The following is a 144,179-nucleotide window of genomic DNA, read 5'->3' as shown; positions in this document are numbered from 1 at the left end:
TCTGTAGCTTCCTGCTTTCTGTCTGCCTCCTTTTTTAAATAGGGGCATTATATTTGCTGTGACCTTCCCAGAATCCAGGGAATTTTGGTAGATTACAACCAATGCATCCACAATCTCTGCAGCCACATCTTTTAAGACCTGAGGATGCAAGCCATCAGGTCCAGGGGACGTGTCTGGCTTTAGTCCCATTATTTTGCCAAGTTCTACTCCTTTAGTGATACTGATTGTTTTAAGTTCCTTCCTCCCCATAGCCCCTTGATTATCCATTATTGTGATGTTTTTAGTGTCTTCTACCGTGAAGACCGATACAAAATATTTGTTCAAAGTCTCTGCCATTTCCATGTACCCCATTATTAATTCCCCAGTCTCATCCTCGAAGGAACTCACATTTACTTTAGCCACTCTTTTCCTTTTTATATACCTGTAGAAACTCTCATTATCTGTTTTTATATTTCATGCTAGTTTACTTTCATAATCTATCTTCACTTTCCTTATTTTTTTTAGTCATTCTTTGTTGGCTTTTAACATGTTCCCAATCTTCTGGCCTCCCACTAGTTTTGGCCACTTTATATGCCATTGTTTTCAAATTGATACTCTCCTTTATTTCTTTAGTTAACCACGGATGGTCTTCTTACAATATTTCCTTCTCATTGGGATATATTTTTGTTGAGAGTTATGAAATATCTCCTTAAACGTCCGCCACTGCTCATCAACTGTCCCACACTTTAATTTAAATCTATTTTCCCAGTCCACTTTAGCCAACAGTGCACTCATACCTTTGTCGTCTCCTTTATTTAAGCTTAGGACACTGGTTTGAGATCCAACTTTCTCACCCTCCAACTGAATTTGAAATTCAACCATGTTGTGGTCACTCATTCCAAGAGGATCCTTGTGATATATTCACAGAGCACAGCACACACAGCTTCCTAACATGGCAGGTAGCTCTCTCGGAAGTCTCCAGAAATCTGCCGAGTTCTGTTTATTATTAACCCTGCACTTGCAGTACACAATACGTCCACATCCACAGTGTGGAGCTACAAACATTACAAGCTTACAGACATTACACTTCTCCCTCCTTAATGAAGAAGTTATTATAACAAACATCATACATAACTTTCATGTTTATACATAACACAGGATATAAACTTATTTTTTTCCATATTTACAAATTTAAATTTACCACTTGTTTTCTGTTTCAAAGAGGATACCTTTACTCTAGAACAGAACCTTCCAAACATGGTCTCAAATCTAAACTCATTCGAGACTCATCCTAAGGAACGTTTTCCTCCACGGAATTTCCTTGATTTTCATTTGAACTTACTCTAACTTCAGGCTCTTTGTTTTCCTGACTCGGACTCAGACTTTCATTCTGATTCTCTCCTGGATTTGTTTCCAGTACATTGGATTTAGGATTTGCTACTGGTGTATCAAAACTATCTGGTGAGTCAGAAATAATTGAATCATTCCCACCTTCAACTCCTTCCATGTCTGTAGTTAAAATATGATCAATATGAACAAACCTAACCTGTCCATTATCAAACATCTTTACCCCATATCTTCACCACTCTTCCTGGTAACCACTTCCATCATTTATGGTGATGGTTCTTCACTCTCACCTTCTGGTTTAATTTCACACTTCTCTCTTTTACTCTACCTTTATCATAATTCTCTTTCTGTCTTAATTGTGTCTCTTCTATGGACTGTGCCAAATTTGGCTTTAACAACGAGAATCTGGTTCGTGGCTGTCATTTGAGAAACAACTCTGCTGGTGTTCTACCAGGAGTTGTATGAGGAGCATCTCGATATGTAATCAAAAAATTAGCCAATTTGTGATCCAATGACAACTGTCATTTCCTTGGATTTGGATCTAACATTTGTTTTATGAGGGCACATTTTACAATTTGTTCAGAGCGCTCTGCTGCACCATTCAAAGCAGGATGGTATGGTGGAACCTTGGTATGTTTCACATCATTTTTGCTCGTGAATTGTGCAAATTCTTCTGAATGAAATTGTGGTCCATTATCCGAAACAATTTCTTCAAGGAAGCCAAATGAAGAAAATAATTTTCGTAAAATGTCCAATGTTTTACTTGTTGTTATTTTCCACATTGGAAACACCTCAACCCACTTCGAATGGTTATCAATTACAATGAACAATTGTTGTCCTTCTAACTCAGCAAAATCAATATGTAGCCTTTGCTTCTCGGGAATATTGTTCAGCCATTCCCATCGACCTCACTGTCTGACAAGCAATCTCAAAAGTCAAGTCATCCGTCGTCAATAACTTCCTTCTGATCGCATCATTTTTCACCCCACAAACAAAACGATCCCGTAATGCTCGGTTTTGAAAGTTTCCAAAATTACAGTGCATCGATAGCTTTTTTAATGCTACGATATAATCACTGATATTTTATTCAGCCTTTTGATTCTGAATCCTGAAACGATAGCTTTCAGCAATTTCTAACGGTTGGGGTTATAGTACTGCTCCAGCTTCATTAAAATCTCTTTAAGCATTGTGTCCTTTGGCTCATCAGGCACAAGCAGATTTACAAGATTATCATATAATGCCGGACCTGCCTCCGATAAGAAGATCACTTTCTTATGTTCCAACACAGCCCGGTTCTGGACTGCATTGTCTGGAACTTCGATTATGTCATTTGCAGTTAAATACATTTCTACCCAATCCACATATGCTTTAAAACGTTCCCGGTCATGTCTATATTCACCCAAATATCCCAATACACCTACCATTTTAATCTCTAGCTGTTCACACCGTGTGCTGTATTTTACCTCGGATTTTTGTAGCTTTCAAAGTCTTCTGTCAGCTGGCTGAATCCTTCATCAACAAAATTTCAGCTTTAAATCATCCAAAAAAAATCCCATCTTCCGTCGCCAAATGTGATATATTCACAGAGCACAGCACACACAGCTTCCTAACATGGCAGGCAGCTCTCTCGGAAGTCTCCGGAAATCTGCCGAGTTCTGTTTATTATTAACCCTGCACTTGCAGTACACAATACGTCCACATCCACAGTGTGGAGCTACAAACATTACAAGCTTACAGACATTACAATCCTTTACTAGGAGATCGTTTATTAATCTTGTCTCATTACACAGAACCAGATCTGAGATAGCCTGCTCCCTGGTTGTTTCCGCAACATACTGTTCAAGGAAACTATCCTGGATACACTCTATGAACTCTTCCTCAAGACTACCCTGGCCAATTTGATTAGTACAATCAATATGAAGATTAAAATCGCCCATGATTATTGCATCTGCATTCTCTGTAACATTAATCTTTCACCAACGAAAGTGTTTAAATGTGTAGTCATCATGGCAGCTTTTAGTGGGTCTTGCATACTCGACATAAAATAACTATTTGATAAATAATTGGTTATGGAATTTTGAATAAATTATTTATAATTCTGTAAAATTTTAAGGGGCTAGATTTTCCTCGTTTTTTGCATTCTTAATGCCCACTTAACGTCCATTTTACCGCTGAGATGACGTATAACGCCCATATATCACCCAGTTAGCCACAAAATGTAAACTGACGGGCATTTTTCGGAAACTTATCGCCGAGCGTTATTTTCCCCATGTGCGTAACGCCAGGAAAGAATATTACCGCCCGCCCACTTTTTGGGGGCGGAATCATCAGAATGGGTGAAATCAACTCCCATAATATCGCCCAGCGTTACTTTCACCACCTCGCACACATATCCCCCACAATATCACTCGCCCAAAAAAACGCCCGGAAAAAGTGGAACTGTTCTGAACTAAAGCCAGCGGTGTGGCTGCCATTTTTTAAATCGAAGGTCGCTTCATTCAAAAGGATGCTTCAACTTCTGGAGAGTTTGGATTGACTCTGGAGTTCTTCTCGGGTGAAGTGACCATCTCAACAGACATATTTTCAGACTTTGGACTATTGGGGGTTTACTCTAGGTGTATTTTAGTGAGGAAATTATTGCTTCTGATCAATCGCTGTTATACTTTCATTGCAATGGGGCCAGCAATTTTCAGCCTACATCAGTTAATACACAGATGCTGCAGAGTGCAGATGGCTCAATGTGTGATGCGCATCATTATGTCCCCAATTTAAGACATGCAAGAATGAGGAGGCGGGCCAGACCATACACAACCCGCATGTACAGGGAAAAGAGGTCTTACCTCGACGTGTCCGACCACACCTGCCTTTGGAGACTGCGCTTCCACAAGGTGGTGATCAATGAAATATGTGAGCTCATCAGGTCACATATGCAGCACATATGTTGGTCGAGGTCAAGGTCACCGCAGCACTGACTTTCTATGCGTCCGGTTCCTTTCAGGCCTCTGCGGTTGAGATTTCCCCTCTGTCTCACCATGCTGCATTTGACAGGTCGTGGAGGCCCTGTATGTGCGAAGGATGGACTTCATCAGCTTCCTCATGACCACGGAGGCTCAGACTGACAAGGATGGAGCATTCTACCACATTGCTAAGTTCCCCAGGGTGCAGGGAGCAATACAGTGCACTCACATCACCATGCTGCCACCTTCTCAGGACCCGGAACTTTATTGTAACAGAAACGGATTTCACTCCCTGAAGGTCCAACTAGTTGACCACAACCAGATCATAATGGCAGTGAATGCCAAATGTCCGGCCAGCTTCGATGAGGCTCACATCCTGCGTGAGAGCGCTGTCTCTGACATCTTTAAGAGTCAGCCACAAGGACAATGCTGGAAGCTTGGTAATAACTGATATGGCCTAGCCACCTGGCTGATGACCCCCCTGTATTAGACCCACACCGAGGCCGAGAAGCGATACAACCAGAGCTACAGAGCCACACACAATGTGGTCCAGAAAACAATAACTGTGCTTAAGCAGCGCTTCAGATGTTTGGACCACTCAGGAGAGGAGCTACAATGCAACCCTGAGCAAGTAGGTAAATTCGTGGTCATGTGCTCCATGTTGCACAACCTGGCTATCAGGAGGGTCCAAGAATTGCCAGAAGGGACTGATGCTGCACCTCAGGAGAGAGAAGAAGAGCACAAAGAGGGGCAGGACACTGATCTAGGACCAAACAATCAGGCTGGCTATGCAACCATGCCCACGACCCCCTCCTGTCCGCAGGAAAGGGCCCATGGTGGCTACATTGCTGCAAGACTCTTATGTGAGGAGCTAATATCTGAATGATTTGCCTGAAAAAACATCCAGGGCCTCCGCCATCCACGGAACGTACTCAGTCATGCTGTGTGTGTGCAACTCAGACATCAATGGTGCCCATCACCTTGGTGCCAGTTAAAGTTTACGTTGATTGAAGTTCAATTTTATTTCACCCGTGCATAGAAACATAGAAACATAGAAATTAGGTGCAGGAGCAGGCCATTCGGCCCTTCGAGCCTGCACCGCCATTCAATAAGGTCATGGCTGATCATTCAACCTCAGTACCCCGTTCCTGCTTTCTCTCCATACCCCTTGATCCCTTTGGCCATAAGGGCCATATCTAATTCCCTTTTGAATATATCTAACGAACTGGCCTCAACAACTTTCTACGGTAGAGAATTCCACAGGTTAACCACTCTCTGAGTGAAGAAGTTTCTCCTCATCTTGGTCCTAAATGGCTTACCCCTTATTCTTAGACTGTGACCTCTGGTTCTGGAACTCCCCAGCAATGGGAACATTCTTCCTTCCTCTAACCTATCCAATCCCGTTAGAATTTTATATGTTTCTATGAAATCCGCTCTCATTCTTCTAAATTCCAGTGAATATAAGCCTAGTCGATCCAGTCTTTCTTCATATGTCAGTCCTGCCATCCCGGGAATCAGTCTGGTGAACCTTCGCTGTACTCCCTCAATAGCAAGAATGTCCTTCCACAGATTAGGGGACCAAAACTGAACACAATATTCCAGGTGTAGCCTGACCAAGGCTCTGTACAACTGCAGTAAGACCTCCCTGCTCCTGTACTCAAATCCTCTAGCTATGAAGGCCAACATGCCATTTGCCTTCTTCACTGCCTGCTGTACCTGCATGCCAAACTTCAATGACTGATGTACCATGACAACCAGGTCTCGTTGCACCTTCCCTTTTCTTAATCTGTCACCATTCGGATAATATTCTGCCTTCCTGTTTTTGCCACCAAAGTGGATAACCTCACATTTATCCACATTATACTGCATCTGCCATGCATTTTCCCACTCACCTAACCTGTCCAAGTCACCCTGCAGCCTCTTAGCATCCTCCTCACAGCTCACACCACCACCCAGCTTAGTGTCATCTGCAAACTTGGAGAAATTACACTCAATTCCTTCATCTAAATCATGTTAAGGAATCACCAGTGCCTAACGGTCCAGCTATCTGAGACAAAGCGCAACGAGGTTATGTTCAATAAAAAAACTTTTATACCAACATTGGTCTGAAATCATAAGTATCATGGGCAAAGATACCCAAGCCCCGCCCACACCCCACTTTTTCCATCATTGACATCAATCAAATGTTCAACATGTCCAGCAACACAGAATACAAATGTAAAACAGGAGGGTGGTCCCCTCCCCCCATACATTACAACAAATTGCATACACCCAGATGGAGATATAACACAGCCATCACCTGCGGACATGCACCTCACTTTCCTTCCCTCCGCCCCTTCTTCTCCCCACTTCTACCCCTTCCCCTCCTCGCTCCACAGTGCCTGGCGGAGGAGCTCCTCAGGCAGTGCCTCATTGGGGGGGGGGAATGAAGGCAGAGGCGGTGGTTGCATGGGAACAGGAGCAGGGATTGCCGAGGGGGCAACATTCTCTGATGCAGAAGTAGGATCTTGGTCCTTCCTCTCATCTGTCATTCGCAGAGGTGGTGCGGAACCTAGGGGTGGAGTGCCGCGCTCTGGGACCACTGGGAGGTCTGTGTCAGCAGTGTTCCTGGCTATCACATCCAGGGCCTCCGCCATCTGCGGAATGTACTCAGTCATGGTGGCTGGCTGTCGGGATATGCCCCCCAATGCTTCGATGAGCTGGTCACCAATATCTGCAGTCCTCCTGGACAAATATACCATCTCTCCGCTCTCATGTCGTGCTCGTGGACCAGACCTGCTGCATCTATGAAACCTCCGCAGGGTCGGCGCTGTCTTGCGTGCCCTGTGGCGAGGTGCTTGGGGCCGGTACCTCCAGAGTGGAGGTAGGAATGACCAGAGGACCACTAGATGGCCTTGGGGTGGAATGGCTTCTGCAGCATGGTGATGCAGGTTCCTCGAAGTCCGCGCTCTCATCCGTAGAGAACAGACCCAGCGGATTGTCGGGCTTGAATCGGAGCTCTCAGCACCAGATGTAGGATCGTCCGGAGAGTCGGGCCCCACGCCCCCACCTCCTGGCCTTTGTGGTCTTGCCTGGGGCCGTGGTGCTGGCTGAGCTGCAAAACACAAATGAGGTTATTAGAGGAGAAGTGGGTGCTAGGGTCAAAAGAGGTGTCCAGCGCTGCACACAGCATATGCACGACAAAAGCACCACCGCTCTCAAAATCATCACAGACATCACATTTCATGACCATCAACACATTTGCATCGCAATGGTTTTCATTAGGCCAGCATTATTTCTAGGACATTTTTGGAAATCATCTATCGTATATGATTGTTCAGATATGAGTGGGTGTGGCATCTATTGACTTTACATCATGCAATGGTGTAAATTTTACTCATGTGGCATCACTTCAAGGTCTGCAGATGCGTCCATGGCTGTCCGGGGGTGCTTCCCCACGAATGCGAGCGCTCGCTCCTCCATCTTAGTGATGTGGCTGGGGACTGGTGGCCCCCCACCCGTTCGCCTCTGCATGGACCTCAGCGTTGATAGCTTCTTCTATGAAAGGTGACAGGATGACATGGCATGAGATCACTGTGTGATATCATTGCTAGGTACTGTCACAGAGACTGATACAACACATAACCGACAGATGTAATCATGATTTGTATGATAATTATCATTCTTTACTTAAAGACGTGCACCGTGACCGCAGGCTTTGAGTAAAATATTCCTGGTAAAAGTGAAAGACGTCACATCTGCTGATAGCCACTCATGACTGTTACAAATCAAATTATATAAATCCATAAGTACATGTAAATCAATGTCATACTTACTCTTGTGGATCCCACAAGGTCGTTCCATCGTTTGCGGTATTGGTTGCCCTCACGCACCTCGTTGGTCGCCGACGAGACCACCTCTGCTATCTCGGTCCATATCTTCTGGTAGGCCTTTGGGGTGGGCTTCCCGCGCCCTCCCTGTGTCAAATCACCCCAGTGTAACTCGACCACCTGCAGGCGGGAGGCATTTGCCTCGTCCGAGAACCTTTGCGCTATCCAATGTGCTCCTATCCCACCTCACTGCTCTCGCCAACGTCAGTCTCCACAGCATGCTCTGATGCCTCCTCCTCTCCCTCCATTATAGGCCAAATTCGGGAAAATATGTGGCTGATAACAGCTAATTTTTGTTTCCCTATTTGCTCTAAATCTCTAAACTCTCCCTCCTTCCTCCCAAAGAGGCCATATTTCACCCACACACGCCTTCAGTCCCTCTCAGCTCCCTCTCTGTCTCCTCTTCTGCGCATGTCATAATGACCCTTGACCTCCTGAATCACGGGAATCGAGCATTGCCATGCCGTTGCTAAGGACAGCACACTTTACGGCAGAAGGTCAGCGAGATTTAACACTACCGCCCATTTCATATCGCTCGCGGTAACGCCCAATTTAAAAAATGGAGACTAGGTGCTTTGAGAATGGGCAAGAAGCCGGTGATCTGAAACCCCATTTTTACCGCCCACACCGGAAATAACGCCCATTTTTGGGCGATATGCACAAAAGTGTAAAATCTAGCCCAAGGAGTTGAGTTCAGATTTTCAGAAGGGTGACATTCTGGTGAGGCTATCATAATCATAAAAGAGATCTTCAGAGATCATCTTCAACGTTGCAGTAGAGTTTACCCATTGATTTACTGATTCACAAACACTTTGGGCCTCCCGGAAAGCTGCCAGAAAATGCAACTCCCCCACCCCCACCACTGATGGGCAAAAATTGAAATTTAAAAAGACAAACCTTGACAATGGAGGCGTTTGTAGTTCCGGCATCCATCTGAGGTGTTTTCTACTTGTCAGCCTCCATCATCATCAGTCCTGCCAGATTCCTCATGGCCGTATACGCTGCTGAAACCCCTTTTAGCGGCAGCATTCACTGGCATGATGTAGCACAGATGGCAATGGGAGCGGCGAACTCCAAAATGGATGAGCTGGCGTCAACTCGTCATCACGTTCCGACTCAGTTCTGGTCACCACATTACAGGAAAGATGTGATTGCACTGGAAAAGGTGCAGAGGAGATTCACATAAAATGTTGCCTAGACTGGAGAATTTTGACTGTGAGGAAAAATTGGAAATTCTGGGCCTGTTTTCTTTGGAACAGAGGAGGCTGGGGGTAATCCTGATTGAGGTGTATACAATTCTGAGGGGCCTGGATAGAATGGATAGGAAGGACCTGTTTCCCTTGGTAGAGGGGTCAACAACCAGGGGGCAGAGATTTAAAGTAATTGGGGGAGGTTTGGAGGAGATATGAGGGGAAATTTCTTCACCCAGAGGGTGGTGGGGGTCTGGAACTCACTGCCTGAAAGGGTGGTAGAAGCAGAAACCCTCACCACATTTAAAAAATACTTGGATGTACACTTGAAGTGCCATGGACCAAGAGCTGGAAAATGGGATTAGGCTGGATAGCTCTTGGTTGGCCGGCGCAGACTCGATGGGCCGAAATGGCCTTCTTCCATGCTATAAATTTCTAAGATTAAAATACTCATGCTGATGGCAATGGCGGCGATGCCAGCCTGTCTTGTAGGGACATCCGATTGATGGTGGTCTTGTAGTCGCCACAGATCCTGAAAGAACCATCCGCTTTGAGGACGGGAACGATGGGGCTCGCCCAGTCGCTGAATTCAACGGGCAAGATGATGCCATCTCTCAGCAAACGGTCCAATTCACTCTCAATTTTCTCCCGCATCACATACGGCACGGCTCTGGCTTTGTGGTGCACTGGTCTGGTGTCCGGGGTGATGCGTATCACTACTTTGGTACCTTTGAACGTCCCGACGCCAGGTTAGAATAGTGACTCAAATTGTTGTAGGACTTGTGAGCACGAACTTCGCTCCACAGGTGACATTGCGTGCACACCCCCCCATTTCCAGTTCATCTCAGCTAACCAGCTGCTCCCCAACAGTGCGGGACCATTGCCCGGGACAACCCAGAGCGGCAGCCGATTCACTGATCCATTGTGTGTGACCGCCAACATTGCATTGCCTAGTACTGGAATGATTTCTTTGGTATACGTCCGTAGTTGTGTCTCAATGCGTTCCAGTTTGGGTCTACTGGCTTTGAGTGGCCATAGCTTTTCGAATTGTTGAACATTCATGAGTGACTGGCTGACCCCGTGTCCAGCTCCATGTGTACAGGGATGCCGTTTAATAAAACCTTCATCATCATTGGTGGCGTTTTGGTATAGGAGCTGTGAATGTTTGCCACACGAACCCGCTGAACTTCAGCGTCCATTGATTTGCCCCAAGAGTCATCCTGCATCACAGACCCCTCTTCTGGTCCATCCGCCTCATAAATTAGCCTGGTTACAGCCTTCCTGCACATTCGAGCTAAATGGCCACTGAGGTTGCAAGTTCTGCAGATAAATTGTTGAAAACTGCAAGTCCTGGCAGAGTGTTTGCCCCCACACCTCCAGCATGAGTTGAGATTCCCATTGTTGTGAACAAAGGAGCTATGACCTGGCATTCCTCGCTGATTGTCCCTTTGACTGCCCTTGAGTACCCTGTTAGTGGGTGTCAATGGCCCATTCCGGACCGCATTGTCCACTGTGATGGCGTAAATGTCCATTCAGCCTGCCATTGTCTCTGTTGAATACCTGCTCTGGGGTCTAATGCTGCCCTGGGGTGTGTTGAACTGCCCTTGCCTGCCTGCGGGGCTCTGAATCATGTTTATGATATTGACTCCCTGATCCCCCGCCGCGTTGGAGGCAGAATTGCGCGCGTATATTATTTTGGTTTCCTCCTCCCCCGCCATGAAAGTCTGAGCCATCAACGCCACAGCTTCCAAAGTAAAGTCCTTGGTCTCAATTAACTTTCGGAAAATCCCCGCATGTCCGATGCCCTCAATAAAGAAATCCCTTAACATCTCCCCCCTGCAGGCGTCTGTGAGCTTACAGAGGCTGGCCAAACACCGGAGGTCCGCAATGAAGTCCAGTATGCTCTATCCTTCACGACGTCGGTGGGTATAGAATCTGTGTCGGGCCATGTGTATGCTGCTCGCTGGTTTGAGGTGCTCACCGATTAGTTTGCTGAGCTCTTCAAAAGTTTTGTCCACCGGCTTTTCAGGTGCTAGTAGGTCCTTCATGAGTGCATAAGTCTGAGGTCCGCAGCTGGTCAGCAGATGGGCCCTTCGCTTGTTGGCCACTGCATCTCCCAGCCATTCTTTCGTGACAAAGCTTTGCTGGAGCCTTTCAATGAAATCGTCCCAGTCCTCACCAACACAGTAATATTCCTCTGTGCTACCAGTGGCCATTCTCGTGGGTCGTTAATTCCCGTTTCTCGTCGCCAATATAAAGTCCTCACTCAATGGCACAAAACCCACATGAGGCACATTCTATGGACAAGGTCACTCCATGACCTAAACCTTTATTCACAGGACCAAGAAGTGATGACCCTGCGTGAGACCTCCCTTTATATACATGGATGACCAGGTATGGAGTGTCTCCCACAAGTTCACCCCCTGTGGTCAAGGTGTGCATTGCTTAAGTATATACAGTATTGCAGTGGTGTTACATAGAGGTTACATACATGACAGAAAATGGCCGCCGTTTTTTTGACATTTCATGGAGGTAACAGGTGGCACAAACCATCTGAATTTTGAGGCCATAATCTCGAAACGAAGAGCCATGGGAGCATGTCAGTTCAACAAATATGTTTCTTAGAATATCAAAAATAAGTATATTTCGGCACCAGTAGGTTGGAGCAGCTTATGTACTTTAACTACGGTCCAATACTTTACAGCCTGAGTTCCTACCTGTCACGGAACCAGAGCCCAATGAAAAAGGACATTGCACCAATGGTGTGAGGACACATATAGAAACATAGAAAATAGGTGCAGGATTAGGCCATTCGGCCCTTCGAGCCTGCACCGCCATTCAATAAGATCATGGCAGATCATTCCTTCAAAACCCCTTTCCTGCTTTCGCTCCATACCCCTTGATCCCCTTAACCGTAAGAGCCATATCTAACTCCCTCTTGAATATATCCAATGAACTGGCATCAACAACTCTCTGCGGCAGGGAATTCCACAGGTTAATAACTCTCTGAGTGAAGAAGTATCTCCTCATCTCAGTCCTAAATGGCCTACTCCTTATCCTTAGACTATGTCCCCTGGTTCTGGACTTCCCCAACAATGGGAACATTCTTCAGGCATCTAACCTGTCCAGTCCCGTCAGAATCTTATATGTTTCTATGAGATCCCCTCTCATCCTTTTAAACTCCAGTGAATAAAGACCCAGTTGATCCAGTCTCTCCTCACACGACAGCCCAGCCATCCCTGGAATCAGTCTGGTGAACCTTCGCTGCACTCCCTCAATAGCAAGAACGTCCTTCCTCAGACTAGGAGACCAAAACTGAACACAATATTCCAGGTGAGGCCTCACTAAGGCCCTGTACAACTGCTTTAACACCTCCCTGCTTCTATAATCAAATCCCTTAGCAATGAAGGCCAACATACCATTTGCCTTCTTTACCGTCTGCTGTGCCTGCGTGCTCACTTTCAGTGACTGATGAACCATGACACCCAGGTCTCGTTGCACCTCCCCTTTTCCTAGTCTGCCGCCATTCAGATAATATTCTGCCTTCGTGTTTTTGCTCCCAAAATGGATAATCTCACATTTATCCACATTATACTGCATCTGCCATGCATTTGCCCACTCACCTAACCTGTCCAAGTCATCCTGCAGCCTCTTCGCATCCTCCTCACAGCTCACACCGCCACCCAGTTTAGTGACATCTGCAAACTTGGAGATATTACATTCTATTCCTTCATCTAAATCGTTAATGTATATTGTAAAGAGCTGAGGTCCCAGCACTGAGCCCTGCGGCACTCCACTAGTCACTGCCTGCCATTCTGAAAAGGACCCATTTATCCCAACTCTCTGCTTCCTGTCTGCCAACCAGTTCCCTATCCACGTCAGTATATTACCCCCAATACCATGTGCTTTGATTTTGCACAACAATCTCTTGTGCGGGACCTTGTCAAAAGCCTTTTGAAAGTCCAAATACACCACATCCACTGGTTCTCCCTTGTCCACTCTGCTAATTACATCCTCAAAAAATTCCAGAAGATTCGTCAAGCATGATTTCCTTTTCATAAATCCATGCTGACTTGGTCTGATCCTGTCACTGCTTTCCAAATGCGCTGCTATTTCATCCTTCATGATTGATTCCAACATTTTCCCCAGTACTGATGTCAAGCTAACCGGTCTATAATTACTCGTTTTCTCTCTCCCTCCTTTCTTAAAAAGTGGTGTTACATTAGCTACCCTCCAGTCCATGGGAACAGATTCAGAGTCGATAGACTGTTGGAAACTGATCACCAATGCATCCATTATTTCTAGGGCCACTTCCTTGAGCACTCTGGGATGCAGACTATCAGGCCCCGGGGATTTATCGGCCTTCAATCCCATCAATTTCCTTAACACAATTTCCCACCTAATAAGGATATCCTTCAGTTCCTCCTTCTCACTAGACCCAATGTCCCCTATTACCTTTGGAAGGTTAATCGTATCTTTCTTCGTGAAAACAGAACCGAAGTATTGGTTCAATTGGTCTGCCATTTCTTTGTTCCCCATTATAATTTCACCTGAATCTGACTACAAAGGACCTACGTTTGTCTTTACTAATCTTTTTCTCTTCACATATTTATAGAAGCTTTTGCAGTCAGTTTTTATATTCCCTGAAAGCTTCCTCTCGTACTCTATTTTCCCCCTCTTAATTAAATCCTTAGTCCTCCTCTGTTGAATTCTAAATTTCTCCCAGTCCTCAGATTTGTTGCTTTTTCTAGCCAATTTATATGCCTCTTCCTTGGCTTTAACACTATCCTTAATTTCCTTTGTTAGCCATGGTTGAGCCACTTTCCCAGTTTTATTTTTACTCCAGACAGGGATGTACATTTGCTGAAGTTCATCCATGTGATCTTTAAATGTTTGCCATTGCTAATCCACCGTCAACCCTTTGAGTATTGTTTGCCAGTCTATTCTAGCCAATTCACGCCTCATACCGTCGAAGTTACCTTTCCTTAAGTTCAGGGCCCTAGTTTCCGCATTAACTTTGTCACTCTCCATCTTAATAAGGAATTCTACCATATTATGGTCACTTTTCTCCAAGGGGGCTCGCACAACAAGATTGCTAATTAGTCCCTACTCATTACACATCACCCAGTCTAGGATGGCCAGCTCCCTGGTTGGCTCCTTGACATTTTGGTCGAGAAAACCATCCCTAATACACTCCAAGAAATCCTCCTCCACCGCATTGCTACCAGTTAGGTTAGCCCAATCAATATGTAAAATAAAGTCACCCATGATTACTGCTGTATCTTTATTGCACACATCCCTTATTTCTTGTTTGATGCTGTCCCCAACCTCACTACTACTATTTGGTGGTCTATACACAACTCCCACTAGCGTTTTCTGCCCTTTGGAATTCTGCAGCTCCACCCATACCGATTCCACATCATCCAGGCTAATGTCCTTCCTTACAATTGCATTGATTTCATCTTTAACCAGCAACGCCACCCCACCTCCTTTTCCTTTCTGTCTATCCTTCCTAAATGCTGAATACCCTTGGATGTTGAGTTCCCAGCCTTGGTCCCCCTGGAGCCATGTCTCCGTGATGCCAATCACATCGTATCCGTTAACTGCTATCTGCGCAGTTAATTCATCTGCCTTATTCGGAATACTCCTCACATTGAGGCACAGAGCCTTCAGACTTGTTTTTTTAACACACTTTACCCCTTTAGAATTTTGCTGTAATGTGGCCCTTTTTGTTTTTGCCTTGGGTTTCTCTGCCCTCCACTTTTACTATTCTCCTTTCTATATTTTGCTTCTGACTCCATTTTATTTCCCTCTGTCCCCCGGCATAGGTTCCCATCCCCCTGCCATATTAGTTTGACTCCTCCCCAACAGCACTAGCAAACACTCCCCCTAGGACATTGGTTCCAGTCCCGCCCAGGTGCAGACCGTCCGGTTTGTACTGGTCCCACCTCCCCCAGAACCGGTTCCAATGTCCCAGGAATTTGAATCCATCCCTTCTGCACCACTCCTCAATTCATTGCAACTGACCAACTCTGTTCAACTCTGATTTTATTAATCGACTGAATAATGGTGTGATCATTTAGAAAAAGACTGTGCATATACAAATCCGATTGGGAATTGACAATAATATGGTGCTGTTGCTGTGTAATGTTTGATGGTTGCAAGTGCTTTGTGATGTTTGCTAGTTTGCTACTTTGTGATACTATTTAAATGCAAGTTGCTGAAATAACATGATGCATAATATTAACTAAAATAAGCATAGAGGCGAGTATAGAAAGAAACTTTACAAAAATTAATATATCTACGCAAAAGGATGAGGCAAAATTTGGAATGATTTTTAAGAGCATGTGTGAAGATTACAATAAGTAGAAAGGAGGTTTGGTAATGGATATTTGAAAGAAAAAAAGACTTGCATTTATATAGTACCTTGCACGACCACCAGAAGTCGCAAAGCACTTTACAACAATAACATACTTTTTGGAGTGTAGTCGCTGTTGCAAATGCAGTAGCCAATTTTCACACAGCAAGCTTGCACAAACAGCAATGTGATAATGACCAGATAATCTGTTTTTAGTGATGTTGATTGAGGGATATATGTTGACCAGGACACCGGGGATAACTCCTCTGCTCTTCTTCAAAATAGTGCCGTGGGATCTTTTACATGCACCTGAAAGGGCAGAATGGTTTAACGTCTCATCCGAAAGACGGCACCTCCGACAGTGCAGCAGTTCCTCAGGACTGCACTGGGAGTTGAACCTAGATTTTTTTTGTAGTTAAGTCGTTGGAGTGGGACTTGAACCCACAACCTTCTGACTCAGAGGCAAGAGTGATCGCCACTGAGCCACAGCTGACACTTTGAAGGCTCATTCTTGTTTTGTACATCAGATTTTAATATTGGAAAGGGGGAATGTTTGCCAGATCTGGAAAATCTGATAGGATACAGTCAGTATTGATAAATGGACAGAGCTGGGTTAGTTGTGAAGATAATTCCACTTATACAGCAGGTGCACATCATAGTGCAGGTGATTTGTGGCATTGTGTACCTCCTGCACCTACCTAGGATCAATATTCTGCTGTAGTGAGATAGAGCTAGATGTAAGTGAATTGACAGCTTTTAAATCAGTTCTACTGCGCTGATTATATCTGTTTTTCCTTTGTAATCAGAAATGAGTGTTGTCACTCACTACAAAAGAAGATGTCATGTTGAAAATGAAGCTTTCGGAAAGATATAGATGTTGCAAACGTTGACTCCTATTGATGAGTGTCATCTAGTTTATATGTAGCCCGTCTATTCATTTATTCATGCAGTGTGTCATTTCATGTGGTGAGTCACTCCCTCCGTTTAATGAACCTTACTATTGCAACTCCAGGCTAAACTCCTTGACTACAACCAATCAGTTTCTTGCAGGTGGGTGGCCTGAACAGCTGAACCCATTCCCCCTCCACCCTGCCGCCCCCACCCACTTTTAATTAGAATGGAGAGTAATGTGTTAGAGTGAGAGGAAAAGGTACAAAACTGTGCTTGGCACCATTCACAACGTGGAAATGCACACAGCTATCTGGGCTTTGCTTGCTATCTTGCTACAGTGTAAAACTGACTGATCATCGGGTCATCCACCTTTACACTTCCATGTTGCTGAGGTACTTCAACAAACTGAGCGTACTAAATGGCTTTGAATGTAATGGGAACCATTACACAGATAAAAAAATTGAATCCACTATGGCATTTCAGAGTTCTACGATAATATAGAATGATACAGCACAGAAGGAGGCCATTCGGCCCATCGTGCCTGTGCCGACTCGTTGAATGAGCGATCCACTTAGTCCCACTCCCCTGCTCTTCCCCATAGTCCTGTAGATTTTTTCCCTTCAAGTATTTATCCAATTCTCTTTTGAAATTTATTATTGACCCTTTTAGGCATAGCGTAAAATTTGTTTCCCTCATGTTGTCTCTGGTTCTTTTGCCAAATAACTTCAATCTGTGTCCACTGGTTACCGACCCGTCAGCCACTGGAAACGGTTTCTCCTTATTGACTCTATCCAAACCCTTCATGATTTTGAAAAACTCTATCAAATCTGCCCCTAACATTTTCTGCCCTAACGAATCCTCATTTCTCTAGTCTCTCTCCATGTAACTGAAGTCCCTCGTCCCTGGTACCATTCTAGTAAATCTCTTCTGCACCCTCTCTAAGGTGTTGACATTATTCCTGAAGTGCGTTGCCCAGAATTGGACACAAATCACCAGTCTGTTGTGAAGGTTCAGCATCATTTCCTTGTTTTTCTTCTCTATGCCTCTATTGATAAAGCCAATAGTCCTGTATACCTTTTTAACAGTTGCAAGCTTGTGACTACTGTGCAAAAGCTGCAGTCAAAACAGAGAGATTCTGTACAAAGATTAAATTTGCCAAAGCTAACATTAACTAATTAACTAAGTAACATTATTAACTAAGATGTAAAATTCTTAAAGGTAACCGTAACTGTAATGTATTCTCATTCTTGTTTACAAATCATTCCATGGCCACGCCCTTCCTTATCTCTGTAATCTTTTTCAGCCTCACAACCCACAAGGTGTTTGCGCTCCTCAAATTCTGCCCTCTTCAACATCCCTCATTATAACTGCTCAACCATCAGTGGCCGTGCCTTCAGCTGCCTTGGCCCTAAGCTCTGGAACTCCCTGCCTAAACTCTCCGCCTCTCTATCTCTCTTTCCTCCTTAAAGACGCTCCTTAAAACCTATCACTTTAAACAAGCTTTTGGTCATCTGCCTTAATTTCTTCTTTTGTGGCTCAGTTTCAAATTTATCTGTTTTGTCTTGTAACACTGTTGTGAAGTGCTTTGGGAAGTTTTACTATGTTAAAGGCACTATATAAATAAAACTTATTATTATTTTCTTCATGGGTTCTTTGCTTAAGAATTCATAGCAACACATTGCTATTGAGAACTAGTTAGTTTAGTAGCAAAAGGTTTAACAGTCACACTACGCATTACCAGTCTCAACGCAAAGAGCATGAAGAGGCCAAGCGCAGGCAGCGGAAGGAGCGCGCGGCAAACCAGCCCCACCGACCCCTTCCCTCGACGGATGTCTGTCCCACCTGTAACAGGGTCTGTGGCTCTCGTATCGGACTGTTCAGCCATCAAAGAACTCACTTTGGGAGCGGAAGCAAATCCTCCTCGATTCCGAGGGACTGCCTATGATGATGATGACATTACCAGTTCATCCACCAGGCTCACAGTCACCTGCTACATCGTGGATTCCCCAAACCCAACTGGCTGGGGTTTTATTGAGTCTTATGAACATCACGTGACTGGCTAAGCCACTTCCAACTCAACAGCTCTGTGAGCAGCATCCTCACATGTGCATTCATTACAGTAACAGTATTAGTATGATTACAGTAAGCAATTATACAATCTGACTACCCAGGTTTGCGAGTTGATCAGATCTCAACTTCCAACGGTAAGGTGGGTTACACTCTGAAAGCTCTGAAAACCCCTAATTATGTCCTAGATGCCAGTGTTTAATTTTGTAAAATCTGGCCTTGTGCCTGACAGTATTGCGTTGTTTCCCATCTGTTTTCTGTCAGATGTCTGGTTGTTGCTCAGCTTGTTCCCAAACAAAACCTGCCGTGCGCTGCTAGTATGTTACAAGGACATTTTAACATTCCATAAATAGGCCTGATGGGAAATTGGTCAACTATCTTACAACAGCCTTCTCAACATGTCCTGCCAACTCCAAAGACCTGTGTGCGTAGACCCCCCCAGGTCTCTCTGTTCTTGCACCCCCTTTAAAATTGTACCATTTAGTGTACATTACCTCTCCTCATTCTTCCTACCAAAAGGAATCACTTCACACTTCTCTGCATTAAATTTCATCTGTCATTTGTCTGCCCATTTCACCAGTCTGTCAATGTCCTCCTGAAGTCTGCTTCTATCCTCCTCATTGTTTACTACATTTTCAGAATTTCATGTCATCTTCAAACTTTGAAATTATGCCCTGTTTCAAGTCCAGGTCATTAATATATATCAGAAGTAGCATTGGTCCCAAAGCACACTCTGGAGGATATCACTGTGCCCTTCCCCCCAGTCTGAAAAACAACCGTTCACTGCTACTCCAACACAAAAGCAAAATACTGCGGAGGCTGGAATCTGAAATAAAAACAGAAAATGCTGGAAATCTCAGCAGGTCAGGCAGCATCTGTGGAGCAGAAACAGAGTTAACATTTCAGGTCGATGACCCTTCGTCAGAACTGGGAATGTTCAAAATGTAACAGATTCTTAAGGAAGTGTAAGGGGCAGTGAGAGGGGGAGGGGAGGAAAGGACAAAAGGGAAGGTATGTGATAGGGTGGAAGGCAGGAGTGATTAAATGACATCATCATCAAGAGACAAAAGGGATGATGGGACAAAATGAGATGGTAATGGCACAAGGAAACAAAAGATGAGTCTAGATAGGGTGTGAATGGCGGAATCATCACCAGCTGCCCTGGAAAACAGAGAGAAAAAGAAAAATAAATAGGAGGGAGGTGGGGTTTGCAAAAAAAAGGAGGAACGAGAACAAAATATGGGCAGGGGTTACGGTCCGAAAATGTTGAACTCGATGTTGAGTCCAGAAGGCTGTAAAGTGCCTAATCGAAAGATGAGGTGCTGTTCCTTGAGCTTGCGTTGAGCTTCATTGAAACAGTGTAGGAGATCGAGGATGGAGATATCAGAGTGGGAGTGGAGTGGAGAATTAAAGTGATGGGTGACCGGAAGCTCGGGGTCACACTTACAGAATGTTGGGGAAGTCCAGAACCAGGGGTCACAGTCTAAGGATAAGGGGTAAGCCATTTAGGACCGAGATGAGGAGAAACTTCTTCATCCAGAGAGTGGTGAACCTGTGGAATTCTCTACCACAGAAAGTTGTTGAAGCCAATTCACTAAATATATTCAAAAAGGAGTTAGATGCAGTCCTTACTACTAGGGGGATCAAGGGGTATGGCGAGAAAGCAGGAATGGGGTACTGAAGTTGCATGTTCAGCCATGAACTCATTGAATGGCGGTACAGGCTCGAAGGGCCGAATGGCCTACTCCTGCACCTATTTTCCATGTTTCTATGTTTCTAAGTGTTCCGCAAAGCGGTCACCCAATCTGCGCTTGGTCTCCCCAATGTAGAGGAGACCACATCGTGAACAGCAAATACAGTATACTAAATTGAAAGAAGTACAAGTAAATCGCTGTTTCACCTGGAAGGAGTGTTCAGGGCCCTGGACAGTAGGAGGAGGTAAAAGGGCAGGTGTTGCATCTTCTGCGCTTGCATGGAAAGGTGCCGTGGGGAGGGGAGGGGTTGTTGGGGGTGACTGCAGAATGGACCAGATGTCACGGAGGGAGCGGTTCAATCGGAATGCTGAGAGGGGAGGGGAGGGGAAGATGTGATTGGTGGTGGGATCACGCTGGAGGTGGCGGGAATGGCGGAGGATGATCCGTTGAATGTGAAGGCTGGTGGGGTGAAAAGTGAGGCCAAGGGGACCCCTGTCCTGATTCTGAGAGGGAGGGGATGGGGTGAGAGCCACGTTAACCACGGCAGAGGGGAATCCTCAGTTAAGGAAAAAGGAAGACATGTCAGAGGCACTAGTGTGAAAGGTGGCATCATCAGAACAGATGCGACGGAGACGGAGAAACTGGGAGAATGAAATAGAGTGCCAGTGTCCCACTATGTAACTCTGTGTGACTGTCCCAGTGTCCCAATCTGTAACTCTGTGTGACTGTCCCAGTGTAAGTCCGACTCTGGGTGTCATGGTACATCAGTCATTGAAAGTTGGCATGCAGATACAGCAGGCAGTGAATAAGGCAAATGGCATGTTGGACTTCATAGCGAGAGGATTTGAGTATAGGAGCAGGGAGGTCTTACTGCAGTTGTACAGGGCCTTGGTGAGGCCTCACCTTGAATATTGTGTACAGTTTTGGTCTCCTAATCTGAGGAAGGACATTCTTGCTATTCAAGGCGTGCAGCGAAGGTTCACCAGACTGATTCCCGGGATGGCAGGACTGACATATAAAGAAAGACTGGATTGACTAGGCTTTTATTCATTGTAATTTAGAAGAATGAGAGGGGATCTTATAGAAACATATAAAATTCTGATGGGATTGGACAGGTTAGATGCAGGCAAAATGTTCCTGATATTGGGGAAGTCCAAAACCAGGGGTCACAGCCTAAAGATAAGGAGTAAGTCATTTAGGACCGAGATGAGGAGAAACTTCTTCACTCAGAGAATTGTGAACCTGTGGAATTCTCCAACACAGAAAGTTGTTGAGGCCTGTTCGTTAGATATATTCAAAAGGGAGTTCGATGTGGCCCTTACGGCTAATGGGATCAAGGGGTATGGAGAAAAAGCAGGAAATGGGTACTGAAGGTGCATGATCAGCCATGATCATATTAAATGGTGGTGCAGGTTCGAAGGGCCGAATGGCCTACTCCTGCACCGATTTTCTATGTTTCTATGTTACAGCATGCGGGGTGGGAGGAAGTGTAGTCCCAGGGTCTGGGAGTCAGTGGGCTCATGGTGAATATTTGTCAATAGTCTATCCGCAGAAATGGAGACAGAGCAGTCGAGGAAGGGAAGGGAGGAGTGCTGCTCTCTGCTTTCTGTCCATTAGCCAATTCTGTATCCATGCTATATGTTGTTGTACAGGTTTGATAACAATGGTGGAGGTCATTTTGAGTTGGGCTGATGGTGTATAACGGGTGATATTGAATTGGCCGCTATACACCTCGCCCAATTTTTCTTTCCATTGACATCAAGGAAATGGAAAATGAGGCCGAGTGCACAACAGGCGGTTAATTCGACATCGGCCGTTTTACACCATTCTCCATTGGTTTGTGGAAACAGTAAAGCTCCTCCTAGCATCTTATATTTCTCAGGACAGGAAGGAGGTCTAGACTTCTACTTTTCAAGTACTTTTGCCCTTTTTCGGGTCTTCAATGCCGCACACTGTTACTGGGCGGGCGGGCAGGCAAGCTTCTTGTGGGAAAGCACAACGCCTCCCAGTGCATGCTGGTTGAGATCAGGCACTGCACGGGGTGCAAAGATGCGAGTTCTGTGAGCCCATGGTATAGAACTGGGGCTCCAAGATGCAGCGGCCTGGCATTATGATATCTGATGGGATAATCTCGCAGCCACGAGTGCAAGTGGTCACATAGGTGGTTACTATACCAGTAGAGCCCCGTTCATGCACAATAGCACAGCTTTCAGAGTCAGCAACAACAACAGTAACTTGCATTTATACAAATCAGCAAATCATTTCAGCAATTATTACTTGGAATTGTTATTATAATGTGGAAATTATGTTGAAACTGGATAAAACACTGGTTCTGCCCCAGCTGGAGTATTGTGTCGAATTCTGGGCACCGCACTCCAAGAAGGATGTGAAGACCTTAGAGAAGGTGCATCAAAGATTTACGAGAATTATTCCAGGAATGAGGAACTTCAGTTACGTTGATAGACTGGAGAAGCTGGGATTGTTCTCCTTGGAGCAGAGAAGGTTGCGAGGAGATTTGATCGAGGTGTTCAAAATCATGAGGGGTCAGGACATAGCAGATAGAGAGAGACTGTTCCCATTGGCGGAAGGGTCGAGAACCAGAGGACACAGATTTAAGGTGATTGGCAAAAGAACCAAAGGCGACGTAAGAAGTGGTTATTATCTGGAATGCACTGACTAAAAAGAGTGGTGGAACCAGACTCAATCTTTCCAAAGGGAGTTGGATAAGCATCTGAAGGAAAAAAGATTACAGGGCTACAGGGAAAGGGTGGGGGAGTGGGACTAGCTGACAATCTTCCGTGCTGTAACCATTCATTCTATTCTAATGCCTTAAGGGAAAAATGAACCGCTGCTGGAATCCCCCAGTGTGGAGTAAACAGATGCATTGTGTGACAATTTATAGGTTTGCATCTAGTTCCTAATTTATTTTATGCAGCATTATATAATTTTATTGTTTTTATATTAATGTTTGTGGAAAGTGACTAAATTTCCCATTATTAAATTTACAGAGATACCTGGCCATGGAAGGAATTCTCCATCATTAGAATCCAGTGTCTCCACAGATATCCAGACTTTCTTATTATTTACGATTGGATGAAGGGCCATAAATTGTTCGGACAATCCTGACCGTTCAGGAGCACTGTTTTAGGTTGGGACGCAGGTCACTATTGAGGCACATTTCAGAAAAGAAACACACATTATCATTGGCTGCACATTCAGTTTCCTAGCAACCTGAAAACACTCTTGCCAGGTTCAGGGCCGAGCTTTATTTTTAACACAGGTTGGCGTTGTCAAGGGCGTTTGAAATTGTTTGCCCACTATATTCCAGTGCAAAGTTCACAATGTTAACATTTTGCAGTTTGATAGCTTACGAAAGAATATACACTGAAATAACTGTTATACAACCACAGTTATGCAGAATTACATTGCGAGCTGTCACAGCACCTGTGTAACACGGAACCGTGAGGAACCCTTGTTCTTGTAGCCCACGTATATGAAATTTGAACTATGCAGGGTAAAGGCATACTGAACTCCATTCAAGCTAACATTCTAATCAACACAGAGCATAAGAATATAAGAATTGGGAGCAAGAGTCGGCCATAGGGCCCCTCGAACCTGCTCCACCATTCAATAAGATCATGGCTGAGCTTCAACCTTGACTCTACCTTCCCTCACGATCCACATATCCCTTGATTCCCCGAGTGTACAAAAATGTATCCTTCAGCTTTGAATATACTCATCAATTCAGCACCCACAGCCCTTTGGGGTAGAGAACTGAAAAGATTAACAACCTTCTCAGTGATGAAATTCCTCCTCATCTCAGTCTGAAATGGCCGACCCCTTATCCTGAGACTATGCCCCCTAGTTCTAGCCCGGGCAAACAAACTCTCAGCATCGGTGTTGTTTTAAATATATAGGGCTCGAAATTCGGTCCTGCCGTTTCTAAGGTGGTGACACCGGCTGAGTGCCGCCAGGAAATAGGTGCCACCTCAAACTGCAAGATTCAGTTTTGCCACCCAAAGATGAGAGAGCAGCGCTAAAAGTGGCATTGCACATTCATCCTCAGGCGCTAATGGAGCGGCATCTCAGAAGACCGACCGAATTTCCCCTCGGTAGAAACATAGAAACATAGAATGTAGATGCAGGAGTAGGCCATTCGGCCCTTCGAGCCTGCACCACCATTCAATATGATCATGGCTGATCATGCACCTTCAGTACCCATTTCCTGCTTTCTCTCCATATCCCTTGATCCCTTTAGCCGTAAGGGCTACATCTAACTCCCTTTTGAATATATCTAACGAATTGGCCTCAACAACTTTCTGTGTTGGAGAATTCCACAGGTTCACAATTCTCCGAGTGAAGAAGTTTCTCCTCATCTCGGTCCTAAATGGCTTACCCCTTATCCTTAGGCTGTGACCCCTGGTTCTGGACTTCCCCAACATCAGGAACATTTTGCCTGCATCTAACCTGTCCAATCCCGTCAGAATTTTATATGTTTCTACGAGATCCCCTCTCATTCTTCTAAATTCCAGGGAATATAAGCCTAGTCGATCCAGTCTTTCTTCATATGTCAGTCCTGCCATCCCGGGAATCAGTCTGGTGAACCTTCACTGCATTCCCTCAATAGCAAGAATGTCCTTTCTCAGATTAGGAGACCAAAACTGCACACAATACTCAACATGTGGTCTCACCAAGGCCCTGTACAACTACAGTAAGACCTCCCTGCTCATAGGCTGCCAGTATGTGAGTTTTGAAAAAAAAAAGTTTCTAATACTTTCCCTCACCTCCCCACTGATCCCATTAATATCTAATGCTAAAAAATATAAACTTCACCACTTAACTTGACAGCCTGGACGTTACCACCCCGGGACGCCTGATGTCCGGCCACCTTTCCCAGGCTGTATGGGTGCCTGCTGGTTAGGACACCTTACTCACCTAATCTGCAAGGGGACATTGCATGCTCGATGATGTCACCACGTGGTACATAGTGCCACCGCCCCCACCGCCCAACTAAATTTCCAGTCAGTCCAGAAACCCGGTCGCCGCCAACGGTAAGGATCTAGCCGCCTATTAGCCGCCCCTCTCCGGCGGCAACTGGTGGCGTTAAAAAGTGAATCTCGACCCCATACTGCTGTACCAAAAGGAATGAGTTACATATTGTTCATTTATACCTTCTCTGGCTGTCTTCGTCATTCAGGGTGAGAAGGTTGTACAATATCATTTTGAGACAATGAGAAGGAAACTGGCTCGTTTGTGTGAATGAGATCCTGTACCCAAGGGAGATAAAGAGCATGTGTGCTTTATAGGATGTGATAAAGAGTTAATTATAGTAATCTGGATCTTCAAAGCTTCGTCATAAAGCATCAATTAAAGCTTGCTGACTTCCTGGTAGGATTTTGTATTTCGTACATGGTGCTGCATGCAAAATTCAGTTGTTGGTTCCCATGCAGCACTTGGAATTAACTAAAGAAGGAAAAATTAACAAAGTGAACAGTGTTGGCCAATGAGTTGGAGGCAGGGTGGAACTTGTGGTTTTATTTTACCCTTGATCCCTGGGGTCAGAGGGTTGTCCTATGAGGAGAGATTGAGTAGACTCATCATCATCGGCAGTGCCTCAGAATCGAGGAAGACATGAGGAGTGGAAAGTGCCTGTGCGTGAGTTCTTTTAACGTGGGGTGGCCATTGCATACTGGCAACCACACGGGCTTAGCTGAGCAAGGTCTTGGTCCAGGGTCAAGGGGGTCCAAGACGACTGGAGACCAGATTGAGTAGAATGGGCCTATACTCTCTAGAGTTTAGAAAAATGAGAGATGATCTCATTGAAACATGTAAAATTCTGAGGGGGATTGCCAGGGTAGGTGCTGAGAGGTTGTTTCCCCTGTCTGAAAAGCTTAGTACTAGGGGGCATAGTCTCAGGATAAGGGGTTGGCCATTTAAGACTGAGATGGAGAGGAACTTCTTCACTCAGAGGGTTGTGAATCTTTGGAATTCTCTGCCCCAGTGGACTGCGGATGCTGAATCATTGAGTATATTCAAGACTAAGATCGATAGATTTTTGTACTCGAGGGGAACGAAGGAATATGGAGATCGGGCGGGAAGTGGAGTTGAGGTCGATATCAGCCATGATCTTATTAGATGGTGGAACAGGCTCGAGGCTCTGTATGGCCTACTCCTGCTCCTAATTCTTATGTTATTATGAACCGCAGCAGAGTCCCTGAACTCATGACCAAAACTATATCAAGCAGAGTATCCTGAGCGCAGCAGGATTATTTATGCAACAAAATGCAGTGAGAGGCGGATCGTTAGATAATACAATTGATGTGCTTAAAATCAATCCCAGTCATTTTACAGCAGCACGATCTCCAGGCTTAGATTGGCGGGGGAATTAGCCAATCATCTCCATTCTGGCAGACACTTGTGGTGTTACTATATCCAGCCAAAGGTTAAACAGATTAAATTTAAAAAGTAAATTAATGGCAGTACTTTTTGGTCATTGTAACTCATCATCATCATCATAGGCAGTCCCTCGGAATCGAGGAAGACTTGATTCCACTCTAAAAATTAGTCCTTAGGTGGCTAAACAGTCTAATACGGGAACCACAGACTCTGTCACAGGTGGGACATATAGTTGTTGAGGGAAGGGGTGGGTGGGACTGGTTTGCCGCACGCTCTTTCCGCTACCTGCGCTTGATTTCTGCATGTTCTCGGCGATGAGATTATATCCAGCCAAAAGTTAAACAGATGAAATTTAAAAAGTAAATTAATGTCAGTACTTTTTGGTCATCGTACCTCACTGTATAATTAGCCTACAGTCGTCACTACTTAACCACCAACAGCAGCTCATTTAAACTAATTGGGTTTCAGTCAGTTGGAAAAACTAGGATTGTGTCTGTTGTGTATGCAATAACTGTTAGACTGAGTACTGTTTAACTCCAAGAGGTATGGCTGGCCTTTTATACTTGGGCTGCATACGCGTGCGTGCAGCCCAATGGCCTCCAACAGTGATGCCATCTAGTGGCTAGTGATTCCAAAAGTACATACATGACAGTATCTTAGCCGCGGAAAATGAAATGTTCCTAAATCTTCTTATTTGTAATGTCAGTGATGATGTGTCAACCAACCTCATTGTTTAAAACAGAATATTGTGGGGAGTCACGAATGGGCGCTCACCGAATTGTGCATGTGTGAAAATGTAATGTTACTGCACCCACAGCTATCAGTCTGCAAGGATCTGGAATATTCACTTCAAAATGAATGTCCTACATGATCCACAAATTAACCATCTCACTGGTCATGGCATACGCCAAGTGTTCTGTCACAATTGAACATGAGTGGAGTGCAGGCAATACTCGCAAATTATTAGGGTCGAATACCCCGATCAGGCGCTCCCAACGGGAAAGTACATATATATTAATGGATGGAAAAAGGACTGAGAATTTCCAACCAGCGCGGCCTCTGACTCTCACTCCTTATTGGGAGTGCCTGATTGGGGAAGTAGTCCTCAGGATTGTTGTACTCTTGAAAGACTGCTGTAGCTCACCACCATTAGTGAGATTTATGTCTGGGATTTATTCTGCACTTATCGTAAGTAACCATTGCAATTAATCCCAAGTAAAACGAGCAAAGCATTACACAAATCCCAGCTGTGAGATTTTCAGTCACAAACCAGTCACAGGAGATTTGTAACTCTGGCTAAAAGCAATGACTTGTGATTGATATGTGCACAGTGGTAATTACGTTAACACATTCTCTCCTCATGTTTATCCATTTTTCCCAGTCATTTCCTTTTCGTGTTACCCTCTTCCTGGGTGTCTCTCTTGTTTCATACCTTTCTGGGTGAGTGAGTGAGGAGAGGATGGAAGGGAGGGAGGGAAGGAAATGTTTACATTTATATAGCGCCTTCATGATCACCAGACATCTCAAAGAGCTTTACAGCCAAAGAAGTACTTTTGGATTGTAGTCGCTATTGTAATGTGGAAAACTCCCACAAACAGCAATGTGATAATGACCAGCTAATTTCTTTTAGTGATGTTGATTGAGGGATAAATATTGGCCAGGACAGCAGGGATAACTCCTGTAATGTATGTACATCAGGTCTGCCCACCAACAGGAGGCACTACCGTCGGAGATCCGAGGGTCATAGGTACACTCGTGCTGGGCCCGGTATATAACCTGAACTTCACTTTGGTATTTTCACTTCTGGAAGCCATTAAAGACTGACCAGGTTACACCTAGTCACTGGCTCACAGTACGGAGTTCATTGTATCATTTCACACACTACAACTCCCCTGCTCTTCTTTGAAATACTGCCATGGGATCTTTTACATCCACCTGAGAGAGCTTTGGATTAACAACTCATCTGAAAGGCGAAGGCGGTACCTCCAACAGTGCAGCATTCCCTCAGCACTGTACTGGAGTGTCAGCCTAGATTTTTGTGCTCAAGTCCCTGGAGTGGGACTCAAACCCACAACCTTCTGACTCAGGCCAGGGTGCTACCCACTGAGCCACAGTTGACACCAGAGGCCTTTCACTATCAATGCTGGTGTATTTTATATAATATGTGTGAGAGGGTTCAAAGATGATCCGATTGCTCTTCTTAGGATTGTAAAGGGACTGGATAATGTGGACCATGACAAGCGACTTCACATTATTCAGGACAGTAGAAGCAGAGGATATGGCCTGCACTTGAAGGGAGGGTAAACTCAAAACTAATCTGTGGAATTAATATTTCAGTGAGCGAGTGGTCAATCTATGGAACAGGCTTCCTCTTCTTCTTAGGCAATCCCTCGGTGTCGAAGAAGACTTGCTTCCACACTACTATAAGTTCTCAGGTGATTGAAGAGTCCAATGCTGGACCTACAGTCTCTGTCACAGGTAGGGGCAGATGGTGGTTGAAGGGACGGGTGGGTCGGGTGTTTGGGTTGTCGTGTGCTCCTTCCACTGTTTGCGCTTGGCTTCTGCTTGCTCCCGGCAAGGAGTCGCGAGGTGTTCAGTGCCATCCCGGATGCTTGTCCTCCAGTTTGAGTGGTCTTGGGCCAGGGATTCCCAGGTGTCGGTGGGGATGTTGCACTTTTTCAAGGAGGCTATGAAGGTGTCCTTGAAGCGTTTCCTCTGCCCACCTGGGGCTCGCTTGCCATGTCGGAGCTTCGAGTAGAGCGTTTGGTTTGGGAGTCTGGTATCGGGCATGCAGACAATGTGGCGCATCCAACCGAGCTGATCGAGCGTGGTCAATGCTTCGATGCTGAGGATGTTGGCCTGAGCGAGAACACCGACGTTGGTGCGCCTATCCTGCAAATGGATTTGCAGGATCGTGCAGAGACATCATTGATGGTACTTCTCCAGTGCTTTAAGGTGCCTTCTGTACATAGTCCGTGTCGCTGAAGCATATAAGAGGGCGGGTATCACCACTGCTCTGTAGACTATGAGCTTGGTGCTGGGTTTGAGGTCCTGGTCTTCACTCTCTTCCTCGGGCAACCGAAGGCTGCACTGACACACTGAAGGCAGTGTTGGACTTCATCATCAACATCTGCCCTTGTTGACAGTAGGCTCCCGAGGTATGGAAAATTGTCCACGTTCTCCAAAGCCCCGTCATGGATTTTGGTAATCGGGGAGCAGTGCTGTGTGGCGGGGACAGGTTGGTCTTATGGATGTTTACTGTCAGGCCCATACTCTCGTAAGCTTCGATGAAGGTGTTGACAATGGCTTGGAGTTCAGCCTCCGAGTGTGCGCAGATGCAAGCGTCGTCTGCATACTGTAATTCAATGACAGAGGATGGGACGACCTTGGATCTGGCCTGGAGGGAGGTTGAACAATTTTCCGTTTGTTCTGTAGATTAGTTTCACTCCTGCGGGAGCTTACTGAGAGTGAGATGGAGCATTGCAGCAACGAAGATCGAGAAGAGTGTTGGTGCGATGACACAGCCTTGCTTGACCCCGGTCCGTACATAAATTGGGTCTGTGGTGGATGCGTTGGTCAGGATCACGGCTTGCATGTCATTGTGAAGCAGGCAAAGGATGGTGACACACTTTTGAGGGCAGCCGAATTTGAGGAGGGCGCTCCATAATCCTTCACGGTTGACAGTGTCGAAGGCCTTTGTGAGGTCAAAGAAGGCCATGTACAAAGGTTGGTGCTGTTCCCTGCATGTCTCTTGAATTTGACGCGCAGTGAAGATCATGTCCATTATGCCCCTTAGTGGGTAGAATTTGTATTGCGACTCTGCTCTTCAGCTACTGGGAGAAGGCAACTGAGGAGGATTCTTGCGATGACATTACCGCGGCATGGAGTCGAGGACACTCTTTCTTCGACATAAGTGTCCTTGACTCCATCCCGCAACATGCTACCCGCAATCACCTAGAGAGATGGTGGAAGCAGTTAGTATTGATTCATTCAAATGCAATTTAGATAGATTTCTTTTTGAAAATAACATTTTGGGACTCAGCATATGAGTAATTTGAGGCATGATGTGTGGCGAGTGTATTAATGCTTGTGAGGAACAGGTAACTTTGGACCTATGGTTCCCAAAGCTCTCCACCATAGGGGTTGTCCTCACGTCATGTCTTGATCTGTTGCAGACTAATTGATAAAAAGAAAAAGAGAGCCATGCACTGATACAGCTCAATTCACGACCACCGGACGTCCGAAAGCACATTCCAGTTTTGAAGTGTAGTCACTGTTGTAATGTAGGAAAAGCGGCAGCCAATTTGCACACAGCAAGCTCCCACAAACAGCGATGTGATAATGACCAGATAATCTGTTTTAGTGATGTTGCCTGAGGGATGTATATTGGCCAGGACACTGGAGAGAACTTCCCTGCTCTTCTTTGAAATAATGCCATCGGGTCTTTTATGTTCACCTGAGAGGGCAGATGGGTCCTCAGTTTGACATCTCATCCAAAAGACGGCACCTGCAACTCTCTCTCAGCCTAGATTTTGGGGCTCAAGTCTCTGGAGTGGGATTATGAACTCACAACCCTCTGACTCAGAGGCGAGAGTGATACCCACTGAGCCACGGCTGACACATGTCGAAGCATCCTCATTCCTACGACTGTGTACACATGTGCGATACTGCCGAACCCGCATTTACAGCATTTACTGTTTTTATTCCAGATTCCAGCATCCGTGGCATTTTGCTTTTGTATACTAATTGAGGGTGGGGGAAATGAAGGAAAGATCTTGAGTAGCAGGTGTGGTGGGGACGTACCGTGGGAGTGTAACTGTTGTGGTCACTTCTGGGTATGTGATGATCTAGTTGGTCTGTTGAAAGTCTAAAAATCAGTTCTTTTTGAATAAACTATTAATTGTAAATTAATAATTAATTCATTAATTATGAAGCAGAAAAGTGCTTCACGTTTTCTTAGGGGTCATGTCCCAACCCCCAGAGATTTATCAACAAAGATGTGTCATCAATATCTGGACATTCTTGCTATTGAGAGAGTGCAGCGAAGGTTCACCAGACTGATTCCCGGGATGGCAAGACTTACATATGAAGAAAGACTGGATCGACTAGGCTTATAGTCACTGGAATTTAGAAGAATGAGAGGTGATCTCATAGAAACATATAAAATTCTGACGGGACTGGACAGGTTAGATGGCGGAAGAATGTTCCTGATGTTGGGGAAGTCCAGAACCAGGGGTCACAGTCTAAGGATAAGGGGTAAGCCATTTACGACCGAGATGAGGAGAAACTTCTTCACTCAGAGTTGTGAACCTGTGGAATTCACTACCACAGAAAGTTGTTGAGACCAGTTCGTTCGGTATATTCAAAAGGGAGTTAAATGGGGCCCTTACGTCTAAAGGGATCAAGGGGTATGGAGAGAAAGCAGAAAAGGGGTACGGAGAGAAAGCAGAAAAGGGGTACTGAGGTGAATGATCAGCCATGATCTTATTGAATGTTGGTGCAGGCTCAAAGGGCCGAATGGCCTACTCGTGCACCTATTTTCTATGTTTCTATTCCCCCTGCCCCTTTCGGGTTTTCACAAGATTGTGTTTTTATGCATCCCATAATGTTGGGGATATCAGCAACTTTAGTTACAAAGCTATTTATTTGTACATGTCACGGTTGTAGTTATTTATTTTGCGAACCTTTGGCTAGTTTTGCAGATTACCATGTCTGCAGCGATGACACCTGCTCACAGACTGTCGATTTCACCTCACTGGAAATCCCACCGGGGCATTCCCTGCAGGGGAAGTCCATCTTTTAATTTCATTCCATTCAATTCAAACCGAACGTTGCACCAAGCAGTTTCTCCAGAGAGAGAGAGAGGAGTTCCAGGCATGCAGTGTCAATCAGAAGTAACATTGTAACCCAGCACAAGACATGTAAACAACTGGTTACATCTGAAGCTGAAACACAATGTAGCAGGTCAGGTAGCAATTTTCTCAAATCAAGTGAAATACCAAACGCTCTTTCAAACTCGGATATTTACGGCATTTTCTAAACACAAACAAAATTGCCGACAACTTTCAAGCCCTCCACCACTTTAAGGAACGGCCCCTTCAATGGTCACAGGAGACCTTTTGTGACGTCTCTCCAATTTGAAACATGTCATTCGGGTGCTGCCATTGGCCCGAGCCGGGTCTTTTTAGTAAAGCCGGTTGGGATTGGTTCTTTTTAATTTCCCGGCATTCGATCATCAACAAGTGTCGATTCAGACGTCAAACGGAAAGGCAGCAAATGTTCCGGCTGAAAGAAGCAATGACTGCAGACTGTGAGTTACACTAACATTTCCCCCATTGCTCAGTGTGCGTGTGTTACAGTAACATTCCCCGATTGCTCAGTGAGTTATAGTAACATTTCCCCATTGCTCAGTGTGTGTTAGAGTAACATTTCCCCCATTGCTCAGTGAGTTACAGTAACATTTCCCCATTGCTCAGTGTGTGTTAGAGTAACATTTCCCCCATTGCTCAGTGAGTTACAGTAACATTCCCCATTGCTCAGTGAATTACAGTAACATTTCCACCATTGCTCAGTGTGTGTTAGAGTAACATTTCCCCCATTGCTCAGTGAGTTATAGTAACATTTCCCCATTGCTCAGTGTGTGTTAGAGTAACATTTCCCCCATTGCTCAGTGAGTTACAGTAACATTTCCCCATTGCTCAGTGAGTTACAGTAACATTTCCCCATTGCTCAGTGAGTTACAGTAACATTTTCCCGTTGCTTATTGTGTGTTACAGTAATATTTCCCCCATTGCTCAGTGAGTTACAGTAACATTTCCACCATTGCTCAGTGTGTTACAGTAACATTTCCCCCATTGCTCAGAGTTACAGTAACATTTCCCCCATTCCTGAGTTACAGTAACATTTTCCCATTGCTCAGTGTGTTACAGTAACATTTCCCCCATTGCTCAGTGAGTAACAGTAACATTTCTCCATTGCTCAGTGTGAATTACAGTAACATTTTCCCCATTGCTCAGTGTGAGTTACAGTAACATTTCCCCATAGCTCAGTGTGTTACAGTAACATTCCCCCATTGCTCAGTGTGTTACAGTAACATTTCCCCCATTGCTCAGTGAGTTACAGTAACGTTTTCCCATTGCTCAGTGAGTTACAGTAACATTTCCCCATTGCTCAGAGTTATCGAAACATTTCACCATTGCTCAGTGTGTGTGTTACAGTAACATTTTCCCATTGCTCAGTGTGTTACAGTAACATTTCCCACATTGCTCAGTGTGTTACAATAACATTTCCCCCATTGCTCAGTGAGTTACAGTAACATTTCCGCATTGCTCAGTGAGTTACAGTAACATTTCCCCCATTGCTCAGTGTGAGTTACAGTAACATTTCCCCATTGCTCAGTGTGAATTACAGTAACATTTCCCCATTGCTCAGTGAGTTACAGTAACATTTCCCCCATTGCTCATTGTGTTACAGTAACATTTCCCCCATTGCTCAGTGAGTTACAGTAACATTTCCCCCATTGCTCAGTGAGTTACAGTAACATTTCCCCCATTGCTCAGTGTGTTACAGTAACATTCCCCCATTGCTCAGTGAGTTACAGTAACGTTTTCCCATTGCTCAGTGAGTTACAGTAACATTTCCCCCATTCCTCTGAGTTACAGAAACATTTCCCCATTGCTCAGTGTGTGTGTTACAGTAACATTTTCCCATTGCTCAGTGTGTTACAGTAACATTTCCCCCATTCCTCTGAGTTACAGTAACATTTCCCACATTGCTCAGTGTGTTACAATAACATTTCCCCCATTGCTCGTGAGTTACAGTAACATTTCCCCATTGCTCAGTGTGAGTTACAGTAACATTTCCCCCATTGCTCAGTGTGAGTTACAGTAACATTTCCCCATTGCTCAGTGTGAATTACAGTAAAATTTCCCCCATTGCTCAGTGAGTTACAGTAACATTTCCCCCATTGCTCATTGTGTTACAGTAACATTTCCCCCATTGCTCAGTGATTACAGTAACATTTCCCCCATTGCTCAGTGTGTTACAGTAACATTTCCCCCATTGCTCAGTGATTACAGTAACATTTCCCCATTGCTCAGTGTGTGTGTTACAGTAACATTTCCCCCATTGCTCAGTGTGAGTTACAGTAACATTTTCCCATTGCTCAGTATGTTACAGTAACATTTCCCCCATTGCTCAGTGTGAGTTACAGTAACATTTCCCCATTGCTCAGTATGTTACAGTAACATTTCCCCCATTGCTCAGTGAGTTACAGTAACATTTCCCCCATTGCTCAGTGAGTTACGGTAACATTTCCCCATTGCTCAGCGTGTTAGATTACCATTTCCACATTGCTCAGTGTGAGTTACAGTAACATTTCCCCCATTGCTCAGTGTGTTACAGTAACATTTCCCCCATTGCTCAGTGAGTTACAGTAACATTTCCCCCATTACTCATTGTGTTACAGTAACATTTCCCCCATTGCTCAGTGAGTTACAGTAACATTTCCCCCATTGCTCAGTGAGTTACAGTAACATTTCCCCCATTGCTCAGTGTGTTACAGTAACATTCCCCCATTGCTCAGTGTGTTACAGTAACATTTCCCCCATTGCTCAGTGAGTTATAGTAACGTTTTCCCATTGCTCAGTGAGTTACAGTAACATTTCCCCCATTCCTCTGAGTTACAGAAACATTTCCCCATTGCTCAGTGTGTGTGTTACAGTAACATTTTCCCATTGCTCAGTGTGTTACAGTAACATTTCCCCCATTGCTCAGTGAGTTACAGTAACGTTTTTCCATTGCTCAGTGAGTTACAGTAACATTTCCCCAATTCCTCTGAGTTACAGAAACATTTCCCCTTTGCTCAGTGTGTGTTACAGTAACATTTCCCCCATTCCTCTGGGTTACAGAAACATCTCCCCATTGCTCAGTGTGTGTGTCACAGTAACATTTCCCCATTGCTCAGTGTGAGTTACAGTAACATTTCCCCCATTGCTCAGTGTGAGTTACAGTAACATTTCCCCATTGCTCAGTGTGAATTGCAGTAAAATTTCCCCCATTGCTCAGTGAGTTACAGTAACATTTCCCCCATTGCTCAGTGTGTTACAGTAACATTCCCCCATTGCTCAGTGTGTTACAGTAACATTTCCCCCATTGCTCAGTGAGTTACTGTAACGTTTTCCCATTCCTCTGAGTTACTGAAATATTTCCCCATTGCTCAGTGTGTGTGTTACAGTAACATTTCCCACATTGCTCAGTGTGAGTTACAATAACATTTCCCCCATTGCTCAGTGAGTTACAGTAACATTTCCCCATTGCTCAGTGTGAGTTACAGTAACATTTCCCCCATTGCTCAGTGTGAGTTACAGTAACATTTCCCCATTGCTCAGTGTGAATTACAGTAAAATTTCCCCCATTGCTCAGTGAGTTACAGTAACATTTCCCCCATTGCTCATTGTGTTACAGTAACATTTCCCGCATTGCTCAGTGATTACAGTAACACTTCCCCCATTGCTCAGTGTGTTACAGTAACATTTGCCCATTGCTCAGTGTGTGTGTTACAGTAACATTTCCCCCATTGCTCAGTGAGTTACAGTAACGTTTTCCCATTACTCAGTGAGTTACAGTAACATTTCCCCCATTCCTCTGAGTTACAGAAACATTTCCCCCATTGCTCAGTGTCTGTGTTACAGTAACCTTTCCCCCATTGCTCAGTGAGTTACAGTAACATTTCCCCCATTGCTCAGTGTGTTACAGTAACATTTCCCCCATTGCTCAATGAGTTGCAGTAACATTTCCCCCATTGCTCAGTGTGAGTTACAGTAACATTTCCCCCATTGCTCAGTGAGTTACAGTAACATTTCCCCCATTGCTCAGTGTGTTACAGTAACATTTCCCCCATTGCTCAGTGAGTTACAGTAACGTTTTCCCATTGCTCAGTGAGTTACAGTAACATTTCCCCAATTCCTCTGAGTTACAGAAACATTTCCCCTTTGCTCAGCGTGTGTCACAGTAACATTTTCCCATTGCTCAGTGTGTTACAGTAACATTTCCCCCATTGCTCAGTGTGAGTTACAGTAACATTTCCCCATTGCTCAGTGTGAATTACAGTAACATTTCCCCCATTGCTCAGAGTTACAGTAACATTTCCCCCATTGCTCATTGTGTTACAGTAACATTTCCCCCATTGCTCAGTGAGTTACAGTAACATTTCCCCCATTGCTCAGTGTGTTACAGTAACATTTACCCCATTGCTCAGTGTGTCACAGCAACATTTCCCCTATTGCTCAGAGTTACAGTAACATTTCCCCATTGCTCAGTGAGTTACAGTAACATTTCCCCCATTGCTCTGAGTTACAGTAACAATTCCCCATTGCTCAGTGTGTTACAGTAACATTTCCCCATTGCTCAGTGTGTTACAGTAACATTTCCCCCATTGCTCAGTGTGTCACAGCAACATTTCCCCCATTTCTCTGAGTTACAGTAACATTTCCCACATTGCTCAGTGTGTTACAGTAACATTTCCCCCATTGCTCAGTGTGTTACAGTAACATTTACCCCATTGCTCAGTGTGTCACAGCAACATTTCCCCTATTGCTCAGAGTTACAGTAACATTTCCCCATTGCTCAGTGAGTTACAGTAACATTTCCCCCATTGCTCTGAGTTACAGTAACAATTCCCCATTGCTCAGTGTGTTACAGTAACATTTCCCCATTGCTCAGTGTGTTACAGTAACATTTCCCCCATTGCTCAGTGTGTCACAGCAACATTTCCCCCATTTCTCTGAGTTACAGTAACATTTCCCACATTGCTCAGTGAGTTACAGTAACATTTCCCCCATTGCTCAGTGTGTTACAGTAACATTTACCCCATTGCTCAGTGTGTCACAGCAACATTTCCCCTATTGCTCAGAGTTACAGTAACATTTCCCCATTGCTCAGTGAGTTACAGTAACATTTCCCCCATTGCTCTGAGTTACAGTAACAATTCCCCATTGCTCAGTGTGTTACAGTAACATTTCCCCATTGCTCAGTGTGTTACAGTAACATTTCCCCCATTGCTCAGTGTGTCACAGCAACATTTCCCCCATTTCTCTGAGTTACAGTAACATTTCCCACATTGCTCAGTGTGTGTTACAGTAACATTTCCCCATTGCTCAGTGAGTTACAGTAACATTTCCCCATTGCTTAGTGTGAGTTACAGTAACATTTCCCCCATTGCTCAGTGTGTTACAGTAACATTTCCCCCATTGCTCAGTGAGTTACAGTAACATTTCCCCATTGCTCAGTGAGTTACAGTAACATTTCCCCCATTGCTCAGTGTGAGTTACAGTAACATTTCCCCATTGCTCAGTGTGAATTACAGTAACATTTCCCCCATTGATCAGTGAGTTACAGTAACATTTCCCCCATTGCTCAGTGTGTTACAGTAACATTTCCCCCATTGCTCAGTGTTACAGTAACATTTCCCCATTGCTCAGTGTGTTACAGTAACATTTCCCCATTGCTCAGTGTGTTACAGTAACATTTCCCGCATTGCTCAGTGATTTACAGTAACATTTCCCCCATTCCTCTGAGTTACAGTAACATTTCCCCCATTGCTCAGTGTCTGTGTTACAGTAACATTTCCCCCATTCCTCTGAGTTACAGTAACATTTCCCCATTGCTCAGTGAGTTATCGTAACATTTCCCCCATTCCTCGGAGTTACCGTAACATTTCCCCCATTGCTCAGTAGGTTACAGTAACATTTCCCCCATTGCTCAGTGTGTTAGAGTAACATTTCCCCATTGCTCAGTGTGAGTTAGAATAACATTTCCCCATTGCTCAGTGTGTTACAGTAACATTTCCCCCATTGCTCAGTGTGTTACAGTAACATTTCCCCCATTGCTCAGTGTGTTACAGTAACATTTCCCCCATTGCTCAGCGAGTTACAGTAATATTTCCCCCATTGCTCAATGTGAGTTACAGTAACATTTCCCCCATTGCTCAATGAGTTACAATAACGTTTTCCCATTGCTCAGTGAGTTACAGTAACATTTCCCCCATTCCTCTGAGTTACAGAAACATTTCCCCATTGCTCAGTGTGTGTGTTACAGTAACATTTCCCCATTGCTGAGTGTGTTACAGTAACATTTCCCCCATTCCTCAGTGAGTTACGTTCACATTTTCCCATTGTGTCAGTGTGTTACAGTAACATTTCCCCCGTTGCTCAGTGAGTTACAGTAACATTTCCCCCATTGCTCAGTGAGTTACAGTAACATTTACCACATTGCTCAGTCAGTTACAGTAACATTTCCCCATTGCTCAGTGTGAGTTAGAGTAACATATCCCCATTGCTCAGTATATTAGAGTAACATTTCCCCCATTGCTCAGTGTGTGTGTTACAGTAACATTTCCCCATTGCTGAGTGTGTTACAGTAACATTTCCCCCATTCCTCAGTGAGTTACGTTCCCATTTTCCCATTGTGTCAGTGTGTTACAGTAACATTTCCCCCATTGCTCAGTGAGTTACAGTAACATTTCCCCCATTGCTCAGTGAGTTACAGTAACATTTCCCCCATTGCTCAGTGAGTTACAGTAACATTTACCACATTGCTCAGTCAGTTACAGTAACATTTCCCCATTGCTCAGTGTGAGTTAGAGTAACATATCCCCATTGCTCAGTATGTGACAGTAACATTTCCCCCATTGCTCAGTGTGTTACAGTAACATTTCCCCCGTTGCTCAGTGTGTTACAGTAACATTTCCCCCGTTGCTCAGTGTGTTACTGTAACATTTCCCCCATTGCTCAGTGAGTTGCAGTAACATTTCCCCCATTGCTCAGTGAGTTACAGTAACATTTATCCCATTCCTCTGAGTTACAGTAACATTTCCTCATTGCTCAGTGTGTGTTACAGTAACATTTCCCCCATTGCTCAGTAGGTTACGGTAACATTTCCCCCATTGCTCAGTGAGTTTCAGTAACATTTCCCCCATTCCTCTGAGTTATAGTAACATTTCCCCATTGCTCAGTGTGTGTTACAGTAACATTTTCTCATTGCTCAGTATGTTAGAGTAACATTTCCCCCATTGCTCTGAGTTACAATAACATTTCCCTCATTCCTCTCAGTTACAGTAACATTTCCCCATTGCTCAGTGAGTTACAGTAACATTTCCCACATTGCTCATTGTGTGTTACAGTAACATTTCCCCCATTGCTCAGTGTGTGTGTTACAGTAACATTACCCCCATTGCTCATTGTGTGTTGCAGTAACATTTCTCCCATTGCTCAGTGTGTTACAGTAACATTTCCCCCATTGCTCTGAGTTACAGTAACATTTCCCTCATTCCTCTGAGTTACAGTAACATTTCCCCATTGCTCAGTGAGTTACAGTAACATTTCCCCATTGCTCAGTGAGTTACAGTAACATTTCCCCATTGCTCAGTGAGTTACAGTAACATTTCCCACATTGCTCATTGTGTGTTACAGTAACATTTCCCCCATTGCTCAGTGTGTGTGTTACATAACATTACCCCTATTGCTCATTGTGTGTTACAGTAACATTTCCCCTATTGCTCAGTGTTACAGTAACATTTCCCCCATTGCTCAGTGTGTTACAGTAACATTTCCCCATTGCTCAGTGTGAGTTACAGTAACATTTCCCCCGTTGCTCAGTGTGTTACAGTAACATTTCCCCCATTGCTCAGTGAGTTGCAGTAACATTTCCCCCATTGCTCAGTGAGTTACAGTAACATTTCCCCCATTGCTCAGTGTGTTACAGTAATATTTCCACCGTTGGTCAGTGTGTTACAGTAACATTTCCCCATTGCTCAGTGTGAGTTAGAGTAACATATCCCCATTGCTCAGTATGTGACAGTAACATTTCCCCCATTGCTCAGTGTGTTACAGTAACATTTCCCCCGTTGCTCAGTGTGTTACAGTAACATTTCCCCCGTTGCTCAGTGTGTTACTGTAACATTTCTCCCATTGATCAGTGTGTTACAGTAACATTTCCCCCGTTGCTCAGTGTGTTACAGTAACATTTCCCCCATTGCTCAGTGAGTTGCAGTAACATTTCCCCCATTGCTCAGTGAGTTACAGTAACATTTATCCCATTCCTCTGAGTTACAGTAACATTTCCTCATTGCTCAGTGTGTGTTACAGTAACATTTCCCCCATTGCTCAGTAGGTTACGGTAACATTTCCCCCATTGCTCAGTGAGTTTCAGTAACATTTCCCCCATTCCTCTGAGTTATAGTAACATTTCCCCATTGCTCAGTGTGTGTTACAGTAACATTTTCCCATTGCTCAGTATGTTAGAGTAACATTTCCCCCATTGCTCTGAGTTACAATAACATTTCCCTCATTCCTCTCAGTTACAGTAACATTTCCCCATTGCTCAGTGAGTTACAGTAACATTTCCCACATTGCTCATTGTGTGTTACAGTAACATTTCCCCCATTGCTCAGTGTGTGTGTTACAGTAACATTACCCCCATTGCTCATTGTGTGTTGCAGTAACATTTCTCCCATTGCTCAGTGTGTTACAGTAACATTTCCCCCATTGCTCTGAGTTACAGTAACATTTCCCTCATTCCTCTGAGTTACAGTAACATTTCCCCATTGCTCAGTGAGTTACAGTAACATTTCCCCATTGCTCAGTGAGTTACAGTAACATTTCCCACATTGCTCATTGTGTGTTACAGTAACATTTCCCCCATTGCTCAGTGTGTGTGTTACAGTAACATTACCCCTATTGCTCATTGTGTGTTACAGTAACATTTCCCCTATTGCTCAGTGTTACAGTAACATTTCCCCCATTGCTCAGTGTGTTACAGTAACATTTCCCCATTGCTCAGTGTGAGTTACAGTAACATTTCCCCCGTTGCTCAGTGTGTTACAGTAACATTTCCCCCATTGCTCAGTGAGTTGCAGTAACATTTCCCCCATTGCTCAGTGAGTTACAGTAACATTTCCCCCATTGCTCAGTGTGTTACAGTAACATTTCCCCTATTGCTCAGTGTTACAGTAACATTTCCCCCATTGCTCAGTGTGTTACAGTAACATTTCCCCATTGCTCAGTGTGAGTTACAGTAACATTTCCCCCGTTGCTCAGTGTGTTACAGTAACATTTCCCCCATTGCTCAGTGAGTTGCAGTAACATTTCCCCCATTGCTCAGTGAGTTACAGTAACATTTCCCCCATTGCTCAGTGTGTTACAGTAACATTTCCACCGTTGGTCAGTGTGTTACAGTAACATTTCCCCCGTTGCTCAGTGTGTTACAGTAACATTTCCCCCATTGCTCAGTGAGTTGCAGTAACATTTCCCCCATTGCTCAGTGAGTTACAGTAACATTTCCCCCATTGCTCAGTGTGTTACAGTAACATTTCCACCGTTGGTCAGTGTGTTACAGTAACATTTCCCCCGTTGCTCAGTGTGTTACAGTAACATTTCCCCCATTGCTCAGTGAGTTGCAGTAACATTTCCCCCATTGCTCAGTGAGTTACAGTAACATTTCCCCCATTGCTCAGTGAGTTACACTAACATTTCCCCATTGCTCAGTGTGCGTGTGTTACAGTAACATTCCCCGATTGCTCAGTGAGTTACAGTAACATTTCCCCATTGCTCAGTGTGTGCTTTAGTAACATTTCCCCATTGCTCAGTGAGTTACAGTAACATTTCCCCCATTGCTCTGAGTTACAATAACATTTCCCTCATTCCTCTCAGTTACAGTAACATTTCCCCCATTGCTCAGTGAGTTACAGTAACATTTCCCCCATTGCTCAGTGAGTTACACTAACATTTCCCCATTGCTCAGTGTGCGTGTGTTACAGTAACATTCCCCGATTGCTCAGTGAGTTACAGTAACATTTCCCCATTGCTCAGTGTGTGCTTTAGTAACATTTCCCCATTGCTCAGTGAGTTACAGTAACATTTCCCCCATTGCTCTGAGTTACAATAACATTTCCCTCATTCCTCTCAGTTACAGTAACATTTCCCCATTGCTCAGTGAGTTACAGTAACATTTCCCACATTGCTCATTGTGTGTTACAGTAACATTTCCCCCATTGCTCAGTGTGTGTGTTACAGTAACATTTCCCCCATTGCTCAGTGTTACAGTAACATTTCCCCCATTGCTCAGTGTGTTACAGTAACATTTCCCCCATTGCTCAGTGTGAGTTACAGTAACATTTCCCGCATTGTTCAGTGAGTTGCAGTAACATTTCCCCCATTCCTCTGAGTTACAGTAACATTTCCCCATTGCTCAGTGTGTGTTACAGTAACATTTCCCCCATTGCTCAGTAGGTTACGGTAACATTTCCCCCATTGCTCAGTGAGTTTCAGTAACATTTCCCCCATTCCTCTGAGTTACAGTAACATTTCCCTCATTCCTCTCAGTTACAGTAACATTTCCCCATTGCTCAGTGAGTTACAGTAACATTTCCCACATTGCTCATTGTGTGTTACAGTAACATTTCCCCCATTGCTCAGTGTGTGTGTTACAGTAACATTACCCCCATTCCCCATTGTGTGTTACAGTAACATTTCCCCCATTGCTCAGTGTTACAGTAACATTTCCCCCATTGCTCAGTGTTACAGTAACATTTCCCCCATTGCTCAGTGAGTTACAGTAACATTTCCCCATTGCTCAGTGTGAGTTACAGTTACATTTCCCCCATTGCTCAGTGTGAGTTACAGTAACATTTCCCCATTGCTCAGTGTGAATTACCGTAACATTTCCCCCATTGCTCAGTGAGTTACAGTAACATTTCCCCCATTGCTCATTGTGTGTTACAGTACCATTTCCCGCATTGCTCAGTGAGTTACAGTAACATTTCCCCATTGCTCAGTGTGTTACAGTAACATTTCCCCCATTGCTCAGTGTGTTACAGTCACATTTCCCCCATTGCTCAGTGAGTTACAGTAACATTTCCCCCATTGCTCAGTAGGTTACAGTAACATTTCCCCCATTGCTCTGAGTTTCAGTAATATTTCCCCATTGCTCAGTGTGTGTGTTACATTAACATTTTCCCATTGCTTTGTATGTTAGAGTAACATTACCCCCATTGCTCATTGTGTGTTACAGTAACATTTCCCCCATTGCTCAGTGAGTTACAGTAACATTTCCCCCATTCCTCTGTGTGTTACAGTAACATTTCCCCCGTTGCTCAGTATGTTACAGTAACATTTCCCCCATTGCTCAGAGTGAGTTACAGTAACATTTCCCCCATTGCTCAGTGTATTACAGTAACATTTCCCCCATTGCTCAGTGAGTTACAGTAACATTTCCCCCATTGCTCAGTAGGTTACAGTAACATTTCCCCCATTGCTCTGAGTTTCAGTAACATTTCCCCCATTCCTCTGAGTTACAGTAACATTTCCCCATTGCTCAGTGTGTGTTACAGTCACATTTTCCCATTGCTCAGTATGTTAGAGTAACATTTCCCCCATTGCTCAGTGTGTGTGCTATAGTAACATTACCCCATTGCTCATTGTGTGTTGCAGTAACATTTCCCCCATTGCTCAGTGTGTTCCAGTAACATTTCCCCCATTGCTCAGTGTGTTACAGTAACATTTCCCCCATTGCTCAGTGAGTTACAGTAACATTTCCTCCACTGCTCAGTGTGTTACAGTAATATTTCCCCATTGCTCAGTGAGTTACAGTAACATTTCCCCCATTGCTCAGTGAGTTACAGTAACATTTCCCCATTGCTCAGAGTTACAGTAACATTTCCCACATTGCTCATTGTGTGTTACAGTAACATTTCCCCCATTGCTCAGTGTGTGTGTTACAGTAACATTACCCCCATTGCTCATTGTGTGTTACAGTAACATTTCCCCCATTGCTCAGTGTGTTACAGTAACTTTTCCCCCATTGCTCAGTGTGTTACAGTAACATTTTCCCATTGCTCAGTGTGTTACAGTAACATTTCCCGCATTGCTCAGTGAGTTACAGTAACATTTCCCCCATTCCTCTGGGTTACAGAAACTTTTCCCCATTGCTCAGTGTGTGTGTCACAGTAACATTTTCCCATTGCTCAGTGTGTTACAGCAACATTTCCCCATTGCTCAGTGTGTGTGTTACAGTAACATTTCCCCATTGCTCAGTGAGTTACAGTAACATTTCCCCCATTGCTCAGTGAGTTGCAGTAACATTTCCCCATTGCTCAGTGAGTTACAGTAACATTTCCCCCATTCCTCTGAGTTACAGTAACATTTCCCCCATTGCTCAGTGTCTGTGTTACAGTAACATTTTCCCCATTCCTCTGAGTTACAGTAACATTTCCCCATTGCTCAGTGAGTTATCGTAACATTTCCGCCATTCCTCGGAGTTACCGTAACATTTCCCCCATTGCTCAGTAGGTTACAGTAACATTTCCCCCATTGCTCAGTGTGTTAGAGTAACATTTCCCCATTGCTCAGTGTGAGTTAGAATAACATTTCCCCATTGCTCAGTGTGTTACAATAACATTTCCCCCATTGCTCAGTGTGTTACAGTAACATTTCCCCCATTGCTCAGTGAGTTACAGTAATATTTCCCCCATTGCTCAGTGTGAGTTACAGTAACATTTCCCCCATTGCTCAATGAGTTACAATAACGTTTTCCCATTGCTCAGTGAGTTACAGTAACATTTCCCCCATTCCTCTGAGTTACAGAAACATTTTCCCATTGCTCAGTGTGTGTGTTACAGTAACATTTTCCCATTGCTCAGTGTGTTACAGTAACATTCCCCCATTCCTCTGAGTTACAGTAACATTTCCCCCATTGCTCATTGAGTTACAGTAACATTTCCCCCATTGCTCATTGTGTTACAGTAACATTTCCCCCATTGCTCAGTGTGTTACAGTAACATTCTACCATTGCTCAGTGTGTCACAGCAACATTTCTCCTATTGCTCAGAGTTACAGTAACATTTCCCCATTGCTCAGTGTGTGTGTTACAGTAACATTTCCCCATTGCTGAGTGTGTTACAGTAACATTTCCCGCATTCCTCAGTGAGTTACGTTCACATTTTCCCATTGTGTCAGTGTGTTACAGTAACATTTCCCCCATTGCTCAGTGAGTTACAGTAACATTTCCCCCATTGCTCAGTGTTACAGTAACATTTCCCCTATTACTCAGTGTGTGTTGCAGTAACATTTCCCCATTGCTCAGTGAATTACAGTAACATTTCCCCCATTGCTCAGTGTGTTGCAGTAACATTTCCCCATTGCTCAGTGTGTGTTACAGTAACATTTCCCCATTGCTCAGTGTGGGAGGTACAGTAACATTTCCCCATTGCTCAGTGTGAGTTACATTAACATTTCCCACATTGCTCAGTGTGTTACAGTACCATTTCCCCATTGCTCAGTGAATTACAGTAACATTTCCCCCATTGCTCAGTGTGTTACAGTAACATTTCCCCATTGCTCAGTGAATTACAGTAACATTTCCCCCATTGCTCAGTGTGTTGCAGTAACATTTCCCCATTGCTCAGTGTGAGTTACAGTAACATTTTCCCCATTGCTCAGTGTGAGTTAGAGTAACATATCCCCATTGCTCAGTATGTGACAGTAACATTTCCCCCATTGCTCAGTGTGTTACAGTAACATTTCCCCGTTGCTCAGTGTGTTACAGTAACATTTCCCCCGTTGCTCAGTGTGTTACTGTAACATTTCTCCCATTGATCAGTGTGTTACAGTAACATTTCCCCCATTGCTCAGTGTGTTACAGTAACATTTCCCCCATTGCTCAGTGAGTTGCAGTAACATTTCCCCCATTGCTCAGTGAGTTACAGTAACATTTCCCCATTGCTCTGTGTGTTACAGTAACATTTCCCCCGTTGCTCAGTGTGTTACAGTAACATTTCCCCCGTTGCTCAGTGAGTTACAGTAACATTTCCCCCATTGCTCAGTGTGTTATAGTAACATTTCCCGCATTGCTCAGTGAGTTGCAGTAACATTTCCCCCATTCCTCTGAGTTACAGTAACATTTCCTCATTGCTCAGTGTGTGTTACAGTAACATTTCCCCCATTGCTCAGTAGGTTACGGTAACATTTCCCCCATTGCTCAGTGAGTTTCAGTAACATTTCCCCCATTCCTCTGAGTTACAGTAACATTTCCCCATTGCTCAGTGTGTGTTACAGTAACATTTTCCCATTGCTCAGTATGTTAGAGTAACATTTCCCCCATTGCTCAGTGTGTGTGCTATAGTAACATTTCCCCATTGCTCAGTGAGTTACAGTAACATTTCCCCCATTGCTCTGAGTTACAATAACATTTCCCTCATTCCTCTCAGTTACAGTAACATTTCCCCATTGCTCAGTGAGTTACAGTAACATTTCCCACATTGCTCATTGTGTGTGTTACAGTAACATTACCCCCATTGCTCATTGTGTGTTACAGTAACATTTCCCCCATTGCTCAGTGTTACAGTAACATTTCCCCCATTGCTCAGTGTGTTACAGTAACATTTCCCCCATTGCTCAGTGAGTTACAGTAACATTTCCCCCATTGCTCAGTGTGTTACAGTAACATTTCCACCGTTGGTCAGTGTGTTACAGTAACATTTCCCCCGTAGCTCAGTGTGTTACAGTAACATTTCCCCCATTGCTCAGTGAGTTGCAGTAACATTTCCCCCATTGCTCAGTGAGTTACAGTAACATTTCCCCCATTGCTCAGTGAGTTACACTAACATTTCCCCATTGCTCAGTGTGCGTGTGTTACAGTAACATTCCCCGATTGCTCAGTGAGTTACAGTAACATTTCCCCATTGCTCAGTGTGTGTTACAGTAACATTTTCCCATTGCTCAGTATGTTAGAGTAACATTTCCCCCATTGCTCAGTGTGTGTGCTATAGTAACATTTCCCCATTGCTCAGTGAGTTACAGTAACATTTCCCCCATTGCTCTGAGTTACAATAACATTTCCCTCATTCCTCTCAGTTACAGTAACATTTCCCCATTGCTCAGTGAGTTACAGTAACATTTCCCACATTGCTCATTGTGTGTTACAGTAACATTTCCCCCATTGCTCAGTGTTACAGTAACATTTCCCCCATTGCTCAGTGTGTTACAGTAACATTTCCCCCATTGCTCAGTGTGTTACAGTAACATTTCCCCCATTGCTCAGTGTGTTACAGTAACATTTCCCCCATTGCTCAGTGTGAGTTACAGTAACATTTCCCGCATTGCTCAGTGAGTTGCAGTAACATTTCCCCCATTCCTCTGAGTTACAGTAACATTTCCCCATTGCTCAGTGTGTGTTACAGTAACATTTCCCCCATTGCTCAGTAGGTTACGGTAACATTTCCCCCATTGCTCAGTGAGTTTCAGTAACATTTCCCCCATTCCTCTGAGTTACAGTAACATTTCCCCATTGCTCAGTGTGTGTGCTATAGTAACATTTCCCCATTGCTAAGTGAGTTACAGTAACATTTCCCCCATTGCTCTGAGTTACAGTAACATTTCCCTCATTCCTCTCAGTTACAGTAACATTTCCCCATTGCTCAGTGAGTTACAGTAACATTTCCCACATTGCTCATTGTGAGTTACAGTAACATTTTCCCCATTGCTCAGTGTGTGTGTTACAGTAACATTTCCCCATTGCTCAGTGTGAATTACCGTAACATTTCCCCCATTGCTCAGTGTTACAGTAACATTTCCCCCATTGCTCATTGTGACAGTACCATTTCCCGCATTGCTCAGTGAGTTACAGTAACATTTCCCCATTGCTCAGTGTGTTACAGTAACATTTCCCCCATTGCTCAGTGTGTTACAGTAACATTTCCCCCATTGCTCAGTGTGTCACAGTAAATTTTCCCCATTGCTCAGTGAGTTCCAGTCACATTTCCCCCATTGCTCAGTGAGTTACAGTAACATTTCCCCCATTGCTCAGTGAGTTACAGTAACATTTCCCCCATTGCTCAGTAGGTTACAGTAACATTTCCCCCATTGCTCTTGAGTTTCAGTAATATTTCCCCATTGCTCAGTGTGTGTGTTACATTAACATTTTCCCATTGCTTTGTATGTTAGAGTAACATTACCCCCATTGCTCATTGTGTGTTACAGTAACATTTCCCCCATTGCTCAGTGAGTTACAGTAACATTTCCCCCATTCCTCTGTGTGTTACAGTAACATTTCCCCCGTTGCTCAGTGTGTTACAGTAACATTTCCCCCATTGCTCAGAGTGAGTTACAGTAACATTTCCCCCATTGCTCAGTGAGTTACAGTAACATTTCCCCCATTGCTCAGTAGGTTACAGTAACATTTCCCCCATTGCTCTGAGTTTCAGTAATATTTCCCCATTGCTCAGTGTGTGTGTTACATTAACATTTTCCCATTGCTTTGTATGTTAGAGTAACATTACCCCCATTGCTCATTGTGTGTTACAGTAACATTTCCCCCATTGCTCAGTGAGTTACAGTAACATTTCCCCCATTCCTCTGTGTGTTACAGTAACATTTCCCCCGTTGCTCAGTGTGTTACAGTAACATTTCCCCCATTGCTCAGAGTGAGTTACAGTAACATTTCCCCCATTGCTCAGTGAGAGTTACAGTACCATTTCCCCATTGCTCAGTGTGTTACAGTAACATTTCCCCCATTGCTCAGTGTGTTACAGTAACATTTCCCCCATTGCTCAGTGTGTTACAGGAACATTTCCCCCATTGCTCAGTGTGAGCTACAGTAACATTCCCCCATTGCTCAGTCAGTTACAGTAACATTTCCCCCATTGCTCAGTGTGTGTTACAGTAACATTTTTCCATTGCTCAGTGAGTTACAGTAACATTTCCCCCATTGCTCAGTGTGTTACAGTAACATTTCCCCCATTGCTCAGTGAGTTACAGTAACATTTCCCCCATTGCTCAGTAGGTTACAGTAACATTTCCCCCATTGCTCTGAGTTTCAGTAATATTTCCCCATTGCTCAGTGTGTGTGTTACATTAACATTTTCCCATTGCTTTGTATGTTAGAGTAACATTACCCCCATTGCTCATTGTGTGTTACAGTAACATTTCCCCCATTGCTCAGTGAGTTACAGTAACATTTCCCCCATTCCTCTGTGTGTTACAGTAACATTTCCCCCGTTGCTCAGTGTGTTACAGTAACATTTCCCCCATTGCTCAGAGTGAGTTACAGTAACATTTCCCCCATTGCTCAGTGTGTTACAGTAACATTTCCCCCATTGCTCAGTGAGTTACAGTAACATTTCCCCCATTGCTCAGTAGGTTACAGTAACATTTCCCCCATTGCTCTGAGTTTCAGTAACATTTCCCCCATTCCTCTGAGTTACAGTAACATTTCCCCATTGCTCAGTGTGTGTTACAGTCACATTTTCCCATTGCTCAGTATGTTAGAGTAACATTTCCCCCATTGCTCAGTGTGTGTGCTATAGTAACATTACCCCATTGCTCATTGTGTGTTGCAGTAACATTTCCCCCATTGCTCAGTGTGTTCCAGTAACATTTCCCCCATTGCTCAGTGTGTTACAGTAACATTTCCCCCATTGCTCAGTGAGTTACAGTAACATTTCCTCCACTGCTCAGTGTGTTACAGTAACATTTCCCCATTGCTCAGTGAGTTACAGTAACATTTCCCCCATTGCTCAGTGAGTTACAGTAACATTTCCCCATTGCTCAGAGTTACAGTAACATTTCCCACATTGCTCATTGTGTGTTACAGTAACATTTCCCCCATTGCTCAGTGTGTGTGTTACAGTAACATTACCCCCATTGCTCATTGTGTGTTACAGTAACATTTCCCCCATTGCTCAGTGTGTTACAGTAACTTTTCCCCCATTGCTCAGTGTGTTACAGTAACATTTCCCCCATTGCTCAGTGAGTTACAGTAACATTTCCCCATTGCTCAGTGTGTTACAGTAACATTTCCCCCATTGCTCAGTGTGTCACAGTAACTTTTCCCCATTGCTCAGTCAGTTCCAGTCACATTTCCCCCATTGCTCATTGTGTGTTACAGGAACATTTCCCCCATTGCTCAGTGTGAGTTACAGTAACATTCCCCCATCGCTCAGTCAGTTACAGTAACATTTCCCCCATTGCTCAGTTTGTGTTACAGTAACATTTTCCCATTGCTCAGTGAGTTACAGTAACATTTCCCCCATTGCTCAGTGTGTCTTACAGCAACATATTCCATTGCTCAGTGTGTTACAGTAACATTTCCCCCATTGCTCAGTGAGTTACAGTAACATTTCCCCCATTGTTCAGTGAGTTACAGTAACATTTCCCCCATTGCTCAGTGAGAGTTACAGTACCATTTCCCCATTGCTCAGTGTGTTACAGTAACATTTCCCCATTGCTCAGTGTGTTACAGTAACATTTCCCCCATTGCTCAGTGTGTTACAGTAACATTTCCCCCATTGCTCAGTCAGTTCCAGTCACATTTCCCCCATTGCTCATTGTGTGTTACAGTACCATTTCCCCCATTGCTCAGTGTGTTACAGTAACATTTCCCCCATTGTTCAGTGAGTTACAGTAACATTTCCCGCATTGCTCAGTGTGTGAGGTACAGTAACATTTCCCCATTGCTCAGTGAGTTACAGTATCATTTCCCCATTGCTCAGAGTTACAGTAAGATTTCCCCCATTGCTCAGTGAGTTAAAGTAACATTTCCCCATTGCTCAGTGTGTGTGTTGCAGTAATATTTCTCCATTGCTCAGTGTGGGAGGTACAGTAACATTTCCCCATTGCTCAGTGTGTGTTACAGTAACATTTCCCCCATTGCTCAGTGTGAGTTACATTAACATTTCCCCCATTGCTCAGTGTGAGTTACATTAACATTTCCCACATTGCTCAGTGTGTTACAGTAACATTTCCCCGTTGCTCAGTGAATTACAGTAACATTTCCCCATTGCTCAGTGAATTACAGTAACATTTCCCCAATTGCTCTGTGAGTTACAGTAACATTTCCCCATTGCTCAGTGAATTACAGTAACATTTCCCCATTGCTCAGTGTTACAGTAACATTTCCCCTATTACTCAGTGTGTGTTGCAGTAACATTTCCCCTTTGCTCAGTGAATTACAGTAACATTTCCCCCATTGCTCAGTGTGTTGCAGTAACATTTCCCCATTGCTCAGTGTGTGTTACAGTAACATTTCCCCATTGCTCAGTGTGGGATGTACAGTAACATTTCCCCATTGCTCAGTGTGTGTTACAGTAACATTTCCCCCATTGCTCAGTGTGAGTTACATTAACATTTCCCACATTGCTCAGTGTGTTACAGTACCATTTCCCCATTGCTCAGTGAATTACAGTAACATTTCCCCCATTGCTCAGTGTGTTACAGTAACATTTCCCCATTGCTCAGTGAATTACAGTAACATTTCCCCCATTGCTCAGTGTGTTGCAGTAACATTTCCCCATTGCTCAGTGTGAGTTACAGTAACATTTTCCCCATTGCTCAGTGTGAGTTACAATTACATTTCCCCCATTGCTCAGTGTGTGAGTTACAGTAACATTTCCCCCTATTGCTGGGTGGGACTGCATTCTCTTGGTTTCATTCTTCACCAGCCAGTCGTAGCTCGAGAATCACCTGCCACAAGTGGGTTCTCTTCCCACTCCTGCATCATTACCTCTGGTCTCCCCCAAGGATCTATCGTTGCCCCACTCCTATTTCTCATCTCCATGCTGCCCCTTGCTGACATCATCTGGAAACACAGCGTCAGTTTCCATGTGTACGCTGATGACACCCAGCTCTACCTCACTACCACTTCTCTCGACCCCTCCTCGGTCGATAAATTGTCAGATTGCTTGCCTGAGAAAAGGTACTGATGATAGAAATTTCCTCCAATTAAATATTGGGAAGACCGAAGCCATTGTTTTCAGTCCCTGCCACAAACTCCGTTCCCTAGCCATCGACTTTATCCCTCCCCAACTTCTGTCTGAAGCTGAATTACACTCTTCGCAACCTCGGTGTCATATTTGACCCTGAAAATAGTATCTGACCACATATCTGCTGCATAACTAAGACCGCCTATTTCCACCTCTGTAACATTGCCCATCTCCGCAACTGCCTCAGCTCATCTGCAGCTAAAACCCTCGTCCATGCCTTTATTACCTCTAGACTTGACTATTCCAATGCACTCCTGGCGGGCCTCCCACATTCTACCCTCTGTAAACTTGAGGTCATCCAAAACTCGGCTGTCCGTGTCCTAACTCGCACCACGTCCTGCTCACCCATCACCCCTTGTGCTCGCTGACTTACGTTAGCTCCCGGTTAGGCCATGCCTCAATTTCAAAATTCTCATCCCTGTTTTCAAATCCCTCCATGGCCTTGCCCCTCCCTATCTCTATAATCTCCGGCCCGACAACACCCCCCGAGATATCTATGCTCCTCTAATTCTGCCCTCTTGAGTATCCCTGATTATAATCACCCAACCATTGGTGGCCGTGCCTTCTGTTGCCTTGTCCCTGAGCTCTGGAACTCCCTGCCTAAACCTCTCCACCTCTCTTTCCTCCTTTAAGACACTCCTTAAAACCGACCAAGCTTATGGTCATCTGCCCTAATTTCTCCTTGTGTGGCTCGGTGCCAAATTTTGTTTTATAACGCTCCCGCGGTGTGCCTTGGGACGTTTTACTCCGTTAAATGTGCTGATCAATGCAAGTTGTTGGGGGTGAGTTACACTAAGATTTTCATCCACTGCTCAGTTTGTGAGTTGCTATAACTATTCCTGTCCGCTTACAAGATGCGTGTTGCTCGATCTGCTGACCACTGGCTCTTTCCTTGCTGTTTAGGTGATGTCGACAGAGTTGATCAATGGTTGGCCCCCCAGTGACAGCCTTGATGCGGCCGCCGATGAAGGGACCGGCTCCCTCATTTCGGACCTCCTCCGGCAGCTCACAACCTCCTTCGCCCCGCGGACCGCCCGTCCCGACGGCGCGGACTTCGTGGCGGTGGCGGCCGTGGGTCGCTACTTGGGCGACGCCGGGCACAAGAGCGGCTCCTGCTACCTGTACGACGTGACCCTGACCGACGGCGCCTGCCGGGCCAAGTGCCACCTGGCCCCCGACCTCAACCGCCTGGTGCAGCGCGGCTGCCTGTGGGCCGGCCGCGCGGTCCGCGTCGCCGGCTGCGGCCTGGTGTACGACGAGAAGAGGCTGAACTGTTGCTTCCTGCAGATCGAGGCGCTGGAGCTGGGGCCTGCTGAACCCTCCCCCGGGCTGAGCATCCCGGGCCCGAGCTCCACGCCCCCCCGCAACCTGACTGCGTCCCAGCGAGGGAGGGACCTGCTGAAGACATTGCAGCAAGAAACACCCTTGCGAGGTGGAAAGGCCCATTATTTACCTCTGTGGAATAATACCGACCCCCATGGCAGAGAATGGAATGCCCCAAAGGCACTGCCTGCCCCAAAGACTCCGTTGGAAGGTGAGTGCAGCTTGGTGTGCTTTCACTGTGAACTTCAGATATGTGATGTTGTGGACACGGTATCCTTTATATAATCAATTAAAAAAAAGATTCTTACCATTTTGATGCTGTTGGTCTGCACTTGTGCCTGGGTTTGCAAATCCGTCCATGGTCTCGCCCCTCTCTATCTCTGTAATCTCCTCCAGCCCCACAACCAACCTTCCCCTTAAGCTGCGTGACTGTGCAACGCTCTCGAGCTCCGGCGCACCGGCTTTCAAATCGAAAAAAACACAGAGGCGCTCGAATTTGAATGTGCCGCGCAGCCCATTAAAGGGGCCAGGCACCCAAAAACAAAATTGAAGGTAACTTTACTGACAACCCCCCCCCCCCCCCAACCCCGGGGTATCTGAGCTCCTCTAATTCTGTCCTCTTGAGAATCCCTGATTATAATCACTGCACCATCGGTGGCAGAGCCTTCAGCTGCCTCGGCCCGAGCTCTGGAAATTCCCCCCTAAACCTCTCCGCCTCTCTTTCCTCCTTTAAAACGCTCCTTAAAACCTACCTCTTTGACCAAGTCTGCCCCAATTTGGCTCGGTGTTGAATTTTGTTTGATAATGCTCCCGTGAAGCGCCGTGGGATGTTTTACTAAGTTAAAGGCGCTATATAAATGCAGGTTGCTGTTGTTGGTTTGAGATGAGTGATGCTGCTGAAGTTACACACGACTACGCTCCTCCACCGTGCAGTTGGACAGTGCTGTGACATGTTCTGCTGGTTCATGAGGAAGTTGCATGGTTTTTGTGCATTGTTTTCACTGAAGAACATAATTTGTAATTCTAGGTCCTCGGGACGTCCCAAAGCAGTTCACAGCCAATGGCGTACTTTTGAAGTGTCAGCTATGGCTCAGTGGGTAGCACTCTTGTCTCTTGAGTCAGAAGGTTGTGGGTTCAGGTCCCACTCCAGGGACTTGAGCACAAAAAATCTAGGCTGCCACCCCAATGCAGTGCTGAGGGAGTGCTGCTACACTGTCGGAGGTCCCGCCTTTCGGATGAAACATTAAACTCTCTCGGGTGGATGTAAAAGATCCCATGACACTATTTCGAAGATGAGCAGGGGAGTTCTCCCCGGTGTCCTGGCCAATATTTATCCCTCAATCAACATATCAAAAAAACAGATGATCTGGTCATTATCACATTGCTGTTTGTGGGAGCTTGCTGTGCGCAACTTGGTTGCCGCGTTTCCTACATTACAACAGTGGCTGCACTCCAAAAATACTTCCTTGGCTGTAAAGCACTTTGAGGCGTCCGGTGGTTTTAAAAGGGACTATATAAATCCAAGTCTTTCTTTACTGTTATAGGGTCAATAAACATCTGATAAAAGAAAATCCTCCCGATATCTAACCCAATTCTCTGCTTAATCCTCATTCTCCCTAACTTAACTCATTCAAATAATCAGTCCAGATAAGAACATTAGGAACAGCAGCAATGTTCCCTCTCATTTTCTTTGGGTGCATGGCCCCTTTAAGGGGTTCTGGGGCCCATTCACATTCATACGCAGATGCGGTTTTTCCCATTGTAAAGCCAGCAAGCAGCCTGCGCTGGATGTCTAGACAGCCTCACGGCCCACAGCTTATCCAGGATGTTGAACAGGAGTTGGCCGTTCAGCCCCTCGAGCCTGTTCTGCCATTCAACCAGATCATGGCTAATCTGTACCTTAGCTCCATTTACCTGCTTTTATTCTGCAACCCTTGATACCCTTACCTCGACAAAATCTTAACAATCTCAGTCTTGAAAGCTCCAATTGTCCACCAGCATCCGCAGCTTTTTGGAGGAGCCAGTTCCAGATTTCCACTACCCTTTATGTGGGGAAAAGTGCTTCCTGGTTTCACACCTGGCTCTAATTTCAAGGTTATAGAAACATAGAAAATAGGTGCAGGAGTAGGCCATTCGGCCCTTCGTGCCTGCACCACCATTCAATATGATCATAGCTGATCATAACTTCAGTACCCCATTCCTGCTTTCTCTCCATATCCCTTGATCCCTTTAGCCGTAAAGTCCTTTTGAATATATCTAACGAACTGGCCTCAACAACTTTCTGTGGTAGAGAATTCCACAGGTTCACAACTCTCTGGGTGAAGAAGTTTCTCCTCATCTCGGTCCTAAATGGCCTACCCCTTATCCTTAGACTGTGACCCCTGGTTCTGGACCTCCCCAACATCGGGAACATTCTTCCTGCATCTAACCTGTCCAGTGTCAGAATTTTATATGTTTCTATGAGATCCCCTCTCATTCTTCTAAATTACATTGAATATAAGCCTAGTCAATGCATATGTCAGTCCTGTCATCCTGGGAATCAGTCTGGTGAACCTTCGCCGCACTCCCTCAATAGCAAGAATGTCCTTCCTCAGATTAGGAGACCAAAACTGTACACAATATTCCAGGTGTGGCCTCACCAAGGTTCTGTACAATTGCAGGACGACCTCCCTGCTCCTATGCACAAATACTCTCGATATGAAGGCCAACTTGCCATTTGCTTTCTTTACCGCCTGCTGTACCTGCATGCCAGCTTTCAATGTGTGATGTACCATGACACCCAGGTCTCGTTGCACCTCCCTTTTCCCTAATCTGTCACCATTCAGATAATATTCTGCCTTCCTGTTTTTGCCATCAGAGTGGATAACCTCAGTTTTTAATTCCAAAACCCCTTTCGAAAAAGGCCAATATCAAATTTATAATTTTGATCATCTTTTGAAGCTGTGCACTAGCTTTTATCCATTTGCATACATGGATATCTAAATCCCTTTGCGCCTCAACAGCTCCCACTCTCACCATGAAGAAATTATTCTGATCTGTCTTCCTCGGATCCAAAGTGAATGACCTCACACTTCCTCACGTGGAACTGCATCTGCCGTAGTCTTTGCTCACTCACTTATCTCTTATGTCCCTTTTGTAACTTGCTGCGCTCATCCATATAACTGGGGCTTATCTGCAAACTCACTATACAGGTTGAATCTCCTTTATCAGAACTCCCTTATAGAACATAGAAACTTATCCGGAACCACCCCTCGTCCAAAACTATTCCCGGCCACCGGGTGGCGCTTGCACAGAACTCCGACATGAACAAATTGAAGTCCTTCCTCACTGCCGATTCCTGCAATCGCTGGCCTGACCCCGCGATCCACCGCCACCCCCCCGCCCCCATGATCTCTCTGCCGCACTCCCAGCCCCAAGCCAGCCAGCCCCGATATCCCCTTGCTCAATACCTGTACCATCCAATTTAACGTGACCACCCCTCGTCTGGAAAAATCCCTTATCCAGAACAGGCCAGGTCCCGAGGTTTCCGGATAAGGGAGATTCAACCTGTACAACTCCCTGTTCCTTCGTCCAAGTTATTAATAAATTTAGTGAAAAGCTGAGGCTCCAGTGCCGATCCCTGGGGAACACCACTTCTCATTTTGCGCCAGAGAACAAACAAAATTGCCCTCTGACTGAAAGTGTTAAGTCCTAGTTCGGGTGATCAGCTGCATTCGACAACAATCGAGTCAGATACCTTCAATCTTTACGTCTTTATTGAAGCAGCTTCGGACCTGTTACCAAACTGCCAGCACAGAGTCTACAGATTCCGAGGCAGGCAGACAAAAGGTCTGCCTATCCTTACAGACGCATCCTTTTTATTCTTACAAACTAGAGGAGGTATGGCCTGCTTCATCAATCACAGTGTGTTACTAGAGCTTCATGAATTGACAGCCTGTTTATCTTTAGAGCACTTTCTGCTTTTACGAGCGGAATAGCCCAGCTTAATCACACTAGGCAAATGTGCACCTTATCAAGTCATGGCCATAAACCCTTATTTATCAGTGATGGTCACATAAGCTACTTTATCCCCTACTTTCTCACTGGAAACCAATTCTGTCTTTTCTTATTGATTCGTAGAACCATTTTATTAACCCTTTCATGATTCTTCCACATACATTCACAAAAGTAGGCGCAATCACCATTTTTTCTCTGACCCAATCCACAGGGCAGAGAATAGAACAATTTTCAGGTCTTCTGTCTTTTGGGTCGTGGTGGATGTGGGATTAGCTGCGGGGCGAAAGTGCTGTTGGGTTGGGTCGGCCGCCGTTCTGAGTCATCAGCGCCGTGCTGATGACGTCAGCGTCCCTCCCCATCAGTTAAAGGGGAAGGTCGCTGCGAGCTCTGCAGCAACTTTAGTGGCAAACACTGGGCCACCAGGGAGGGTATTGCCTGGACCAGCGGCCTGGCACCCAAGAGGGGGTGGCAGGCTGCCTGTTGGCAGTCCCTCCAAACCCGCAGGCAGTCGGCCGACAGTAAAAAAAAATAAAATTGGAGTCGCCAGCAGAGCCATGCCGTCCACACAACCACAAAAAGGGTACTGACAGAAAAACCTGTTGGGGGCACCAAGGGGCAATTCCGCACGGGACAATTTCCCGCGGGGCAATTTCAGAAAGGGGGTTGCCACCGGTTGGTAAGGGGTCGGCACATGCGCGACGCGGTGGGAAAATGTGCGGGGCGTTCCAAAACTAAAGCAGGGCAATAGACAAAATGGCGGCCTATCTGCACCGACCAAGTGGTGATGCCTTACCGACCCATGGGACAGCCTTTTTGAAAGGGGCAATTTCAGCTCCTCTGTCTCCTAACTCCCAACTAATTGCGGACCCATGGCACAAGGTTACCTCTAATTCCATGCACTCTCATTTTTGCTGCTAATATCTTGTGCAGAATTTAATCAAATGCCTTCTGGAAGTCCAATTGACAACATCCCCTTTATAATTCGTTCCTGGGATGTGGGCATCGCTGGCAAGGCCAGCATTTATTGCCCAGCCCGAATTGCCCTTGAGAAGCTGGTGGTGAGGCGCCTTCGTGAACCGCAGAGGGCAGTTAAGAGTCAACCACATTGCAACGCTACCCACCATGCTCGCGACCTCCTCATAAAAGGTTCACTAGATTTCTTCCTGGGATGAGAGTGTTGTTCTGTGAGTAGAGATTGAGCAGATTGGGCCTATACTCTCTGTGGGAGGTGGTCTCATTGTAACACACCTGATTCTGAGGGAGATTGACGGAGATTGCTGAGAGATTGTTTCCTCTGGCTGGAACGAGGGGGTCTTAGAAACATAGAAAATAGGTGCAGGAGTTGGCCATTCGGCCCTTCGAGCCTGCGCCACCATTCAATATGATCATGGCTGATCATTATTGCAACTTCAGTACCCCATTCCTGCTTTCTCTCCATACCCCTTGATCCCTTTAGCCGCAAGGGCCATATCTAACTCCCTTTTGAATATATCTAACGAACTGGCCTCAACAACTTTCTGTGTTAGAGAATTCCACATGCTCACAATTCTCTGAGTGAAGAAGTTTCTCCTCATCTCGGTCCTATATGGCTTACCCCTTATCCTTAAACTGTGACCCCTGGTTCTGGACTTCCCCAACATCGGGAACATTCTTCCTTCTTCCAATCTCATCAGAATATATGTTTCTATGAGATCCCCTCTCATTCTTCTAAATTCCAGTGAATATAAGCCTAGTCGATCCAGTCTTTCTTCATATGTCAGTCCTGTCATCCCAGGAATCAGTCTGGTGAACCTTTGCTGCACTCCCTCAATAGCAAGAATGTCCTTCCTCACATTACGAGACCAAAACTGTACACAATATTCAACGTGTGGTCTCACCATGGCCCTGTACAACTGTAGTAAGACCTCCCTGCTCCTATACTCAAATCCTCTCGCTATGAAGGCCAACGTGCCATTTGCCGCCTTCACTGCCTGCTGTACCTGCATGCCAACTTTCAATGACTGATGTACCATGACACCCAGTCTCGTTGTACCTCCCCTTTTACTAATCTGTCACCATTCAGATCATAATCTGCCTTCTTGTTTTTACTACCAAAGTGGATAACCACACATTTTTCTACATTATACCGCATCTGCCATGTATTTGCCCACTCACCTAACTGTCCAGGTCACTCTACAACCTCTTGGCAACCTCCTCACAGCTCACACTGCCACCTAGCTTAGTGCCATCTGCAAACTTGGTGATATTGCATTCAATTTCTTCGTCTAAATCATTAATGTATATTGTAAATAGCTGGGGTCCCAGCACTGAACCTTGTGGTACCCCACTATCACTGCCTGCCATTCCTACTCTTTGGCTTCTTGTCTGCCAACCAGTTCTCTATCCACGTCAATACATTACCCCCAATACCATGTGCTTTAATTTTGCACACTAATCTCTTGTGTGGGACCTTGTCAAAAGTCTAAATACACCATATCCACTGGCTCCCCTTTGTCCACTCTACTAGTTACATCCTCAAAAAATTCTAGAACACTTGTCAAGCATGATTTCCCTTTCATAAATCCATGCTGATTTTGACCGATCCTGTCACTGCTTTCTAAATGCGCTGCTTTTACATCTTTAATAATTGATTCCAACATTTTCCCCACCACCGATGTCCAGCTGACCGGTCTATAATTCCCTGTTTTCTTTTCCTCCTTTTTAAAAAAGTGTGGTTACATTAGCTACCCTCCAGTCCATAGAACTGATCCAGAGTTGATAGAATGTTGGAAAATGATCACCAATGCATCCACTATTTCTCGGGCCACTTCCTTAAGTACGCTGAAATGAAGACTGTCAGGTCTTGGGGATTTATCAGCCTTCAATCCCATCAATTTCCCTAACACAATTTGCCAACTAATAAGGATTTCCATTAGTTCCTCCTTCTCGCTAGACCCTCGGTCCCCTGGTATTTCCGGAAGGTTATTTGTGTCTTCCTCAGTGAAGACATAACCAAAGTATTTGTTCAATTGGTCTGCCATTTCTTTGTTCCCCATTATAAATTCGCCTGATTCTGACTGTAAGGGACCCACATTTGTCTTCACTAATCTTTTTCACTTCACGTATCTGTAGAAGCTTTTGCAGTCAGTTTTTATGTTTCCTGTAAGCTTACTCTCATATTCTATTTTCCCCCTCCTAAATAAACCTTTTGTCCTCTGCTGAATTCTAAATTTCCCCCAGTCCTCAGGTTTGCTGCTTTTTTTTGGCCACTTTATATGCCTCTTCCTTGGATTTAACACTCTCCCTAATTTCCCTTGTAAGCCACAGTTGAGCCACCTTCTCCGTTTTATTTTTACGCCTGTCAGGGATGTACAATTATTGAAGTTCATCCATGTGATCTTTAAATGTCTGCCATTGCCTATCTGCTATCAAACCTTTAAGTATCATTCGCCAGTCTATCCTAGCGAATTCACGTATCATGCTGTCGAAGTTATCTTTCTTTAAGTTCAGGACTCTAGTCTCTGAATTAACTGTGTCACTCTCCATCTTAATGAAGAATTCTACCATATTATGTTCACTCTTCCCCAAGGGGCCTCGCACAACAAGATTGCTAATTTGTCCTTTCTCATTACACATCACCCAGTCTAGGATGGTCAGCTCTCTAGTTGGTTCCTCGATATATTGGTCTCGAAAACCATCCCTAATATATTCCAGGAAATCCTTCTCCACTGTATTGCTACCAGTTTGTTTAGCCTAATCTATATGTCGATTAAAGTCACCCATGATAACTGCTGTACCTTTATTGCACGCATCTCTAATTTCCTGTTTGATGCTGTCCCCAACCTCACTGTGACTGTTTGGTGGTCTGTACACAACTCCCAATAGTGTTCTCTGCTAGTGTGGGTTGTGTACTAGGGTCACCGTCTCAGGATAAGGAGTCGGCTATTTCAGACAGAGATGAGGAGAAATTTCTTCACTCAGAGGGTTGTGAATCTTTGGAATTCTCTACCTCAAAGGCTGTGGATGCTCAGTGATTGAGTATAATCAAGGCTGAGATAGATAGATTTTTGGACTCTAGAGGAATCGAAGGATAGGGTGATCAGGCAGGAAAGTGGAGTTGAGTTTGAAGATCAGCCTTTATCTTATTGAGACTTGGATGACATTCAGGCTTGGGTTGATAAGTGGCAAGTAACATTTGTGCCACACAAGTGCCAGGCAATGACTATCTCCAACAAGCAAGAGTCTAACCACTGCCCCATGACATTCAATGACATTACCATTGCCGAATCCCCCACCATCAACATCCTGGGGGTCACCACTGACCAAACATTTAACTGGACCAGCCACATAAATATTGTGGCTACAAGTAGGTCAGAGGCTGGGTATTCTGTGGCAAGTGTCTCAACTCCTGACTCCTCAAAGCCTTTCCACCATCTACAAGGCACAAGTCAGGAGTGTGATGGAATACTCTCCACTTGCCTGAATGAGTGCAGCTTCAACCAACACTCAAGAAGCTCGACATCATCCAGAACAAAGCAGCCCGCTTGATTGGCTCCCCATCCACCACCTTAAACATTCACTCCCTCCACCACCGGCGCACCGTGGCTGCAGTGCGTACCATCTACAAGATACACTGCAGCAACTCACCACGGCTTCTTCAGCAGCACCTCCCAAACCCACGACCTCTATCACCTAGAAGGACAAGGGCAGCAGGTGCCTGAGAACACCACCACATCCAAGTTACACACCCTCCTGCCGTTCCTTCATCATCGCTGGGTCAAACTCCTGGAACTCCCTCGCTAACAGCACTGTGGGAGTACCTTCACCACACGGACTGCAGCGGTTCAAGAAGGCGGCTCACCACCACCTACCCAAGGGCAGTTAGGGATGGGCAATAAATGCCGGCCTTGCCAGCGATGCCCACATCCCAGGAAGGAAAAAAAAAAAGAATTTCAGAGCAGACTCGAAGGGCTGTATGGCCTACTCGTGCTCCTAATTTTCATGTTCTTATGTTCTTAAAATTCGACTAGATTTGTCAGACATCTTTGATCAACTGATACTTGTCGAAGTAATTTCGGAACTGGCCACTATCAATATTGCGAAGCAGGATTCCTGTGATCCTGTTTGTCATTATATTAAAATAAATTCATCTTTTATTCTCATTGTTTTCTGATAGATATTAGACTCATTTCTCTCCAACACTTGGCAACGACCTGGAGAACGAAAGTCGAATTTCCACATCTGCTGGTGCGACTAATGAATAAGTCCAGGTTACGCTATTATGGACGGCCTGGAACAAAGGTGGACTTTCCTTATCAGGTCAGTGACCTCGGAAGCGTTTCCTCCCCTACGTTCTGAAGACTTTGGAATTTTGATCCAGAACTTTCATTATTTGCACAAAAATACCAGCCGTGAAGTGTCAGACGTGGCTCAGTGGCTAGCATACTCGTTTCTGAGTCAGAACACTGTGGGTTCAAGTCCCACCCCAGCGACTTGAGCACATAAATCTAGGGTGACACGCCAGTGCAGTGCTGAGGAAGTGCTGCACTGTCTCAGGTGCCATCTTTCGGATGAAATGTTAAAGTCTGCTCTCTCAAGTGGACATAAAAGATCCCATGGCATTATTTCAAAGAAGAGCAGGGGAATTATCCCTGGTGTCCTGCCCAATATTTATCCCTCAATCAACATTATAGAAACAGATTATCTGGTCATTTTTACATTGCTGTTTGTGGGAGCTTGCTATGCGCAAATTGGCTGCTGCGTTTCCCACATTACAACAGTGACTGCACTCCAAAAGTACTCCATTGGCTGTAAAGTGCTTTGAGATGTCTGGTGGCCGTGAAAGGCGCTATATAAATGCAAATCTTTCTTTCAGTGCACAGCCGTCAGTATTACAATTAGTGCCCTTGTTTACTTTTCAGTGCAAATCATTTAAAGGAGACAATAGCGCCAATATTTGCGGGGGAGGAGGGAGGTTGCAGGGGAGGTCGACAAGGGCCAAAGAAGCAGTGGGGAGGGGCGGGAGAGGGGCGGGGGAGTGGGGAGGGATGGGGGAGGGGAGCAGTAGGGAGTGGCTGGGGAGAGGGCAATGGGGAAGGGTGGGGAGTCTGGCAATGGGGAGGGAGGGAGGGGGGCAGTGGGGAGGGGCCGGGGAGTCCGGCAATGGGAAGGGGCGGGGGAGTCCGGCAGTGGGGAGGGGCGGGGGAGTCCGGCAGTGGGGAGGGCGGGGGAGTCCGGCAGTGGGGTGGGGCGGGGGAGGGGGGCAGTGGGGATGGGCGGGGGAGGGGGGCAGTGGGGAGGGGCGGATGAGTCTGGCAGTGGGGAGGGGCGGATGAGTCTGGCAGTGGGGAGGGACGGGGGAGGGGGGCAGTGGGGAGGGGAGAGGGGCGGGGGAGTCCAGCGGTGGGGGGGGGCAGTGGGGAGGGCTGGGGGAGTCCGGCAGTGGGGAGGGTGGCAGTGGGGAGGGGCGGGGGAGTCCGGCAGTGGGGAGGGGGGCAGTGGGGAGGGGCGGGTGAGTCTGGCAGTGGGGAGGGGCGGGTGAGTCTGGCAGTGGGGAGGGGCGGGGGAGGGGGGCAGTGGGGAGGGGCGGGTGAGTCTGGCAGTGGGGAGGGGCGGGGGAGGGGGGCAGTGGGGAGGGGCGGGGGAGGGGGGCAGTGGGGAGGGGCGGGGGAGTCCGGCAATGGGGGGGGGGGCGGGGGAGGGGGGCAGTGGGGAGGGGCGGGGGAGTCCGGCAGTGGGGGGGGGGGCAGTGGGGAGGGGTGGGGGGCAGTGGGAAGGGGAGGGGAGAGGTGGCAGTGGGGAGGGATGGGGGCGGGGGAGGGGGTTAGTGGGGAGGGGCGGGGGAGGGGGCAGTGGGGAGGGGTGGGGGCAGGGGGCAATGGGGAGGGGCGAGGGAGTCCGGCAATGCCGATAGGTCGAAGGATTCCCGGAGGTGGTTGCAGGGAGCACTCGTACTGCTCACAGAGTGTTGGCACAGTCACTCACCTTGTGAAGCTGACAGAACCTGCCTTGCTTTCACTGCTGGGTTTCCTGACCCTCGGGAAAACTGTTCAGCACAATGAACTTGACACCGGGCTCCCAATTGCCCTGCAGGAGCCCGATTTAAAGATGTTAATACGTGTCCCACCTCTCCACGCCAGGACATTCAGACGTTCCAATATCTGCCACTGTACACTGTACAATTGGCGGCAGGCACGTGTGTGGCGTTGCGCGCATTTAACCCCCTGAGCCCTGACCCCCCTCCCGCATGTCATGCGGGGTTAATATCTCGGCCATTAAGTCTCAGTACTATATCTCTTCATGTATTCAGTCTCAACAATTTGCTTTTAATTTACCTTCAGGAACATTTGGGGGAGACTTTGATCCTCATCCCAAAAGTTAATTTATCTTTCGGTTTCCTTGTTAGCAACCCAGTGGGTTTTTTTATTCGCTCCTTGGATGTGGATGCCGCTGGCAAGGCCAGCATTTATTGCCCGTCCCTAATTGCCATGGAGAGGGTGGTGGTGAGTCTTGAACCGCAGAGGGCAGTTAAGAGTCTGTGCAGTGGGTCTGGAGTCAGGTATAGGCCAGACCGGGGTAAGGATGGCAGATTTCCTTCCTAAAGGACATTAGTGAACCAGATGGGTTTTTCTGACAATCCTGTAGTTTCATGGTCTCCATTTTAATTCCAGATTTATTTAATTAATCGAATTTAAATTTCCCAGCTGCCGTGGTGGGATTTGAACTCACATCTCTGGCTCATTAGTCCAGGCCTCTGCATTACTAGACCTGTAACATAACCATCATCATCATAGGCGGTCCCTCGAGCGAGGATGACTTGCTTCCACCAGAGTTCACAGATGTTTCAATGAAGGACCCGATGTTCCAGTCCTGAACTCCAGTTGAGGGGGTGGAAGATGCCTGTGTGTGAATTTTTTTATCGTGTGGTGACCGTTGCACACCAGCCACCACACGGGCTTGACAGAGCTAGGCTTTTATCCAGTGGCAAGGGTTAACCAGGAAGACTGGAGACCTGCTCTGCTGCACGGACCGAGTGCGCCCACATATCGCAGTGTGGGCTGACCCCTGCTGCCCCTGGGCTCTTCTGGGCCCCGTACCCTCATTCGTTGCACCTTCGCCCACGACGTTCCAGGGCCCGGCGCTCCAGCTCTATTTATAACATAACCACTGTGCTACTGTTAAGGTGTTCCTCCGCTGGAGCTAAGTGACCTTTGTTTTAAGCTTTGCTTTTAGCCGGGTGGGTGTACTCTCTGCTTTTGTGTTTGGGGCCATGAGTGCCCACTGTCGAGCACGGCGATGCACCTCCTGTCCTTTGGCCGACGGCCGTGCGTTAAGATTTTATTTTGGCTCTTGCTGCAGGCCTACCTTGAAGTGGCGGATCAGACAGGTATGATGCCGGTCGTCCTGTGGAACTCCCTGTGCCCAGAGTGGTACCAGTCGCTGCACGTGGGCACAGTGCTCCTTCTGCACCGCTACTCTGTCAAACACAGTTACCAGATGAGGACCTGGGCCACTCCACACGACCCACAGACCAAGACTTTTCGAGCCATAGGTGAGAGTGCTGCCTTCAGTATTGTCTCCAGTAAGTACAGTGGGCTGGATTTTCGGTGGATTACGCCTCTGTTAGCGCCCGGGGCAGGGGTGGGGGGAGGTAATGGGTCTGGAAATGATTAGTGCCAGCGCGGTCAGCCTCCAGCGGCCCGCCGGGAAATCTGGTGCTGGTTTTGCGGTGGCACGGAGCAGTAGCGCCAGGGAGCGTCGCGCCGGTGTGCAAGGCCCCGGTATTGTCCTGATCGCAACATTTGCTTTGCGCTGGGCCCGTCGCGCCCCATAGACAACCCGGCAATCAGAGCTATACCGGCGGCGGCGAGGGAAGGAATGACTGCATGCGGCAAATCTCATTGCGTTTTTTGATTTAATTTTGCGATTTAACTCCCATTTGGGATGAGCAATCTATTGGGAATGTTTTTTGTGCCGGATTTTTTTTTTCCCAGGGAAGCCTCTCTTTGGGCACTCCAATGCTAGCTCTATGGCAACAGATCTTCAGTTATCCACCCGGCCTAGCGCCCTAAGAGAGGTTTGGAACGTTTCCCTTAACACTCCGCTCCACTCTCAGGATGCAGCAACCAAATTTGTTGGCTGCCCCGCGCAAAATTTACCGCCTCGTCGCCATTAACGCCCTGAGAAGCCTTCAACAGAAAACTCAGCCTAGAGAGTATTAACGTGCATTATTCTGCTGAACATACATCCCATAGTGTTCATTCTGTGACTCCAGCAACCACTGGGCTGGTCACTCGATTAGCCTCCGTATCCTTGCTTTCCGAACATGGCCTCGATCATTTCTCACTTTTTAAAATCCTGCCATATGCTTCTTTCTCTCTCTCCGCCCTTCCCAGTGTCTATCGAGCCAAATCTGTCTCTTTTTTTCTTAAACTTTTCTCCATCTGTCTCTCTCTGGTTCTGCCGAATGTTTCTCTATCTCTAAACCCGGTCGGCAGGATCCTCGGTGACCTGTTTGTGGCGGCGCTCCTCCGGGGAGCGGAGCGCCGATGTCCAATGCCGCCGATTGCGTTTGTGTCACGCTTTCGGCACTCTCCTGATCCTTTATGCCGTGCCAGAATACCGACGGGTCAAACCTCTCGGTACAGCCCTGCCAGCAGTGGTAAGTATGAAGACTTGCAAAAAGGTAAGTTAAAGTTTTTATTTTTAATTATTTTTCAGCGATTTAGGGTTTTGTGAATGTTTTTTGCCATTTTTTTTGTTCCGCCCCTCCCCTCCCAAGGCCCCCTCTTTGCGCCGTGAATCCTCGTGCAACGCCAAGTTTGCTGATGCGGATGTAAAGGCCGAAAGTTAGGCCTAAAAACGGTAGTGCAGCGAAACCGGAAACTTTGGCGTAAAACTACCATTTTCACTGACAACCGAAAATCTAGCTCTATAGAGTATAGAATCTTACACCATAGAAGGAAGCCATTCGGCCCATTGTGCCTGTGTCAGCTCTTTGAAAGAGCAATTCAAGTTGTTCCCCTCACCACTTCCACCTCTGACCCCCCCCGACCCTCCCCGACTCCCCCACGCTACTCTTTCTCCAAAGCCTTAGCAATTTGAACATTTAATGTGCGTTAATGTGTTAAATCTTAATGTGTTGGTATAAAATTCCTCTTTTACTGGAGTTATTAAACCGTTTGAAATGAATGTTCATAAAGCAGATGGAGGAGTTTTGTCTAAACATGCTAAGAATCTGTACACGGACATTGGAACACTGCAGCTTCCCCGGCTACTTCTGCCTCTCAACAGGGATCCTCACCAGGCTGTATCTAAACTCTCTGCGCATGGCCAGTATTTATCCCTCAACCAGCAGTACTAAAACAGATGATCTGGTCACGATCTCATTGCTGCTTGTGGGACCTTGCTGCGGTGAAATTGTCCGCCGCGTTTCCTGCATTGCCACTGTGATTACACTGAGAAAATACATCATGGGTTGTACAGGGCTGCCGAATGTCCAGAGATTGTGACAAGCTCTGTATAAATGCAAGTGAGATTACAAAAGGATTGGAGTACAAGAGTAAAGAAGTCTTACTTAAATTATATAGAGCCTTGATGAGAACACACCTGGAGTACTGTGTACAGCTTTAGGTTTCTTACCTAAGGAAGGATATACTGGGGGGAGAGAGAGAGAGAGAGAGAAAAAGAGAAAGAGAGAGAGAGAGAGAGAGGGGCTGGGGAGAGTGGGGGAGAGAGAGAGAGAGAGAGAGAGGCTGGGGGAGAGAGAGAGAGAGAGAGAGAGGCTGGGGAGAGAGAGAGAGAGAGAGGCTGGGGAGAGAGAGAGAGAGAGAGGCTGGGGGGAGGAGAGAGAGAGAGAGAGGCTGGGGGGGGGGAGAGAGAGAGAGAGAGAGAGAGGGAGGCTGCGGGGGGGGGGGGGGGAGAGAGAGAGAGGGAGGGAGGCTGGGGGGAGAGAGCAAGAGAGAGAGAGAGACGTTTGGGAGGGGAGAGAGGGAACTCCGAGAAGACGGATCACGTTCTTTCAACCCCCTACAAGGGATATCGTTGGAATGGATGATATCCAGATGTCACGACACTGTCACTATTCACTTCATACCCAATAAACCTGTTAACAATCCATACATAATGACCCATCAATGGTATGGTGGGGGGGGGGGTACTGGGGTACAGGACTTTGGCTGGCCCTTGTCGTCTTCTGGGGAGCTCTGTCCTCTGTCACTTCAGGAAGTTAAAGTGGATCAAGTTACAATGTGTAATGGGCGGTTCCAGTTAAACATTCCTGTGAAACTTCAGGGTGTGGCTTATCCTCCAAGGGGACCAATCAGAAACAAAGGATGGAGCATGGTGGCCATTTTTGCAGTACAATCGGCGCATCCAGATAAATATTGGTCAGGACACCGGGGATGATTCCCCTGCTCTTCTTCGAAATAGTGCCATGGGATCTTTTACGTCCACCTGAGAGCAGAAGGGGGTCCTTGGAGTGGGATTTGAACCCACAATTTTCTGACTCAGAGGCGAATGTGCTACCCATTGAGCCACAGCTAACACTGATAACTGAGATAGATAGATTTTTGGATGTGAAGGGAACCAAGGGATATTGGGGGGATAGTGCAGGAAGGTGGAGTTGAGGTAGAAGGTCAGACATGATCTTATTGAATGGCGGAGCAGGCTCGAAGGGCCAAATGGCGTACTTCTCCTATTTCTTATGTTCTTATATTCTTTAAGTTGGATGTGTCTCTATGGGGAGAGAGAGGGTATATTATATATTGAGCAAAATCTGGCTTTCCCAACTGCTTGCTTCGAAGACTCTTTAGTGATGGGTTTCCACGTGCTGACCTTCAAAAATAAATATATTTTGAGAGATTCCATTGTTGGCTGTGATGTGTTTCAGAGATCTGCCTGAATCCCCGCGATCCTTGTGCTGACATCCAGATCGTGCCCACAGAGCAAATCAAAGCAGAGTGGAGGTTGCCTGACATTAAGTATAATTTCATCACAAGGTACTGTTCCAGTAATCGCCTCTATTTCCCATCCAATGCCTGTGCATCGTGGTAGCCACCATTATGTGGGGAGCCATGTCCATGTTTTTCATGTTCCCGTGCTTGTGATAAAAGCTGGTTATGGCGCAGAGTGCACTGAGGTCTGATCACTCTCGCTGTAGGAATCGTTATCATCCAGCCCCTCGTGGGTGCCAGGCCGCTGGCCCGGCCAAAACCCTCCCTGGTGGCCCCGTGGACCAAAGTAAAATATCTGCAGAGCTTGCAGCGGCCCTCCCCTTTCAGTGAACGGGAAAGATGTGGTGACGAGCCAGCGTGATGCCATCATCAGCGCTACGCTGATGACTGACAGCGACAGACACTCGGCCCGCCCCACTTCCAGCCCGCTTGGGGAGAAAAAAAAAGACAAAGAGCTGAATTTCGCGCAAGAGGCCACCGCATCCACCGCGACTGTGTAAACACATCAAACACGGTTGGTGCGGCCTGTTTCCGGCGGGGCTGAATTTCGGCCCCCTTAATTCGTGTCCAGAGGAGTAGTGGGATCGTGAGCACACTGAGTATGTTCCTGGACAGAGGTCAGGACTAATGATCCAGACACCGCAATTCGAATCCCACCACAGCAAGGGGAATTTAAATTCAGCTCATTAAATAAATTCTTATAGTGTCAGTAATGGTCGTAAATTGTCGATTTAGCAATGGTACATCAGTATGAGGCAAAAGTAGCAGAATTGCCGACATTTAGTAGTTTGCAGGCCATCGCACTATAATGTTAAATGGAACATTTACCACTAGGACAGCATAGTGGGGTGGGGGTATGGTGGCATAGTGGTTATGTTACTGGACTCGTAATCCAGAGGCCTGGACTAATGATCAGGAGACGGGAATTCCACTGCAGCTGGGGAATTTAAATTCAGTTAATTAAATAAATCTGGAATTTAAAAAAAATTTAGTGTCAGAAATGGTGACCATGAAACTACCGGATTGTCGGGAAAACCCAACTGGTTCACTAATGTCCTTTAGGGAAGGAAATCTGCCGTCCTTACCCGGTCTGGCCTATATGTGACTCCAGACCCACAGCAATGTGTATGACTCTTAATTGCCCTCTGAAATGACCCAGCGAGCCACTCAGTTGTATAGGGACACTCGCATCCCTTAAATGAATTTTTTAATTAAGAAGTGCACTTGCTGTTGGTAACTGGACTCCTGCTCAGAAAATAATCGCTGCAGGCACAGCCAGTGACTAAAGCAAGTGTACGTTTACATTTGCTTAGTCTTGTTAAGCAATGTTCTGGAGGGATATTTCACCTTGATTTGTCTCTGTAGGCTGGAGCTGGATAAACTGCCTGATGCTCACACGTGTGATGTTATTGGCCTCGTCACCTTTGTGGGAAGATGTGAAAGGATAAGAAGGGAAGGTAATCTTTCAAAGCGTTGATGGTGGGAGAAATTGCCAATTCAGCTCCGATGGCTGTTGCTTTGTTGACCATAATTAAACAACTGTTTAACTCTCTTCCCCATCTTTGTGCTGACACAGATGGCAGCGAGGATTTCTACCTGTACCGCTGGGTTCATGCTGTAGATGGCAGCACCGAGCAACCTTTTGTCCTTGAACTGTTTGCAACTTCACAGCCAGAAACCTTTGAACAGATCCATCCGAGTAAGTAATGCTTTGCATTTCAGCAATTAAACTACTGAACTAACCGACGGGGGCAACTTGCATTTATATAGCGCCTTTAACAATAACTGGCATCACCTTTAACAACAACAACTTGTATTTATATATCAACTTTGAGGAAGGATGGGCTGGTGTTGTTTTCTTTGGAACAGAAGCTGAGGGGAGACCTGTGTATAAAATTCCGACATTACTGTGCACTCCAACAACTTGAAGTTTCTGCTTTTTAAAAAATGATCGTGCTAATGAGCCTGCTCCATTCCCAGCTTTCTCACCTGCCTGTTCCATTCCCGGCTTTCTCACCTGCCTGTTCCATTCCCGGCTTTCTCACCAGCCCACTCCATTCCTGGCTTTCTCACCTGCCTGCTCCATTTCCGGCTTTCTCGCCAGCCCACTCCATTCCTGGCTTTCTCACCTGCCCACTCCATTCCCGGCTTTCTCACCTGCCTGCTCCATTCCCGGCTTTCTCACCAGCCCGCTCCATTCCTGGCTTTCTCGCCAGCCCACTCCATTCCTGGCTTTCTCACCTGCCCACTCCATTCCCGGCTTTCTCACCTGCCTGCTCCATTCCCGGCTTTCTCACCAGCCCGCTCCATTCCTGGCTTTCTCACCAGCCCGCTCCATTCCTGGCTTTCTCACCTGCCCGCTCTATTCCTGGCTTTCTGACAAGCTCGCTCCATTCCTGGCTATTTTACATTGTTTTTAATGAACCCGCTCCGGTGACGAACTGGCAACACACATGCGCAGACCGCTTCCGATTCATTGGCAGCAACCGCGCCCATAAAAAGATGAGGGGCCGAGATAGAGTGGATAGGCAGGAGCTGTTTCCCTTGGCAGAGGGGCCAACACCCAGGGGGCATAGATTTAAAGTAATTGGTAGGAGGTTTAGAAGGGATTTGAGGAGACTATGTTTACCCAGAGGGTTGTGGGGGTCGGGAACTCACTGCCTGAAAGAGTGGTAGAGGCAGAAACCCTCACCACATTTAAAAAGTACTTGGATGTGCACTTGAAGTGCCGTAACCTACAGGGCTACGGATTAGGCTGGGTAGCTCTTTATCAGCCAGTAAGGACCTGATGGGCCAAATGACCTCCTTCCGTGCTGTAAATTTCTATGATATGATTCTTAACAGCAACTTGTTTTTATGTACCACCTTCAGCGAGAACAACTTCACACGAGTATGTCTGTGTGTTCACGTGTGGATCTCTCACGGTGTTGTACACGGGAGAGTGAAGGCCTGTCTAGTCTGAAAATGGTCGCCAAAGAGTCTGAGGACAGCGAACCCTAACACTGTGACTGCCTGTGTAATAACCTAGAGATTAAAAATCAACGGGAAAAAGTGGGGAACTTAAATTGGAACAGAATGCGTTATTTTTTTGTTTTAAATCCGTACAATCTCCGCAGGAAATCTCGAATCCCACAAATCAGCACGAGCCACACTGCACATGGCAGTGACCCACAACCCACAGTCAGCCCCAGTTACAGAGTGATCGTCCAGGTCGCGGAGTAGAGCTGAGGAGAATAATCGTTCAAAGCAATCGAACACTGGGCACCAGTGACCTAATGAATGAACAGAGCGCTGTGCGCAATACTACGAGACGATGGACTGATATATACTCACGCTGCCCTCAACATATTCGGATGTGATGTTAAACTGAGCTCCCGTCTGCCCTCTCAGGCGGATGTAAAAATCCTGTTCCGAAGAGGGGCAGGGGGGTTCTCCCCGGTGTCCTGGGCCAATATTTATCCCACATCCAACATCACTAAAAATACAGATTATCAGTAAATAGTGCATTGTTGTTTGTGGTATCTTGCTGTGCGCAAATTGGGTGCCACGTTTCCCACATTGCAACAGTGACTACACTTCAAAAGTACTTCATTGGCTGTAAAGCACTTTGAGACGCCTGGTGGTCGTGAAAGGCGCTATAGAAATGCAAGTCTTTTTCTTTAGGGAAGGAAACCTGTCGCCCTTACCCGGTCTGGCCTATATGTGACTCCAGACCCACAGCAATGTGGTTGACTCTTAACTGCCCTCTGAAATGACCTAGCAAGCCACTCAGTTATAAGAAACTGCTATAAAAAGAACAACGGTTCTTAAGGGGTTGTTGTTTGTGGGAGCTTGCTGTGCGCAAATTGGCTGGCACGTTTCCCACATTACAACAGTTGCCACACTTGAAGAAAGTACTTCATGGGCTGTAAAGCCCATTGGGACGTCCTGTGGTCATGAAAGGCGCTATACAAATGCAAGTCGTCTTACGTAGAAATGCTTTTTCCTTGCAGTGACTTACCTGGTGTGCACACAGATGAAGGTAGTTCGAGGATTCCGTTCTGGAGGAGCTGCCACCAGTGTTCCCTACCTCACCACCTCCAATGAAAGTCAGATATCGATCTCAGGTGGGTTATTACAGAATTCGGAACTTTATGTCATCTTCTGCGTACGTAATAAGCATTCTCCGTTTCAGGTATCGCATCTTTGGGTGAACATCTGTAAACCTCTGATTCTGGTGTGTTAATTGGCAACGGTTCCAGCACTGACTTACGAAACTCGAGGAACGTAAGAAATAGGAGCAGGAGTCGGCCATTTGGCTACTCGAGCCTGCTCCACCATTTAATAAGATCCATTTCCCTGCCCTCTCCCCATATCGCTCAAAAATCTGTCGATCTCCGCTTTAAATATATTCAATGACCCAGCCTTCGCAGCTCTCTGGGACAGAGGATTCCATAGATTCCTCCTCATCTCAGTTTTAAATTGGAGACCCCTTATTCTAAGACTATGTCCCCTAGTTTTAGTCTCCCCTATGAGAGGAAATATCCACCTTGTCGAGCACCCTCATTATCTTATAAGTTTTAATAAGATCACCTCTCATTCTTCTGAACTTCAACATGTAGAGGCCCAACCTACTCAACCTATCTTCATAAGTCATCCCTCTCATCTCTGGAATCATCCTAGTGACTCTTGGACCGTCCCGAGAAGGTCAGATGGTGTTCGAGGGGGCAGTCCAGGCGCTCACAGGTGCCGCCATTTTAAAAATTGAATTTTACAGGGTGGAGTTGCATTGCTGCGAAGCTGAATGTCCTTTGCATACTCGAGACCCTGTGTGGTATATTAAGGCAAAAGCAAAATACTGCGGATGCTGGGATCTGGAATAAAAACAAAAAATGCTGGAAATCTCAGCGGGTCAGACAGCATCTGTGAAGAGGAAGCAGAGTTAACGTTTCGGGTCGATGACCCTTCATCAGAACTGGAGAGTGTTCGGAAAGGACAGATTCTTAACAAGCACCGAAAGGGGGAGGGGAGGAAAGAACAAAAGGGAAGGTCTGTGATAGGGTGGAAAACAAGAGAGATTAGAGAGACAAAAGGGATGATGGGCCAAAATCAAATGGTAATGCCAAGAGTTAGAAAAACATTAGTCAAGATAGGGTGTGAATGGTGGGATAATAACCAACTGCCATTAGAGACCAGGAGAAAAAAAGAAAGAAACCGGCTCGGGGGGTGGGGTGGAGAAAGGGAGCCAAAGATGGCCAGAGGTTACGCTCTGAAATTGTTGAACTCGATCTTGAGTCCAGAAGGCTGTAAAGTGTCTAAACGAAAGACGAGGTGCTGTTCCTCGAGCTTACATTGAGCTTCATTGGAACAGTGTAGGAGGCCGAGGATGGAAATATCAGAGTGGGAGTGGAACGGACAATTAAAGTGACAGGCGACTTGGTCACACTTACGGACTGAACGGAGGAGTTCCGCAAAGCGGTCACCTAATCTACGCTTGGTCTCCCCAGTGTAGAGGAGACCGCATCGTGAGCAGCGAATACAGTATACTAAATTGAAAGAAGTACAAGTAAATCGCTGTTTCACCTGGAAGGAGTATTTGGGGCCCTGGATAGTGGGAAGGGAGGAGGTAAAAGGACAGGTGTTGCATCTCCTGCGCTTGCACGGGAAGGTGCCATGGGAACGGGAGGGGGTGCTGGGGGGGTGACTGCGGAATGGACCAGGCTGTCGCGGAGGGATGCTGAAAGGGGAGGGGAGGATGTGATTGGTGGTGGGCTCATGCTGGAGGTGGCAGAAATGGCAGAGGATAATCCGTTGAACGTGGAAACTGGTGGGGTGAAAGGTGAGGACAAGGGGAACCCTGTCCTGGTTCGGAGAGGATGGGGAAGGGGTGAGACCAGAGGTGCAGGAAATAGAACGGACACGGTCGAGGGCTATATTAACCATGGCGGAGGGGAATCCTTGGTTGAGGAAAAAAGAAGACATGTCAGAGGCACTAGTGTGAAAGGTGGCGTTGTCAGAGCAAATGCGACGGAGACAGAGAAACTGGGAGAATGGAATGGAGTTCTTACAGGATGCAGGGTGGGAGGAAGTTTAGTCCAGGTAGCTGTGGGAGTCATTGGGCTTTTAGTGGATACTGGTCGAAAGCCGGTATGTGGTATAGTAAGGGTCTGTTCCCTTCATAAATGAGTAGTAGGTGATTAGATTGAGGATTACAAAATTGTGAATGGGCATGACTGTGTTCCCCTTGAAAGGCTATTTCAACTTGATGGGTTGGAGCTGACCAGAGGTCATGTCTGTAAGCTATGTAAGGGGAGGGTTAGGTTAGATGCTGGACACTTCTATTCCCCAAGGATACGAGACCTATGGAACGTGTTACCGGCTCGGGTGGTGAGTGTAGAATTTCTACGTGGCTTCAAGAGAGGGCAGGACCAGTTCCTCATTGGAAAGGTCACATCTTATCAACGGTCGGTAATATATCAGATGCTATGTGATGATCTGGGTTAGCTTTGATCGCCTTGGGGTTGGAGAGGAATCTCCCAATTTTATTCCATTGCAGATTGGTCCAGGAGATTCCATGACCGATGGGCGGTACGTGGGCAGGTAGTCAATTTCATATATACTATTATTATTGCACATTGCCATACTTCAGTAAACCAGACAGAAATACAAAACAAACATCTTTTACAGTCACTTAGTTGCTACCACAAGTTAATTTTGATGCTTTCCATTTTGAAGTCCTTTGTTCGAAATGCTACATGTGAATTTCATAGAAGCTTTCAGCACAGCAGGAGACCATTTGGCCCAGCTTGCCTGTGGCGGCTCTTTGAAAGAGCAATCCGATTAGTCCCACTCCCTGCCCTTCCCCCAAAGCCTAGCATTTTGTTCCTTTTCATTTATTTACCCAAATTCCCATTTTTTGTTTCATTTTCAAAGTATCCAACTCCATTTTGAAAGTAACGATTGAATCTGCTTCCACTGCCCTTTCAGGCAGCGCGTTCCCGATCACAACAACTCACGATGTAAAGAAAAAACTCATCTTCCCTTAGTTCTTTTGACAATTACCTCGTGGGGCCGAAATTGCCCACCGCCTGAAATGAGGCGCACCGACCTGTTTCGATGCGTTCTGGTTGCCTCAATGATTGGGGTGGACAAACCGTTGAATTTCAGCACTTCGGGGTTTTTTTTGAGCGGGGTGAAAGTGGGGGCTGGGCGGAGTGGGGACAGGGTGGGGTGACCGGCGCTGCAAGGCATCAGCGCCGCGCAGATGATGTCATCGTGTCACAACGTCTCTCCCCTTCAGTTAAAGGGGAGGGCCACTGCGAACTCTGCAGCCACTTTAGTGGCAACCACTGAGCCACCAGGGAGGGTTTCGGACGGGTCAGCGGCCTGGCACCCAAGAGGTGCTGGCAGACTGCCTGTTGGCGGCCCGGCCGAACCAGCGGCCATAATTTTCGGCCCTACCTGGCAGTCGGCCAACAAAAAAAAACAACATGGCGTCGTCGGCCGTACCATCTCCCCTTTAAGGGTGGACGAGCCACCCAGCCACAGAGAGTGCACTGACATGAAAACCTGTCGGGGGCACCGACCGGCCTCGGGGGCAATTCCGGGAAAGGGTCACTTTCCCGAGGGAGCAATTTCGGTAAGGGGTTGGCATGTGCACGCTGTGGCGGGAAAACGGGCGGAGCGGACTCGGACAATGCTCTAAAACTGAGGATGGGCCATTTTCAAAATGGCAGCCTCTCCGCAGAGACTCGGCGGCCATAACTCACCGCCCCGTGTCTGTTTCTTTCAGGCGACCAGAGGCCTTATCGGGAGTGGCAATTTCAGCCCCTAAATCTTAAAAATAACAAAAATGCTGGATATCTCAGCGGGTCAAACGGTATCCAGTTCTGGATGAGCAGAAATTTTCTCCCAATTAAATACTGGGAAGAGCGAAGCCATTATCTTTGGTCCCTGCCACAAACTGCATTCCCTAACTATTGACTCCATCCCTCTCCTTAGCATCTGTCTGAGGCTAAACTCGACTGTTCGCAACCTAGGTGTCATATTTGACCCTGAAATAAGTTTCCAGCCACATACCCACGGCATAACTAAAATCGCCTTTTATCCACCTCCGTAACATTGCCCACCTCCACCTCAGCTCTTCTGCTGCTGAAACCCTCATCCATGCCTTTGTTACCTCTAGATTTGACTACTTCAACTCACTCCTGGCTGGCCTCCCACATTCTACACTACATAAACTTAGGCTGTTGAGTTTTGGATGACCTTGTGTCCTAACTCGCACCAAGTCCCGCTCACCCATCACCCCTGTGCTCGCTGACCTACATTGGCTCCCGGTTAAACAACGCCTCGATTTCAAAATTCTCATCCTTGTTTACACATCCCTCCATGGCCTCGCCCATCCCTATCTCTGTAATCTTTTTCAGCCTCACAAACCCATAAGATGTCTGCGTTCCTCAAATTCTGCCCTCTTGAACATCCCTGATTATAACTGCTCAACCATTGGTGGCCGTGCCCTCAGCTGCCTGGGCCCTAAGCTCTGGAACTCCCTCCCTAAACCTCTCCGCCTCTCTACCTCTCTTTCCTCCTTTAAGACGCTCCTTAAAACCTACCTCTTTAACCAAGCTGTTGGTCATCTGCCTTAATTTCTTCTTTTGAGGCTTGGTGTTAAATTTATCTGTTTTGTCTTAAAACACTGCTGTGAAACGGCTTGGGACCTTTTACTATGTTTAAAGGTGCGATATAAATAAAATTTATTATTTTAAGCAAGTACAGGGGTAGGGATAGGAGGGAGGGGAGGAAAGAACAAAAGGGAAGGTCTGTGATAGGGTGGAAGGCAGGAGAGATTCAATGACACAAGGGATGATGGTACAAAGCAATCTTAAGCAACCTTAAATCTTTTGATACTCAGCAGGTCAGGCAGCATCTGTGGAGAGAGAAACAACGTTAACCTTTCAGGTCGATGACCTATCGCCAGTTCTGAAGAAAGGTCATCGACTCGAAACGTTAACTCTCTTTCTCTCTCCACTGCCTGAGCATCCACTGTAATTTGCTTTTGTGTTAAATCTTTTGATCTTCGATTTCAATTGCATTGCCAGAGTGATTAAGACAAAAGAATCTCCAGCATATCTTATACCTAGCTGTGTTTCTTTTCTCCTTTAATTCTTCCCTGCTATTCTCAAGTAAAGAAAAAAACCCTTAACAAACCTTTGGTGAATCCCAAACCCACCAGTAACTGTGATGTCTTTAAACGGTGACTCAGCTGTCTGTATTATTTTGCAGTGATGACTACTTCAATCAGCCTCATTTTAGTGTTGCTTTGTACTGTCCTCAGTATTGCTCTTTGCTTTTGAGTCTGCGGTCCATATATATTATAAATAAATGGCAGCGGATGAATGGAAGGCTGTAATTTAATCATCGGATTCAAATGGCACACAATTCATTCGAGCTCCCCTCATGTGGGGCTGTGTTGTCATTTGAAACCTGGAGGACTAAATTATCGACTAATTGCTCCCGTTCATCCATAATCCTGTATACTTCCACAAGGTTGTTTTCCTGCTCAGCAGTGAACCTGTGCCGATACCGTTAAGAATGAATCATTTGTTGCTGAAGGCTTTGCCTAAATTGACACACCCAAGCAATCATCTATAGAAGCCACAGGTTGCTAGCTCGATCACAGAATCTCACCGCACGGGAGGAGAACATTCGGCCCATCATTCCTGTGCTGGCTCTTTGAGCTGTCCAATAAATCGCACTCCTCTCCCACCCCACTCTTTCCCCATAGCTCTGCAAATGTTTCCTTTTCAAGGCTATATCCAATTCCCTTTTGAAAGTTACTATCGGATCAGCTTCCACCACCCTTTCAGGCCGCACATTCCAGATCACAGCAACTCGCTGCGTAAAACAATTCTCCTCATCTCCACTCTGGTTCTTTAGCCAATCCCCTTAAATCGAAGTCCTCTGGTTACCGACACTCCCGCCACTGGAAACAGTTCCTCCCTGTCTACTCTATCACAACCCCTCGTGATTTTGAGCACCACTACTTCAATCTCGCCCTTAACCTTCTCTGCACGAAATAGAACAATCCCGGCTTCACCAGTCTCTCCACCTACCTGAAGTTTCTCATCCCCGGTATCATACCAGTAAATCTCCTCTGCACCCTCACTGTGGCAACATTTGCAGAGCTGTGAGGAAATAGCAAGGGAGTGGGACTAATTGGGCAGCTCTTTCAGTGAGCTGGTGATTGCACGATGGGTCGAATCGCCTCCTCTGTGCTATTCGACAAGCATCCTGTCTGTTGTGCGTACCATTCTGTTGATGGTGAGGTTGTTAACCCTGCTTGTTCATAATTGTTCTGCGAAACCCAATGCTGTCGTCCGTTCTGCTGATCTTCTCTCCAGGGACTTGAGCACATAAATCTAAGCTGGCACTCCAGTGCAGAACTGAGGGAGTGCTGCACTGTCGGAGGTGCCATCTTTCAAGTGAGACGTTAAACTGAGGACCAGTCTGCTCTCTCAGGTGGATGTAAAAGATCCAATGGCACTATTGCAAAGAGAGCAAGAGAGTTAACCCCGGTGTCCTGGCCAATATTTATCCCTCAATCAACATCACTAAAAACAGTTTATCTGGCATTATCACATTGCTATTTGTGGGAGCTTGCTGTGCGCAAATTGGCTGCTGCGTTTCCCACATTACAGCAGTGACTACACTCCAAAAGTACTTAATTGGTTGTAAAGCGCTTTAGGACGTCCGGTGGTCATGAAAGGCGCTATATAATTGCAAGTCTGTCTTTCTTTCCCTCTGGCCCAAGACACATCTCTGTTGATATTCATTTTCAGGGAACCACAAAGGTCAACCGTACACACAGAATCCAAAAGTGCAGGGTTTCATTCAGTGGATAAAAGTACAGTGCGAGAAGGATGTGCTGAAGAAGTCTGTCATTGGCGGCTACTATTCATTCCCTCCGGCCCCGACCCTATTTCAGGATTACTGTAAAAATCTTGACGGTAAGAATGGTGTTGGACGTGCTGCGCATTGCATTCGTTTGCAGTGTCTGTGACCTCCTGTCGTATCGGATTAACACAGTACAGGGGGACCGGATAAGGCAGAGATTAAGCACAGTTGAGTGCTAGGGACATCCATCCCTGCTGTTCTGTGTCCCAGCAATTCTTCCTTGTACAGTGTCACCTCCATGTGCAGACAGGAAGCAGAGAGTCGGGATAAACGGGTCCTTTTCGGAATGGCAGACAGTAACTAGTGAGGTGCCGCAGGGCTCGGTGCTGGGACCCCAGCTATTTACAATATACATTAATGATTTAGATGAAGGAATTGAGTGTAATATCTCCAAGTTTGCAGATGACACTAAGCTGATTGGCAGTGTGAGCTGTGAGGAGGATGCTAAGAGGCTGCAGGGTGACTTGGATAGGTTAGGTGAGTGGGCAAATGGCATGGCAGATGCAGTATAATGTGGATAAATGTGAGGTTATCCACTTTGGTGACAAAAACACGAAGGCAGAATATGATCTGAATAGCGGCAGATTAGGAAAAGGGGAGGTGCAACGAGACCTGGGTGTTATGGTACATCAGTCACTGAAGGTAGACATGCAGGTACAGCAGGCGGTGAAGAAGGCAAATGGCACGTTGGCCTTCATAGCTAGGGAATTTGAGTATAGAAGCAGGGAGATCTTACTGCAGTTTTACAGGGCCTTGGTGAGGCCTCACCTGGAATATTGTGTTCAGTTTTGGTCTTCTAATCTGAGAAGAACGTTCTTGCTATTGAGGGAGTGCAGCGAAGGTTCACCATACTAATTCCCGGGATGGCAGGACTGACATATGAGGGGAGGCTGGATCGACTTTGCCTGTATTCACTGGAGTTTAGACGGATGAGAAGGGATCTCATAGAAACATATAAAATTCCGACGGGACTGGACAGGTTAGATGCAGGAAGAATGTTCCCGATGTTGGGGAAGTCCAGAACCAGGGGACACAGTCTTAGGATAAGGGGTAAGCCATTTAGGACCGAGATAAGGAGAAACTTCTTCACTCAGAGAATTGTGAACCTGTAGAATTCCCTACCGCAGAGAGGAGTTGATGCCCGTTCGTTAGAGATATTCAAGAGGGAGTTAGATATGGCCCTTATGGCTAAAGGGATCAAGGGGTATGGAGAGAAAGCAGGAAAGGGGTACTGATGTGAATGATCAGCCATGATCTTACTGAATGATGGTGCAGGTTCGAAGGGTCGAATGGCCTACTCCTGCACCTATTGTCTATGTTTCTATGTTTCCTATTAAATCCATCTTTCAGATGAGATGATAAATCGAGGCCCCGTCTGCCCCGTCAGGTAGATGTAAATGATCCCATGGCACTATTTCGAAGAAGAGCAGGGGAGTTCTCCTGATTATCTTGGCCAATATTTATCCCGCAATCAACATTGCAAAAACACAGAATATCTGGTCATTATCACATTGATGTTTGTGGGAGCTTGCTGTGCGCAAACTGGCTGCTGCGTTTCCCATCATCATAGGCAGTCCCTTGAACGAGGATGACTTGCTTCCACGTGAGTTCCAGATGTTTCAATGAAGGACCCAATGTTCCAGTCCTGAACTCCAATTGAGGGGGTGGAAGATGCCTGTGAGTGGATTTTTTTAACGTGTGGTGTCCATTGCACACCAGCCACCACGCGGGCTTGACAGAGCTAGGCCTTTATCCAGTGGCATGCATTAACCAGGACGACTGGAGACCTGCTCTGCTGCCCGGCCAAGCGCGCGCACATATCGCAGTGTGGGCAGGCCCGTGCTACCCCTGGGCCCTGTACCCACATTCGCCGCACCTCCACCACATTACAACAGTGACTACACATCAAAAAAAAAGTACTTCATTGGCTGTGAGGTTCTTTGGGATCTCCTGAGGGCATGACTGGCACTATAGAAATGCAAGTCTTTATTTCTTCCCCCAAGAGCATGACCGTGGCAGCAAGGTAGGGGTTTGCGAAGGAATGCAGAGTGCCCTGTTGACCTCCTCCTCATTGTATTTACATTTTCTGAGTGCAGAGAGAGGCAGAAAGGGACGGAGAGTAAACACATCCGACTGGGGCTCACTCCTCACCACTTTGGGCTGCCTGAAAACTCTGCCATCCGGCTCGAAGGGCCGTCACCGGATCACAGCGAGACATGACAGAAGAGTGTAGTGAGGGCGCCCTGTATTTATCCTGTTCATTCAAACCATTTATCATCATAGGCAATCCCTCGGAATCAAGGAACACTTGCTTCCACTCTTAACATGAGTTCTTTGATGGCTGTACAGTCCAATGCGAGAACCACAGTCTCTGTCACAGGTGGAACAGACAGTCGTTGAGGGGAGGGGTGGGTGGGACTGGTTTGCCGCACGCTCCTTCCGCTGCCTGCGCTTGGTTTCTGCATGCTCTCGGTGACGAGACTCAAGGTGCTCAGCGCCCTCCCGGATGCACTTCCTCCATTTAGGGCGGTCTTTGGCCAGGGACTCCCACGTGTCGGTGGGATGTTGCACTTTATCAGGGAGGCTTTGGGGATGTCCTTGAAACGTTTCCTCTGCCCATCTTTGGCTCGCTTGCCGTGAAGGAGTTCCGAGTAGAGCACTTGCTCTTAGCTGTGCTGCCACAGACATTTTATGAATGCATAATTTTAAGCAAATAGCTCCTTGATAAGAGCAGAGAAAGGGTGCTGTCACCGGTGAGAATGGATGTAATTGGGTCTTGAAACAGCAGAAAGCCGAGTTGTGATCTTGCCGCAGATAAAGCATTGTTAATTTATTTTGTTGAGTGCTTGGTTTGCTTTTACGCTGTTTGTGGTTTCAATCTCGTATATATAATGAGTTTTAATTCTCCAGCCGGGCCTCCCTTGACCTCCACAAGTGAATTGAAGAAGGTGATTGAAAACCTGCATTACAGGGAGCACAAGTGGATTGCCCTTCAGGGCACCATCGTGGCCGTTCGATACGTCTGTCACACTGACTCAACCGAGAGGCTGGGAGCAGAGGCCGTGCAGGTATGAGAAAGCTTAGCGGCATTAGCTGGAGGGGTAGGGTGGCCTCCGGACATGCTCTTCCTCCAGCTGCACCCAAGGGGCATTGTTTGGAACCGCTGTGGTCAGCCATGTCCGCAAACTGGCCTCGTTTGTGTGGCCCGAGGACCCTTTCATGGCATCGCCCCAGAGTGGGCTCGTCCCCAGTTTAGTGCCGGTCTGTTCGAGTTCGCAAGTCATGTTCACTCTTCTCTGTGATGTATTAAGTCTTCCACATAGGGGGCATTTGATGTCTACATGGGCCTTGCTCCCTGTGTCACACTTTTTGTGTCAGCGTTTATAATGGGTAAACCGCGTGGGAAAGGCTTGTATCATTTTGTACATGTCATACTGTAATTGGGGACCTCCGGCAGTCTGTGGCGCTGTTGCAGGAGTTGGCCGTATCCCCCGCCATTTTATTTTTCACCTAATTTTCAGGTGTTTCCCGCTCAATTTCCCAAAGTGCTTTCAACCAATTTTCCGGTTGCCCACCTGATCTACCCGAGATGCCTTCTAGCCGTCCAACCCACTTGCAGCTGTCTGATTGCTATTTTGGGCCTTAGGCCACAGCCTATCTATGTTCCTATCTACCTGCTTTCCACACGCCCTGTTAGGTCTGGCTGGAGCCTAACACTGAGGCCGACTCGTTTGAACTCCTTCTTAGCAGTGGTCAGGCCTTGGGTCTACTGCCTCGGGCCTCTTGTCCTCACCGCACTGTGACCCCACGCCGACCTGAGGACATCATGAGGCACTGGATAAATGCTCGTTCTTTTTCTGTTGTTCTAAATAAGCACACGCTCTCCAAATCCTGCTCACCCATCACCCCTGTGCTCGTTGACCTACATTGGCTCCCGGTTAAGCAACACCTCGACTTCAAAAATTTTCATCCTTGTTTATAAATTCCTCCAAGGCCTCGCCCCTCCCTATCTCTCTAATAGCCCCACAAGCCCCCTGAGAAATCTACGCTCGAATTCTGCCCTCTTGAGCATCCCTGATGGTAATTGCTCAGCCATTGGTGGCCGTGCCTTCAGCTGCCTGGGCCCCAAGCTCTGGAACTCCCTACCTAAACCTCTCCTCTCTGTCCTCCTTTAAGACGCTCCTTTAAACATACCTCTTTGAGCAAGCTTTTGATCACCTGCCATAATTTCTTCTTATCTGGCTCAGTGTCAAATTTATTTTTTTGCCTTATAACACTCCTGTGAAGTGCCTTGGGATGTTTCACTACATTAAAGGCGCTATATAAATACACGTTGTTGATTATGTTGTGCTCCATCCTGTATGCATATTGTATGTGGAGATGTTCTCCATGTAGTGTCCGAGAAAGACTCCATTTTGGAACGATGTAGCATTGCAGCATACTTCTCAAGATAAGACGGCGCGTTTTTTTTTCTTGCACAATTGATGCTTATAGTTATATTACATAGGGGCCGAAATTCAATAGCTCAAGAAAGCTGGTGCCCCTCTGATTGTTTTTGAGAACTTATCGCGCGGATCCACGATGCGGTTGGAAGATCGATTTTCAGGACTTCGAAATCGGTCATAGTGGGGGCAGGACATAGACAGGAAGGCAGGCTGAGGGACTGAATTTGGGTCTGGACCAGGAATCCACCGCTGTCAATCAGCGGCAGAGTGATGGTGACGTCACTGCGCGTGTGCGTCACCGCGCTCTCTCCCCTCATTAAAGGGGAGAGATTCGATCATTGTTAATCTTCGGCCACTGGGCCACCAGGAAGAGTTTCGGCCGGGCCAGTGGCCTGGCACCCAAGAGGGTTTGGCAGCCCGGCTGAACCCGTGGGCACTATCTTGCTGGCTGATCGGAAAGTCGGCTGGCAAAAATGAATACATGGCGGCTGCGGCAGTGGGCCCCCCCCTTGAAGGGCCGCCGCGCTTCCAGGCCGCACTCAGTGCGGAGAAGGTGCACCGACAAAGAAAGCTGTCAGGGGCACCGCGCGGCGGGCAACAAGTTTTCGGCCTGAATTTAGGTCGGTGCATTTTTAAGGTGAGGGAGAGCGGTGGTGCGCATTCTGAAAGTGCGCTTGCAGCCGTCAACAGGACCGGGGCGGTATCGGGTCCAGACCGAAAAATCCCCGACCTGAATTTGGGTTGGGTCGGCCAGTTGACCCCAAAGCTGTGTCCACAGGATTCTGCCACAAACCAGACAGTAACGGGTCTTTCTGAGACCCTGAATTTCGGCCCCATAGAGTATACAGCACAGAAACAGGCCATTCGGCCCTACAGATCCAAGCCGGTGTTTATGCTCCACACAAGCTCCTTCCCACGCTTCTTCATCTCGCCCTATCCACATATCCCATTCTTTTCTCCCTCGTGTGCTTATCGAGCTTCCCTTTAAATGCATCGATACTATTCCCCTCAACTACCCCCAGTGGCAGTGAGTTCCACATTCTCACCACTCTCTGGGTAAAGAAGTTTCTTCTGAATTCCCGATTTGATTTCTTGCTGACTATCTTATATTGATGGTCTCTGATTATGTTCTTCTCCACAAGTGGAAACATTCTCTCTATATCCACTCTTATCAAAACCTTTCATAATTTTAAAGACCTCTATTAGGTCACCCCGAGCCTTCACTTTTCAACAGTTGTATTGTGTGATTACCAGACAAAAGTGAATAAGCAGCCACAGTAACTCAAATTTCTGTGTGCTTGCATGCTAAATGACATGGGATCGAAAAATCTTTGGTGCCTTATAGCTCGATACCCAATCCTTCCAAACTGTTCACTGCTGCACAGCAAGTAATAATAGGATGGATGCATAAAATTCAAGCTGATTGCACCGGCTTGAGCTGGTTTCAAAACACCCTTGACCCTGAGGCGCTGCCCAGTCAGATACCAGCATCACCCCGAGATTTTCAAAGGTTAGCCAGTGCCGCTCACTCTGGAAGATCATCATAGAATCGTAGAAAAATTACAACACAGAAGGAGGCCATTCAGCCCATCGTGTCTGTGCTGGCTAACAAGAGGCTATCCAGCCTAATCCCACCTTCCAGCTCTTGGTCTGTAGCCCTGTAGGTTACAGCATTTCAAGTGCACATCCAGGTGCTTTTTAAATGTGAGGGTTTCTGCCTCTGCCACCCTTTCAGGCAGTGAGTTCCAGACCCCACCACCCTCTGCAAAAAGAAATTTCCCCTCAAATCCCTCTAAACCTTCTACCAATTACTTTAAATTCGTGCCCCCTGTTGTTAATCCCTCTGCTAAGGGAAATAGGTCTTTCCTCCACTCATAATTTTATCCGCCTCAATCTAGTGCAGCTCCTTTTGTCGTCCAGTTGCAGTTCATGCAGCTTACCTGAGGAATGGGAAGTGTGCGGCTGATTTTCCTCCGCCCCTTTGCCGCCTCTCGAAGCGAATGCAATTGTGTCTTTGAGCGAACTGGACATGAGCTGGGGCCCGAGGGAGTGATGGGCAGGATGGCGTTACCTGTCATTTGTTCCTTCCACCCCTGTGGCCCGTCGCGCCATGCAGTGCAGTCGACTTAGATTACCATGAGTGGGGAGAGTTACAAAGCACGGGGGTGGAGGTGGTGGGGGGGGGGGGAGGAGGAGGAGGAGGTGGGGGGGGGGGGGGAGGAGGAGGAGGTGGGGGGGGGGGGAGGAGGAGGAGGTGGGGGGGGGGAGGAGGAGGAGGAGGTGGGGGGGGGGGGAGGAGGAGGAGGTGGGGGGGGGGAGGAGGAGGAGGAGGTGGGGGGGGGGGGAGGAGGAGGAGGTGGGGGGGGGAGGAGGAGGAGGTGGGGGGGGGGGAGGAGGAGGAGGTGGGGGGGGGGGAGGAGGAGGAGGAGGTGGGGGGGGGGAGGAGGAGGAGGAGGAGGTGGGGGGGGGAGGAGGAGGAGGAGGAGGTGGGGGGGGGAGGAGGAGGAGGAGGTGGGGGGGGGGGGGGAGGAGGAGGAGGAGGTGGGGGGGGGGGGGGAGGAGGAGGTGGGGGGGGGGGAGGAGGAGGTGGGGGGGGGGGGGAGGAGGAGGAGGTGGGGGGGGGAGGAGGAGGAGGTGGGGGGGGGGGGGAGGAGGAGGAGGTGGGGGGGGGGAGGAGGAGGAGGTGGGGGGGGGAGGAGGAGGTGGGGGGGGGGAGGAGGAGGAGGAGGTGGGGGGGGGAGGAGGAGGAGGAGGTGGGGGGGGGGGGGAGGAGGAGGTGGGGGGTGGGGGGAGGAGGAGGGGGAGGTGGGGGGGGGAGGAGGAGGAGGAGGTGGGGGGGGGGGGGGGAAGGAGGAGGTGGGGGGGGGAGGAGGAGGTGGGGGGTGGGGGGAGGAGGAGGGGGAGGTGGGGGGGGGGAGGAGGAGGAGGAGGTGGGGGGGGGGAGGAGGAGGAGGAGGTGGGGGGGGGGGGAAGGAGGAGGTGGGGGGGGGAGGAGGAGGTGGGGGCGGGGGCGGGGGGAGTGGAAGTCCTTGTTTATTCACAGGACAAACAACTACAGCGACATCCAGAATGGCAAAACTCAGCAGCTGTTGCCCAGCAGTGGCCTTGACCACTGTATTGGCCCGCATGCTGCCATCTAACAGCTTACGATATATATTATATATAGGTACAACATCTGATATCCGGCAACCTCGACACCGAGACCGTGCCGGTTTTCAAATGTTTCCAGATTTCAGACCTTGCTATTGGCGCTCCTCGCCGCCCGCCAATTAACCGATCCTCGCCGCCCACCTCTCGGCGCTGTGTTTTTTTACCTGTTTCCTTGTCCCTCGCCGCCCGATGCCGCCATATTGGCCGTTTCAAAAATGTCTGGTTTTTGGACAATTGCGGTTTTCGGGCAGCCGAATTCGGGACATTGTACCTGTGTGTGTATTTTGTGTGTGTGTGTGTGTGTGTGTAGATATCATCATAGGCAGTCCCTCAAAGCGAGGATGACTTGCTTCCACGCCAAAAAAGGATGAGTTCACAGGTGTTTCAATGAGGGACCTGATATTCCAGATCCCGAACTACATGTTGAAGGGTGGAAGATGCCTGTGTGTGGATTTTTTTAACGTGTGGTGACCGTTGCACACCAGCCATCACACGGGCTTGACAGAGCTAGGTCTTGGTCCAATGGCAAGGATTACCCAAGACGACTGGAGACCAGCTCAGTTGCACGGACCGAGTGCGCACACGTATCATAGTATGGGCTGGCCCGTGCTGCCCCTGGGCCCTCGCCTCTTCTGGGCCCCAGACTCGCATCTCTCCTGGGCCCCGGTCACTTCCCTCTACGGACTCTTGCTGCTCCTTCGCCCCTCCTGCTGTGCCTGCCCGCACTGCAATCAGTGACCTGACTTCACAGCCATCGCCCTCCTGCAGCAGCACACACTGCTCCCTCCAATGGCCCCGACCTACTGATGGTCTTAGATGACGCTATGGGCCCAATCGCTGACACAAGATGCACTGAGATTGTGCTGACTGGGTTACTGCTCACGTTTGCGCTAAAATTCATTTGCATAATCACAAACGTCAAATCTTCCATGAACCAATGCAATCGGACAGCGTAATAGATTCTTTTTCTTTCCATTTAAAAAGTATTCTTTGATGTATTTTAACACCTGGTGCCGTTTTATTAATACAACTGAAAATGGGTTTAGCACCAAAAAAAAATCAACATTTTTAATCAGAACATCCAGTCCATCACCTGTGAGTCACCTGATTTAAAATCACTGAAAATGACTTTGGAAAAAAAAATTATACTGAACCATTTACAACTTTCATCACTGTTCACCAGTCAGTTTCTCAGTAAATTCAATATTTTTTGATCTGAAAAAAATGTTCCGGCTAATGTCTGCGCCCGAGAAAATGAGCGCAATTTGACGATCCTTCCCAACCCAGCACATTGGGCGGAATCTTGTAGTTCCGACCTGGGGGCGTGGCCAGTTTTGTGGGTGGGGCCTGATCCGGGTGGATTAAATCTTGAACCAGCTGTGTAGCTCTAACTTGTTGCAGTGTACGTGGATACGATAAGAAGGATCAGTTCATATCGAGTATTAAGCAGTCAATGATTAAAAAACATAAGAAGGACATAAGAAATAGGAGCAGGAGTAGGCCATCTGGTCCCTCGAGCCTGCTCCGCCATTCAGTAAGATCATGGCTAATCTGATCTTGGCCTCAACTCCACCTACCTGCCCGCTCCCCATAACCCTTGACTCCCTTTATCGTTCAAAAATCTGTCTATCTCAACCTTAAATATATTCAATGACCCAGCTTCCACAGCTCTCTGGGGTAGAGAATTCTAAAGGTTAAGGCCTTAAATGTGCCGTGTGTTTTATTTCTCTTGTTTGGTTTATTCTTCTTGAGTTAGAAGCACATTGTCCTGCGAATTCAAGATATTAAGGAGAACAGATAGCGTAGATAGAGAGAAACTATGTCCTATAGGTTGGGGATTCTAGGACTAGGGGACATCGTTTAAAAGTTAGAGCCAGACCTTTCCAGAGTGAAATCAGGAAACCCTTCCACACACACAAACTTTCTTCCACAAATGGCAACTGATGCTAGGTCAATTGTTAATTTTGAATCTGAGATTGATAGCTTTCTGTTAACCAAAGGTATTAGGGATATGGTCCAAAGGCAGGCATATGGAGTTAGGTCATAGATCAGCCACGATCCCATTGAATGGCGGAACAGGCTCGAGGGGCCGAATGGCCTCCTCCTGTTGCTCTGTTTCTAGAAATAATTGCTCCAGATGTGCAGTCAGATGAATAACAAATTAAAATTTTATTCTCATCACGAACAGAGGGCTCGAGACAGACCGGATCTGCCCCTGAAGAAAGACAACGCTATTTCAGCCTTGTCTTCAGAACCAGTCAGACTGGGGGAAGATCCAGAGAAAGACAGCAGTTCGAGCCAGCGAACCAAGGAGCTTCAGGCAGTGCCAGTGAGGGTCTACAAGAGGTGCTCATCGCCGGTGATGAATCACTACATGTTGAGGTATTGTAAGAAAGAAAAACTTGCATTTATATAGCGCCTTTCACGGCCACCGGACGTCTCAAAGCGCTTTACAGCCAATGAAATACTTTTGAAGTGTAGTCACTGTTGTAATGTAGGAAACGCGGCAGTCAATTTGCACACCGCATGCTCCCACAAACATGATGACCAGATAATCTGTTTTTGTTTTGTTGATTGAGGGATAAATATTGGCCAGGACACCGGGGATAACTCCCCTGCTCTTCGAAATAGTGCCGTGGGATCTTTTAACTTCCACCTCAGAGGGCAGACGGGGCTTCGATTTAACCTCTCGTCCAAAAAACAGCACCTCCGACAGTGCAGCCCTCCTTCAGCACCACACTGGGGAGTGTGAGCCTAGATTTATGTGCTAAAGTCCCTGGAGTGGGACTTGAACTCTCACCCTTCTGAATCAGAGGCGAGTGTGCTACCCACTGAGCCACAGTTGATACCACGGTCTGTTGATGAAGAGTGGTGTGTTCAGACCACTGCGCGTAGAGGGGATAGTGCAGTGGGCTCGAACACTCTCACCTTGGGGTACGGGCTCAAGCGGCACACGGAAGGACGGAAGTCTTCTTACTCTGACAGCTATAAGGATCCAAACTAAACTGAATTGTGAGCAGTCTTAACTAACCATCTCATGGGACAAATCCACAGCACAGACCTTGACTTAAGTGCAAGTTGATGCCAACTTGTAAGGCACATAGTTGGGAAAGTAGAGAGTGCCTCTCTGGCCCATGGTGTAATGCTAACATGGGATTGATCAGTTCCACAGACCTAACATCCATTATTTTTTTTAATTCATTCCCAGGATCTGGGGGTCGCTGGCAAGGCCAGCATTTATTGCTCATCCCCAATTGCCCTTGAGAAGGTGGTTGTGAGCCGCCGCCTTGAACCGCGGCAGTCTGTGTGGTGAAGGTACTCCCACAGTGCTGTTGGGGAGGGAGTTCCAGGACTTTGACTTTGATGAGCACAACGAAAAGTTGTATTCTAGGACTCTTTTTTTTGCAAGGATGAAAAAAGGATAAATAAATAGGGCCGATCTCTGTTTTTACAAAAAAAATAGGAGCCATTTATACATAATCATGATGACCTGAAGATAGAACCTTTCCCAGTTGGGAATTACTAAGGTAGATTCCAACTTGCAGCCAGGTTCGCCAACTCCTCCAGGATGGCCCTGGAATCTCCAGGAATTAGAGATTAATCTCCAGGACACTGCTATGAGCAAACTCAGGAGAAAGATCAAAGGCGAATGAAAAAAAATTGTGTTTTATTTTTTTTTCACACCTTTATATCTTTTAATAGTTACAAAAATTATTGGAGATAAGAGAAAAAAGGCTGTTTGACCGGACTTGGAGATGGGAGGTCATGTGATCAAACCTCCAGGAATACGCCCAGTCAGAGTTGCCAACCCTACTGGCCGCTCAGGCGTAAAACCCTTGTTGCAGATTGGCTGCCCCTTGTCGATTTCCATGGAGATGAAATGCGGGCGATTTCTGCAGTGGGCACTCGGTCCCCAGTGCCAGCTTTATGTCCAAGTGGCAGATTGAAAGTCTACCCCCCGTTGTCGTGTGTCATTGCTGGCTGAGCAGCCTCTCAATAGCCCTCCAGCCTTGGCCACTGCAACTCTGAAACTGAATGAGGTGCCAGAACCTGCTCATACCTCTTCTCAGTGCTCCCTTGTAAAAGAAAAAAACAAATCTTGAATTTATATAGCGCCTTTCATGACCTCAGAGCATCCCAAAGCTCCCAGAGTCAACAAAGTACTTTTGCAGTGAACTCACTGTTGCAATGTAGGGAAGAAGGAATTGCATTTCTGTCGCGCCTTTCACGACCACCGAACGTCTCAAAGCACTTTTCTGCCAATGAAGTATTTTTGAAATGCAGTCACTGTTACAATGAAGGAAACGCACTAGCCAATTTGCGCACAACAAGCTCCCACAAACAACAATGAGATCAAGGCCAGATAATCTGTTTTAGTGATGTTGGTTGAGGGATAAATATTGGACCCAGGACACCTCTGCTCTTCCTTAATTCATCATACTCTCTCTCCACTGAGTTCACTACCATCCTATCCTCCCTTAATCTCTAACTGCGTGCGAACTCCCCAACCCATATTCACAGCCACCCCCTCGATGTTGCCATCTCTTGTGGCCTCACTATTCCTACCGTGTCATAAGGCCATCTTCGACCACTTCCTTATATCGCTCTCCACCCACATCGCCCTTCCCCCATCAACCCTACTTCCTTCTGCATCCGCCCCTGGAAAAAACTCTCTCCAAACTCTCTTACAACTGCACTTATTAACTCCCAACTGGTCCAGCCTTTGGCCCTCCATTCACCATGACATTTCTGCAGCCACCAATCTGCTCAATCACACCCTCACCACCACCTTTCAGGCCCTAGTTCCTATTAAAACCATTACTCTCTTTCACCCTGGTTGTTCCCCCTGCTATGGTCCTCATATTCACTCCTTCAAGTCCAAGGGGCGCAGACTTAAACGGATGTGGTGGACAACTGGTTTAGCCATTCACTGCCCGATCTGGCTGGACCACGTAAAGCATTATTGGGTCCTACTCTTGTCTGCCAAAACTGCTCACTATTCCAGGATCATTCTGGAATGCAAAGATAATCCCTGGCTACTATTCTCTACTGCTAACCGTATTGTCAAACCCCTCCCCTGACTCCACCACACTCACCTCCAACAATAACTGTGAGGAGCTCATGGACTTCTTTGTATCAAAGATTGAGACCATCCGATCAGCTGTCTCTGCGAGTTCAATTCCTTCCCCCTAGCCCACCGGGCCAAACTTCATCTGAGGCTCCCCCTGCCCTAGCCCTGAACTCACATCTTTCTCCAGTTTCTCTCCGATCTCCCCTCTTGACCTCTCCACACTCATCTTGTCCATGAGACCCACTTCCTGCTCCCTTGACCCTATTCCCACCAAACTGCGGACCACCCAACTTCCTTTTCAGGCTCTCATGTTAGCTGACATTTTTAACGGTTCTCACTTCTCAGGTAGTGTTCCCCTTTCCCTCAAATCTGCGGTCATCACCTAACTCCTCAAAAAGCAACCCTTGACCCCACTATGCTTCCAAGCTACCGCCCCATCTCCACCCTCCCATTAAAGGCGCCATATAAATACAAGTTATTGTTCTAATGCCATGGGAGCTTTTACATTTACCTGAGAGATCTCATTACATCTCATCCGAAAGACGGCACCTCCGACAGTGCAGCACTCCTTCAGCACTGCACTGGAGTGTCAATCTATATTTTTTCTGCCCCAGTCTCTGGAGTGGGACCTGAACCCACAACCTTCTGACTCAGAGGCGAGAGTGCTACCCACTGAACCACCGCTGTATGTGATGTCCATCTCGCGGGACGAGTTTGGGTTCTGTATTTTTAGTGGTTCCAAGCTGGTTTTAATTGACAGTATCCAAATATTTTTAGATGCTGAGAAATAAAAATAAAATCTAGTAAGTAGTAGATTGTAAAAAGGCATGATTTATAGTTTTTAAAAAAACAACAAAGTTCATTGACTGTCTGCTATTTCCTGTACCGGTGTTATGAAACTGGCTGTTATGGAGTTAATGCGACTAAGTGCGAACACTTCTATGTTTTTCAGACGTAGATATCCTTTGAGGGATTTACAAAAGATTTACTATAACAAATGGCCATGTCGCAAAGCGCTCAGGTATGTTTACACACCATCGCCAGTCGTGGCCTCCCTTTCCTCTAGTTTATTGCACATGGTTGCTTTTGGGGAACATTCAAACAATTGTCCTTTTTGTCATCCATTGAATCAAGGAAGAAGATGCAGGATCCACCGATGGGGGTGAGGAAGAGACAGACAGACAGGCGGAAGAGGTTAGTGAGATTGATAGCACCAGAAGCAGAAGCCAGCACAATAGTGCCTGCCCTTCAAAGGCATTATTGTGCGTGAGGTGCCGCGAGATTGTGGCGAGGCACTGCAGAAATGCAAGTCCTTTATTTGCGAGGGATAGGAGGAGGCCATTCAGCCCCTCAAGCCTGTTCCGCCAATCAGTCACATCACGGCTGATCTGTCGTCGACCGACGCAGATTTCAGACTCGAGATGTGGGCATTGTTGGCAAGGTTGGCATTTATTGCCCATCCCTAGTTGCTGTGGGAAGGTGGCAATGTGCTTTTGCTGTGTAGCGATCATTTGTGTAACTGGGTGGTGGGTTGGATTACATAAGAACATGTTTAAAAAAAGGAGGCAGACAAAAAGCAGAAAACTATCGACCAGTTGGCCTAACATCTGTTGTTGGGAAATGTTGGAGTCCATAATTAAGGAAGCACTAGCGGGACATTTGGAAAAGCATGATTCAATCAAGCAGAGTCAGCATGGCTTTATGAAAGAGAAACCATTTTTGACAAATTTGCTAGAGTTCTTTAAGGATGTAATGAGTAGGGTGGATAAGGGGGAACCAGTGGATGTGGTGTATATGGATTTCCAGAAGGCATTCAATAAGATGCCACATAAGAGGTTACTGCACAAGATAAAAGTTCACGATTTGGGGGTAATATATTAGCATGGATAGAGGATTGGTTAACTAACAGAAAACAGTGGAGTGGAGATAAATGGGTCATTTTCTGGTTGGCAAACAGTAACTCGTGGGGTGCCGCAGGGATCGGTGCTGGGGCCTCAACTATTTACAATCTATATTAATGACTTGGATGAAGGGACCGAGTGTAATGTAGCCAAGTTTGCTGATGATACAAAGATGGGTGGGAAAGCAAATTGTGAGGAGGACACATAAAATCTGCAACAGGATATAGACAAGCTAAGTGAGCGGGCAAAAATTTGGCACATGGTGTATAATCTGGGAAAATGTGAGGTTATCCACTTTGGCAGAAATAATCGAAAAGCAAATTATAATTTAAATGGAGAAAAATTGCAAAGTGCTGCAGTACAGAGAGACCTGGGAGTCCTTGTGCATGAAACACAAAATGTTAGTATGTAAGTACAGCAAGTAATCAGGAAGACAAATGGAATGTTGGCCTTTATTGCAAGGGGGATAGAGTATAAAAGCAGAGAAGTCCTGCCACAACTGTACAGGGTACTGATGAGGCCACACCTGGAGTACTGCGTACAATTTTGGTCTCCTTATTTACGGAAGGATATACTTGCATTGGAGGCTGTTCAGAGAAGGTTTACTAGGTTGATTCTGGAGATGAGGGGGTTGACTTATAGGTTGAGTAGGTTGGGCCTATACACATTGGAGTTCAAAAGAATGAGAGGTGATCTTATTGAAACATATAAGATAATGAGGGAACTCGACAATGTGGATGCAGAGAGAATATTTCCACTCAGGAGAAACTAAAACTAGGGGACATAGTCTTAGAATAAGGGGTCGCCCATTTAAAATTGAGATGAGGAGAAATTTCTTCTCTGAAAGTTGCAAATCTTTGGAATTCTCTGCCTCAGAGAGCTGTGGGGACTGGGTCATTGAATATATTTAAGGCGGAGATGGACAAATTTTTGAGCGATAAGGGAATAAAGGGTTATGGGGAGCGGGCCGGGAAGTGGAGCTGAGTCCATGATCTTATTGAATGGCGGAGCAGGCTCGAGGAGCCAAATGGCCTACTCCTGCTCCTATTTCTTATGTTCTTACCGCACAAATTACCAGATTTATCGAATGAGCACAAAAATCAAGGTTCATACTCCCAGTGCAGTGCTGAGGGAGTGCTGCGCTGTCGGAGGTGCCGTCTTTCGGATGAGACGTTAAACCAAGGCCCCGTCTACTCTCTCAGTTGGATGTAAAAGATCCCGTGGCACTATTCAAAGAAGTTATCCCTGGCCAGTTGTGCTTTGCTGAGATGTGTTCATCTGTATCTGAGAGGAAATCACACACCCAGAATATACAGCAAGTCTAGCTGCACACACAATGTACTATCGAGTACACCCTCGAATATTATTTTTCAAAAAGGGAATCACCAATTGGCAATATCTACTTAATCAAACCTGCGACCTCTACCACTGAGAAGGACAAGGGCAGCAGACGGATGGGGACACCACCACCTCCAAGTTCCCCTCCAAGTTACACACCATTCTGACCTGGAAATATATCGGCCATTCCTTCATCATCGCTGGGTCAGAATCTTGGAACTCCCTCCCTGACAGCACTGTGGGAGTACCTTCGCCATACGGACTGCAGCGGTTCAAGAAGGCAGCTCACCACCACCTTCTCAAGGGCAATTAGGGATGGACAGTAAATGTCGGCCTTGCCAGCCACGCCCACATCCCATGAATGAATAAATTTTTTAAAACCTTGCCCTGGTTGGTAAACGATTGCTTCAGATTTTACTGTGACAATGCAGTGTTCTGAATAGCCATGTATTCATAGAATAGAATCATAGAAATTTACAGCACAGAAGGAGGCCATTTCGGCCCATCGTGCCTGTGCCGGCCAACAAGAGACTATCCAGCCGAATCCCACTTTCCAGCTCAAGGTCTGTAGCCCTGTAGGTTACAGCACCTTAGATGCACATCCAAGTTCTTTTTAAATGTGGTGAGGGTTTCTGCCTCTACCACCCTTTCAGGCAGTGAGTTCCAGACCCCCACCACCCTCTGGGTGAAGAAATTTCCGCTCAAATCCCCTCTCATCCTTCTATCAATTACTTTAATTTTATGCCCCCTGGTTGTTGACCCCTCTGCTAAGGGAAATGGGCCCTTTCTATCCATTCTATCCAGGCCCCTCATAATTTTATACACCTCCATGAGGCCTCCCTCAGCCGAGGAAAACAAATCCAGCCTATCCAATCTGTCCTCATAGCTAAGGTTCTCCACTCCCGGCAACATCCTCGTAAATCTCCTCTGAACCCCCTCCAGTGCATTCACATCCTTCCTGTAATGTGGTGACCAGAACTGCACGCAGTACTCTAGCTGTGGCCTAACTAGTGTTTTATACAGTTCAAACATAACCTCCCTACTCTTGTACTCTATGCCTCAGCTAATAAAGGCAAGCATTCCGTATGCCTTCTTAACCACCTTATCTACCTGGCCTGCTACCTTCAGAGATCTTTGTTCCTCTACGCTTCTCAGTGTCCTACCATTTAGTGTGTATTCCCTTGCCTTATTAGCCCTCCCCAAATGCATTACCTCACACTTCTCTGATTAAATTCCATTTGCTACTGTTCTATCCATCTGACCAGTGGATTGATATCTTCCTGCAGTCTATAGCTTTCTTCTTCATTATCAACCACACAACCAATTTTAGTATAATCTGCAAACTTCTTAATCATATCCCCCATCTCCAAGTCTGGATCATTGATGTATACCACAAAAAGCAAGTGACCTAGTACTGAGCCCTGCGGAACCCCACTGGAAACAGCCTTCCAGTCACAAAAACACCCATCAACCATTACCCCCTGCTTCCTGCCACCTAGCTAATTTTGGATCCATCTTGCCACTTTGCCCTAGATCCTATGGGCTTTTACTTTCGTGACCAGTCTCCCATGTGGGACCTTATCAAAAGCCTTGCTGAAATCTATATACACCACATCAAATACACTACCCTCATCGACCCTCCTTGTTACCTCCTCAAAAAATTCAATCAAGTTAGTCAGAAACGACCCTTAACAAATCCATGCCGTCTGTCCTTGATTAATCCATGTATTTCGAAATGAAGATTTTGACTGACCTGTAATTACTCGGTCTATCCCTTTCTCTCTTAAACAAAGGTACCACATTAACAGTCCTCCAGTCCTCTGGCACCACACCTGAAGCCAAAGAAGTTTGGAAAATGATGGTCAGAGCCTCTGCTATTTCCTCTTTTGCTTCGCTTAACAACCTGGGATACATTTCATCCGGGCCTGGGGACTTATCCACTTTCAAAGCTGCTAAACCCCTTAATACCTCCTCTATCGCTATGTTTATTTCATCTAATATTTCACACTCCTCTTCCCTGATAGAAATGTCTGTATCGCCCCGCTCCTTTGTGAAAACAGACGCAAAGTATTCATTAAGAATACTTCGTGTATTCTTCCAGCTCACTGCTCTCCAGACACTGTTCACCAAGTGGAGAGGGATAAGCGAACTGGGATTTTCCATACAGGCCTAAACGTTACTTCTGCATGATATGAATGTTTCATCCGACAGAATGGTTGGCAGGTTGTAATTCGAGGTCACAAGGTTACGAACACTCACCTCGGAGCGGTTCATTTGCCAAATTTATGTCTTGCATTCCCAAAGTAAAATTCCAGGCTTACTTCGTAAACCCTCCTGCAAGTAGATGAAAACTGAGATCTCATTCTGAGGATCTTGGCAGGCTTTGACCTGCATTTTTTTGGAACACTCAGTCCGGCTTGTCGACTGGCAGAGGATGTTTGTCCCACTGAGAGCTGTGCAAACTGGACTTGGAGCAAGATTGCTGTCGTCAGCATGTGTCGGGAGCTTAGCCCCAATCACCAGCGACTGCACTTTAATGGTTAATTCTTTGTGTGGGATCTTTCCGAGAGGCAGGTTGAGGTGCTATTGTGGCCGTCACTGTGGTCTCGATGTTCCCCGCCCCCTGCCCCCCGTGGGGTGACTCTCCCATTTACCCAGTGCTCCCATTTAACGATTGGCAGACTCTGTGCAGGTCATCAACCAGACTTTGTCAGTTGCTAAGCGAACTGGGGAGAAAAGGTTTCAGTGGTAAATCCTGCTGGGCACAGCTGCCATTTTGAAATCCAGGTGATTTTGAATTGAGTTAGTTCAAAGACCTACGAATGTTGAAAGTTAACCCCGTTGCACCAAAAAAAACCCCACAGAACCTTCACACATTTTTGTAATTAGTTGTCGGGATGTTGGCATGGCTGGTATTTATTGCCCTGGTGGCCCTTGAACTACTTGCTGGAGCAGCTACGGGCCAACCACATTGGTGTGGGACTGGAGTCGTGTATAGGCCCAGACTGGGTAAGGACGGCAGGTTTCCTTCCCTAAAGGGCATGAGTCAACCAGATGGGTTTTAATGACAATCGCTGACAGCTTCATGGACCACTTTGACTGAACCCAGCTTTTATGTTCCAGAATTTTTAAACAGAATTGAAATTCTCAAACGGCCACGTTGGGATTTGAACTCATGGTATGCGATTTATTCGTCATGGGCTCTGGATTATGAGTCTGGTAACATGACCACTACACCATCGTGCTCTTACAGGACTGAACACAGGGTAACCGTTATCCAGTAGCTTGCTTTGATGAACACCAAAGGCACAGGAGCTAGGTCTAAATGCCATAAAAAAAATTTTTAAGTACATATAGTTAATTAACTTGATGTGTTTCCTGGGCCAGAGCAAGTGAGTGCAAATATTGACACGACCAACATTGGAAGAATTATTTTACCACAGGCTGCCAGACATCTGGACCAGACTCCCGTCAAAGACTATGCTCTGCTGATTAATTGGCAGATAATCTAAGCTGACAGCCAGTGTGGTACTGATAGAGCGCTGCGTTATGAGAGGTGGCGTTGTTCACACGAGTTGTTAAACTGAGACCCCCGGCTGCCTGTTCCATTAATTCAGGTGGATGCTAAAAATCGCACAGCACTCTTTGAAGAAGGGCCAACATTCCACCACAACCAACCCCAACAAAAATAAATTAACCGGTCAGTCATCTCCAGTTGGGATCACGCTATGCGCGTCATGGCTGCTGCGCTGGCCGACAGAACACAATGGCCCGAAAGTTGCGGCCACTCCAGGCATGTACGATGTGCGCACGCACCCGAAGAGGCCTCGCAAATGCCAGTTCTCGGCACGCAATGCGCATGCTCCGAGAACCGGCTTTTATAATCTGTCAAAATCCCACGCATCTCTGGGAGAAGGGCCTCCGCGGGCGGAGATTTGGGCTATTTGCCCATCTTCTGCCCAGCGAATGTCCTTCAAACTCTTACGCCTGGTAAAAGCAGGCGTATAGCCTATTTTAACCAGCGTAAGAGTTTTAAAACATAGAAAAAATAAATGTTATTTCTTACTTTTATATTAAAAACCCTGCCAATGAAGGGAAGTTTATTTTTTTTAACTTTTTTTTAATTCACAAAAATAATTTTTTTTCTAAAACCATTTAATTTAATGCAATTTTGATTAATTTTTAAAAAGTGAAATGTTTTTTTATTTATGGTTATGTTTTTTTTGATTTTAGAGGTATTCTCATTGATAGTAATGAGAACTCCGAGCTCCCATTACTATGAATGAGAATACTACATTGTAAAAACATAAGAAATAGGAACAGGATTAGGCCACATGGCCCCTCGAGCCTGCTCCGCCATTTTATATGATCTTGGCTGATCCGATCATGGACTCGGGTCCACTTCCCTGCCCGCTCCCCATAACCGCTTATCCCCTTATCGGTTAAAAAACTGTCTATCTCTGTCTTAAATTTATTCCATGTCCCAGCTTCCACAGCTCTCTGAGGCAGCGAATTCCACAGATTTACAATCTTCTGAGAGAAGAAATTCCTCCTCATCTCTGTTTTAAATGGGCGCCCCCTTATTCTAAGATTATGCCCCGAGGTCGAATCTCCCCCATCAGTGGAAATATTCTCTCTGCATCCACCTTGTCAAGCCTCATAATCTTATACACTTCAATAAGATCACCTCTCAATCTTCTGAATTCCAATGAGTAGAGGCCCAACCTACTCAACCTTTCTTCATAGGTCAACCCCCTCATCTCCGGAATCAACCGAGTGAACCTTCTCTAAACTGCCTCCAAAGCAAATATATCCTTTCGTAAATATGGAAACCAAAACTGCACGCAGTATTCCAGGTGTGGCCTCACCAATACCCTGTATAACTGTAGCAAAACTTACCTACTTTTATACTCCATCCCCTTTGCAATAAAGGCCAAGACTCCATTGCTGTACCTGCATACTAACCTTTTGTGTTTCATGCACAAGTACCCCGAGGTCCTGCTACACTGCAGCACTTTGAAATTTTTCTCCATTTAAATAATAACTTGTTCTTTGATTTTTTTTCTGCCAAGGTTTCCAAATGCCTCATACTTTCCAACATTATACTCCATCTGACAAATTTTTGCACGCTCACTTAGCCTGTCTATGTCCTTTTGCAGATTTTTTGTGTCCTCCTCCCGCATTGCTTTTCCTCCCATCTTTGTATCGTCAGCAAATTTGGGTACGTTACACTCGTTCCTTTCTTCCAAGTCATGAATATAGATTGTAAATAGTTGGGGTTCCAGCACTGATCCCTGCGGCACCACACTAGTTACTGATTGCCAACCCGAGAATGAACCAGTATCTCGATTCCCTGTTTTCTGTTCGTTAGCCAATCCTCTATCCATGCTAATATATTACCCCCAACACCATGCACTTTTATCTTGTGCAGTAACCTTTTATGTGATTGGTGGTCCAGGCCCACGTGATCCCAGGATAGAAACGTAGAAAATAGGTGCAGGAGTAGGCCATTCGGCCCTTCGAGCCTACACCGCCATTCAATGAGTTCATGGCTGAACATGCAACTTCAGTACCCCATTCCTGCTTTCTTGCCATACCCCTTGATCCCCCTAGTAGTAAGGACTACATCTAACTCCTTTTTGAATATATTTAGTGAAATGGCCTCAACAACTTTCTGTGGCAGAGAATTCCACAGGTTCACCACTCTGGGTGAAGAAGTTTCTCTTCATCTCGGTCCTAAATGGCTTACCCCTTATCCTTAGACTGTGACCCCTGGATCTGGACTTCCCTAACATTGGGAACATTCTTCCTGCATCTAACCTGTCTAAACCCGTCAGAATTTTAAACGTTTCTATGAGATCCCCTCTCATTCTTCTGAACTCCAGTGAATACAAGCCCAGTTGATCCAATCTTTCTTGATATGTCAGTCCCGCCATCCCGGGAATCAGTCTGATGAACCTTCGCTGCACTCCCTCAATAGCAAGAATGTCCTTCCTCAAGTTAGGAGACCAAAACTGTACACAATGCTCCAGGTGTGGCCTCACCGAGGCCCTGTACAACTGTAGTAACACCTCCCTGCCCCTGTACTCAAATCCCCTCACTATGAAGGCCAACATGCCATTTGCTTTCTTAACTGCCTGCTGTACCTGCATGCCAACCTTCAATGACTGATGTACCATGACACCCAGGTCTCGTTGCACCTTCCCTTTTCCTAATCTGTCACCATTCAGATAATAGTCTGTCTCTCTCTTTTTACCACCAAAGTGGATAACCTCACATTTATCCACATTATACTTCATCTGCCGTGCATTTATCCACTCACCTAACCTATCCAAGTCACTGCAGCCTCATAGCATCCTCCTCGCAACTCACACTGCCACCCAACTTAGTGTCATCCGCAAATTTGGAGATACTACATTTAATCATAGAAACATAGAAACATAGAAAATAGGTGCAGGAGCAGGCCATTCAGCCCTTCTAGCCTGCACCGCCATTCAATGAGTTCATGGCTGAACATGAAACTTCAGTACCCCCTTCCTGCTTTCTCGCCATAACCCTTGATCCCCCGAGTAGTAAGGACTTCATCTAACTCCCTTTTGAATATATTTAGTGAATTGGCCTCAACTACTTTCTGTGGTAGAGAATTCCACAGGTTCACCACTCTCTGGGTGAAGAAGTTTCTCCTCATCTCGGTCCTAAATGGCTTACCCCTTATCCTCAGACTGTGACCCCTGGTTCTGGACTTCCCCAACATTGGGAACATTCTTTCTGCATCTAACCTGTCTAAACCCGTCAGAATTTTAAACGTTTCTATGAGGTCCCCTCTCATTCTTCTGAACTCCAGTGAATACAAGCCCAATTGATCCAATCTTTCTTGATAGGTCAGTCCCGCCATCCCGGGAATCAGTCTGGTGAACCTTCGCTGCACTCCCTCAATAGCAAGAATGTCCTTCCTCAAGTTAGGAGACCAAAACTGTACACAATACTCCAGGTGTGGCCTCACCAAGGCCCTGTACAACTGTAGCAACACCTCCCTGCCCCTGTATTCAAATCCCCTCGCTATGAAGGCCAACATGCCATTTGCTTTCTTAACCGCCTGCTGTACCTGCATGCCAACCTTCAATGACTGATGTACCATGACACCCAGGTCTCGTTGCACCTTCCCTTTTCCTAATCTGTCACCATTCAGATAATAGTCTGTCTCTCTGTTTTTACCACCAAAGTGGATAACCTCACATTTATCCACATTATACTTCATCTGCCATGCATTTGCCCACTCACCTAACCTATCCAAGTCACTCTGCAGCCTAATAGCATCCTCCTCGCAGCTCACACTGCCACCCAACTTAGTATCATCCGCAAATTTGGAGATACTGCATTTAATCCCCTCGTCTAAATCATTAATGTACAATGTAAACAGCTGGGGCCCCAGCACAGAACCTTGCGGCACTCCACTAGTCACTGCCTGCCATTCTGAAAAGTACCCGTTTACTCCTACTCTTTGCTTCCTGTCTGACAACCAGTTCTCAATCCACGTCAGCACACTACCCCCAATCCCATGTGCTTTAACTTTGCACATTAATCTCTTGTGTGGGACCTTGTCGAAAGCCTTCTGAAAGTCCAAATATACCACATCAACTGGTTCTCCTTTGTCCACTTTACTGGAAACATCCTCAAAAAATTCCAGAAGATTTGTCAAGCATGATTTCCCTTTCACAAATCCATGCTGACTTGGACCTATCATGTCACCATTTTCCAGATGCACTGCTATGACATCCTTAATAATTGATTCCATCATTTTACCCACTACTGAGGTCAGGCTGACCGGTCTATAATTCCCTGTTTTCTCTCTCCCTCCTTTTTTAAAAAGTGGGGTTACATTGGCTACCCTCCACTCCATAGGAACTGATCCAGAGTCAATGGAATGTTGGAAAATGACTGTCAATGCATCCGCTATTTCCAAGGCCACCTCCTTAAGTACTCTAGGATGCAGGCCATCAGGCCCTGGGGATTTATCTGCCTTCAATCCCATCAATTTCCCCAACACAATTTCCCGACTAATAAAGATTTCCCTCAGTTCCTCTTCCTTACTAGACCCTCTGACCCCTTTTATATCCGGAAGGTTGTTTGTATCCTCCTTAGTGAATACCGAACCAAAGTACTTGTTCAATTGATCCGCCATTTCTTTGTTCCCCGTTATGACTTCCCCTGATTCTGACTGCAGGGGACCTACGTTTGTCTTCACCAACCTTTTTCTCTTTACATACCTATAGAAACTTTTGCAATCCGCCTTAATGTTCCCTGCAAGCTTCTTCTCGTACTCCATTTTCCCTGTCCTAATCAAACCCTTTGTCCTCCTCTGCTGAGTTCTAAATTTCTCCCAGTCCCCAGGTTCGCTGCTATTTCTGGCCAATTTGTATGCCACTTCCTTGGCTTTAATACTATCCCTGATTTCCCTAGATAGCCACGGTTGAGCCACCTTCCCCTTTTTATTTTTACGCCAGACAGGAATGTACAATTGTTGTACTTCATCCATGCGGTCTCTAAATGTCTGCCATTGCCCATCCACAGTCAACCCCCTAAGTATCATTCGCCAATCTATCCTAGCCAATTCTCGCCTCATACCTTCAAAGTTACCCTTCTTTAAGTTCTGGACCATGGTCTCTGAATTTACTGTTTCATTCTCCATCCTAATGCAGAATTCCACCATATTATGGTCACTCTTCCCCAAGGGGCCTCGCACAATGAGATTGCTAATTAATCCTCTCTCATTACACAACACCCAGTCTAAGATGGCCTCCCCCCTAGTTGGTTCCTCAACATATTGGTCTAGAAAACCATCCCTTATGCACTCCAGGAAATCCTCCTCCACCGTATTGCTTCCAGTTTGGCTAGCCCAATCTATGTGCATATTAAAGTCACCCATTATAACTGCTACACCTTTATTGCATGCACCCCTAATTTCCTGTTTGATGCCCTCCCCAACATCCCTATTACTGTTTGGAGGTCTGTACACAACTCCTACTAACGTTTTTTGCCCTTTGGTGTTCTGCAGCTCTACCCATATAGATTCCACATCATCCAAGCTAATGTCTTTCCTAACTATTGCATTAATCTCCTCTTTAACCAGCAATGCTACCCCACCTCCTTTTCCTTTTATTCTATCCTTCCTGAATGTTGAATACCCCTGAATGTTGAGTTCCCAGCCCTGATCATCCTGGAGCCACGTCTCCGTAATCCCAATCACATCATATTTGTTAACATCTATTTGCACAATTAATTCATCCACCTTATTGCGGATACTCCTTGCATTAAGACACAAAGCCTTCAGGCTTGTTTTATTAACACCCTTTGTCCTTTTAGAATTTTGCTGTACAGTGGCCCTTTTTGTTCTTTGCCTTGGGTTTCTCTGCCCTACACTTTTCCTCATCTCCTTTCTGTCTTTTGCTTTTGGCTCCTTTTTGTTTCCCTCTGTCTCCCTGCATTGGTTCCCATCCCCCTGCCATATTAGTTTAAATCCTCCCCAACAGCACTAGCAAACACTCCCCCGAGGACATTGGTTCCAGTCCTGCCCAGGTGCAGACCGTCCGGTTTGTACTGGTCCCACCTCCCCCAGAACCGGTCCCAATGCCCCAGGAATTTGAATCCCTCCCTGCTGCACCACTGCTCAAGCCACGTATTCATCTGCGCTATCCTGCGATTCCTACTCTGACTATCACGTGGCACTGGTAGCAATCCCGAGATTACTACTTTTGAGGTCCTACTTTTTAATTTAGCTCCTAGCTCCTTAAATTCGTTTCGTAGGACCTCATCCCTTTTTTTGCCTATGTCGTTGGTACCAATGTGCACCACGACAACTGGCTGTTCTCCCTCCCATTTCAGAATGTCCTGCACCCGCTCCGAGACATCCTTGACCCTTGCACCAGGGAGGCAACATACCATCCTGGAGTCTCGGTTGCGGCCGCAGAAACGCCTATCTATTCCCCTCACAATTGAATCCCCTATCACTATCGCTCTCCCACTCTTTTTCTTGCCCTCCTGTGCAGCAGAGCCAGCCACGGTGCCATGAACTTGGCTGCTGCTGCCCTCCCCTGATGAGTCATTCCCCTCAACAGTACCCAAAGCGGTGTATCTGTTTTGCAGGGGGATGACCGCAGGGGACCCCTGCACTACCTTCCTTGCTCTACTCTTCCTGCTGGTCTTCCATTCCCTATCTGGCTGTGGACCCTTTCCCTGCGGTAAGACCAACTCACTACACGTGATACTCACGTCATTCTCAGCATCGTGGATGCTCCAGAGTGAATCCACCTTCAGCTCCAATTCCGTAACGCGGACCGTCAGGAGCTGGAGGCGGATACACTTCCCGCACACATAGTCGTCAGGGACACCGGAAGCGTCCCTGAGTTCCCACATGGTACAGGAGGAGCATAACACCCGACCGAGCTCTCCTGCCATGTCTTAACCCTTAGATACACTTAAACTGGTAATAACAATGTTAAAAGTTACTGACCAATATAAGAAGAAAAAGAAAAACTACTCACCAATCACCAGCCAATCACTTACCCCCTAGGCTGTGACGTCACCTTTGTTTTTTTGCCTTCTCCCTGTAGCTGCACCGGTACGCCTCTCGCCGACCCCGGACTCGCGCTGCTCCGAGCTCCCGCTGGCCTTTATAGGCCTCTCGCCGACCCCGGACTCGCGCTGCTCCGAGCTCCCGCCTCCTCGACTGACTGCTCCGAGCTCCCGCTGGCCTTTATAGGCCTCTCGCCGACCCCGGACTCGCGCTGCTCCGAGCTCCCGCCTCCTCGACTGACTGCTCCGAGCTCCCGCTGGCCTTTATAGGCCTCTCGCCGACCCCGGACTCGCGCTGCTCCGAGCTCCCGCCTCCTCGACTGACTGCTCCGAGCTCCCGCTGGCCTTTATAGGCCTCTCGCCGACCCCGGACTCGCGCTGCTCCGAGCTCCCGCTGGCCTTTATAGGCCTCTCGCCGACCCCGGACTCGCGCTGCTCCGAGCTCCCGCCTCCTCGACTGACTGCTCCGAGCTCCCGCTGGCCTTTATAGGCCTCTCGCCGACCCCGGACTCGCGCTGCTCCGAGCTCCCGCCTCCTCGACTGACTGCTCCGAGCTCCCGCTGGCCTTTATAGGCCTCTCGCCGACCCCGGACTCGCGCTGCTCCGAGCTCCCGCCTCCTCGACTGACTGCTCCGAGCTCCCGCTGGCCTTTATAGGCCTCTCGCCGACCCCGGACTCGCGCTGCTCCGAGCTCCCGCCTCCTCGTCTAAATCATTAATGTACAGTGTAAACAGCTGGGGCCCCAGTACAGAACATTGCGGTACCCCACTAGTCACTGCTTGCCATTCTGAAAAGTACCCATTTACTCCTACTCTTTGCTTCCTGTCTGCCAACCAGTTCTCAATCCATGTCAGCACACTACCCCAATCCCATGTGCTTTAAATTTGCACATTAATGTCTTGTGTGGGACCTTGTCGAAAGCCTTCTGAAAGTCCAAATACACCACATCAACTAGTTCTCGCTTGTCCACTCTACTGGAAACATCCTCAAAAAATTCCAGAAGATTTGTCAAGCATGATTTCCCTTTCACAAATCCATGCTGACTTGGACCTATCATGTCATTTCTTTCCAAATGCGCTGCTATGACATCCTTAATAATTGATTCCATCATTTTACCCACTACCGATGTCAGGCTGACCGGTCTATAATTCCGTGTTTTCTCTCCCTCCTTTTTTAAAAAGTGGGGTTACATTGGCTACCCTCCACTCCATAGGAACTGATCCAGAGTCTATGGAATGTTGGAAAATGACTGTCAATGCATCCGCTATTTCCAAGGCCACCTCCTTAAGTACTCTGGGATGCAGTCCATCAGGCCCTGGGGATTTATCGGCCTTCAATCCCATCAATTTCCCCAACACAATTTCCCGACTAATATGGATTTCCCTCAGTTCTTCCTTCTTACTAGACCCTCTGACCCCTTTTATATCCGGAAGGTTGTTTGTGTCCTCCTCAGTGAATACCGAACCAAAGTACTTGTTCAATTGGTCTGCCATTTCTTTGTTCCCCGTTATGACTTCCCCTGATTCTGACTGAAGGGGACCTACGTTTGTCTTTACTAACTTTTTTTCTCTTTACTTATCTATAGAAGCTTTTGCAGTCCGTCTTAATGTTCCCTGCAAGCTTCCTCTCGTACTCTATTTTCCCTGCCCTAATCAAACCCTTTGTCCTCCTCTGCTGAGTTCTAAATTTCTCCCAGTCCCCGGGTTCGCTGCTATTTCTGGCCAATTTCTGCCACTTCCTTGGCTTTAATACTATCCCTGATTTCCCTTGATAGCCACGGTTGAGCCACCTTCCCTTTTTTATTTTTACGCCAGACAGGGATGTACAATTGTTGTAGTTCATCCATGTAGTCTCTAAATGTCTGCCATTGTCCATCCACTGTCAACCCCTTGAGTATCATTTGCCAACCTAGCCAATTCACGCCTCATACCTTCAAAGTTACCCTTCTTTAAGTTCTGGACCATGGTATCTGAATTAACTGTTTAATTCTCCATCCTAATGTAGAATTCCACCATATTATGGTCACTCTTCCCCAAGGGGCCTCGCACAATGAGATTGCTAATTAATCCTCTCTCATTACACAACACCCAGTCTAAGATGGCCTCCCCCCTAGTTGGTTCCTCGACATATTGGTCTAGAAAAGCATCCCTTATGCCTGGCGCTACTTCTGACAGGGAAAGCAGGCATCACAGAGAAGCTGCCGGGGCGATGTTTCCGAGAGGCAGCAGCTGGGCAGTTGCAATGATTTTTTTTCCCCATTCACATAGACCCCTGACCCCACTCTCTGACCCCTGACCCCACTCTCTGAACCCACTCTCTGACCACACTTCCCCATCTCTCCTGAAGGCTGCCCACTGTTGTTTAGCTGCTTGGCTTTTCAGTAACTTTTCAGCTGGTTCAGCTCTTTTGGTGCTGGGATGCCGGTTTCCTAGCACCAGAACTTCAGCTGCGCCCCAGGAATCAGGGTTAGCGCCCTAAGATGGGTGTGGAACATTTCCCTTAGCGTTTCAATCCCCTCTTGGGGCGCTAAAAGTGAATATCCGGGTTGGCGGCGGTAAACACTGCCCGTGCTCAAGTTAGCGGCCAGGCGGTGTCACCGCTTTAAACCGGGCTATGACAAACATTTAGCCCTTTATTTCTTGGTAGTTTTAACTGTAGCAGTTTTATCCATCAACTGAGGGAGTGCTGCACTGTCTGAGGTGCCAGACATGATGGGCCGAATGGCCTCCTTCTGTGCCGTAAATTGCTGTGATTCTATTTAGCATGCTTTGGGACATCCTGAGGCTGTGAAAAGTGCTACATAACAACAACAACTTGTATTTATATAGCACCTTTAATGTAGTGAAACATCCCAAGGTGCTGCATAGGAGTATTATGCGATAAAAATTTGACACCAAGCCGCATAAGTACAAGTTAGTGCAGGTGACGGGTATGTTTTAAGGAGCGTCTTGAAGGAGGAGAGAGAGGCAGAGAGGTTTAGGCAGGGCGTTCCAGAGCTTGGGGCCTAAGCAACAGAAGGCACGGCCACCGATGGTTGAGTGATTATAATCAGGGATGCTCAAGAGGGTAGAATTAGAGGAGCGCAGACATCTCGCGGAGGGTTGGAGGAGATTACAGAGATAGGATGGGGTGAGGCCATGGAGGAATTTGAAAATAAGGATGAGAATTTTGAAATCGAGGCGTTGCTTAACCAGGAGCCAATGTAGGTCAGCGAGAACAGGGGTGAGGGGAGTTGGTGCGAGCTAGTACTTGGGCCCACCTTTGGCAGCCGTGCCTTCAGCTCTCTTCAGCTAGACCCTGAGCTCTGAAATTCCTTCCCTAACCCTCACCGTCTTTCTACCTCTCTCTCCTCTTTTAAGATGCTCCCTAAGGAGCGTGCGGCAAACCAGACTCCCCACCCACCCTCTCCCACCTGTGACAGAGACTGCAATTCCCGTTTTGGACTATTCAGTCACCTAAGAACTCACTTTTCGAGTGGAAGCAAGTCTTCCTCGATTTTGAGGGACTGCCTATGATGATGTTGATGACCTCTTGTACGTCACCTCACCTAATACCTCCTTATGTGGCTCAGTGTCATATTTTGTTTGATCATCGCTGTGTGAAGCGCCTTGGGATGTTTCAAGGTGCTATATAAATGCAAGTTGTTATTGCCCTGGCCTTTCATCATCTGGCTAGAATGATGCTGAGGAGGAACGAATGGCAATAATTCTCATATAAAGTTCACGAGCACGGGTATGATAGTCCAGTGCAGGAGTGGGCAATCATTTGGGCCGGAGGGGCAACTTAACAAGTTGTAGTGAGCTGTTGAGGTGTGCACACATGAAATGAATTGTGTTGACAGCAACTAGCATTAAAATTTGTTGTGGCATTTATTGTATAAAGAACCCTTCAGGTCGTTACCACACTTATTAACATGCTGACGAACATGATACAGGTTTACTAAAACTTATCTTAGCCATTGATATTATTATGCCACAGTTAAAATTGTAAAACTGATTACTTGATTAAAGTTTACATGTGACTCAAGTCCCATACTCTGTTACTGACTTTTAATGGCAACTAGGAATGGGCAATACATGTTTTCCTGCCAGTGTTGGCCATATCCCAAGAACAAATTAAAAAAAAACATTTTTGATTGTCAAATTCAAAAGTCAGGGCGTAATATTTTTTACCCTGTATTCACCTAGAGGGCTTAAAAAGGACACCTGGGATTTTCACAGACTTCGGACACTCGGCACAAGTATTTTGTGAAACAATAGTGGCCCGGACTTTCCATTCCCCAGCATACGCTGTCGGAAGCCTTGTGAAAGGCCCCACAGTTCCAGGTTTCTGCATGTGCAGCACACGTGCGAAAACTCAGAACTTGCGATCTGTCAAGGTTCGCCCAAAAATCACTTCCATTGTTTGTTCACCTACTGTCCAGCAATTTCCCACGAAACCCTTGTACCTGATTAAAAACAAGTGTAGGGCCTGCTTTCACCAGCGTACGGGTTAATACAAATGTTAAATTAAAAATTCAACAATAAAAAATCATACACAAACATTTTAAATTAGTTTATGTAAATTTTGGCCTAGATTAAATTTTTTAAATTATGTTTCAATTTTTTTTTTTAATTGTAAATGCTTTATTACAGGGAATTTTAATTAAACTTGAAAATGGGAACATTTATTTTTATTCCAGTTGTGTTCATTATTTAATTATTTGGGGATTGGGATTGGGAATCCTGTTTATAAATAAAATTTCCGTAAGCATATGAGGAATCCTCCTTTCTGATCGGAGGACCGGATCCACATGATCTCGGGGATGCTTCCGAACCGCCTGCGTCCCTGGGATCCCTGGGCCTTTACGCATGTGGTTGCCTGCAGGCCCTGTTACCCGGGAGCCAGCAGGTCGGTGCGAGGTTTTTTATCAGGTCGGAGGCGCACTCCGGAGGTATGCCTTCGACCACAAATTCAGGCCCAGTATAATTGATACGTCAGTGCAAATAATTAGGTATGAAATTCAGATTCCTACACAGTTTATTTGACTGGCAACTTATAGTCCAGGGTTTCGATTGACTAGGAACCCAAAAGAGTGTTCCTGAACAGGTCACTGATTTGCCTTGGGGATGACTCTGCAGTTCAGCCCTCTCCGCTTGATCGTGGAACCATCCTTTCGAGCTGCTGCTGTGAGGTAAGGATCTCTGCAATGAGGCAACTTGGGAAGGGGAGAGCAAAAAGATCTTACTTTAACTTATGTTAAAATTAAACAATATTTTAAACAGAATAAATAGACTCTACAGTGATTAATCTGCAGTGGATGCAGGATACAGACTTTGAGGGAGTGCAGCGAAGGTTCACCAGACTGATTTTCGGGATGACAGGACTGACATATGAGGAGAGACTGGATCGACTGAGCCTGTATTCACTGGAGTTTAGAAGAATGAGAGGGGATCTCTCAGAAACATATAAAATTCTGACGGGACTGTACAGGTTAGATGCAGGAAAACTGTTCCCGATGTTGGGGAAGTCCAGAACTAGGAGTCACAGTCGAAGGATAAGGGGTAAGCCATTTAGGACCAAGATGAAGAGAAACTTCTTCACTCAGAGAGTTGTAAACAAGTTAAGTTGTTAACTTCTTCCGCAGAGAGTTGTTGATCCCAGTTCGTTAGATATATTCAAGAGGGAGTTGGATATGGCCCTGACGGCTAAAGGGATCAAGGGGTATGGAGAGAAAGCAGGAATGGGGTACTGAGGTGACTGATCAGCCATGATCATATTGAATGGTGGTGCAGGCTCGAAGGGCCGAATGGCCTACTCCTGCACCTATTTTCTATGTTTCTATGTTTACTGAGAAAGCCACAAATTATATCAAGCCCAGCATCATAGGTACAATTAACACACCGACTCGATTTTCAATCAGTGTATCCTGATAGAGCCCATCTTTTATTAGGTTTCATTGCAGGTGCAATTGAGGATAGCATCCTGTCAACCCACTCGATTGAGTCTTGCACATGAATTAACCACTCAGGTAAATAATACTGCAGCCTAACTCTGCTTCAGGCAGGGATGCTGTGCAAACCCACATAGATAAAACTGTCCAGCCAAGTGTGCAAAACGTTCCCATGTTTGTCCACGGTTCAAGAGCTAGAACTGCAGCCCAAGGCAATATATTTAACTTACCCGGTGAATCCAGAAACGCTTAAATCTCGGAATTTTTGGTGGGGGGTGGGTAGGGGTGGTGGGGGAGGGGCGGATACACTGATTTGAGCAAAAACTGCTAGCCCAATTGCCCTTCCGAGTTTTCCCGGCGGTGCCCCGATCTCACCCCCCCACCGCTCCGCTGCTGCCGATCCATCTTTAGCGCTACATCACCATGTGCACCTCCGATCTAACCCCCCCGATGGCGATATTCCCCTTGGGAAATCTTCGGCCCACACGGCGGTGCCAAAACCTGCCTTTTCCCCGGTGGTGCAGTGGTCTTCTGCAGCGGCGGTGCAGCTTCCCTTAAAGGGACTGCCGCAGCCACCATGTTTATTTTTGCCGGCCCGACAATTATGCCCCCGGGTTCGGCCGGGCAGGCAGTCCCTCTTGGATGCCAGGCTGCTGACCTGGCCAAAACCCTCCCTGGTGACCCAGTGGGCCGAAGTTTGAAAATCGCAGAGGCTCTGTCGAAATGAAGGGGAGAGCCGTGGTGACACGGTGCCGTGATGACGTCATCGCGGCGGTGGCTCCGCACCGCCCCCCCAACCTCCGCCCCGCCAGTTGCCGTCACCGCCGCGTCTTTGCTCCTCGGGTGTCGTCACCGCCCCCATTATGATCGAGTTCCAGATTGGAGAGAAAAAAAAACAACAGAGCTGAATGTCACTCAAGAGGCGACCTGAACCACATTTGCGGTAAAAACCATCGACCCGGGGTGAGAGCGCCCCATTTCGGGCAGTGGCGGGGGACAATCTCTACCCCCCAAGTTCATATCCAACACCGTGACTGAAATGGAAACACTCAGCAGGTCAGGCGGCAACCGTGTGGAGAGAGAAGCAGAGTTAACCTTTCAGGTCGATGACCTTTCCGTTCTCCACAGATGCTGTCTGGCCTGCTGACTGCTCTTCCAGCATTTTCTGTCCGATTCCCAGCATCTGCAGTGGTTTGATGTGATTGACACCCAGTACCCTCAAGGCAGCTAGGGATGGGCAATAAATGCTGTACTTGTCAGTGTCACTCAATCTCTCAAGAACTATTAAGAAAGATTTGGTAAACAGAACACTAAAGCCTTTGGCTAATAATTCCCTGCCCTTTCTTTGCCAAGCAGCTTGATTTCTTGCCCACAGGACTTTAATGTGTATATGCATGCGTCACGTATTTGCTTTTATTTTTATCTGATGACCTTTTGCAGTGTTTTTCTATCAGTATTTTTACAGTGCCTTATAAAAGGGAGCCACGCCTTGTTTATTCAAAGGGCAAGCACTGCTGGTAAAGCACGGTCAAAATCTTTGGGCGAAATGTGGCACTTTCGTCTTGTTTTGTTGCCAGTGCCTCATGCAGAGATTATTTTCAGCAGCCATGTAGTTCCTGCTCAGGCAGCCAGGGAGATAAACACATTCCAATGGTTGCAAAACTAGAAACGTTTCATTACGTGACATCCCACCTTCACACACCCTACAAATCAAGACAAACCTTTGGTTCGGCTGACTTGGATTTCTGGGGCCAGTGCATCAATTGCGAATAATCGCCCCGATAAATTGACACAGAATCTTGCAGCACAGAAGGAGGCCATTCGGCCCATCGTGCCAGTGCCCGCTCTTTGAAAGAGCGATCCAATTAGTCCCACTCTCCCCTGGTCTTTCCCCACAGCCCTGCATTTTTCTTTTTCATTTTCAAAGTATCCAATTCCATTTTGAAAGTTACTGTTAAATCTGCTTCCACTGCCCTTTTAGGCAGTGCCTTCTAGATCACAACAATTTTTTTTTAATCTCTCCTCATCCCTCCCTCTGGTTCTTTAGAACTTCCATGACTAAGCTGTGGACAATCAGGAGTTTGGAGCCTAGGTGTTGCCATGTCCTAGACAATACCGAGACAACATTCATTCCACCATTTAAAATCAAGCGGGCTGTGCAAATTCCCAATATGTGCTCTCATCGTACAACTCTGTGCCAGAACAACTTGCATTTATATAGCGCCTTTAATGTAATAAAACATTCCATGCCATTTCACAGGAGCATCGTCAAACAAAATTCGACAACGAGCCACCGAAGAGATATTGGGACAGATGCAGGTTTTAAGGAGCGTCTTAAAGGGAAAAAAAAAGGCGGAGAAGTTTGGGGGGAGTTCCAGAGCTTGGGGCCCAGTCAGCTGAAGGCACGGCCACCAATGGTGGAACGATTAAAATCAGAGATGCGCAAGAGGCCAAAATTGGAGCAGCGCAAAGATTTGGGAGGGTTAGAGCTGAAGGAGATTCGGGAGGGGCGAGGCCATGGAGGGATTTGAAAACAAGGATGAGAATTTTAAAATCGAGGAGTTGCTCAACCAGGAGCCAATGTAGGTCAGCGAGCACAAGGATGATGGGACTTGGTGCAAGTTAGAGATGGGCTGCTAAGTTTTGGATGAGCTTAAGTTTACGGAGGGTGGAAGATGGGAGGCCGGCCAGGAGTGCGTTATTGGTGAAACCTAGCTCTGCATTCTCTTAAGTTCACCAATTAGTCATCCTGAAACAACACTGAGAACTTTGAACACTGAAGAGGTCACCTGTGGGTTTTGGATCGAGCAGAATGTGAAGATTTTGGATTTTTCACATGAGGATTTGATATGCCATCTTGAGTTAGGCTCTTCCAATATATCCTTTCATTTGACGCTGTTTCAAAACCGTTTACACAAAAATACTGTTTTTTTTTTAAATCTCAATTTGTTGCATTATAATCAGAAAGTCATACAGCACAGAAGAAGGCCATTCGGACCATCATGCCTGTGCCGGCTCTGAAAGAGCTGTCCACCTACAGATACACTGAGCAGCTTGATATTACCACATGGAATAGATGGTGTGGTAAAAGAATGTCCTTCATAATGCTTGATGAAAATCAGATCAAAAGGTTCTCATTATGCCTAAGTTAGTGTTTGCTTATAAAACTTCAGCCCAACACATTCTTGGTTTGAACAGCACCTCAACAATAGAGGAAATTGCGTGTATTTTTTTCAATTGAAAATCCCAAAGTAGAGGTTTGAATGATTGAAGGGTTATCACCTCACTTAAACGAACAAGTAGGAGATATCGGCGAGCCGGTGTCTGATGAATAATGGGAGCAAAACTGGAGAACAGTAATCTCTCAAAAGCTCATGCTCTCCATTGGGCTGTTCTGAAGAGCAGCCTGTGCACCCCGGACAAGGCAGTAGGGGCACAGTTCCCTGGGACAGTGCTGGGATAGACATATCAGCAAGGCCCCTGGTTCGATTCGCTGCTCTATGCTGTGTCTGGCCAGTCCCAATCAGGGCCATTGTGGAGATACTACGAGTAACTTCAGTGGCCAATTGGTCCCACGTCTGATCTTTATCTCGTGCATGTTGCGCATATTTGTGTGTGTCATAACATAAGAAATAGGAGCAAGAGTCGGCCATTTGGTCCCTCAAGCCGGCTCCGCCATTCAATAAGATCATGGCTAATCTGCTCATGGACTCAGCTCCACTTCCCTATCCATATCTTCCTTTTTTTCGCCTCTCCTATATTCCTTTTGGTTTATAAAAATGGTTCCCACCAGAACAGAATAATGAAACATCATCCACTTCAGTTAAAAACACACACACACACACACACACACACACACACACAGACGGGCAAGAATATAACAAAGTATAACGGTGTTCGGGGGGTGGGGCAAACAATGGTAGGCCATGAACTCTGACCCCACAGTTCATCTATTCCATGGATGTCACTTTCCAGGACACTCATTAAAGTTGGACTTCCTCACTATCTGATTTGACAATTAGGGACCATAACTTTGAGAATTAACTGAAATCACCAGTTCAACACGTAAAATAGCAATAGCCATTCAAAGAGATGACATAATAATCTAGGTTTGCGACCTGTATGCATTAAAAGATGTTGAGGCGAGGGTCAAATGCCTTGCTGATATAAGAACATAAGAACATAAGAATTAGGAACAGGAGTAGGCCATCTAGCCCCTCGAGCTTGCTCCGCCATTCAAAAAGATCATGGCTGATCTGGCTGTGGACTCAGCTCCACTGACCCGCCCGCTCCCCATACCCCTTAATTCCCTTATTGGTTAAAAATTTATCTATCTGTGATTTGAATACATTCAATGAGCTAGCCTCAACTGCTTCACTGGGCAGAGAATTCCACAGATTCACAACCCTCTGGGAGAAGAAATTCCTTCTCAACTCGGTTTTAAATTGGCTCCCCCGTATTTTGAGGCTGTGCCCCCTAGTTCTAGTCTCCCCGACTAGTGGAAACAACCTCTCTTCCTCTATCTTGTCTATTCCTTTCATTATTTTAAATGTTTCTATAAGATCACCCCTCATCCTTCTGAACTCCAACGAGTAAAGACCCAGTCTACTCAATCTATCATCATAAGGTAACCCCCTCATCTCCGGAATCAGCCTAGTGAATCATCTCTGTACCCCCTCCAAAGCTAGTATATCCTTCCTTAAGTAAGGTGACCAAAACTGCACGCAGTACTCCAGGTGCGGTCTCACCAGTACCCTGTACAGTTGCAGCAGGACCTCCCTGCTTTTGTACTCCATCCCTCTTGCAATGAAGGCCAACATTCCATTCACCTTCCTGATTACCTGCTGTACCTGCAAACTAACTTTTTGGGATTCATGCACAAGGACCCCCAGGTCCCTCTGCACCACAGCATGTTGTAATTTCTCCCCATTCAAATAATATTCCCTTTTACTGTTTTTTTTCCAAGGTGGATGACCTCACATTTTCCAACATTGTATTCCATCTGCCAAACCTTAGCCCATTCGCTTAACCTATCTAAATCTCTTTGCAGCCTCTCTGTGTCCTCTACACAACCCGCTTCCCCACTAATCTTTGTGTCATCTGCAAATTTTGTTACACTACACTCTGTCCCCTCATCCAGGTCATCTATGTATATTGTAAACAGTTGTGGTCCCAGCACCGATCCCTGTGGCACACCACTAACCACCGATTTCCAACCTGAAAAGGACCCATTTATCCCAACTCTCTGCTTTCTGTTAGCCAGCCAATTCTCGATCCATGCTAAGACATTTCCGCTGACTCCGCGTACCTTTATCTTCTGCAGTAACCTTTTGTGTGGCACCTTATCGAATGCCTTTTGGAAATCTAAATACACCACATCCATCGGTGCACCTCTATCCACCATGCTCGTTATATCCTCAAAGAATTCCAGTAAATTAGTTAAACATGATTTCCCCTTCATGAATCCATTTTGCGTCTACTTGATTGCACTATTCCTATCTAGATGTCCCTCTATTTCTTCCTTAATGATAGCTTCAAGCATTTTCCCCACCACAGATGTTAAACTAACTGGCCTATAGTTACCTGCCTTTTGTCTGCCCCCTTTTTTAAACATTAGCTGCTTCCCAATACACTGGTTCCTCCCCAGAGTCCAGAGAATTTTGGTAGATTATAACAAATGCATCTGCTATAACTTCTGCCATCTCTTTTAATATCCTGGGATGCATTTCATCAGGACCAGGGGACATGTCTACCTTGAGTCCCATTAGCCTGTCCAGCACTACCTCCCTAGTGATAGTGATTGTCTCAAGGTCCTCCCTTCCCACATTCCCGTGACCAGCAATTTTTGGCATGGTTTTTGTGTCTTCCACTGTGAAGACCGAAGCAAAATAATTGTTTAAGGTCTCAGCCATTTCCACATTTCCCATTACTAAATCCCCCTTCTCATCTTCTAAAGGACCAACATTTACTTTAGTCACTCTTTTCCTTTTTATATATCGGTAAAAGCTTTTACTATCTGTTTTTATGTTTTTGCGCAAGTTTACTTTCGTAATCTATCTTTCCTTTCTTTATTGCTTTCTTAGTCATACTTTGCTGTCATTTAAAATTTTCCCAATCTTCTAGTTTCCCACTAACCTTGGCCACCTTATACGCATTGGTTTTTAATTTGATACTCCTTTATTTCCTTGGTTATCCACGGCTGGTTATCCCTTCTCTTACCGCCCTTCTTTTTCACTGGAATATATTTTTGTTGCGCACTATGAAAGAGCTCCTTAAAAGTCCTCCACTGTTCCTCAATTGTGCCACCGTTTAGTCTATGTTCCCAGTCTACTTTAGCTAACTCTGCCCTCATCCCACTGTAATCCCCTTTGTTTAAGCATAGTACGCTCGTTTGAGACACTACTTCCTCACCCTCAATCTGTATTACAAATTCAACCATACTGTGATCACTCATTCCGAGAGGATCTTTTACTAGGAGATCGTTTATTATTCCTGTCTCATTACACAGGACCAGATCTAAGATAGCTTGCTCCCTTGTAGGTTCTGTAACATACTGTTCTGAGAAACAATCCCGTATGCATTCTATGAATTCCTCCTCCAGGCTACCCCGTGCGATTTGATTTGACCAGTCGATATGTAGGTTAAAATCCCCCATGATTACTGCCGTTCCTTTTTCACATGCCTCTATTGTTCCCTTGATTATTGTTCGCCCCACCGTGAAGTTATTATTTGGGGGCCTATAAACTACGCCCACCAGTGACATATTCACCAACCTGACACACATTATGAAGAATAACCGCCCAAGCCTGCTTCCAGCACAAGTTAGTGCCTGAAGGAAAGGTGGACAGAAACTGTGATGGAAACTTATTGGATCATTCATCTTCTTGGGGACTAAAATAACGAAAGCACTGCCCTCACAGACTCGGCCCAATGGCATCGCTGGTATGCCTTATTATAGTAGGGGTGGTGCTTCTGCTCTTGATATTCTTTCATGTTCACTTTTTTTCTCTACCATTCGCTATTGATCTCTTTCTGCAGGCAAGGCTCATTGTCCTCAGTCTTCAGCCAGGACTGCCCTCTCCAGGACTCTCCGAAGTAAGGGAGACAGATTGACAGTGGGCTGGTCGCGCACTATCCATGTCTCAATGTGCAGGTTACTCCTTCAGTTGCTGCTCGGAGACTGACTGCAGCATGAAGTCACAGTGCTGATGTGTAGTCATCTCTCAATCATAAGAACATAAGAATTAGGAGCAGGCCATACGGCCTCTTGAGCCTGCTCCGGCATTCAATAAGATCGTGACTGATCTTTGACCTCAACTCCACTTTTGCCATCTCTTGATTCCAAAAATCTATCGATCTCAGCCTTGAATATTTTTTTTTTTTTTTTAATTCGTAGCCAATCGTTCCAATTCTTTGTCAAATCACAAACGCCAGAGGTCACCTTGCACATGCCAAGGATCACTCTGCGCCAATACTCTTAGCCAAAAGGCCTAGAGCCACTGCACCGTTCCTGGAAGTACTGCAATACCAGGTTCGTGCCATGGAGGTGGATGGGTCAAGCCACCCCACACACCTCCGTGGAGGTGGATGGGTCAAGCCACCCCACCCACCTCCTGTTTCCAAAAAAGCAAGCATATACCTTCCTGACCAGGGAGAAACCACCCGGAGGTCATGGTGGCTGGTCAGGTCAGTTACGCATGATCTTAGCCAAAAGGTCGGTACTCAACCACTCGGCATCCATAGCCCTTTGGGGTAGAGAGTTCTAAAAATTCACAACCCTCTGAAGAAATTCCTCCTCATATCAAGTTTAAATGGCCAACCCCTTATCCTGAGACTGTGCCCCCTAGTTCTCGACTCCCCAGCCGGGGGAAACAACCTCTCAGCATCTACACTGTCAATCCCCCTCAGTATCTTAAATGTTTATCCTCCACCCCATTGCAGAATTTGCTTCATTCTCTGACACCGAGATTTGCTCTGATACAATTTCTCCATCGTCAACAGTGGGTAAATAATTTGCCACCACCCTGAACTGCTCGAACTTTCGGCCGGAACCTTACCGGCGCCGCCAGTGCGAGTTTGGAGGCGGGCCTGCTGTAAAAATGGCCGTGATTGACAGCGGGGCGGTGGTCTGCTCTGAACCCGCCTACTTGTGAATTTCCAAAGTGCTGGCTCTGTCTGCAGTTTGCAAGCCCAGCACTAAGTGGCGTGTCAGGCAATTGGGATAGTGAAGAAGCTGCTTAAAGCTATTTAAGCAGCATTCAGGTCCTAACGATTTTTCCAAGTTTGTTACGAGGTTCCCGTGTAAGTGTGTCGGGTTCTCAATAACTCTGGGTTGCTTTGACCAGTTAGCAGCTGTAGTAGTGGCATCAAAGCTACCATTTCACAGCTGTTCAATTTCCAATCTTAGAAGCTGGAGTCTTTATGATTTGGAATACACGTTTCAGCTTTATGGAGGTTTGAAGTGTTTGCTGTGAACCCTCTATCCAGTGTCACCTCCTTGGAGCAACCTCTCTCAACATTGACAGATCGCTTCTGTCCTCCACTTCAGCTGCCAGATATTCCACCAGCATCGGTGCCCTTGAAAAAATCTCACCTTGGTCCTCAGAATCCCACCACGATCAGCCCCAACACCAACATCACCAACACCAACTTTCTCCGCAATCACCTTATGCTGCACAGGACACGGCATCAGCACCCGACCACATTGCTGCCAGGGATGGCCTCACCATGACCAGATTTACTTCACTTGATGCTGTACACCCTGGCTGCCACATGATGCGCCAGGTTGGCACCACCCCACACCAACACTATAAAGCATCCCTGAAATGCCCAAGCCATTCCTTTCATACTCACCACTATTGCGGGGGGTATTGTTATGTCTCTCTATTCACTGCAACTCACTAAGCCACTTCCAAAGGTGCACACAAATCTGCCCAAGAAGGCAAAGTGTTGAAAATAACGATTTCAATGTTTGACAACACACTAACAGAAAAGTTATATCAGCAAGTGCCTACCCTTGTGTTGTTGGTTGATATGATTAGACAAGAATGAGTGTGAGGGGTGTCTAGTGAGATGCCTGTCAGTGTTTGCAACACCTCAATGCTGTAGAACACTGACAGCACAACTGTCAAAATTAATGTGGGCCATGGTCCTTTTAAGGAAACCGACTGATGACACGTCATCAAATGACGTCATCAGACCTGCTTCCTTTAAATTGGCCAGGAACCTCGCAGTGCGGGCTTAACAAGCCCCATCCACGTAAAATCACTTGAACAGAGGTTCCAGCTTGCACCCAGAATCGCTCGACCCGGTGTGAAACATCGCGGCCTTAGTGCGGGGAACAACGTGATGGCCGAACTGAAATGGGTCAATGTAAGAAATGCATCAAAAATAGGGTTATCAAAAAAAAATGACTTCCATTTATATAGTAGCACATCCCTCAAACACCGCTTATGTGCTTCTCATACCACAGATTACCTCAACCAGTGCAGTGACTGTTATGTGGGCAAAAGTGGCAGCCATTTTGCACAGTGCAAGATCCCTGGGAACAACCATGAAACGAAAGGCCTGTTAATCTGTTGGTTGAGAGAGGATAGTTGGCCAGAACACCAGCACTGCTCCTTGCTCTTTTTTAATTAGTGCATTGAGATCTTTAACATCAACAACTTGCATTTATATAGCGCCTTTAACATTGTAGAACGTCTGAAAGTGCTTCGCAGGAACGTTATCAAACAAAATTTTGCACCGAGCCACATAAGGAGATATTAGGACAGATGGCCAAAAGCTCGGTCAAAGAGGTAGAATTTAAGCATGTCTTAAAGGAGGAGAGAGAGAGGTAGAAAGGTTTAGGGAGGGAATTACAGAACATCCAGAGGCCTCAGTCTAATTTCATCCAAAAGACAGCACCTCCAACAATGCAGCACTTCCTCAGCACTGCAGTGAAGCACCAGCCTAGATTATATGCTCAAGTGGGAACTGAGCCCATCATCTGACTCAGGCAAGACTGCAGCTATTTGTGCCAAACTGCTTCAATCGATGACTAGTGAATACAGACATTTAGGAAAGAACTTGTATTTATATAGCGCCTGTCATGATTTCAGGGCATCTCAAAGTGCTTCACAACCAATAAAATATATTTTAAATACTGTCACAGTTGTCCTGTCGGCAAATGTGACAGCCAATTTGTGCACAGCAAGTTAATAAATGACCAGATGATCTGGTTCAGTGTTGTTGGTTGAGGGATAGATATTGGCCAGGACACTGGGGAGAACTGAGAACTCCCCTGCTCTTCTTTGGAATAGTGCCATGGGATCTGTTATGTCCACCTTAGAGGGCAGACAGGGCCTCGGTTTAACGTCTCATCCGAAAACTGGCAGTACGCACCGCACAGCGTTCCCTCAGTGTCAGCCCCGATTGTGTGCCCAGGTCGCTGAACTGAACCCTGAACCCTTGGCCTTCCGACTTGAAGGCAGGCGTCAGCTGTGGCTCGGGTAGCACACTCGCCTCTGAGTCAGAAGGTTGTGGGTTCAGGTCCCACTCCAGGAACTTGAGCACAAAAGTCTAGGCTGACACTCCAGTGCAGTGCTGAGGGAGTGCTGCATTGTCGGAGGTGCCGTCTTTCAGATGAGATGATAAACTGAGGGCCCGTCTGCTCTCTCAGGTGGACATAAAAGATCCCACAGCGCTATTTTCAAAGAAAAGCAGGGGAGTTATCTCTGGTGTCCTGGGGCCAATATTTATCCCTCAATCAACATAACAAAAACAGATTATTTGGTCATTATCACATTGCTGTTTGTGGGAGCTTGCTGTGCGCAGGTTGGCTGCTGCATTTCCCACAATACAACAGTGACTACACTCCAAAAGTACTTAATTGGCTGGAGAGCGCTTTGAGATGTCTGGTGGTCATGAAAGGCTCTATATAAATGTAAGTCTTGTGACGTCTGCTACCACTAAGCCAAGGCTGACACCTGAAGGTTGGGCGGTAGTGATGTGTGTCATTGTGGCTCGATTTTCCTGCAGCGCTTTAACGTGGAGTGGCATTCTGTTTAACAGACCAGCAACGGTACCGGTGTGTGAGCAGGAAGCTGATGTCCCGGTGAGCGCTGAAGGATTCACCCAAGATGCAGAAGAGCCTGTGGCAGCTAACAAAGGTATGGGAATTATCGTCTTCAAGCACAACTAAAACTCTCTGGGGTCGAAATTCATTATTTGCCATCACCAAGGGCGGCAAAGGCCGACCGTCGACAATAAGCGGCATCCACACCTGCGCAGAAATTCACTCGGCTCTTTGGCAGAGGCACCAAGAGCTAACGCTGTGCCAGCTAACGCCACCCACGTGGTGATGTCACTCAGCGTGCGGCGCCTCTATCGTGATATGTAGTTTGAACGTCGGCCTTCCGACGGACGTTTTTACAGCCTGGAAAAAGTGGCGAACAGCAGAACTCGGGCAGAATCGGCCAGAGAGCAAGGTATGTTTTTTTTTCTTTACTGGGATTGTCAGCCTAGATTTATGTGCTCAAGTTTCTGGAGTGGGACTTGAACCCACGACCCTCTGACTCAGAGGCGAGTGCACTACCCACTGAGCCACGGCTGACACTGACCAGGCTGCTCCTACCCAGGCTCAGACAGATTGTCATCATGTGGCTCTTCATTTACCAGACACTGGGAGTGGAGGAGGTGTGGGCTGGTGCTTGGGCTGGGGAATCCCCTGTCGTTACACAGCTGAGGGTGGTTCACACTCCTCGGGTCTCCCCGCTTTTATCTTCAACCACGTTCCCGGGTCACAACTGCCCTCTCCGCCTTGCCAGATTCTCCATGCTTCCCTCCCCCTCTGCTATCCTGCTGTAACCATTTACACCTCCCCTGCACCCACCTTCTGTTTCTAAACTTGCCCCATTACCGCCCCCCTTTTGCCTCGCACCATCACAGCCCTTCCCCCTTCCCCATTTGTTCTTTCTCTGCCCGCCCTTTTCCCCCGGCTCTGCCCTCGCTTAAAAGCCATTCATTACTTCAACATCTTCCCATTGTGACGACGGGTCATCAACCTAACCCGTTAACACACTCTCTCTCTCTCTCTCTCTCTCTCTCTGCACCTGCAACCTGACCCACTGAGCGTTTTCCAGCATTTTCTGTTTCAATCTCACTTGCCAGTGTTGCCTTCGGTGATTTACTGGTTGCAGCTGCTCTCGGGACGAATGTTTGCTGGAAATTAAACGGGGTATTTTGGGGTTAACATGCAAGATTGCAGCAACTAGTGCACAGGGTGACTGCTGTGTCTCTACCCACTCTATTACGGCAGTTTGTACATCGTAAAAAGTTGCAGTATATAATTCAGCGCTCATTTTAAAAGGGCGCTTGTCTTTGTCGAAGACTCTTCGCATCAAATCATTTTCCAATATCCGATTAACCCTTTAAGTACAAACGCTGGGACAATTAAGTTTATTTTCAAGCTTCAATCCGTTTTTTTTTTGTTCTCGCTCACTTTCTTCCTTCCTGAGAGTATGTATGGACTTCCTCACTGGGGTTACTCACTGGGGTTACATTCCACCCCACCGTGTATCGGTAAAAAAGAAAGTTTTGTGTTTATCTAGCACCTTTCACACCCTCGGGACCTCCCAAAGCGCTTTACAGCCAATGGGGTACTTGTGAATTGTGTTCACTGTTGTAGTGTAGGAAACGCGGCAGCCAATTTGTGCACAGCAAGCTCCCACAAACAACAATGAGATAAAGGACCAGATAATCTGTTTTTGGTGATGTTGGTTCAGGGATAAATATTGGCCAGGACAGTAGTGTAATAGGATCTTTTACATCCCCCCCGGTGCCCTGGCCAATATCTGTGGCTGCCGCGTTTCCTACGTTACAACAATGACTACACTTCAAAAGGACTTCATTGGCTCGAAAGCACTTTGGGACGTCCTTAAGGCACTATATAAATGTAAGTCTTTTCAATTTTTTTCTTTATATAGGATTAAAACCTAACTGAGTACAAGTTACAAAGCAAAATCTGGTTTATGCATCTTTCATCACAAGAATAAGGATGATCAGCTTAGCAATAACTGGGAAACTCTCATCTTAATATCAACCAGCACCTCTCATCCTGTTACTTACACTGTATCGTTTTTTAAATTCCATTTTTGCTTAATATACTCTGTCTTGTGAGCATCATCATCATAGGCAATCCCTCAAAATCGAGGAACACTTGCTTCCACTCTAAAAGTGAGTTCTTCGGTGACTGTACAGTCCAATACGGGAATTACAGTCTCTGTCACAGGTGGGAAAGACAGTCGTTGAAGGAAAGGGTGGGTGGGGAGTCTGGTTTGCTGCACGCTTCTTCCGCTGCCTGCACTTGTTTTGTGCATGCTCTCGGTGACGAGACTCGAGGTGCTCAGCGCCCTCCCGGATGCACTTTCTCCACTTAGGGCGGTCTTTGGCCAGGGACTCCCAGGTGTCGGTAGGGATGTTGCACTTTATCAGGGAGGCTTTGAGGGTGTCCTTGAAACGTTTCCTCTGCCCACCTGGGGCGCTTGCCATGTAGGAGTTCCGAGTAAGCAAATGGGCTGCATCATAGGCACTCCCTCGGAATCGAGGAAGACTTGCTTCCACTCCTGAAGTGAGTTCTTTGGTGGCTGAACAGCTGCACAACACAGGTGAAAGATCAATCACTGGCAGAGGGACAAAAGTGAATATCTTACCTAATGTTTCAGGCAGCACATGACTGGAACTTGTAGTCTGCGCTGTGGGGCATCTTGACATATCCGGGGAAGATTCATAGTTTTTTTCCACAAATATGCAGGAGCATTGTGAGGTTGTGGTTCAAAACAAATGTTGCGTGGGTGAAAGGTTTGTTTGTGATTGATTTTCGTTGCCGTTTCAGATGAACAAGGAAGATGTGAAGCCAAGACTTCTGCTAATGGCACCTCTCAATATACATGGGAAAGCACAACATGGCCAGAGATCAGAGAGCACCTGTCAGAGCACTTGGACTTGGGTGAGCTCCTTCCCGAGAGCATTCCACGAAAATTTGACTATAAACATAGAGACTTCCTGATGCGGCAATCTAACCTTCAGGCTGCAGAGTGCAGGCCCATTACAGCCACCTCCAAGATGAACCTTCAGTGCTTTGGATCTACATGTAACCATGGCTACTACAGTATGACCATAGTTGGTACGTACAGGTACACAAGTGTAAAGATTGCGTTATACAGACCTACCTCGGCTGCTCGATAATAATATGCACTGTGTCACACACGGCTCATTGGTAACACACTCGCCTCTGAGTCAGAAGGTTGAGAGTTCAAGTCCCACTCCAAGGACTTGAGCACATTAATCTAGGCTGACACTCTAGTGCAGTGCTGAGGGAGTGCTGCACTGTCGGAGGTGCCGTCTTTCGAATGAGACGTTAAACTGAGGCTTGCTCAGGTGGATGTAAAAGATCCTATTTTGCAGAAGAGCAGGGGAGTTATCCCTGGTGCCTGAGCCAATATTTTTACAGCTCAACCTTAAAAAAACATGATCTGGCACGAAATAAATGCAGAAATTTATTTTCTTTTACATGCCTTTTTAAAAAAAAAAAGCTATTCTGTAATTATTTTTTACTTAAATGTTGCAGTGATGTGGTGGCTTTGTTCCTAACCTAAGCCTCCTTAACGATGGGGAGTTGACTGTGAGGTTGTTTTGTTGACATTAAATTTATGAGGTCCGAATCGAGGTCTTTAAAATTATGAAAGGTTTTGATAGAGTGGATAGAGAGAGTAGATACAGAGAGAATGTTTCCACTTCTGAGGAAGAGCCTAAGTAGAGGCCATCAATATAAGATAGTCACCAAGAAATCCAACAGCGAATTAAGGAGAAACTTCTTTCCCCAGAGAGTGGTGAGAATGTGGAACTTGCTGCCACAGGGAGTGGTTGAAGCGAATAGCATTTAAGGGGAGGCTAGACAAGCATATGAGGGAGAAGGGAATAGAGGATTATGCTGATAGAGTTAGATGAGGAAAGACGGATAGAGGCTCGAGTGGAGCATAGACGCCGGCATGGACTGGTTGGGCCGAATGGCCGGCTTTTGTACCGTATATCCTGTGTAATCCTATGTAAATGAAATTAAGTGGCAATTGACAAATACATTGTTGGGAAATGCAGCTTTATTATCACAGTGGGATTTGGCAACTTAGATTTGTGTCATACTCCTCACATGCAGAAAGGTGTTTAAAAGAAACCTGTTGAGAGGGAAATTGGTGGAGATCAAAGAGAGGGAAAAAAGAGAAAGTGGAGAAGGGTTGGCGTATAAAAGCAGAGAAGTCCTGCTGCAGCTGTTCAGGGCATTGGTGAGACCACGCCTGGAGTACTGCATACAGTTTTGGTCTCCTTATTTAAGGAGGGATTATATTTGCTTTGGAGGCAGTTCAGGGAAGTTCACAAGGTTGATTCCTGAGATGAAGGGGTTGTCTTATGAAGAAAGGTTGAGCAGGTTGGGCCTATACTCATTCGAGTTTAGAAGACTGAGAGGTGATCTTATTGAAATGTATAAGATTCTGAGGGAGCTTGACAGGGTAGATGTAGGGAGGATGTTTCCCCACGTGGGGGAATCTAGAACTAGGGGGCATTGTCTCAGAATAAGGGGTCACCCATTTAAAATGGAAATGAGGAAGAATTTCTTCTCTGAGGGTCATGAATCTTTGGAATTCTCTACCGCAGGGAGCTATGGAGGCTGGGTCATTGAATATATTTAAAGTGGAGATAGACAGATTTTTGAACGCTAAGGGTTCTGGGGAGAGGGCTGGGAAGTGGAGTTGAGGCCAAGATCAGATCAGCCATGATCTTATTGAATGGCGAAGCAGCTCGAGGGGCCAGATGATCTACTCCTGCAGCTATTTCTTATGTTCTTATGTTCTTTCTTCCACTTGTGTTTATCGAGCTTACCCTTAAATGCATCGATACTATTCATCTCAACTATTCCTTGTGGTAGTGAGTTCCAGATTCTAACTGCACTCTGGATAAAGAACTTTCTCCATTAGTGACTATCTTATATTTATGACCTCTAGCTTTGGTCACCCCCAGAAGTGGAAATATTTTCTCCACTTTTACCTGATCAAACCCTTTCATAATCTTAGAAGACCTCCTCTACCATCTCACCTCTCAGCCTTCTCTTTCTGAGGAAAAGTGACCCAGGCTGTTCAGTCTTTCCTGGTGGTTATTGACCTCAGCTCTGGTATCATCCTTGATACTTCTTGGTTAGTTGGCAGTGTGGGTACCACCATTTATATGTTTCACTCAGTGGGAGGACACACCTCAAGCAGCCCAAATATTTGAATCTTTGGAGTCCATATGGTGAAACTTCAGAGGCTGGGTGTAGCTTCAACTTTTTTTCATACTGAAAATCAATTTTAATGCATGTAATGGGAACAGTTAATGTTCGCAGGAGGTTTCAAAGGAGTAAAGTCTGACTGAGCATCCAGTCTGCCTTCAGCCAGTAAACAATAACAAAAACTTGGATTTATATAGCCCCCTTAACGTAGTGAAATGTCCAAATACATTTCTCAAGAGTATTATGAGACCAAAAAGTAAAGATTTGACACCGAGCCACATAAGGAGAAATTAGGGCAGGCGACCAAAAGAGGTAGGTTTTAAGGAGTGTCTTGAACGAGGAAAGTGAGGTAGAGAGGCAGAGAGGTTGAGGGAGGGAGTTCCAGAGCTTGGGGCCTCAGCAACGGGAGGCAAGGCCGCCAATTGTTGAGCAATTATAATCGGGGATGCTCAAGCGGTCAGAATTAGAGGAGCGCGGACCTCTGCGGGGGTTGTGGGGCTGGAGGAGATTACAGAGCTAGGGAGGGACGAGGCCTTGGAGAGATTTGAAAACAAGGATGAGAATCTTGAAATCGAGGCGTTGCATAACTGTGAGCTAAAGTAGGTCAGCAAGCACAGGGGTGATGGGTGAGCGGGACTTGGTGCAAGTTAGGACACGGGCAGCCGAATTTTGGATCGCCTCTAGTTTACGTAGGGTAGAATGTGGGAGGCCAGCCAGGAGTGTGCTGGAATAGTCAAATGTAGAGCAGATCCCACCGCTGGCAACAACTATTTACATGTCGACCATAGGTTTGCTCTCTCACACAGCATGGGGGGACATCAGGCACGCTTTTCCTGGCACGCTTGCTCCTTGTCTCAATTTGCACATAATACACGCAGGAAAAACTCAACTCATTGAGGTCCCAATTAAATGACGGCCCAGAAATGATTTTCAATGGGTTGACACCTCTGCTAATACAACAGAGAGAGGAATGTCAAACAGGTTATGCATTCAAGCACAAGAATCTAATGGTATAATTTCAGGGCCATATATTGAATTGGCCATTTTCTAGAAGGTATTTGCTTATTCAGTTTGTCTGATATCTTCTTTGATAGATGTGAGGTTTGTGGCAAATAGACTGATATGTTGGGGTATTACAGGTTGCACGAATCAGCAGATAATTTTGACGTGTCTGTAATAAGTGTACGATTGCTGTTCTGATACAGGTGTCAATCACCAGGTAGCAGTTGACGTTGTGTTTCTACCGGCCATGATGAGTCATAAAGGTCACCGCATGTTGGGTCTATCAATGGACGTTCATGATAACACACTAGCCTCCATTATGGCCAGTGGTTATATTTGCGACGAAGAGACCACCGATAATCACCAAAAGCAGATGTCTTCATCTCCGGGTAAGAACTGTGTCCTCAGCCAAATCACGGTACTGAACTGAATAAACTGCTTCACGTGACTTAATCAGTTGGCATTCGTCTTGTAGCACTGATGTGCGATATTTGAACCAGCTCCTGTCCGCCTGCATCGTTAAACTAAACCTTTAGTCATCAGCCATGACTCAATGGGTAGCACTCTCGCCTTGAGCACAAAATCCACGCTGACACTCCAGTGCAGTGCTGAGAGAGTGCTGCACTTTCAGATAAGTAACTTAAGAAATAAGAGCAGGAGTAGGCCATTTGGTTCCTCGAGACTGCTCCACCATTCAATGAGATTATGGCTGATCTCCCACCTTAACTCAACTTTCCCACCCTACCCCCATATGCCTTGATTCCCTTAATATCCAAAAATCTGTATCACGGACGTAACAAACAGGGTAGATAAAGGGGAACCAGTAGATGTGATGTATTTGGACTTCCAGAAGGCATTTGATAAGGTGCCACATAAAAGGTTACTGCACAAGATAAAAGTACACAGGGTTGGGGGTAATATATTAGCATGGATAGAGGATTGGCTAACTAACAGAAAACAGAGAGTCGGGATAAATGGTTCATTCTCGGGTTGACAATCAGTAACTAGTGGGGTGCCACAGGGATCAGTGCTGGGACCCCAACTATTTGCAATCTATTCACGACTTGGAAGAAAGGATCGAGTGTAACGTAGCCAAGTTTGCTGGCGATACAAAGATGGGAGGAAAAGCAATGTGTGAGGAGGATACAAAACCTGCAAAAGGACATAGACAGGCTAAGTGAGTAGGCAAAAATTTGGCAGATGGAGTATAATGTTGGAAAGTGTGAGGTCATGCACTTTGGCAGAAAAAATCGAAGAGCGAGTTATTATTTAAATGGAGAAAAATTTCAAAATGCCGCAGTACAGTGGGACCTGGAGGTACTTGTGCATGAAACACAAACAGTTAGTATGCAGGTACAGCAAGTGATCAGGAAGGCCAATGGAATCTTGGCCTTTATTGCAAAGGGGATGGAGTATGAAAGCAGGGAAGTCTTGCTGCAGTTATACAGGGTATTGGTGAGGCCACACCTGGAATACTGCGTGCAGTTTTTGTTTCCATATTTAAGAAAGTATATACTTGCTTTGGAGGCAGTTCAGAGAAGGTTCACTTGGTTGATTCCAGAGATGAGGGGGTTGACTTATGAGGAAAGGTTGAGTAGGTTGGGCCTCTATTCATTCGAATTCAGAAGAATGAGAGTTGATCTTATCGAAGCGTATAAGATTATGAGGGAGCTTGACTAGGTGGATGCAGAGAGGATGTTTCCACTGATGGGAGAGACTAGAACTAGGGGGCATAATCTTAGAATAAGGGGCCCCTCATTTAAAACTCAGATGAGGAGGAATTTCTTCTCTGAGGGTTGTAAATCTGTGGAATTCGCTGCCTCAGAAAGTTGTGGAAGCTGGGACATTGAGTAAATTTAAGTCAGAGATAGACAGTTTCTTAACCGATAAGGGAATAAGGGGTTATGGGGAGCAGGTAGGGAAGTGGACCCGAGTCCATGATCGGATCAGCCATGATCATAGTAAATGGCAGACTCAAGGGGCGCTACGGCCTACTTTTGCTCCTACTTCTTATATTCTTATGATCTCTATCTTGAATATACTCAATGACTGAGCCTTGACAGCCGTCTGGGGTAGAGAATTCCAATGATTCACAACACTGAGTGAAAAAAATTCTCCTCATCTCAGTCCTAAATGGCCGAACCCTTATTCTGAGACTGTGATCCCTGGTTCTAGAATTTACAGCCAGGGGAAACATCGTCCTTGCATCTGTCCCTGTCAAGCCCTGTAAGAATTTTGTATGTTTCAATTAGATCACCTCTCATTCTTCTAAACTCTAAGGAATATAGGCCTCGTCTACTCAATCTTTCCTCGTAGGACAATCGCCCCATCCCAGGGATCAGTCTGGTGAACCTTCATTGCATTCCCTCTATGGCAAGTATATTCTTCCTTAGATAAGGAGACCAAAACTCTGCACAATACTCCAGGTGCAGTTTCACCAGGGCCCTATATAATTGCAGTAAGACATCATTACTCTTATACTCGGTGTCAGCTGTGGTTCAGTGGGTAGCACACTCACCTCTGAGTCAGAAGATTGTGGGTTCAAGTCCCACTCCAGGAACTTGAGTGCATAAATCTAGGCTGACAATCCAGTGCAGTGCTGAGGGAGTGCTGCACTGCTGGAGGTGCTGTCTGTCAATAAGACGTAAAACCGAGGCCCTGACTGCCCACTCAGATGGATGTAAAAGACCCCATAGCACTATTTCAAAGAAGAGCAGGGGAATTCTCTCCTGGCCAATATTTATTCCTCAATCAACATGACAAAAACAGATTATCACATTGCTGTTTGTGGGAGCTTGCTGTGCGCAAGTTGGCTGCCGCATTTCCCAGATTACAACAGTGACTACACTTCAAAACTACTTCATTGGCTGTAAAGCGCTTTGAAACGTCTGTAATTATAAAATCCTCTTCTGCGCAGGGAAAGGCGCTATATAAATGCAAGTCTTTCTTTATTTAAAGTCTTTTTCCTCAAATCCTCTTGTAATAAAGGCCAACATGCCATTTGCTTTCTTAATTGCTTGCTGAACCTGCATGTTAACCTTCAGTAATTCGCATACAAGGACACCCAGGTCCCTCTGAACACCAACATTTCCCATCTGTTGGATAAGACGTTAAACCGAGGCCACGTCTGCCCTCTCATATCGATGTAAAAGATCTCACGGCACTATTCGAAGAAGAGCAGGGGAGTTCTCCCCGGTGTCCTCGCCAGCATTTATCCCTCAGCCAACATCACCAAAGCAGATTATCTGGTCATTATCACAATGCTGTTTGTGGGAGCTTGCTGTGCGCAAATTGGCTGCCATGTTTCCCACATTACATCAGTGACAACACGTCAAAAAGTACTTCATTGGCTGCAAAGCGCTTTGGGATGTCCCGAAGTCATGAAAGGTGATATACAAATGTAAGCTGTTTCTTTGATAATCGTTATCCAGTTTTATAAATTACTGGGATATGGGCATCGCTGGCAAGGCCAGCATTTACTGCCCGTCTCTAATTTCCCTGGAGAAGGTGGTGGTGAGCCGCCGCCCTAAACCCCTGCAGTTCATGAGGTGAAGGTGCTCCCACAGTGCTGTTAGTGAGGGAGTTCCAGGATTTTGACCCTGCGATGATGAAGGAACGGCCGATATTCTTCCAAGTAAGGATGGTGTATATCTTGGAGGGTAACGTGGAGATGATGGTGTTTCCATGCCCTTGTCCTTCTCGGCGGTAGAAGTGATGTTGAAGAAAAATTGTACAAATCACTTTTTTATTCTGATTGAAGAATTGAAATGTAGATCATTTTTAAATAGACGGTGGGTTCTGTGGGGATTGTTGCAGGTGTTCTGACAGATATAAATAGCGTTGTACTGGGGGCGGGAGGCGGATTTCAAACATCTCTGGTGGCCTTATCCCCGTGTGTGAGGTGTATCTGGAAGGGAACATCAGCCAGAGTTCCTGCTCAGAAGAAAAAGGATTTTATAATTGCTACCCAGTGACCTCCCACTGGGAATATAGACGTCTGTGTAGAACAGGATCTGCCTCAGCTGTGATCTGCAAAAACAAAAACTCGCATTTATAATCTGCCTTTAAAGTGGAAAATATCTTGAGGTATTTTACGAGGGAATAAAGGAGCAAATGCTGAGTCATGGGGAGGGGGAAGGGGGCGGGGGAGAAGGTGACTGAAGGCTTGGTTGAAAAGCAATGGTTGAGGAGGTTTTCAAAGGTGGAGAGAGAAGTTAGGGAGGGAATGGGAGTGGGACTGAGGCAGCTTATGGCTGAGGGCACCAATGATGGAGTGAAGGAATGGGGGAAAGCACACAAGACTAGAGACCGTTGACCAAGGAATTGCTGGAGGGAGGTTTTGGAGATAAGAGGGGATAAAGAAGGCTTTGAAGATGAGCTTTGAATTCATTGTTTTAAATTCATTGCATGACCTATTTCTTTGACCAAGCTTTTGATCACCTCTCCGAATGTCTCCTCCTTTGATTCGCTGTCAGTTTGTTGTCTGATTACACTCCTGTGACATGCCTCAGGACGTTTTATTAGGTTAAAAGCAAACACATTCATTCATGGGATGTGGGCGTCGTTGGCAAGGCCAGCATTTATTGCCCATCCCTAAATGCCCTTGAGAAGGTGGTGGTGAGCTGCCTTCTTGAACCGCTGCAGTCCGTGTGGTGAAGGTCTTATTCTAGTTTCCAGTAGCGGTTTGGTACAACTGAGTGGCTTGCTAGGCCGTTTCAGAGAGCAGTTAAGAGTCAACCACATTGGTGTGGGTCTGGAGTCACATGTCGGCCAGACCGGGTAAGGGCGACAGATTTCTGTCCCTAAAGGACCAGATGGGATTTTACGACAATCTGGTAGTTTCATGGTCACCATTACTGATACTAACTTTTTATTCCAGATTTTATTTAATTAACTGAATTAATATTCCCCAGCTGCCCGTGGTGGAATATGAACTCACTTCTCTGGATCATTAGTCCAGGTCTCTGGATCACTGGTCCAGTAACATAACCACTATGCTACCGTACCCTAAGTTGTTGCATAAAATTCCTGGTCCCTTGGGTGACAGTTTAAGTGACAAGTGGTAGAATTTTAACTGAAGATTTTGCGGTTCTGGCAATAAGCAAGCAAGAAGACAAAGGGCTAGAAATTAGCCAGCCTAACGCACGTTTTAACGTGATTTTTTTCGTGTTAAAACTGCTTTTTTATCCTTGAAATATTCTTCACAAAATTGCCCAAAGTTTAAGAACGGCGTTTTCAAAATATCGCCATTTTCCAGATCGCCATACGTTAAAAATAGCAACGCCTAAATTTGGCCATTTGTTGAACCCGTACTCGGGTCAAAAAACAACGCATGGAAAACACAGGCGTTGCAGCCTGAAAAACATCGGAAAGAAAGACCGACAGAAAAGGTAAATTGAAGTTTTTTTTAAATTTCAGCGATTCATTTCTTAAGGTTAATTGTGAATGTTTTCTGTTTTTTTTTATTTTTGCAAAAAATGTTTGTGTTTTCTCCTCTGTATTTTTGGCAATATTGGCCTAGCGGTAAAGTTAGAGAGGACGGCGGTATCCAACACGATTCCTCCAGTAATGTTGTTTTTTAACGACAGGTATTTTTTGGCCAAATTTACCCCGTTAAAAATGGCAAAATTTTTATTCTTATTTCTTTACAAAAATGACATTGGTCCAGAAATCCCGTTCGGCTGCTTCCCGCGGGCGATCGAGGGAAAAACTTAAAAAAGATGCGCACCTGCCTGTTCCTGCTGCGCCCACGCGAGATCCCAGTCCGGAGGCCTCCACTGACTGCGCGTCGCAACGCGTGCACATCAGGATGTGCGCAGGGCAGGAGCTGCAGTCACATGGCTCTGGGCAGCCAATCAGGTATAGTATGTTCTCATTCATAATAATAGGAACTCCGTAAGTTGGACTTCCCATTATTATGAATGAGAACCCCCCACAAACACACAAAACATTAATAAAAAATATAGAAAAAATATACCACATATTTTTATTAATTTAAATTAGTTATTTATGTATTATAAAAAAAAATATTTTTCCGATTTAAAAAAAAAATGTAATTATGGTTTAAAATTAATTTATCGTAGTGGGGAGGGTTTTTAACAATAAAATGTGTTTTTTAAATTTTTGTTTATAATGTTTTTGTGTATTTTAAAACTCTTGCGCCTGTAAAAGTAGACTATGCGCCTGTTTTTATCAGGTGCAAGAGTTTTCAGAATATGCACTGGGCAAGATATGGGTAAGTACCGCAATTTTGCCCTTGCAAATGTCCTGGATGTGGAGTTGGATTGGATCTGTCAAGCACATGCGCATTGTGCGCTGAAAACCGGCTTTTGCGATGCCTTCCCAGGTCCGTAGACACTCAGTACGGATCCGGGAGGCTGGAATTTCTGGGCCATTATTCATCAAATAACGACAGGCTGGGGAATTTCTCGCCCAAAGAGCTCCATGCTTCAGAGTGCTGTAGGTGACGTTGAAGCTGCAATTGGCAGCTCTGCTGTGAGATCGTGGCTACAGGGCAGAGATTTCTCTGTTGCACTGGGGCATAAAGCATTGCCTGAGTGGAGAACCGACAGGAAACTTGGGCATGACTGATGTGCAGAAATGCGGGCGTGCTGTTTTGCAGGTGCACTTGTTTTGTTAAAGCATCATCTGATTGCTTTAAACTCAAGCACTGAAGAGGAGAATATGTCCCAGCAGATTGGAAAACTGCAAATGTAATGTCCCTATTCAAAAAAGGAGGCAGACAAAAAGCAGGAAACTATAGACCAGTTAGCCTAACATCTCTGGTTGGGAAAATGTCGGAGTCCATTATTAAAGAAGCAGTAGCAGGACATTTGGAAAAGCAAAATTCAGTCAGGCAGTGTTAGCATGGATTTATGAAGGGGAAGTCATGTTTGACAAATTTGCTGGAATTCTTTGAGGATGTAACAAACAGGGTGGATAAATGGGCACCAGTGGATGTGGTGTATTTGGACTTCCAGAAGGCATTTGACAAGGTGCCACACAGAAGGTTACTGCACAAGATAAAAGTTCATGGGGTTGGGGGTAATATATTAGCATGGATAGAAGATTGGCTAACTAACAGAAAACAGAGTCGGGATAAATGGTTCATTCTCTGGTTGGCACGAGTGGGGTGCCGCAGGGATCAGTGCTGGGACCCCAACTATTTACAATCTTTAACAACAACTTGAAAGAAGGGACTGAGTGTAACGTAGCCAAGTTTGCTGACGATACAAAGATGGGAGGAAAAGCAATGTGTGAGGAGGACACCAAAAATCTGCAAAAGGACATAGACAGGCTAAGTGAGTGGGCAAAAATTTAGCAGATGGAATTATAAGGTTGGAAAGTTGGAAGGTGTTGCACTTTGGCAGAAAAATACAAAGATTAAGTTATTATTTAAATGGAGAAAGATTGCAAAGTGCTGCAGTACAGTGGGACCTGGGGGTACTTGTGCATGAAACACAGAAGGATAGTATGCAGGTACAGCAAGTGATCAGGAAGGCCAATGGAATCTTGGCCTTTATTGCAAAGGGGATGGAGTATAAAAACAGGGAAGTCTTGCTACAGCTGTACAAGGTATTGGTTAGGCCACATCTGGAATACTGCGTGCAGTTTTGATTTCCATATTTACGAAAGGATATGCTTTCTTTGGAGGCAGTTCAGAGAAGGTTCACTAGGTTGATTCCGGAGATGAGGGGGTTGACTTATGAGGAAAGGTTGAGTAGGTTGGGCCACTACTCATTGGAATTCAGAAGAATGAGAGGTGATCTTATCGAAACGTATAAGATTATGAGGGAGCTTGACAAGGTGGAAGCAGAGAGGATGTTTCCACTGATAGGGGAGACTAGAACTAGAGGACATGATCTTAGAATAAGGGGCCGCCCATTTAAAACTGAGATGAGGAAAAATTTCTTCTCTCAGAGGATTGTGAATCTGTGGAATTCGTTGCTTCAGAGAGCTGTGGAAGCTGGGACATTAAATAAATTTAAGGCAGAAATAGACAGGTCCTTAAATGATAAGAAGATAAGGGGTTATGGGGAGCGGGCAGGGAAGTGGAGCTGAGTCCATGATCAGATCAGCCATGATCTTATTGAATGGCGGAGCAGGCTCGAGGGGCCGTATGGCCTACTCCTGCTCCTATTTCTTATGTTCTTACGTACAGGAATCGAAGGGTTTTCAGACGATTTAACTTCCCAGACAGAATTTGTATCTTATCACAGAACCTCACAGCACATAAGGAGGCCATTTAGCTTATTGGCCTGTGCCAGCTCTTTGAAAGAGCTACCCAATTAGTCCCACTCCCCTGCCCTTTCCCCGTAGCCCTGCAAATCTTTCCAAGTATTTATCCAGTTCCCTTTTGAAAGTTACTATTGCATCTTCTTCCACCGCCCTTTCAGGCCGCGCATTTCAGATCACAATGACTTGCTGCGTAAAAGAAATTCTCCTCATGTCGCCTCTGGTTCTTTTGTCAATTATCTTAAATCTGTGTCCTCTGGTTACCGACTCTCCTGCCATTGGAAACCACTTTCTCCTTATCCCTCATCATTTTGAACGCGAGAATCCTTTTGCAGATAAAGTGCTTTGAAGAGGATTTTGTAAGTTGAATGTTGACGCTCGGGGGCTTGCTTGGTGCTTAGATTGACATGTGGAACATTGTTATGAAACACTAAGAATCTTTTGTATTATTCCCTTACAGATCAGATTGTAAGGACAGCAGCTGACCTGGACAGCCTGCACGTCATCTGTGTCCTCGATATATGCCATCATGCCGGGGACAAGTCTGAAGTGATTTTAAACAAAATATACAAAGGGACGGACTGAAATCATCCGTGACCATTTTACCAACTGCATTTCAACAATATCCATTTGCCATTCATAGATTCTGGATTTCGATCCGTACATCCCTTTCCAACAACTGCCTCAGAGTGACAATGTCAAGACGCATGCTCTGCGGTAAATATTTGCGATAATAGATCATTTTTCATCAGTGGATGTGTTCGTATTTAACTCTCAAATAAACTTCTGGAATAAATGCAGTCTCCTGGCATGAATTGGAACAAAGGCGAGTTTTGAGCTGCACCTTTTCACAGCAGTGAGATCTATTCAATCACTGTGCACTGAGAAACATCATGGTAATAGTCAGCTGAAACTGAACTCTCTGCTCTCGATTAGGGGAGTTTCCTCTTAATGGTTCTCACCTCCTTATCTTATTGTACCTCACTGATGAACTGATTGGGAAAACTAAATTCGAGACATTTTTATGCTGACACCTGATTTCAAACCCAGCTCTGTATTTTTGGAGTTTTCTCTCTTGCTGATTGAGCTGCCTTTGTGTTGGCAGCACAGGCTGGACAAAGCAGAGGTTGTGTCCTCTGCCCACCTCCTCATCCTCCAAAACCTCTCCACCGTCTACCTAAGACTCGAGTCGGGAGTGTGCTGCAGTACTCACCACTTGCCTGGATGGTTGCAGCCGCAGCAACCCTCGAGAGTCTCGTCACCATTCAGCACAAACCAGTCCGCTTGATTGATTACCTGCGACTGCACTCGGTATCCACCAGCGCACCGCGGCTGCAATATCTACAACTCGGCAAACTCACGTCAGCACCACCTCCCAGCCATCGGATCTCCACCACAAAGAGCAGAAATCCGATGGGAACACCGTCACCTCCAAGTGCCGCCCCCCCCCCCCCCCCACCTCCGATGTGCACGCCCTCCTGACTGGGATATATATCTCCATTCCTTCACCATTGTTGGGTCCAAATCCTGGAATTCTCTATCTAACGAGCATGGTGGGAGCACGAGGAATGCAGCGGTTCAAGGAGAAAGGCTCACCATTGCCCTCTCTGGGCAACAAAGAACGGCCAACAAACGTGGCCCGGCCCCATTGCCAACGTCCCATCAACAAATGAAAAGTCAAAGCAGCCACGAGACAACCCAACTAGAATTCAGCCCCCACTTACTGCATTGTGGTGATCTGCGATGGGAAATCTTGGGAAGGAAGGATTTAAAAATCAATTTCAAATGAAAAATGGATGTAGTATTCAGCATGTTTGTTATTCATGCTGTTTTTTTTTTAAACTTTTTTGGTCATTGTTTTCTGAAGGTCCAATGCCAGTAACAACAGCAACTTTATTTATATAGTGCCTTAAATCTCAATACGCTTCGCAGGAGTATTATGAGATTTTAAAAATTGACTCAGAGCCGCATAAGTAGAAATTAGGGCAGGTGACCAAAGGCTTGGTCAAAGAGGTAGCTTTTAAGAAGCGTCTTGAAGGAGGAAAGAGAGTTAGTGAGGTGGAGAGGTTTAGGGAGGAAGTTCCGGAGCTTGGGGCTCAGGCAACAGAAGGCGCGGCCACCAATGGTTGAGCGATTATAATCAGAGATGCTCAAGAGGGCAGAATTAGAGGAGCGCACATATTTTGGGGGGGTTGTGGGGCTGGAGGAGATAACAGAGATAGAGAGGGGTGAGGCCATGGAGGGATTTGAAAATAAGGATGAGAATTTTGAAATCAAGACTTTGCTTAACCGGAAGCCAGTGTAGGTCAGTGAGCACAGGGGTGATGGGTGAGCGGGACTTGTTCGGACATGGGCAGTAAGTGTCAGGTGATGGTGTAGTATGTGAGAGCTTGACCTCAGCAAGCTGACAATCGCCATGTGCTTTTGGTCACCCCTGTTTACAACGATGGAAAAGTGAAGTCGAGAAGATGTATTGCTATCTTTGACTTTCTGAAATGCACCAAAACATTTTTTTTAAACTTGAGATATTTACAGTGCCAAGTCGAATGATATATTAATTCAGCTCCTGTTTATTTTTTATAACTGAGGTGTAAAATTTACCACTGTGACCCAGAACCCACATACGTAGCTCTGCGTTTGCGTCTGTGTGTAGCAGTTTAAAGGAGTGGAGATTGGCCAGGAATCCAATGACTCTGTAAGATGCACTGCCTCTGATTTTGATTCCAGGATGAGATCTGGCCCAGCCAAAGTTGCACTTACTTGAAGCCAAGACTGATTTGGTATGCGCGCTTTGCAAAGCTAATACTGGCAATCAGTCAGCAGTTACTTTAATCTCTTTTCGATCATCTCTTTGCAAGTACATATTGGATATTATTGAGTCTGACAGTGCCCTGAACTATTAATCAAGCAGTCTTAGAAGAAGGGAGGAATACGGATGTTGGATTTTAATGTAAATCTATTAAATCTGACATCTGATTAAATCTAAAACATGGCATTATAGTGTGTGGGTGTGTAACTCCTCATTAAGTTAGATCTGATTTACTTATAATCAAAAGCAAAATACTGCAGATGCTGGAATCTGAAATAAAAACAGAAAATGCTGGAAATCTCAGCGGGTCAGGCAGCATCTGTGGAGAGAGTAACAGAGTTAACGTTTCATATTGATGACCCTTTACCATTTCAATTTGGCCCATCATCCCTTTTGTCTCTCTAATCTCTCCTGCCTTCCACCCTATCAGATCTTCCCTTTTGTTCTTTCTTCCCCTCCCCCTTTCAGTGCTCCTTAAGAATGTTCTTTTCAAACATTCGCCAGTTCTGACGAAGGGTCATCGACCTGAAACGTTAACTCTGTTTTTCTCTCCACATGTGCTGCCTGACCCGCTGAGATTTCCGACATTTTCTGTTTGTATTACTAATAATCAAATTTGAGTTTATCTCTAGTAGTTTCAAATAACTTTGCTGTGTTTCATCCTCTTGAAGAAGCAACCTGTTCTCAATGAGGGAATTCTGGAGCAAAACCAATTGCAACCAAACGCAGAAGTTGCGAATGGCCAGGGCAAAGGTTGTAGTCGCCTTGCTTTTACAATAGGCCATTCATTCAGCCCAGCGGCTTTTTACTTCACAAATGAGGTGTAAGATTTAGTAACGCAATCCAGTCTCGATCTTCGTAACTCTGAACTTGTGTATGTGTGCACATCAAATGCACAACACGAAAGTCCAACGTGAGTGTCTAATCAAAATCTAAGTCGGGGACCTCCTCTGTTTAGTGGGTGAGTGCATTTCTAATGTGATCCTGTGCCATACAAACATCATGTCCGCAGTGACCCACTTCACTCATGAGTGGCATATTTCGAAGAGCAGCAGCCAGCAGTTTGGTGTCAACATTCATCACACGCCGTTTTTATTCTTAGCCGTAAAAGTGCTGCAATGGGGCAGTAACTACATTAATGTTGGGCTAGCAGCGGCAGGCACGCTACAACATAAAGCAGGTGAGCTTCAGGCCTCAAATGATACTTCTCATGGCTCCGTCCGAGAGCAGACGTTGGAGATATGGGAAAAGCTAGGCTTTTGACTGTTGGCTGACCCACGTAGATTAGTGATACTGCACAGTGGAACCGGTAGACACAAGGTGCTCAAGCACTGCAGACATTCGTCAGTCTCGCCACATCTTGCAAGCCAGTGTAGCTCTGTCCACAGATATGTCATCTACAGGCTTGAGAGCGCCATTGGCAGAAGCTTGTGAGCAGATTTCGCCCAGCCACTCTGGGTAGGGTGGGGATCGTGCAAGGTCCAGGAAATCCCAAGGATCGTATGTGAAAAAGAATGTGTTAAGAACATAAGAAATAGGAGCAGGAGTAGGCCATACGGCCCCTCGAGCCTGCTCCACCATTTAATACGATAATGGCTGATCTGATCATGGACTCAAGTCCACTTCCCTGCCCGCTCCCCATAACCCATTAATCCTTATCGGCTAAGAAACTGTCTATCTCTGTTTTAAATTTATTCAATGTCCCAGCTTCCATAGCTCTCTGAGGCAGAGAATTCCACAGATTGACAACCCTCTGAGAGAAGAAATTCCTCCTCATCTCTGTTTTAAATGGGCAGCCACTTATTCTAAGATCATGCCCTCTAGTTCTAGTCGCCCCCATCAGTGGAAACATCCTCTCTGCATCCACCTTGTCAAGCCCCCTCATAATCTTATACGTTTCGATAAGATCACCTCTCATTCTTCTGAATTCCAATGAGTCGAGGCCCAACCTACTTCATAAGTCAAACCCCTTATCTCTGGAATCAATCTAGTGAACCTTCTCTGAACTGCCTCCAAAGCAAGTATATCGTTTCGTAAATATGGAAACCAAAACTGCACGCAGTATTCCAGGTGTGGCCTCACCAATACCCTGTACAACTGTAGCAAGACTTCCCTGCTTTTATACTCCATCCTCTTTAAAATAAAGGCCAAGATTCCAAAATTCAGTGAGGTTTGAGAAACATTGTCATGGATGTCTGTCTTATTGCATTTCTTATTGTAAGCAGCAGTCTTCATACACTCACAGAGCACGAGGTCTTTGACACTGATTGAGAATGAACTGTTTCCATTCATTATATTCCACATGTAATTCAACCTTCCTCACATTTCCTTTAATCATTCCTGTATTCCAAATTAATGTGAGGCACGACTGCCTTTAAAACTAAGGATAAAATGAGAGAGCCTGGTGAGATTCACCCCATCAATCATCTCAGTGAAAACAGAGGGGTTGTTGCATAATACTGTTGTAATACAGTCTTCAGTTTTAGTTCACTTAGTGTAAACCAGCATGTTTTTTTTAAAGCAATTTGCAAAGTGTCAGCCATGGCTCAGTGGATAGTACTCTCGTCTGACTCAGAATGTTGTGGGTTCAAGTCCCACTCAAGGGACTTGAGCACACAAATCTAGGCTGACACTTCAGGGCAATGCTGAGGGATTTCTGCACTGTCCGAGGTGCCGTCTTTC

General features: G+C 46.2%; 1 protein-coding gene across 1 annotated transcript; it reads left to right on the top strand.

The window, feature by feature from the left end:
* Positions 1–32,976: 32,976 nt before the first annotated feature.
* radx (RPA1 related single stranded DNA binding protein) lies at positions 32,977–141,785 on the top strand. The gene is made up of 17 exons (XM_070882862.1): positions 32,977–33,058; positions 53,462–54,092; positions 63,033–63,175; positions 66,215–66,407; positions 69,747–69,855; positions 71,176–71,267; positions 71,387–71,509; positions 73,803–73,916; positions 80,628–80,795; positions 83,653–83,810; positions 90,526–90,719; positions 94,361–94,429; positions 94,543–94,602; positions 124,204–124,301; positions 127,025–127,315; positions 130,657–130,842; positions 139,149–141,785. Exons 2-17 carry the CDS (start codon positions 53,465–53,467, stop codon positions 139,271–139,273), a joined length of 2,751 nt encoding a protein of 916 aa, XP_070738963.1. The 5' UTR covers positions 32,977–33,058; positions 53,462–53,464; the 3' UTR covers positions 139,274–141,785.
* The last annotated feature ends 2,394 nt before the right edge of the window (positions 141,786–144,179 follow it).

This window comes from Pristiophorus japonicus, chromosome 6, assembly GCF_044704955.1.
Source record: "Pristiophorus japonicus isolate sPriJap1 chromosome 6, sPriJap1.hap1, whole genome shotgun sequence".
NCBI classification, from domain to species: Eukaryota; Metazoa; Chordata; class Chondrichthyes; family Pristiophoridae; genus Pristiophorus; species Pristiophorus japonicus.
Note: the sequence above shows the minus strand (reverse complement) of the source record. Positions and strands in the feature narration are given on the sequence as shown.

What these genes read in the sequence shown, in the direction of transcription:
- radx (XM_070882862.1), top strand. Translation starts at nt 53,465, where the DNA reads ATGTCGACAGAGTTGATCAATGGTTGGCCCCCCAGTGACAGCCTTGAT. An exon ending in TGGGAGCAGAGGCCGTGCAG is followed by an intron (nt 83,811 to 90,525) that starts GTATGAGAAAGC and finishes CATCACGAACAG; the next exon opens with AGGGCTCGAGACAGACCGGA. An exon ending in GCAGATGTCTTCATCTCCGG is followed by an intron (nt 130,843 to 139,148) that starts GTAAGAACTGTG and finishes ATTCCCTTACAG; the next exon opens with ATCAGATTGTAAGGACAGCA.